The sequence below is a fragment of the Diabrotica undecimpunctata genome, chromosome 4 (genome assembly GCF_040954645.1).
Source record: "Diabrotica undecimpunctata isolate CICGRU chromosome 4, icDiaUnde3, whole genome shotgun sequence".
Lineage (NCBI taxonomy): Eukaryota > Metazoa > Arthropoda > Insecta > Coleoptera > Chrysomelidae > Diabrotica > Diabrotica undecimpunctata.
The window spans coordinates 127,683,804-127,816,083 of record NC_092806.1 but is presented as its reverse complement, the minus strand read 5'-3'; the positions used below and the strand labels follow the sequence as shown (position 1 = coordinate 127,816,083).

Sequence of the window (132,280 nt, the reverse complement as noted above, 5' to 3'; positions counted from 1 at the left end):
GTGCCTGAAATAAGCTACTACGGAATTTTTAATATTCGTCTCTCTCTGATACACAGATGCGTAATTCAATTTTGTGATTCACGTTCGTCATGGTAAAGTGCGATGAGAAGGGAATGAAGAGACCACTCACGTCTCCCAGTATTGTAGCAATAACACCGATGCGTTTGGCCGATACGGTGTCGGTGATAAGTTCGGCCTCTTTACGAATACAGATAGCTGGCAGTGACGTGTTTTTTTTAACATGTTACCCTGATGTGTGCAGGTTTGAAGTAGCTGATGAAATAGTTTTTATAAGTAAACAGTTTTTAATTAATTAATAGTTTGAGCTCTTACTGTGTGGAATTCCATTACATAAAATAATACTCTCGACACCTTAAAAATTCCAGTTTATTATAAATTAACTCTCTCTCTTCCGATACCCATTGCAATAATGACTTGTGGCATTGTTCTTGAATGAGCTGGCTAATAGGTTTATAATTGTAGCAATTACCATTGATATTTTATGTTGTTTTAGTCGATTTTAGTCAGTCATTGTTGGAATTTGTTCCGAACAGTTTTACTTATTATTTTTTGTTGTGAATAACTAATTGTTCTATTTAATAAAAAAAAATGCCGGGAAAAACGATAACAGGAGAAATGTGACAATGTGTAGTTCATTTATTGGAGTATTTTAAAAAGAAAAAGAAAACAACGGACCTTTGCTTTCGTTATCATCGGTACATGAACGAGTAGCGGACGCTTTGAAAATCAGTCTTCGCACAGTGACAAGAATAAAGAGTGAATACAAGATAGGGACAGCTCTTACTACACCAGGAGAGTCACGTAATGTACAAAAAAAAAAGACTAATGATGTCAGCGATACTATAAAAGGAGAGATTAGAAATGTACTGTATGGCATGAAAGCAAAAGGAGAGCACGTTACAATTAAAGTTCTAAATACACAATTAAGAAACAAGCATCTCTATGACGGTTCTGATACAAGTTTGTGGCGTCTTATGAAAAATTGTGGGTTTTCATACAAACTAGAAAATAGTAGACGAGTGCTATGTGAGAAACCATGTATTGTCTCCAAACGACTGTATTTTTTGAGGCATTATATGAGAAATGTCTTAAGTCCAAGCCCACTTCAGTTCGTTTTTTTAGATGAAACATGGATATTCCTAAAAGGGACATATAAACGTACTTGACAAGATGACTGTGTGAAAAGCATCAGAAAAGGACACGAAAATACAGGTAAACGCTTTGTTGTTTTACATGGCGGAAGTAGGCAAGGATTTGTTAAAGATGCTGGATTACTGATTTCTACGAAATCGAATAGTGCAGACTATCATGATTCTATGGATTAAGAGTCTTTTAAAAGTGGGTCTCCGAAAAGCTGATACCAATGTTGGAGGAACCATCTCTAATTATTATGGATAATGCCTCATACCATAGCTCTTTAATAGAAAAGTTACCGAATGCCAGTTGGAAAAAATCGGACTTAAAAGAATGGTTACGAGCGAAAAAAATAATTTTTTACGACGATTCGGGCAAGACAGCTATTGAGTCTTTGTCGCCAGAATAAACCACAAAATACCAGGTACGTTATAGACGAGCTACTCCAAGAACATGGGCATCATGTTTTTAGATTGCCTCCATATCACTGTCAATATAATCCGATTGAGTTGGTCTGGGGCATTTCTAAACAATACTATGATCGTCATATTGGAGAACATGGACGTGGAGATGAAACAGTGAAAAAAGTTTGGGGCGATGCATTAGCTGAGACAACAATTGCAGTGTGGGCGAGTTGTGTTAACCATACTGAAAAATTAATTCAGGACGACTGGGCAATGGTCACATATGATGAAAATGAAAGTAGGATTATCATCGATTTGGCGGAAGATTCCAATGATGAAGACAGTTCCAGTGAAGACGCTGACTGATTAGCTAATTAATCAAGGTCAGTACGTTGTAACAGTTCAGAATTCGCTACAGTGCTTAAAACTTAAAAAATCTGTATCATGTTTTAATTAAAGTGGGTTAAATAATTAACACTTTTTTGGGTATATTTCAAAATCCTTTTAAAATGTACTTTTCGTTATATCCTGCCCTATTGTACTGCAAGCTAGAAAAATACTTCTTCGCAATTTATACGTATATTCCGTTATTAGAAATTTAATGAAAAATAATTTATAATTTTCTTTTATAACTATTATTTCGTTTGACATGCTACATTTAGCTCCGCCACTGGAGGAGGTAAACGAATCGAGCTTAGACAAGGAAAGACAGATGAAACAACTTATTGCAAGTGTTTTTACACGCACACGCCAAGGACGATTATAAAAAGGAACGTTGGATAAACCAACGAGTAGTTCATCTGTTGATAAAAATGATAAATGTTGTGGTTATCTGTAAGAGAAAAACAAATGATCAGGTCAGTATATTAGTGATTACGTCAGTTTTATGTTTAGATTTGACGAAACTATCAACTCGATGAAACTATTTTCGAATAGTTCAAGGTAACAAAAAACTTAAAAAATCCGATTCACAAAGGACGTACAAAAATTGTATTGGACAATATTACAAATATTACAAAAATATAATCAGAAGTATTCACGATTTTTCTACATGTGGACAGGATAGACAGAAACGATATACAAAGCCATGATAGAATGCAATATCCCAACAGTGCCGGTTTAACAGTCTGCCGCCCGGTGCTGATACGGATGCCGCGCCCAGGCTCAAAAATATTTCTTAACTTTATTTCAATTCAACAAAACATATTTTGAATACAAGTTTATTAAAATAAGGAAAACAATTACAACTTTATTTGGTTTCAAACTTAAATGAATACTAACAAAATACAAGAAAAAAATTAAGGGTGAACTTCAAAAAGTAAAATAAAAATTTACCTAATAACATTCAAACATGTAACATGAGGTAGGTAATCAAATACCTTTACTATTGAAAAGCTTGTTTTCTTGCTTCTACTGAAGCGAAGTTTTCGATGATATCATTTAAATTTCAATTCATTTAGCTGGATAAAACTGCTAAGGGGTTCAAATTTTCTTGAGAAATTGCATTTCTTAAGTAGGTCTTTACCCTTTTTAGTGTAGAAAGAGAGCGTTCGACATTTGCATTTGCGACCATTATGGAGAAAAAAATACTCAGACAAATATTAACGTTTGGAAATGAAGATATTAACTTATTTTCGTATAAAACCTGTAAAAATTCCAAAGAAGTGTCTATTCTTAATTGGGAAAGGGACGTTAATAAATGCTTTAAATGAACACATTCTTGGGTAAATTACTCTTCCAAATCCTCCTTGTATTTTTGTCGTAATTCGGTTGCTGATCTGAAAATATCTTCATCTTCCGTAGTTTTGAGTTTAAACAAAAATTCAAATGTTCTTGAACAAGGTTTATAACTATCAGATCGGGGAATAATCTCCGACTTAATATTGTCTATTATAAAAACATAACATCGTGTTCGCATTTTTTCTTTTTGGCTTAAACTTGCCTCCGAATTATTTTCTCCTAATTGCAATTTTTTTTGATAATTCTCTTCTCAGCATAATTTTCGTTCCCTGTTAACAACATTCCTAAGGCCTCGTAGTGATCAAAACAATCACGTAAGAAATCAAATTAATCTGCTAAAGATGATATCAGATGAACGGCTGTGCTTAAATCCATATTTTCCTTTAGTGCTGCTTTCTTCACCTGAATAATCCCTTGTAAAACGTCAAGCCAGAATGATAAATTATTCCGTTTCCCAACAAATCAAGTTTTTCCGATAGAGAAGCTGCTTCAACTCTTACTACATTTTTCTCATTTATATCCGTTGACATTTCAATCAAACATATTTTAATCAAACCGTAATTGGTTTTTAACGCTTTTACGGCATCAAATCGAGAAGACCAACGGCTTGTATTCATTTTTGTAGGTATTAGGTAACAGTGTCTGCCCCACTCAGGCGAATCCTTTATTGCACGAGACAATAACTCTCACCTGTATGTAGACACGGAGAAAAAATTGTAGATAGCTTTTACCAACATAAAAAAGATGTTGCTTCTTAACAACAATTTGCTGTATTTTGGACAACCAAATTTAAAGAGTGAGCAGCACACGGCACAAAGAGAGCTAAAGAGACCATAAAACGTCCTTGTTAGTAACGTGGTCGGTATAGAATATCTTCAGGATTCGACGATAAAGAAGCCATATTTCGAAAGCCTCAATTTTCTTGCAGGTAGCGTATGTGATAGTCCACGACTCAACTCCGTACAACAGTATGGGAAAGATATAAAATCGTAGTAATCTGATTTTTATGGGTACTGAAAAATCATGGAATTTGAATAGCTGAATGGTCCCAATTTTCATTGACGTTCGTACCAAGGTAGGATTTTACTGTTTCTATTGGTTGACCATTCACACTGATTCTTCTAATTTGCTGTTCCTTCTTAAAAAGATCATTAAACATTTTGTTTTCTTAATGTTCAGTGAAAGTCTATATCTCTGATTCACTTCTGTGATTCTATTCATTAACTCCTGAAAGGCTTCATAACTTTCAGCGATTTTGATTTTGATATCATCGGATTCTCCTGCCTCTGTATGGATAGACGATGTTCAATTCCAGTAAAGATTGCTAATAATTCTTAGATCGCAGGTGTTTATTTCAATATTTGTTAATATCTCCATGTCGTGTTTTACTGTGTCGAACGCTTTATGGTAATCAATAAAGCATGCATAAATATCGCAATTCACACCTCTACATCGTTGAAATAGCACTTGTATGCTAAAGAGAACCTCTCTCGTACCCATTGCGTTCCGAAAACCAAACTGTGTACGGCTGATTTTTTTTTTTTTCGCATAATCTATATATCCTTTGATGTGTGATTTTTAGAAATAACTTTAAAATATGGCTCATTAAGCTCATAGAGCTGATGATTTGGAAATCATTGCAGGATACGGATTTTGTTCTCTTTGGTAGAGCAATGTACATTGACTTCAGCCATGACCTTGGTATTACTCAGTTTAAATATATGTCATTGAATATTTTTGTTAGTCGTTGAGTACCGTCAGTGTTAAATAGCTTTATGAGTTCAGCATATGCATTGTCAAGTCGAGGAGCTTTGCTATCTTTTAGTTGTGCTATTGCTTTTTACACTTCATCTGATGTGATTGGAAAGTGATTATTACATATGTAGGCCTGAGATTGTTCGGACCTATTATCATCAAAGAGTTCTTGTATATATTTGGTCCGTATGCATATTTCTTGATTTTTATCTTTGATGATGTTCCCCTGTTGATCTTGCATTTTGCTAGCTGTGTTGGATTTTTGAAGACCAGCTGCTTGTTTTATCTTTTTATGCAGACAGATTAAATGTATCGCGTTTTTGTTCCAACAACTTTATCTCTTCACACTGTGTGTGAATTCTCTTTGGCCTTCGTATTTCGGTTCTTATTTGTCTCTGAATATTTTTGTACATTCTTTTGTTATTCTTTTATTTTCTTCTTTCTTCCCTGATCGTGTTAAAGGGTTCATATATATTCTGGAGTGATTCTTCTGGACTATTTATTACAATTACACATTCAGAAAACTCGGATATAGACTCTAGCAAAGACGACGATCAAGAAACCCAAAATAGAAACTCATGGCAAGTAATCAAAAAACGTAAATTTACAAAACAAAATAATGATCCCAATTCTCCAATATTACCACCAATAAAATAGATACAGTGCATTATCAAACGCCGAGAGCCCTGACCAAAATGAAACATAAAATACCAAAACCACCTCCAATATTTGTATACGGCGTCAAAAACTTTAAAGATATGGTCAATAACTTTGCACAAATTGTGGAAGAAGAAACCTATTATACCAGAACTCTGCCAAACTACACTGTCAAGATGACAACATATACAATAGATACTTTTTGTAAACTGATAAGGCATTTTCGAGAAGAAGAAATCGTTCACCACACTTACCAAATAAAGGAAGAACGTGCCTATAGAATGGTAATAACATATCTATTACTCTATACTCACAACAGATATAACAAAGGAACTAGAAAAAGTACCAAGGCCAAAAAGACCATAAAGTTCGCAATATAACTAACATTCGACACAGGCAAATAGAGGAACCCCTATCTTGGTTTTTCATAGACCTTGAACCCAACAAGAGATATTTAACCTAGAATTCTCATGTCACACCAAAATAGCAGTCGAGGCACCAAATAAGAGAAACTCAATCATCCAGTGCATGCGATGTCAAGCATACGGCCATAGTAAAACATATTGCACTAAACCGCACTACTGCTTCAAATGTGGAGGACAACATGATGCAAACAATTGTAAATAACCTAGAAATACTTCGGCTAAGTGTGCATTATTCAAACAAGATCACGCTGCTAACTATAACGGCTGTGTAGTCTACATGGAACTAGTAGACAACAGAAATGTACCAAAAAGAGGAAACTAAGAACACTGAACAACCCACATGTATGTACTGAAACAAATCAGCTAAACACCACTCTACAAAACCATTAAAGAACATATGCAAACGTGACAGCACATCAAACCAACCACGAATCAGAACCTAAAACTAATATAGAACAACAATTAATAACATTCCTCATTCTCGCAACTACGTTCAATATTCCATATAACATATCTATCTGAAATCTACACCCCACCTCGTCATGCAATCTTCACAGATGAATTCAAAGTCTTCTTCCAATTTCTTGACAGTAAATTTGTAGCCGGGGGAGATTGGAATACGAAACACACACACTGGGGCTCAAGACTCACAACAACAAAAGGTCGTAATCTTTTAAAAACAATGACCGACAACAACTATGATTGCCACGCCAACGGAATCCCTACGTACTGGCCGAGTGAGCCCGGAAAACTTTCAGATCTACTAGACTACTACATAAGCAAAGGAGTGTCCAGGAACAACTCTCTAATAGAATCCAGCTATGATCTCTCATCGGATCATACACAAGTTATGAGCCTGAGTACCACAGTTATAAACAACTCACCACCTACTCGACTCACGTCAAAAAACACCAACTGGGCACATTTTCAATCCTACCTAGAAGAAAACACTAATCTTAATCTACGGATCAAATCTACACATGACATAGATACAGCAGCTCAATAATTCAACACACTTGTGTAAAACCGGCATGGCAATCTACACCACGAGAACGCAAACCAACTTCTTCTTCTTAAGGTGCCATGCATTTCTGCGTAGGCGTCCACCGTACATCGTCTTGTCAGGTGAGATGTTAAATATTCTGGATTAAATAATTCTGTTTTTAGCAGCATTGCGAAGCATTTCATAGCTGTGGATTCCTGTCCATTGTCGAATATTGCGCAGCCATGACATTTTTTTACGTCCGAGACCTCTCCTACCCTCTATTTTCCCTTCGAGTATCAGTTGCTGAAAAGTGTATCGTTCTCCTCGTATAATGTGCCCCAAGTATGCAGTCTTCTTACTTTTTACATAATTAAAAAGTTCCCTATCGTGTAAGCCCGCTCTTCTGAGTACTTCCTCATTTCTGACCCTGTCCGTCCATGATATTCTGAGCATTCGACGCAGTCACCACATTTCGAACACTTCAAGTTTGTTAATGGAACTGGCCTTTAACGTCCATGCTTCCATTCCGTACAGGAGAACAGGCAACACGTAACACTTAAGCATCTTGTATCGGAGGTTGAAGTCCAATTTGCGATCAGTCAGAAACTTACGAAGCCTCAAAAAAGCATTTCTGGCTTGTTCAACTCTGCTCTTTATTTCATTCTCGGGGTCCCAACCCTCATTCAGCAAACATCCCAAGTATTTGAATTGCCTGACTTGTTCGATTTCTTCTCCAGAGACATATATCTTTGCGTTGGGGTAATCATTTCTACTTATAATCATTGATTTTGTCTTCTTGATATTTATTTTCAAACCCCGAGCTTCACTTGCAAGAGTTAGATCATTCAAAAGGCATTGAAGATCTTCGATGTTATCTGCCACTATGGCTGTATCATCGGCATACCTGATGTTATTAATAAATATGCCGTTAACTTTAATACCCTTATTAGAGTCTTCCACTGCTTCTGCGAAGGCTTTTTCTACGTATAAATTGAACAGCATTGGAGACAGTATACAACCTTGCCTTACTCCTTTTTAATGGAGAAATCTTCTGTTTCGTTGGAATTTTGAAGACGTACTGTTGCTGTCTGATTCCAATACAGATTGGCAATGATTCTTATATCCTTTGCATCCAATCCCAACTCTTGTAGGTATTTTATCATCAATTCATGTTTTACATTATCGAATGCTTTCTCGTAATCGATGAAACAGATAAAAACATCCTTTCTTTGATCTAAACAATTCTGTATCAATGTTTGCATACTAAAGATCGCTTCTCTCGTGCCAAGTCCATTTTTGAAACCAAACTGACTCCATCCACTGACCTCTTCACATTTCTTAAACAATCTAGTGTGAAGTATTCTCAGGAAAAGTTTCAAAAAGTGACTCATTAGGCTTATTAGTCGGTGGTCCTTGCAGAAGTTCGCACGTGGTGTTTTTGGTAGGGCGATAAATGTAGATCGAAGCCAATCTTTTGGAATCTGGCCCGTATCGTAGATGTCGTTAAAGAGCTTGACAATAATGTCTAGGTTTTCTTCAAACCAACACATGCCACAAATGTTCCCCTGCACATTCGCCAACTCATTGCTGAAAAACGTCGTGCGAGAAGAACCAGCCAAAGGTTTAGTAACAACCTAGATCAACATAATATTCAATAGACTACGTAGGCAACTTGGAGTAGCCATCAAAGCCGCAAACAACGAAACCTTAAAACATTACATTACGAACTTTTATTTGAACATTTTTTCTCTAAAATGTATAAGAAACGTTTTATAGTCAAAAAAATTATTTTTTTTTTCAATTTCAAATATTTGAAAAGAAAATAAAGCAAAATCAGTAGTACATCTACAAGGATTTGTCATCATCTATCCCTCATATACATTTCAGAACCTTCAAAAGCCTCTAAGATTTTTTCAGGTTTTTTTTTTCTTTACTGGCCTATATTAAGTATCTACCAGAACCACCTCTTTCCACCACTAATATGTGAACATTTTCAGTAGTAATATCCCTAGGACATTGATAACAGACGAGATAATTTCATGACAATCGAAAGCTCGTTCCTTGGTAAAAGCACGAAGCCGAAGGCTGAGTGCTGTTACCAAGCAACGAGCTTGAGAAATTTGTCATGAAATTATGAGGCACTCATCAATGTCCGAGGGATATTCGGCGGATAATTTTTCGAAAAAAAAAAAATCATAACGAAACATTTATTTATTAAAAGTACAGTTAGTGAAAGTACAATTATTAAAATTTAAGTTAACATTAGATTCGTTGCTGTTCTCTACTATAGAAGATCTATTACCACGCAAATATTTATAATCTTGTTGTGGTGTTCTTGATCGAGATTCAAGTATGGTTTTATAGAATTCTGATTGCCATGACCAGTAATTTTTAGCAATTGTTGTTCTTCTCCACCACTTTTTGCTAATTCGCTAACAGCAGTTGATCTATTCGAGTGATTTGTTATCTTTTTCTCCTTTACATTCAAGTCAATTGCTTCAGCAGAAGATTTAGTCCATCCATTCATTGTATTTCTTCCAACAGGTACATTATCGTACCATTTGTCAGTTTCATTTTTCCAGTGTCGATTTCGTTTTAAGAACAGTCGTGGTGAGGTAATATTGTCGCCTCGTTTTGATATCAGTTTATGAAAAGACGTACAGGGCATCTTTGTCTCTCACTATTGATAACCAACCATTTACTACTTGCACAGCTTTTAGAACCACCTTGGCACGTTTTACTGAATACCGGATTGTATTCAATGCGATTTGTTGGAGTGTCATCGTTCTACTGCCTCTCCTCCTCGCCAGGCTAATTCTACAGCAGCAATATGGTAAAATTTACGCATAAGACCTTCAGGGGTATCTTCATCCCAAAGCAATATTATTTTGTTAATTTCAGACCAATTTAACGAAACTGAACTGGCCTTACGTTTACATGGATCTGCTTGTAGTTTCTTCCTGATTGCATCGCGGACATCTCGGGCTGGTTTAAACACTATATTGTTAAACGGGTCAATCATAATATTAAAGTCATTATAGTACTTTTCTTGCAATAGTTTGCACGAAACGTTCCACATTGTCTTCACCGTTGCCTCTTTGAATTCGTCCCCGTTTTTCTTTCTCATATTGACGGCCCAATCTGTTAGTATCAACGCCAATTCTTCTAAGCTTCTATGTTCATTCAACTCATATTCTCGTCCGCAGCAAAATTCCATGAATATTCCCCAAATATATTTGTGACTGTAGGTTGTATTTCTGGGAATTTTTTCTTTGATTAGCACATTTATACTTTGAACATTCTCATTGCCGAAACGTGACATTTTGAAATTTATTTGGATGAAGTTGTCAAACTCGATCGTGTTGTCATAGGGATTGAAAATTGCACTGAATGCAATTATCAGTCTAATGTTGACATGATTGGGTGAAATTGTTCCACATGACACAAAATGACGAAATTTGAATGGTTGTTAGAACAGTCGAAAAATTATCCAGTTAAGCGCCCGATATAGCTAATGTGCAGTAATAATAATTTTAGCTAAGATTTAGCGATCGAAAACTGATGCTAAACAATCAACATACATACATAATAATAACTGTCGGAGCTGTGGACACGCATCTCCGGTTTTAGGCGGAGTCGATATCACAGCCGACTCGGCTGAAAACCGATACAAGAGTTCTGAAGGCGAGGCTTTATCGCTTTGACCGGTTCGCACTGAATAATGCGACACAATGTGAACGAGACGGGTACAAGGGGGCGATCGCTCGGTCGCCGGATAACGGTGGATTCTCCCTCGGTGCGGTGGCTACGCCACAGTATATCGCTTGGCTACGCCACGCATCCGGCTAGTTATTAGCCTAGAATAACAGAGATTATTAGACAGTGAGAAGTCGTAGTTAACAGTCGTTTGTTACCGATACATTATATCGACGCGTTGCAGTTAGAACCTAAAATGGAAATAGATCAAGAATTATTAATAACATTAGTTCAAAATAAACCTGTTTTGTGGGACAAAACTACTGACGAATATAAGGATAAGCGTTTGACTTTTGAAGCGTGGAGGGATATATGTAAGAATATAAATCCAACTTTTGAAGAGCTACCAGACACAGAAAAAAATACTTATGGTAAATATTATAAAACTGTCCACACAGTTCTACATAACATACATATTTAATTATAATTTGTCCATTTTCCTAGACTAGAATCTATTTTATATGTATTTATACTCCGTTTGAAAATTAATAACAGCGCAGTTTTTATGACAGCTCTTTTGTATTTTATGTTGTATTAGAACTTTGTATGGGTGTTTATATTATTTTTATAAATTATTGTATACATTTGAGACAAGGGGGTATCTATATTTATAATTTTTTGGCATTGAACAGTCTTGTATAGAGACAGTTTACATATCCAGTCGTCAGAGACCAAAATGCCACTCAACCTCTAAAAATCATACGAACAAGCTGAATTTTGTCAAGAATATTAATTTTGAGACCCCAAAAAAGCAGCAAAAAAGTTTACCACGTTTACCCCCTAAAACCCGCCTCGTAGGGGAGTAAAAACGCAAAACAATCGATTTAACAAGAACCTGTACGCCGCAAAAAAAAAATGTTTTAATTAAAAAATGTAGCTCAGATAATTTTAAACAAAAATGTTAATTATCACTTTTTGTGTAGAATGAACCGTTCTCTTAGAAACAACGATTGAAGCGACCATCGATTTTGGATGTCAGTTACGTGCGCAAAATCAATGTTCAATAAAATTTGTATCAGCTCGACAGTAAAAATTCAACATCTTTTGATCCAAGTGTCCTATCGACAAAAATCAAGAAGTGCTAATAAAAATTTTTGTTTAGAATTATCTCAGTTACATTTTTATGTGAAACATTTTTCTACGATGTACAGATTCCTGGTAAATCGAGTTTTTTGTATTTTTATGCCCCTGTGAGGCGGGTTTTAGGGGGAAATCCGGGGGTAAAAGTGGTAAACTTTTTTGCATCTTTTGTGGGGTCCCAAAATTAATATTCTCGGCAAAATTCAGCTTGTTCGTATGATTTTTAGGGGTCAACTCTCTGACGACTGGATTAGTTGTAATCTTCTGTCGTAAAAACTATGCTATCATTCATTTCAAAATTGAGAATCACGCAATAGGTCTTGAAGACTAACATACTTACACCGGTCTACAAAAAGCTTTTTTTTCTTTACAAATGCAAAAATATGTAGATTTTAGAGTACTTTTTCTGCAGATTTCAATATGTTTTATTACAATAATATTAACATACTTGACAATACTTGATTAATCATGCTTACGGGTCGTCATTTGTATTTCGAAGTGACCAGCAATGATAGCAACCCTGGAGAGTCGGATTATTGTGCCAGAGCCGTAAAATTATAATAAATTAAAAAAAATTATAGAAGACGAAAAAAAATAATCGTCAAATTGACTTTTATAGAATTAATTAATGGTCATTAATTGTTTTTATAAAACTGGGAATTGAAAGTTTAATTTAATATCAATAGATTATTGAAAATATGATTACTGACTCGGGATTGGTTTAGATTTTAGATAAAGGTGAGTGTACAATTGAGGCGTTCTTTGCAAAAACCCCATTTGTCATTATTTACAACATCGAAGATATTTAAAAAAAAGTTATTTAATTGAACCGTATTAAGTTTACGGAAATTCTCAAATTAGTGATTTATTATTTTGATGATTACACACAATTTACAATATAAATAACATTATTTTTTCCTTTTTTTTATGAAGGACATTTATTCATTTGACATATGGGGTTTTTGCAGGAAATTTTCATTAATTTATAGGAAAAACGATATTTATAGTAATAAACCAAAATAAAAAATGAACGAAAACTTTTATTTGGAATGTGAAAAAATTGAAATATGAAATTGTTGAAATTTGAAACAAAATATTTACAAAACAGATCAGATCAGGTTTCAGATTTTTTATGCATTTCAATCAATGAAAAATCTTGGTCGCAACTTAAAAATGAATGACCTCGAATAGGAAATACATGTGTGATAGTTTCAAACATGTGTAAACCATGGACAAGCAAGTACAAAAATTTCATAAGAACATAGTTTTTATTTTGTCCGGCACATCCGTCGCTTATTAGGATAAGATTCTTTGTCGTCACCTCATTAGATCGTAAATATTGGAACAATAATGAAGTTACTTCATTTTGTCCTTTTCTTCCAAAGGTTTCATCGTAAGAGAACATAGTTGCAGTATTATTTCCATCATTGTGCACACCAAATACGTATAACCATAGCTGCCTAGCATAGAATACTGCATTGGTACGTAGGTATATATAAGGTATATATGGCATTGGAAGGTTTTGCATAGAGTCAAAAGACAAGCAACTGTAGTTCTCTGAATCATCACGTGCTTTTAATATATATATTCTTTTTAGTTCTTTTTTTTTTTCTTTAGATTTTTTCTTCTTGAATAGTGAGACTGTCGGTTTTTAAAAGATTTGATATGGCTCTTAATCAAAGCCAATGTATTTTCTGCCGTTTTATTTGGTCGGTTTGAATGCTTATCTCGTTTATTCTTTGGTGCTGATCCACGATTAAAGATATGTTTTTGTAGCCTTCGAACCCTTTTATGTGTTATTCCATGAAGACCGCAAAAAGCCTTTACAAATACTGGTTTTCCTCTTTTTGCCATCCTAATTTTATAATTATAGGCAGCAGAAACACCACAGGAAAAACATATGGCCTGAAGATAAATGCTGGAAAAACAAAATGCATGACAATAAGAAAGGGCGGATTTTTCAGAGTGCAACTGCACGTAGATAATGCTCCAATCGAGCAAGTGAAAACATTCAAATACTTGGGAATGATGGTGAATGACCAATGGGATCCTCAACAAGAAATAAAATGCCGTACCGAACAAGCAAGACAAGCTTTTCTTAAATTTAAACCGCTACTTTGTAACCGCAATCTTTCCTTCAATCTCCGTTACAGAATGGTTAAGTGCTATGTATGGTCCATATTGTTATACGGCATGGAGACATGGACGTTGAAAATATCTTCCATCAACAAGTTGGAAGCCTTCGAAATGTGGACCTTGCGAAGAATGTTCCGCATACCATGGACAGATAGGGTGAGAAACGAGGAAGTCCTAAGAAGAGCAAATACTGAGAGAGAATTGCTCAGCTTGATCAAGGCACGAAAGATTGGATACCTGGGCCACATCCTGAGAGGGGGAAAATACGCAATCCCTCAACTAATTATCCAAGGAAAGATTGAGGGCAAGAGAGGAGTAGGTCGCAAACAAATGTCGTGGCTGCGAAATATAAAGAACTGGACAGGCGTAACTAACACTGGCGAACTTTTGCATGCCGCAAAAGACAGACGTCTGACCTTAAGATAATTCGCCAACGCACTATAGGTGCACGGCACCATAAGAAGAAGGCAGCAGAATGTTGGCTTGGTGCATCATTTTCTACTTCTGTTAGTAAAACATCCCTAATTTCAGCGTTTTTTTTTGGCTTCTTCTTTGCTTTGGAATGTGATAAGATATTAGTCCTACACTGAAATATACCTGTTAATATTTTAATTGTTTAAATAAAGCGATTCATTTTACCTGCCAAATAACTATCTTGTCCGTTTTTAGTTTCCAAAGCATAAAAGTGATCGAAAACTCTGGATTTCTCTTCATTAATAATTTTAGAATAACATTGAAACCGTGAACACCTAAAAGGAATATAAATGTTTCACTCATCATTTTACAATTAATATGTGTAACGTATCTGCAAATGGGACCCATTTGTACTTGTGCTTTTTCTATGCCCTAACACTACCTGAGTGAGTCACAAGAAGGTGTCCTTCTCTTTAAAGATGTAAAAAAAGAAGTAGGATTATAAGCTCATTGTTCGTCAACCAATAAGCTTAAAGCTGCTAAGTGTCTAATAATTCCATAGTAAGTGGGACCAGTGATAGAAACCTATCTAACTGATCCGATAATTTTATTCTTGATGTTTGAAAGATATCTGAAATCATCGTTTTCAATCCAATACTACACAGTCGTAAATTTATAATTTAAAGTTCCGAGAACTACTTTGCGTAATAAAATATCCAGAAAGTCTGCAAGAGATTTAGTGCACCGTGGATTCGACTCTCACTTGGAAAAGGAGACTGAAGATCTCCTAGTTGAATGGAAATTAGCATGCGAAGATGGGGGTTTCAATTAATAAAGACGAGTTATTGAATTTAGTACAAAAACTTATATCGCTCTGGCAAGAAATGGTATTACGCAGTAACTGAAGAAAAAATACGTAAATGGTTCGACGAGATTCGTATGAATTTAAGCGATATGAGTGATACCAGTATGTTAGATAATCCAAAAAGGATTTATCATATGGATGAAACATTTTTTTGTTTAGCCCCAAAAAGTGGTACTGTAATTGGACCGCAAGGAAAAAACATCTATGATAAACGAAACTCATCGCAACTCATCAGATAAGGAAAATGTAACTACACTTTTCACAGTTAATGCAAAAGGAAAATTCGCTCTTCCTTTAACAATTTTTAAATAATACGGGATTCCGTCCGCTGTGTGTAAAGCAGCTCCTAAAGGATCGGGGTTAGGGAAAAGTCAAAGAGACTGGATGACTGCAGAATATTTTTTCGAGTATTTTTCAAGCGTTTTTGTACCCTACCTAAAGGAGTCTCAAATAGAGTTGTTCGTTCTTGTCTTTTTAGATGGACATACATCTCATCTGACCCAATATTTAAGTAAATTATGCAGAGAAAATCAAATAATTTTAATATGAATCTACACACATGTCCAAAAGTTTGGAATACGTACAAATAATATATCTACGCCTATGGTGGTTTTAAAATTGTTGTTAATATTCATTCTAGAGCGTTTTTAAATGAAAATGATAAAAAATTTGAATCGTTTTTGTATGATTTTGGTTACATTCTGATACATATACGCTGATTAGCGTATTTACACATTTTTTCAGTCTTTGTTTAAATTTGACTTAAGCCGTTTAAAAATGCTTAGAAACGTGATATCTCATTTTGACATATCTAGAGTAATTGCTTTGTTACAACAGGGCTTTAGTCAAAGTTATAACGCGAATATTGTTATATTCGGAAGACCGGAAAATAACATTGAAAGCTTGTAGAAATCATCTGGAATCTACAAGTGGTATATCCAGAGAAATTTCTAGGCTTCATGGACTGAATATTTCACGGCAAACAATAACACGCAGACTAAATGCGGTAAATTTGTATCGTAGAAGACCGCTACGTGTTCCTAAACTAAACTACCAACACAAAATAGTAAGGTTGCAATGGGCTAGAGAAATGGTGCATCATGGTTCTAACTGGAATAACGTGATGTTCTCTGAGTCAAAAATTGGCATGGTATCTGATTCGCAAGCAACACTGGTTTGGAGGGCCCCAGGATGACAAACTTGACTGGAAACAGCCCAACCCCGTGTCCCATTTGAAGGTGGCAGTATTATGGTTTGGGGTGGTATTATGAGTGGTACACGGACGCTACTGCTGGTTCTGGAGAAAAAAGTCACTGGTGCTGTGTACATCGAGGAAGTTTTAAATCCTATCGTACGTCTATTCCGAGGGGCAGTAGGTGATGAATTTGTGTTTATGCATGACAACGCACCTCCATATCTAACAGCAGCAGTACAAAATTTTCTGGAAGAAGAAGGAATATCTACATTACAATGGCCCTCGAATTCTCCCGACATGAACGTTATTGAACATGCTTGGGACATTCTCAAAACACGCATCAAGAAGCGAAACAATCCCCCTATTACACTTCGAGAACTAAAAGATGCTGCTCGTGAAGAATGGGAGAGAATTCCGCAAGCCCAGCTCGACCAGTTAATCGGCAGCATGCCAAATCGCCTACAGGTATGCATACAGACCAATGGAGGAATTACTAATTATTAGTTTTATTAAAAATTATTTTTTTCTATACTAATTTACTTTTAAATGTAAGTTGTACATTGTAAGTTTTTCACTCCAAGAGAATAAATATTTTTTTTGCATATCGTTTATCTGGTTTTGAGATTTATTTAGTATTGTTGAGGATTGAAACAAAATGATGTTTAACTATTCAGAAGAGTTTATATATAAAAATCAATAAAAAGATTAAATATTCCAATATTCCAAACTTTTGGACATATGTGTATATATATATATATATATATATATATATATATATATATATATATATATATATATATATATATATATATATATATATAGTCTGAAAAAGCGATAAACGCTTGTCATCAACGCTGATCAAGTAGAATACAAAACTCAAATATTTGGGTGTGCAGCGGAAGATAGGACAAAGAAGTACTCTTTTTAGTAAACCAAGCTTTCGCAAATCTTTATTTGCATCATCAGGGTGCTACAATAAACAAAATTAGTACAAAATACAGAAAAAGAATTATTTTGCATCTTACACTAATTGAGGTTAGTTGTCGTGATGTTTATTAAATGAAATGAGCAACTCATTTGACCCCTACAAATGATGGCGAAAACTATCCAAAATTGTTTTTTAAAAAACGTTCTTTAACAAATACATATTTAAAACACTTTAAAACACATATACATGAACACTTAAATAAAATTATGTTTAAATAATTACAGAACATGTCATAATATAAAATTTAGGTTATAAACATTCTTATCAGAAACAAAAGAATTGGTTGTGAATTCGTTCCTGCCAACTTAAAACGATAGAACGTTAGATCTTAATGATAACAATGTAAAGGTAATAGTATACCTGATAGATGCTGAACTTCTTGAAACAGAAAAGGTAAAAAGACTTATTTTAGAAGAAGTAGGAGAGGTATTGTATATCTCATATATAATGAAACTTATATTGTTGATGATGAATTGTCTGTATTAGTAGATTCGTGTTTATCCAAAGTTAACAATAATGAATATAAGTTGCTTAAATTATTGGTATCTGTCTTTTTGTTAATCGTTTCTTTTTCTTGAAAAATGAAAGCCATCTCGAGAAACAATCTTTTTAAATAATTGCTCTCCGTGGATAGGATTTTTACATTTGGAAAATCGAAAGAGTGCCCTGTTGTGTTAGCATGTGTGGCTAGAGAACATCTATCAGGGTGTAACCTAATGTCACTCTTGTGAAGAGTCAAGCGGCTAGAAACTTTTTGGGAGGTGTGACCTATATAAGAACCTTCTCAGCCCAAACAATTAAGACAACATCACTTTTATCTAAGTTTGGTACTTTAACTTTCAATGACTTGTACAAAGATCCCACAACTAGAGTGCTTTTATAAGAATTTTTTACATTTGGTAGGTATTGAGCAAAAATTCTGGTCAATTTGGGAGAGACGTCCTTAATAAATGGAAGTGATACAAAAGATATATTAGGAATATTGTTAGTCATCTTTAACACATCCTCTGTTATACTCAACACACAAGTAAACCCTCCTCAAAATACAGGTGCTATGAAAGTTAGCTCTGATTCCCATTCACTGACTAACAATATTCCTAATATATCTTTTGTATCACTTCCATTTATTAAGGACGTCTCTCCCAAATTAACCAGAATTTTTACTCAATACCTACCAAATGTAAAAATTATTTATAAAAGTACTCTAGTTGTGGGATCTTTGTACAAGTCATTGAAAGATAAAGTACCAAACTTAGATAAAAGTGATGTTGTATACAAACTTAATTGTTTAGGCTGTGAAGGTTCTTATATAGGTCACACCTCCCAAAAAGTTTCCAGCCGCTTGAGTCTTCACAAGAGTGACATTAGGTTACACCCTGATAGATGTTCTCTAGTCACACATGCTAACACAACAGGGCACTCTTTCGATTTTCCAAATTTAAAAATCCTATCCACGGAGAGCAATTATTCAAAAAGATTGTTTCTCGAGATGGCTTTCGTTTTTCAAGAAAAAGAAACCATTAACAAAAAGACAGATACCAATAATTTAAGCAACTTATATTCATTATTGTTAACTTTGGATGAACACGAATCTACTAATACAGACAATTCATCATCAACAATATAAGTTTCATTATATATGAGATATACAATACCTCTCCTACTTCTTCTAAAATAAGTCTTTTTACCTTTTCTGTTTCAAGAAGTTCAGCATCTATCAGGTATACTATTACCTTTACATTGTTATCATTAAGATCTAACGTTCTATCGTTTTAAGTTGGCAGGAACGAATTCACAACCAATTCTTTTGTTTCTGATAAGAATGTTTATAACCTAAATTTTATATTATGACATGTTCTGTAATTATTTAAACATAATTTTATTTAAGTGTTCATGTATATGTGTTTTAAAGTGTTTTAAATATGTATTTGTTAAAGAACGTTTTTTAAAAAACAATTTTGGATAGTTTTCGCCATCATTTGTAGGGGTCAAATGAGTTGCTCATTTCATTTAATAAACATCACGACAACTAACCTCAATTAGTGTAAGATGCAAAATAATTCTTTTTCTGTATTTTGTACTAATTTTGTTTATTGTAGCACCCTGATGATGCAAATAAAGATTTGCGAAAGCTTGGTTTACTAAAAAGAGTACTTCTTTGTCCTATCTTCCGCTGCACACCCAAATATTTGAGTTTTGTATATATATATATATATATATATATATATATATATATATATATATATATATATATATATATATATTTCACTTACAGGTAAGCTGATAATGAAGAAGTGGTCAAACATAAGAGATAGTTTCATTAAATACCATAAAAAAATGATGAATTATAAATCTGGATCTCAACCGAAATACGTGCGTAAATACATCTATTACGATCAAATGCAATTTCTAATTAAAATCATTCAGGATCATTCTACTTCATCAAATATGGAAGCATCAGCAGTTACAGAAAGAAAAAAACATGAAAAACAATCTACTACAAATCGAAGAAAGAGGAAAAAAACAGAAGAACTGAACGAAGTAGATGAGAAGTCTTATTCATTTCGTTCAGAAGAAGATGACACTCAGGATTTTATAGAAAACGAAAACAGTCGAATTATGCACTTTTTCAGAGGTATTGCTCCTACAATTGATTCATTCTGCGATGACGATATAGTAGACTTTCAATATGAAGTTTTAAAAATTGTAAGGCACCTTAAAGAGAAAAGAAAATCTTTTATATATGAATCTCAATATCCACAGTGGATTCCGCAATATTGTAGACACCGACCTCATTCTCAAGCAAAATATAATCAATCATATGGAAACCAGTTGGCAGCTGCGTCAAGTTCACGGCCTGATGCCAACCAGATTGAAACGGGAAGACGTTCTACTTCCCAAATATCAAAATATGCGGACACAGTGAACAGCCCTTCCACTGATTCACTTTTTACAGATGAATTCGATTTTGCAGCTACATCTCCGTAATTAGCATCTCTTTGGTAATAAGTGATTTTTTTAGATAAATAAATTTACATAAAATCGCAATTGTATTTTTAACCCTATTTTAACCTGAATTTATTCGATTACGGTGTAATGTAGTTAAGTAAATTAAGCAATTCTTCCAATTACCACCTCGACGTGGATATCCCCTCAAGACAAACCCGGGAGAATCATTAGAATTCAAATAGATTACATTTTAAAATCCACAAGAAAATTGCATTTCCTGTAGTCGGCTGTATATCATAAATAACAAAAATTGTATTTAAAAAATACTTTACAACAGGTATAATAATATAAAAAAACCTTCCGGGCTTTATCACAGAACGTTTTCGGAATGACTGTTCCATTATCAGTGCTTTTACCTGAAATTAGTATTACCCCTTCTTTGTGGACATAAAAAATGCTTTCAACTGCGCGAGCTGAAGAGTAATAACTGAAACACTGAATAAATTGGAAGTATCCCCATACCTACAAAACATAGTGAAGGAATACTTCTCAAATAGACAGATTAACATAGCGAGGGGAGATGTTATGCAGACATCGGCAGGAATGCCATAAGGCTCGATCCTAGGACCGTTGCTATAGGCTATAGCTTACGCGGATGACCTAGTCGTTCTAGTAGAGCACAATGAAAATAGGCTTATAATGAACTCAAGCCAATGCTGCACTGGAAAGGGTGAAAACGCGGTTGAAAGACCGAGAGTTGACACTCGCTACGCAAAAAACGGAAGCTTTGATAACAAAAGGACCTAGAAAGAACTTACATCTTCACCCTACGCCGAACAGAGAGCAACAGCATTAGCAGTAATTATGTCAAATATAGGAGACTCAGGTACGGGAAAATGATATGATGAAAAGTACTGATGGAAGTGGTAAACTCCACAATTCCTTTTGAAGGTTCAAAAAAAGCCCTATTGAGGATCGTATGCACCTATAGAACGACCTCGACGCTAGCCCCACAAGTTGTAGCTGGGGTACCAACAATACATCTGCAGGTACTAGAGAGATCGTTCTCAAAATACAATACATTTGTATTTTAAGATTGATTTCCGAAGTGAAATTCGAAACGTCAAAAATAAACTTATTTTAAAGTTAAATTGTAGCTTATTACCATCAAAAATAGTAAATTATATATCTGAAATTATGAAAGTAGAAGTAACGATAAAACTCTGAGCAATGTCCACTGATCCTGGCGAATAAGTTGGAAGTTCTAGAAATAAAATCCTACTTTCACATCCTCGAATGCTTAAAGCCACGTAACCACTGGTTGCATTGCATACAATTGATGTACGTGACGCTACGGACGAGAGAAGATAAAAAGTAGATAAGTTTCTGACCACTATAAAATAACTGAAACATATCGAGTACGAGATGGAAAATTTCTACAGTAACCAGGCAGGTTGGAAGACCCCGAGGTAGCATTCTCACCGTCCGGCGTACCTAAAGTCCAACAATCAATTGATGAGGGTGACTCATTGGAAAAACTCAAATCTTAGAACGAAAAATGTTGGAAAATTCTACAGTTCTAGCGGCGCGGCGTAGTTATTTAATTATGTTTTTAGGATTAAATTATTTTATTAAAATAACGCGATGGTGCACGCCGGGAGTGACCGAGGAGAGGAAGTATAGCTTTCTTATCGTCTAAGCAAGGAGCAGCGAAGTACCGCCCAATTACTTGTCTTCCAACTTTGTACAAAAATTGGTCACATCCTGTGTAACCCAGCGTATCTACCTACCAACACTGTCCTCTAAACAATATCATAGAGCCTCAAGAGAGAGGATGCACTAAGCATCCTTTTTGCTGCCTTCATTGACTACAAGAAGGCCTTTGATTCAGTACCGCGTGAACGGCTTATAGATATATTAAAAATATATAAAGTCGGTAATAATAAAGTGACCTTTTTAAAGTATATAATAACGGAACGGAATACTGAAATTCACCTTTAAACACGCGGTGAAAACAACATCGACACCGAAGATATCCCAATTAACCGGGACCCTTTCCAGGGGACTCGTTGAGTCCACTTTGGTTCTGTTTGGCGATGAACCCACTATCTCAGTTACTGAACTCCACTGACTCAGGTTTTAGCATCTAAAAAAAAAACCGTTTGGGGCGAAGCTTAATCATCTGCTGTATATGGATGGTTTGAAATTAATAGCTTCCAGTCGATCAGATGCTAAAAACTGTGGAACCATTCTCAAGTGATATCAGTATGCACTTTGGACTAGACAAGTGCCGTGTTCTAAATATAGTTAGAGAAAAGGTTCAGCCCGGAGGTTTCGATATGCAAGATAGCCAAAACATCGAGGCAATGGGCGAAAATGATATACCATATCTTGGAGTAAAGCAAGCGCGGAAAATTGGCCATAAACAAATGAAAACCAAACTAACTTATGAGTTTGTGCGAACAGTAAGACAGCTAAATCGGTCATATCTTAACAGTAATAATCTGTTTAAGGCATTAAATACGTACGCCTGACCACTTCCTCAAAGGCGCAAAAACACCATCCACGCAGTGCAGTAGAGTGAACAACATTACCGCGGTATCAAGGGGGAAGAGGACTTGGGTGAGCAACTGGATGGTTGCTAATTTAAGAACGTATTCTCAGACGCAGACTGAGATATCTACTTTACATCAAGCAATTTGCGCACTAGATGACACAACGCCGCTCAAACTGAGGAAACAAGAAATGTGTATAAACCACCTGACTAAGCAAGAAAAAATAGGCACCTGGACGAGTAAACCTCTGCTTGGGCGACATCTCAATGAGATCAGCCAAGAATATGTCGACAATACAGCGTCGAACTATTGGTTGAAATCAGGAAAGATGGATTCCGATACATATGGTTTCCTACTTGCCATTCAGGATCAGGCTATTTCAACTAAAAATTACCTGAAATATATTGCTAAAGACCCTTAGGTAAGAACGACAAATGCCGATATGGATGTCAAGCCCAAGAAACCATCCAACATCTTACGGGAAGCTACCATGCGTTTGTCGAAACTGATTACAAAGAACGCCATGACTCAGTAGGAAAGATTCTTCACCAAAAACTAGCTAGCAAACTGGAACTTCTCCAAACCGACCAACTCCCTGTATCAATACGTCCCTGACAGAATTCTTGAAAATGACAACTATAAACTTTATTGGGACCGCACTGTACTCACAGACCAATCAGTGGCACATAATAGACCAGATCTCATACTAGTTAATAAACTTACTAGACATACAACATTAATAGATGTGGCGACACCTAACAATATAATCTACGTGTTAAATACAACGAAAAAATCGCCAAGTACAGAGATCTGGAAATACAAAAATTTGGAAACAATGGAGAATGGAAAGTACTCCGACGATGCCTGATATTCTCTCTACTACTACTACTGGAGTTATTCCGAAGAGCCTCTTAGGGAACATAAAACAGCTGGGCCTTAATGAACATCTCTATAAGACCATGCAGAAAGCAGTACTGCTCTCAACATCTAGAGGCGTAAGACAATTTTTGGGAGATACTCCGACGTCACCTAGGGCTCGATAACATGGAAAGAGTCCCACCAGAACTCAATCCTTTTGATACCGTAGGTATCTGGGATGAGTGAATTTTTCCTTTGGATGGAATGTGAGTCGTGTGGCTAAATCTGGATCTATAATTGACTAAAAAATTCAAAAATAAACATTTAAGTCTTTATTTTATTTGATAAAAAGTGCATGGGAATCATTTTTTACTTTAATTTAAAATTAGTATTATCTTTGAACACATTTGCTTGGTTGTATATTTCCAGCCAATTACACTGGAAGTCAAAATTTATACAATAAATGAATTTAAGCAAAAATAAATTACTAAATCTACTTGGGACTGGGATTAGTGAATCGACTATCTATGCAAAGTACAATCCATTTTATAAAAATGACAGTTAAAATTTTGGCGAGAGCGTTTTTGACAGTGTAAATTTTGGCGAATGCTACTTTCTTACAAATTCGGTCAAACTGTCGATAAAAACCTTAATATATCACTGATTACTGATTATATAAAAAAACAGAGAAAATCAATTTATGGGCTTCAAAAAACGTAAAGTTAAACTATTAGATGTAAAAAGAATAATAAACAAATAATATTTTATTTAATAAAGTATGGCTTCTTTTGTGCTAAATGTTTTTAATGAATAAATTCAATATTCTATTTCTGAAATCTATACATATATCTGAACCAATTCAGAATGACCATTTAGTTGATATTTAAGTATTTTATATTGAGATTTCAATACCAAAATATGGTATGATCTCAAGCACAGAATAACAAAACAATTGTTATTTATTATGTGTCTCAACGGTCTGTGAATGGATGTTGTCGTAATGAATACTAATAATTAGGCAACCAGTTATTTCTACTACCTGTGTGTGACATCTAGGGAGTAATGCCTAAACTTAAAAAGAAATTATAAAATTAATTAAATTCTGAACTAGTTTAGTCATCCATATATAGATGTCACCACTGAATTATTAAATTTATGATGTAAAGTAAAATTAGAATATTAATAATTTAAAATAAAACGCTAAGTAAAAATCGTAAAGTATTCGTTTATAAATATTTGTTTTTGAAACTTTTACAGTTAGAGAATGTTCTAACCTTATATAACTGCCAATTCCTAACATCTATGCAATTATAGTGATGACACCTAGTTGTGTTGCTCAATTTTTTAAAAATAAACTAGCGCTCTCGCCAAATCTTAAACTGCCAAAAACGCTCTCACCAAAATTTTAACTGTCATTTTTGTGAATAAATTATTGATAATTATCCTAAAATTCGAAATTCCAATTATTTATTAATTAATACAAATAATTTTATTACATGTAATCACAAGGATCTATGAATGAATTCTGCGTTTTATTATAAATATATTTTATTAAATTGAGCTAAATAAAAATTAAAGATTTTACAGAGTCATTATGGGAAACATAAAAATTCCTATATATACATAAACGAGTTAGAATAACGGATAGATTAAAGATACCAACTTTGAATTCTAGATTAGTGTCAAAATAAAACAAGAAATACACAGCGAACTAAAAAATCTTAGGATAAATAATATCTGAAAGCCGTTCGTTATAACTGAAATAAAAAAACAAAACTTGAGGAACTAAAAATTTGGGCGATTAGACAGATCAGTACAGATCAAAACAAAAGAGTTGGCTGCAGTGTAATTATATTATTAAACAAGAAGAGAAAATCTAGAATAGAAAGTCATAGAATATCTAGAATAGAAAGACGTTATACATAAATGAATGGATATACCTAACAACAAAACTAAAATTTGATAGAGGTAACACCACAATTATTGGTGTTTACGCTTCAGAAGAAGGTAAAAAGGAAAACAATAAAACAAATCACTTCAAAAACTACTCAGCGAATGCAATAAAGCAGACTATGTAATTAAAGAAAGTCTCTTCGTTAAAATTTTCATAGAGTTTGTACATGTGCCAAGGGGCTGATGGGTCAATAATTGTCTAATTTAATAATTTAATAATGTCACTATTTTGTATAACAGCACTATCACTGCACTGTTTTCAGTCTTTTGGAATTGTACCCTCGTGTAAGCATTTATTAAACATTTTGCTTACTGATATTAGTAGGAGTTCTCCTAGTGCTTTTACTGCCTCAATAAGTGTCCATTATAATCAGGCGACCGATGGTTCTTCATTCCCTTTCTGCTCTTACTTCTGACACTGCAATTGGTAAAATTACTTCAGATCCCTGATTAATGAGAGTGCTTACCCGTGTCCGGAAATTGTCTTGTGGTCTTTGTCTGATATAGAGACCATTATAAAACTTACGTTACTTTCAGAATGTCCTGTTTATCTGTTGTTACCTTTCTGTATTTCTCGGATTGTATATCTTTTTTACTTTGTGTTAGTTCTCTTCTCATTATCTTTAAATTAATGTTTCCCTCTTCTACTGTTTCAGTTATTATATTAGTATTATATCTCAGATCTTTGCTGGAACTCTTTTATTTAGTTTTCTATATTTTTCTTTTTTCCCTTTTCGTTCTCGCTTTATTTCCATTAGACTTTTTGTATCTTTGCTATTCTTTTCACCTTTGGTGTCATTTTTTTCGTAAAATTTGAGTTTTGCGTCCTATATTCGTATAATTTGTACGGTGGGACGACCGGCTTTCGAACTGTTCGTTCGTCGCTCGTCAGGAACCACAGCCTGTCGGTTTTTGGGACGAACACAAAGGATATTCGCCGTTCAATTTGGACGGTGTTCGCAGCGATATTGTCTGTTGTTTCTAGTTTGAATTTGGTTCAATGAGTTCGCTGTAAACATATTTTCAACGAATTGTTTGGCTCACAAATGTGTACCCACCTTAAGACGTTTGGGAGATTATTACTCTGTACAGTTTCGCCTATACTTTTTATGTATGTTTCTAGTTGGTTTAATTGATTCCAAACTATTGTTTGCAAAAACATACAGAATATTGAATGCATTTGCGCAAGAGTTATGTATATAAATTTAAGACTGAACAAGAGATATGGTATACGCCCCCACCAGCGATTACGAAGATGAACTTGATGAAGCCTTCTACGAGGAAATCGAAAGAGAAAAAAATGCAAGAACCGGCCCATTAGAATCTGATGAGAGATTTTTGAATCAGAATAGGAAACGAGAGAGGCGTAATGATGACCAACTTTATGTTGCAACACAAACTATATACAATGAACCCTTTTTTAAAGACGAAACAGAATAGAAAATGGACGTCTAGTCCAGTCTGTGGCTAAAAGTGAATGTGATTATATACATAATAACAGACACAAAACAAATAGTTCAAGTCGAAACTGTATTCAATAAACTATCAGCAGGAGGCGATCATAGACCAGTAAGAGGCAGAGAGGGAAGGGATTGCTTGGGGCGAGAAAATTTTGTATCTCAATATCATTGCAAGCTTCTGCCACTCTGACTCATGCTTGTTTCTCTAATTTATTGTTGACAAAAAATCGTGACCGCATTATTCTGTTTTTCAGGGAGTAAAAATTTCACCATCTGTCAAATGTCGTATGTCACTTCTTTAGCATTCCAATCATCTAAACCTTCACCACGTTGCCATTGCTATATTCTGTAGAATCTCAAGGAAAAGGAAATTAGTTTATAAATAAAAAACAAAGGATTGTAATAAACATTTTCTTATTCAAACCTATAATCTTACATAATATACATAGTACAAAAAAACTATATTGGGCCTCTTTAACAGGCAATTAAAGGAAACATATTCGTTACTGTACAAAAATCTATTACTACTGTACATTACTGTAAAAGCAAATAAATAATGTGTTCTCCAAATAATATACATATTTATATATAGGATAAACGAACATTTTTCAATGTACAAAAAAGAACATAAACCAATCAAAATTCTCTGACAAGTGCGAGGGTCTTGATTTAACACCGCCCCTCACAAAAAAAGATCATTTTCTACAGTTCTACATTTTTAAAATAAAGAAAATCTCTTGAAACTGTTGAAAACCAAACAAAGCAAAATTGTCTAGTATTATTGATCAATACTATTGTAAAAAGCGTTAAATTTTAAAATAAAATGTGAAAGATTCATGATACTTTTGACAAAAAATATAGATCATTTCAATCAAATACTGAAGATTAACACATTTAAGGTACAAATATTTTAATATTACAAAAGCCAACAAACTATGTAGCTCTAGATATGCCGTTTGACTTATAGAAACCTAAATATTTGTTTTTTCATTTGAATAAAAACATCTTAGAATAGAATGACAATTACTTTCGGTGTAAAGTGACAAAAGTCAAAATGGTAATAATGTTTTTTTCTAGAAGCAAATGGTTAGATATGGAGAAAAAAATACCCACATACACGACTCAGTCTTCTCACAAAAGAGGAAGTTAAAATATCAAATATTGCTCTAAATAAATCAGGCCTCTCAAGAAAATATGGTATACCTGAAAAGGTATAAACAAAGTTATTAAGAAGAGGAATAATTTGGTTTGTATGTTTGTTGTTTATATATTTTGTCAAAATAGAACAATTGTCCGATGAAAAAAGAGAGGTGAATTTTAAAATATTTCTACATGTTTTAGCGTTTTTAAGACAATGTTTTCCGTTTGATGTAGGTTTAAAAAGGTTTTTTTCGAATTGTGTATGTACGAGGAATATTTTTAATGTTTTTCTATTTGAGGCGAATTCCTATGTTCAGATTCAAAAGATGAACCGAATGATGAAAATGTTAGGAATAGGTGTGCCAATCCATGAGCAAACAATAAAACTGGATATGGATCGATTGCAATAACAACAGAAATATTATCATTTTTTTGCTCATTTTGTTTGGAATCTGTATGAAGTGAGGGAGGTTTTCATGAACAGAATTATCTTCAAATACACTACGAATATCTGATAAGTCTCAAATGAAGGACGTCCAAAAACTGCAAGTAGATGAGAATTCATAGAGAAAGTGTATATAATTTTATAAGATCGCATAAAGTTGCGTGAAATTACTAATTCTCTAAGGATATCAAGAAATGTGTTGGTCACATCTTCCATCACGAATTGAACATAAAGCAGTTTTACGAAAGATGAGTGCTATATATACTCACTCGCTAAATGAGTTCGGCGAGATTAAGATCGATTTACGATTACACAACCGAAATCAAACAGTGGGTCTAAACAGTGGATAAAAAATTGTTTTTCACTTCCAACGGAAGGTCTTGGCGTCGGTGTTTTTGCATGTGCAAACAATTTTGCTAGTTGACCATCTCGAAAAATTGTAAAACCAGACCACATGCCAACAAGTGTTTGTTAGTGGGGAAAAAGTGATTTGCACCATGAAGTGTTAGTGAAAAACCCTCCTATTCCCTAGATTTGGGACATTTGGGATTTCGGACGTACATCAATTCCAAAAATTGCAAGACTTTCCTCCATGGTAGATCAAAGGTATTTATGTAATGTAGATTAAGTAGGTGTAGAGCAAGCCTAGACACGTAAGGTGCCAATTTCGGTACTTAAGCATGATTCAGAGTGATATTGAATATATTATCCAGATTTAGGTATCAAAAAGATTGAGCTCTGGTGGGACTCTTTCCGTGTTATCGAGCCCTAAGTGACTTGGTATGCTGGGAGTATCTCCCAAAAATTTTCGTACACATCTAGACGTCCTGAGGAATACAGCTTTCTGCATGCTGCATGGCTATATATTATATTATTATTACTATGAAAAGAAGATACTTGAAATTGCATTATAATTAATGCCATAATCAAGATTAAATAGGGAAAGTGGCATATACATAAATACAAAAATACATAACATATGATAAATGCATGACGTTTTGCGATGAACTCATAGTTTTGTCAACATTTTTATGTGAATGGACTTTTCTGTTTTGTTTAGATATGTTTAAGAATAAAAATTACAGTTAGTATATTAATAGAACTTTTTAAATCTTTCATATTTTTTTCAAAAACTTAAGTCACGTTCGTAATACACCTATTTTTGTAAATAAACTCTATATTTTCTTTACTTCAAAATAGAACTCGAAAGGTGATCTCTAAAAGTGGAATCATTAATTACACTAATCGTTGTAAAGAAAAACACAAATCGAGATCATTTTTAACTTGCGACGCCCCCTCTAAGCCGAGTCAAAATCGAACAACTAATTACCCCCAAAATGTTGATCGCCCCGCCGCTGACCCAACCAATCGCTACGTCGTTCCCCCTAAAATAATCAATTGGCACTTCGAAATAGCACTTTAAAGTTTTCTCAAAAATAGAGGTGTTACAAAATCGATTTTATTCTTAATACACATGTTACCGGATTCAGTAACATCTCTTTTGCATAATTCTAACACTCTTCTAGATAAGTGTGTAGGTAGATGCATTCATTTTGTGAAATGATCATACTAATAAAAATTACAGCGTGGTTTTTGCGGTGCCCGATCGGAACCGTTCGCAATATAAATGAATCTAAATACACATATACCCACTTCTATCTATTATAAAGTCTGAACATTTTTTTACCCACATTGAATACTGAATAGCGGACTGCTAAAAATACCATTATATTTTCTCTTTTTTGACAGGCACAGTATACAATTAGTTGAAAAATAACCATTGGTACTTTTAAACATTGATATACAAAGGCCTTGTGCAGCAACAGCAGAAATTAGCCACATATACTTTAGTGTAAAATCACAGATATACAAATACTTAAAAGGAATAAAGTACACTTTTTACAGTAGTTATAGTGCGGTAAGAATTTCATCTTGTAATATTTTTACACAAACTCTGAAATGATAAAAATTTTGAATTTAGTACTTTATAAGGTGATAGCTGGATATTTCTGGGATAAAACCCATGCAAATTCAAAATCTGGTTTACTGTCCAAGAACTTAGGACAAAAGAAAAAGTGTTAAAAAACTATTATCGGGTCTTATAGCACAGATTAAGAAATTAATTAAGTAAAATAAGCACTAATATCACCAGAGAGACAAACAGGTAATGGACCTTCTGGTTATATTTAGTATCATCAGGTCATCCCATTCAATTAATGTTAAAATTTGGTCGCACTAGTCGCAGTTGTGCTAGTGCGTCATAGCTCTATAGTTCAAGCACAACTCAAGTAAAAGCAAATGTGGCGTACAAAACCGAATCTATATAAAAAAATTACAAAATGTACCAAATATAAATCAGACGTACACCCGGAAAGAAAAGTACTATACGGTGACAGTCTGGGAATGGCTCGCGGCTAGACAAAACAGTGGAGATGGTCGTGCGGTCCACAAAACAAAAAAATCCGAAGTTATATCAGGGGCGCCAGGTAAATTGGCCCACAGCCTTCCCTACGTTACTATTCCATAAACCACCAACTTACCAATAGGTTTACTACTAAAATACTAAGTAACAGTATACAATCTGAATAAATAAAAAAATAAATGAAATTGTCAGATTAGAATTTAGTCAATTTTAATAAATAGATTCCCAAGATAGTTAAAAATAAATACATATTACAATATTATTTAACTTTACCATAGGCTTAATAAAAAAATAATATAAAAATGCGGCTTCTACTTGCCTAACAAAAATTCATAAGTTATTTCTATTTAACAGAACAAAATGAAAGGTAAGACGTATCAAAAGTACCGGACGCTAAGGGGTGTGCGGTTCAATACCAACCAAAAAAAAATAATTAACGCAAATAGGACACCACGTGAGCTCAAGTGCGTGCGCAGAAAATAATATAAAAAAATAAATCTCAAATATATAACCCCCCCTTAGACGCAGTTTACAAAATTAAAATAGGTATGTGTAAATATTGAATTAATAAAATAAACCGCAAATTATCTTTTAAAAAAATCTGTAAAGTATTGGTAAATATGAAAATAAAAACTAACAGCAAATAATCTTTAAAAAAAAACTATTGTATTCCGCAAACCAAATTAGACGGCGCTTAAATCTTCCGTTGAAAATTAATTATTATCGATCCATACCTCGAATTTTCATATACTTCACCGCGTGGAATTCCAGTTATAGTTCAGCGTGTCTTCAATCCAAAATCCCATACGATTGCCGATGTACATAGACTTGTGTGACAATGTTGAAAAGTTGGAAATTACAGCCAGACGGAAAAATACGAAGAAGAAGAAGCAGAAAAAAACAAACAAACCAACCAACCCTGAAGCAAGAAAACATTAATTACCATCTGTGTCTAAAATAATTATTTGGAAATAAATATATTGATTTTAACACTTTGTTTATCTGCCTTTTGGCGATAATGGAGCAATACAAAAAAAAAACTTGTCTCCGAACTTGAATGTATGAAAACTGATAAAAATGTGAATAGCTTTTTAGAGATGGGATAAAAAAATAACTACAACTTTTTAATTAATTAAAAACGAAATGTTCTAACACTCACCCTTCTTAGCCAGATTAGGGGTTTGAAATATCCCAAATTGGACCGAAGCGTAGCCGGCTATTTGGACTCGTGATTAAGGCTAATTTCTTGATCTAAATACGACTCCCGGTATTCACGTGTACTGTAGATCCGCTTTTTTTAGCGAAATTGTGGATATTCCAAAAAAACCCTTCCACGAAGGCAGCAAATCCCCTTGAATATCCACACGGTTCGGACTAGTCCAGATCCCACATGGAACAGCAGCAAAAGCAAAAAAACAAAATGCCGTTTTTAATCTAGCCCAACCTTTCAGTTACACCGTCAAACCTGGAATCACTTTCTTTCCGTCGTCTTTCGGAACACTTGACAACTTGACACACGGAGGTCACCGAATAATACCGAGATTCAAAAATTTCAATTTTATGATCCCAATTCTTCCAAGATAACTCTAGAAAGAACGATCTAAATTAGTTTCTTTACAAAAAAAGAGGACGTGTTCCCTTAACTTCAGCACAATTTGCCAGACATTACCCCTATTTGAAAATTACTAATTTTATTGCTTGTAATATATTATAGGCAACCGCTCTTACACGTCCTGAATTATTTAAATTTTGATAAAATAGAGGTGGGACTTTCTACTTTAAATTTGGAACGTAACAACACCTCCCTTTCCCAGAGGAAAATTTACGAGGAAAAACTAGACGAAGAAAATTTTCCCTCGCGCTAGCGACACACTACCTAAACTCCGAGCGAAGTCCACAACACAATCATCATCCACACCGTCTTCACCATGCGCAAGTACTTGGACAACGAAAGACATACCAATCTCAAACCACACGCACAAAGCAACAACTTACTTACAACACTTACTCCACTTCCACACAACAATCATCTCTCATCGTATGAGATCAAGTAGAATAGTTTCAAATTCCAACGTCAATCTGACAACACTGATTAGGTCGGTTACTGGATGTTGCCCTTATTCGCGACCTCCCAGCTCTGGGGCATCGCTAGTACTTCACTATACCTCGCATAACATGAGTCCATAAGAAACTCTCCACCATTCCACTCTTACTGATACTGCGAGAAACATCTACCGAAACAGTAGTGTAATTCCAATTGTTCATTAAAATAAAAATGAGATAGGTCTTCCAGAATTTAAATCCGTATACAACGAAATTTAGTGAATCATCCAAAACTAAGCTATTATCCAACAAGATTCACCAAAACATAATTATGTGGCTTCGAAAAAATCCCAATTAAATAGAATGGCTTACTAACATCAAAACAAATCCCAACGCCATATCATCGAAGACAACATATTTCTGACCAAACCTAAGTGACATTCAATTCCATAAATCAAAAGAAATTAAGGCTACCGCAACCCTACGACTTCGTATTGGCTACCTAACACAAAAAAAAAACGAATCGGTTGACCATCCAAATACATCCTAAGAACCGATCATAGCCAACACTCAGTCATCCTTCACGGACACAACAAAAAAAAATAAATACAACCAATTTCAGAAGACTAACTAAATTTACTTAGACTAGACAAAACTTTGCTAGTCCGTTCTACTCCGACCTAAATCCTATCGGGATCACCAGTCGGGTTACTAATCCTTAAATCCTTAATATTCCAAATACCTTGATCCTTGCCATTTTCATCCTCTAAACTATATGTCCAGGGGGAAACTTTCTTCTTCACGAAGTAGGGTCCTATCCATCTAGGAGCTAACTTTTTCGTGAAATATTTAGCGGCATCTGACAACACAAAATTTCTCCGCCATACTGACTGATGGGGCTGAAATTCCTCTGGACGTCTCCGTAGATTATAGGTCTTCTCACACTTAGCCGAAGCTTTATCTAAACGTTTTCTAACATCAACAAATAATTCCTGGAGTCCACCTGGATATCCCATTTTAGCTACTTCGTCCTCCGGGTCTCCGAGTTTGTCCTTTCGGGAAAAATCTCGTCCATCCACTACCATCTTCCGACCGAAATTTATGAAGTAGGGATCTTGACCAGTCGACTCGTGGTATGCAGTGCGCGTAGCACATGCTAGTTTGGCCAAATTTTCATCCCACTTCCTATGGTTGTCAGCTATATAAGTTGCCATCATTGTTTTAAGGGTTCGGTTATAGCGTTCAGATGGATTACACTGTGGATGATACAACGCATTATAACGAACTGAGACACCATAGGTTTCCATCATTTTCTTGAAAATACCCGAAGTATACTGGACACCATTATCACATAGTAACAGACGTGGAACTCCAAATACGAGAAAAACTTCTTCTTCTATTTTCTTAACGACATGCACGGCTTTTGAGGATCGCAACGGAAATACCAAAGAAAATTTACTAAACACATCCATTACCACTAAGATAAACTTATAGCCTTGAGTTGATCTTGGGAAAGGTCCCATAAGATCGGTTGCTACTATCTCCCATGGTTGAGTAGCTTTAGGTTGAGGAGTCATAAAGCCTTTGGGCTTACCTTGTTCCACCTTATGCATGGCACACAGTGAGCAACGTCCAACGTAACGAGACACATCACTCCGCAGTTTCGGCCAAAAATACTTCTCGTTAATACGCTTATAAGTTTTCAGGATCCCCATATGACCTGCTAAAGGACTATCATGACACAACTTCAGCACTTCCAATCGTTGACCCTTAGGAACGACTTCCTTCCAATTGTCCACTTCCTCGACCAAAAATCCATGACTGGGACGGATGTATTTATAAAGTTTGCCACCAGACATTCTCCACTGAGGATACTTCAAGGGATTAGACTCGATTTTTCTACAAAGTTTATCATACCAACTATCACCACTAGGAAGCGGTACAACCTCTTCAACCATATCAAGCACGGGAACTGACCGAGATAACAAATCGGGGACAACATGTTCTTTTCCTTTCCGATGCACAATCTTAAAGTCATATTGTTGCAATCTTACCGCCCATCGAGCTAATCTTCCAGTAGGATCCTTCAAATTTTGAAGCCATACGAGGGATGCGTGATCAGTCACGACCGTAAACGGAACACCCTCCAAATAAGGACGCAGTTTTTCGACTGCCCATAACACAGCTAAACATTCCCGTTCCGTCGTGGAAAAATTCCTTTCTTGACGCGTTAGTGATCTGCTCAGGAAACTAATTACTTCGTCACCATCCGGGCCTGGCTGCAATAACACGGCGCCCACTCCATATCCTGAGGCATCACATTGGACAACAAAAGGCAAATTGTAGTCAGGACAATTAAGTATCGGAGCAGAAACTAGACATTCTTTTATTTTCTGAAAAGATTCTTCACAACTCGGGGTCCAATTGAATTTTCTTCCTTTCTTCAATATCGCTGTAATTGGAGCTAGTAGTGTCGCAAAGGAAGGAATAAATCTTCGATACCAGGAAAATGTGCCTATGATGCTACGAACTTCCTTGACGGATGTGGGTGTTGGGATACGTAGCATAGCCTTGACCTTATCACCATCAACATGTAGTCCATTCCTATCAACCACATGACCCAAATACTTTAGTTCCGGTCTACAAAATTGACATTTATCCCAGCTAACGGTTAACTTAGCTTCTCTCAAGCGTCTAAAGACTTCCTCTAAGATCGTTACATGTTCTTCAATAGACGACGTCACGATGACCACGTCATCCAAGTAAGTAAAAACATAGGGTTCCAACTCCGGACCGAGGACACGATCTATCAACCTCTGCCATGTAGCCGGGGCATTATGTAATCCAAAAGGCATTCTGCAAAACTGAAAAAGACCTCGACCAGGAACCGTAAAAGCAGTATAAGGCCTGGAAGCCTTAGCAACAGGTACCTGCCAATACGCCGACTTAATGTCTATGGTGGAAAGATAATGCGCGTTCTTCAATTTATTTAAAATATTAGAGATGTACGGTAATGGGTAGCCATCCCTCTCTGTTGCGGCATTAAGCTTTCGATAGTCTACGCAGAACCTCCATTTTGGTTCTTCACCTTCTGGAACCTTTTTCTTCACCAAGAGAATCGGGGACGACCAAGCACTATTCGATCGCTCCACTACTCCTTTCGCCAACATATCTTCTAGCTCTTTATCAATATGGCTTTGGATTACTGGGGATACAGGATAGTAACGTTGTTTTATGGGTGCAGATTTACAAACAATCACATGCTCAGTGACATCAGTACAACCAAGAGAAGTGCCCATTAGTTCACGACTTCTATTAATAACTTCCTCCAATTGCGACTTCTCTGCATCGGTCAAAATAGTTTGACCTCGGAGATGATCCACTGAACCTACCATTGCTGGAGCGTCCGAAAAATACCATTCGTTATGCCTCAAATCTGGAACGATACCCATAACACGCCAAAAATCAGATCCTAAAATCAGAATGTGCGGTACGTCCAAAATAACTAATACTGGCAAGACACGCAAGCGATCCCTAACCATGAAAGGTACTAAACATTCCCCCAACGATTCACACATCTGACCATTCGCCACTCTACAAACGGTCTTCTTCGAAGTATCCAACTCTAAACCCAAGTTTTGTAAAAATTTCCAACCAGTTCTTCCTACAATGGTCTTTGAAGCACCAGAATCCAATAATCCCAAAATTTCCTTTCCTAAGACTTTAACTTTCAAATATGGACGTTCATCTCCTTCGGAATGATGTAAAATAAAGTCTAAAATAGGACGTAGGTTGGTCGAGTCAACGTCGGCAACACCTCTTCGACCAGTTAGGTGCGCTTCCTTCCGTTTCCCGAATTACACGAAGGACAAGTTCTGACTGTAAACCCTTCTTTCTTACACTTAAAACAGTGAACAGCCTCCTTCTTCATTAAACACCCTACTGCCTTATGGCCTGACTGATTACAACGATAACAGACTAAAGTCCTAAACTTTCCTCTAGCTGACTCCGATTCGGATGAAGCAACAGGACCCTCACTAACACTACTACAACTTTCAGCATCCACACTGATATAAGCTAGGTCCTTTTCCAAAGTATTCATTTTCCTACTATTCGGTTCAACATAGTTCCTAATACAATCACGTCTTTCCTCCATACTGCGACATAGAACACGAAGTTCCTCCAAGGTAGCTGGCAAAGGATCACGTAATCTATCTTGATAGAACGGATGCAAATTCCTAATAACTATAGACAATTTAACTTCCTCTGGAACATGACAACGCAAGCGATTGAAGTAACTATTCATTATTGCCAAGTAAACTCCAATAGTCTCAGACGAATGCTGAGTTCTCCTCCGAAGCTCTTCAAAAAGCGCTTCCCCATGGTGAGCTGACAGGTACTCCCTACGAAACTCTTCAACTAATTCAGCCCAACTCCCTACACGTAGACGAACATCTTTATAAAACTGATAGGCTTTATCCGAAAATAAATCTATACCTGATTCCAAAAGTATACTATCTGGTACATGACGAGCGAGACTCAATTCATTCACCATCTCAAAAAATGCAGAAATAGACATACCCCTAGCAGAACCTGAAAACTTTTCTATTCCCCATTTATGAGGAAGTATCATCCCAGAAGAAAAACTAGAGACAGACCCTGAAAAAACATTATTACCAGCTTGTGACATCGCTCCAGGAGAAGAAGCATGAACTTGTCCTACCCCTGCCTGAAAAGACTGATTTAAAACCGAAATCACATCGAGCGCTACTGGTACCGAACCAGATCCGATTGGATGCTGCTTATCATGTAAATCCTGTGACAACTTCAAAATCTCAGCAAGAAAGTCTGACTTAACAACCTGGGCTGCGTCTGCATCATCACCTGTTGGCAATACCATAAGATCAATTCTCCCCAAGACATGGTTAATCTGTGTCCGCAATCTCAAGGACTCAGCACAAGTAGGAGTTCCGGCAAACTTTCCAACAGCCGTATTCAGCTCCGCAAGTTTAGTCTCGATTGCAGTTTTATCCTGTGAAAAGGTGAATGGGTGCTCAGGATATCTAAAGCTTTCATTTGCTGCCTCACGACTAAGTGCATCAGACAGACTAGACCTCATAGACTCAACAGTGCCAGTAGACACTCCACGAATTTTGAGTTCATATTCCAGTTCCTCTTTCCTTAAGTAGTTGGGTACAAGTTTTCGCACCATCTTGCCAAAGTTCAAAATTTTAAAAAAAAAATGTATCAACCGAAAGGAGCAAATATTCAAACAAAATCAAGATATAAGTAAAAATATTAACACACAGGTACAGTTTACTTTATTAATGGGAGCAAACCAAAAGCAAAATAAAAGTAATAGTCGCTTTATTCAATCTATAAAATTTCACAAAAGATTTTCAAAATTTCATTGTTTCAGAACAAATTACAAGTCACAACATAATCTCAAAAAAAGATTTTACATTCCCTAACATAAGTAAGTTAAACCACAATGTAGAATTTCGAAGTCCAACTTCTCAAAAAAAATAAATTTGAACTCCAACTGAAATAGAAATATTTCAAAGTCCTAATATATCCATAATTCTTCTAAGTTCCACAACACCACTTCAAAGTATCTTCTTTTAAGTTCCATTTTTGGCTTCTTCCAACTTCACGTCACACAAAAAAAACTAGTAAGCACTTCTTGGCATACACTTCCACTAAACACGAAGTTCTAAGACTACTACTAAGTGCAAAACCAGTGGTAAAGTAAATAAATCAAAGTTAGTCAATTAAAGCCCAAACACGTTAGGTTAACTAATTAAAAGGAATCTACACAAGGGGTTGACAAAAAAAGGTTAATTAATTAAGGGCCCCACGTTGGGCGCCAAAATATGTGGCGTACAAAACCGAATCTATATAAAAAAATTACAAAATGTACCAAATATAAATCAGACGTACACCCGGAAAGAAAAGTACTATACGGTGACAGTCTGGGAATGGCTCGCGGCTAGACAAAACAGTGGAGATGGTCGTGCGGTCCACAAAACAAAAAAATCCGAAGTTATATCAGGGGCGCCAGGTAAATTGGCCCACAGCCTTCCCTACGTTACTATTCCATAAACCACCAACTTACCAATAGGTTTACTACTAAAATACTAAGTAACAGTATACAATCTGAATAAATAAAAAAATAAATGAAATTGTCAGATTAGAATTTAGTCAATTTTAATAAATAGATTCCCAAGATAGTTAAAAATAAATACATATTACAATATTATTTAACTTTACCATAGGCTTAATAAAAAAATAATATAAAAATGCGGCTTCTACTTGCCTAACAAAAATTCATAAGTTATTTCTATTTAACAGAACAAAATGAAAGGTAAGACGTATCAAAAGTACCGGACGCTAAGGGGTGTGCGGTTCAATACCAACCAAAAAAAAATAATTAACGCAAATAGGACACCACGTGAGCTCAAGTGCGTGCGCAGAAAATAATATAAAAAAATAAATCTCAAATATATAACCCCCCCTTAGACGCAGTTTACAAAATTAAAATAGGTATGTGTAAATATTGAATTAATAAAATAAACCGCAAATTATCTTTTAAAAAAATCTGTAAAGTATTGGTAAATATGAAAATAAAAACTAACAGCAAATAATCTTTAAAAAAAAACTATTGTATTCCGCAAACCAAATTAGACGGCGCTTAAATCTTCCGTTGAAAATTAATTATTATCGATCCATACCTCGAATTTTCATATACTTCACCGCGTGGAATTCCAGTTATAGTTCAGCGTGTCTTCAATCCAAAATCCCATACGATTGCCGATGTACATAGACTTGTGTGACAATGTTGAAAAGTTGGAAATTACAGCCAGACGGAAAAATACGAAGAAGAAGAAGCAGAAAAAAACAAACAAACCAACCAACCCTGAAGCAAGAAAACATTAATTACCATCTGTGTCTAAAATAATTATTTGGAAATAAATATATTGATTTTAACACTTTGTTTATCTGCCTTTTGGCGATAATGGAGCAATACAAAAAAAAAACTTGTCTCCGAACTTGAATGTATGAAAACTGATAAAAATGTGAATAGCTTTTTAGAGATGGGATAAAAAAATAACTACAACTTTTTAATTAATTAAAAACGAAATGTTCTAACACTCACCCTTCTTAGCCAGATTAGGGGTTTGAAATATCCCAAATTGGACCGAAGCGTAGCCGGCTATTTGGACTCGTGATTAAGGCTAATTTCTTGATCTAAATACGACTCCCGGTATTCACGTGTACTGTAGATCCGCTTTTTTTAGCGAAATTGTGGATATTCCAAAAAAACCCTTCCACGAAGGCAGCAAATCCCCTTGAATATCCACACGGTTCGGACTAGTCCAGATCCCACATGGAACAGCAGCAAAAGCAAAAAAACAAAATGCCGTTTTTAATCTAGCCCAACCTTTCAGTTACACCGTCAAACCTGGAATCACTTTCTTTCCGTCGTCTTTCGGAACACTTGACAACTTGACACACGGAGGTCACCGAATAATACCGAGATTCAAAAATTTCAATTTTATGATCCCAATTCTTCCAAGATAACTCTAGAAAGAACGATCTAAATTAGTTTCTTTACAAAAAAAGAGGACGTGTTCCCTTAACTTCAGCACAATTTGCCAGACATTACCCCTATTTGAAAATTACTAATTTTATTGCTTGTAATATATTATAGGCAACCGCTCTTACACGTCCTGAATTATTTAAATTTTGATAAAATAGAGGTGGGACTTTCTACTTTAAATTTGGAACGTAACACAAATTCAAAAGAGGAAGAACGTAAGGGAACGGGCTGGTTTGATTTACGGAACATTTGTTAAGTTATCTTGCATGATAAAAAAATAGAACAACACATGCTAAACCCAAACGAAAAATCACTGTTTAATGAAGAAAGAAATTTTAGTAGAAAATTTCTTTCTTCACTATACAAAATATATTAAAATAGTTGAACTGAATGCGTCTGTTAAACAAATTGGAAAGTGATTTATTTATAAAACGAATTAATCATTAAGTACCAGCTGAGTCTATCCAGATTATTTAGTATAACAATATTCCACGTTAATAACCACCTTTTAAAGTTTTACTCATCGCACACGAGTTCCTTGTTACGTAGTAGTACTAAAAAATGTATGAAATGTTTACCGCACACGATTACATTTTACAATTTGAATTTATTTCAAACATCAAATTTGACTGACTTGTGGTTACTTCTGCGGCTTGTCCGACAAGTTATACACGATAAAAGGCCGACTGGCGTACATCAAACAACCAAAAAAGAGTGTATAATAGAATAAAGTACAGGTCGGGATTCGCCTGATGGCCACTAGTCTCTACATACAGGAAGGTAAACCGTGCATATTCAGCATTTAAAATCATTCAAAAAAACTTAATAACAGGCACATTTTTGTACAAGTATATACAAAAAGGAAAAACAACAGGAAAAACGCTCAAAACACTTAAAAACGTCTTCAGGAATGTAGCAAAAACGGGGGAGAATGTTCGACACTCCTCGTTTTTCGTCTCGCACCCCTAAGAGTCAATATCACACATTTATAGATTCACAATGTTACAGTATTTGTAATGGCGGCAAAAGCATTTCGGTCAATTCTTTTTATACTGTCTACATTTATCTTTTAATGAACAGATAATCGCGTCTACTATTATCACAATAAAATTCAGGTTGCCACAAAATTCAGTCCGATTTGGCATCATTTGAAGTACTACCGTTACTTCGGTCACTGCTGGAAGAATCTTTTTCACTTTTTACATCTTTCTCCGTTTTTATATCCTTTTCAGATTTGATATCTTTTTCGCCTTTTACGTTTATGTGGCTGTTTATTATTGCACTTAGTGTTGAGAGTGAGTCTTTCACGGCATGATAGATAATATTCTTAATTTGAAGTTTATCCTCATGATTTGAATGGGTTTCTGTTAGATCACGGAATTCCTGTGTCAAGTGGAAGCAATGAGCTACGTTCTCCGGCGAAACAAAGTCTTGAGCCACCTGGAATTAAAAAAAATTATTAGTAATAATTATAGAATTGCACTTAAGAAGAGTTAAAATAAACAGAGCAAAGAGCGTGATCAGAGGGTGTGTATATTTTTCGTAGTTATTTAGTCATAGTGTTGTCCTACATTTTGTTTTATGAATATTGTTATGTATATGGCATGCTCCTGTACCTGCATCTAATATGTATGTGTAGACATTAGTTAATTCTTATATAATAATTAGTAGAATTATTATGCATTAGTGGCACTGGTGCAGTAAATCGTGCTATTGAATTAGTGGTGGGCGCAAGTCTTTCTGAATAAGAGATGGTTCTTACAGTGTTGCAGTTTCGCAGCTGTATGAACAATATTTGAAATATTGGAAATATTAAATTAAATATTAAATGGGAATTAATTCTAATTCGTACTAAGCCATCCTAAATGTAGTGCCTACTAGATGTCAGTAGGACAAATCAAAGAAGAAGAAAACATACCACTTGCTTTAAGAATTAAACAATATTAACGCGAGTACGTCTCCACTTAGATTTCCTGGTTGATGAGATCGACCGCATCTCCTAGAATCGTCATTTACTTCACTTAGTTTCTGAAAATCGCCCAGGTAGGATGTTGCTGTAGGAAGCTTTTTGCACTTAGAAGCTGCACCACCACATGGTATACAGTTATATACAACATTATATTTTTGTTGATACAGGATTAGGTATACTTGTATAACTTATTTTTCAATTATTCGCTGCAAGTTTACAATTGTTTGTGCTGAACCAGGGGTGAGCAACCTATTTATTTAATCAACGGGCCAATTTAAATTTTAAAATTTATTGACGGTCCGCGCATAAAGTAACACTTATTAATAATTTACAAAACTTTATTTATAATAAAAATTGGAATAAAAAATTTAAAATTTAAAGAAAGTAAAGATTTTCTATACAAATTTTAATGCAAAATAAAAACAAATAAGAAAAGAAAAACGAATTTACTTGAAATTTTTAATGACAAATTTGGCATTGTTTTCTCTATACAAGCTGGTCAATATCAGCCGGAATTGATGAGGTAACTACACGTACGCAACTTTCTAACCGTGCTTCACTCAGTCTTGATCGGTGGTAATTTTTGTTAAATTGTATACTCTTTTCAACATTTCACCTCTACTAAGTCAATGTACTTCTGTAAACCATGTCGCCATATTCAGTTTCTGAATCTTTAAATTCACTATGATGAACACACGCGACTTTATAAAATTGATTAGTTTAGTTATTGGTACTGTGACATGTAGCAAAATCTTTTCGCACACAAAATTTCCTGGTGAACTATGCAATGGTTAACGAATATTTTCCTTCTTGTGACTTTCTTAATGTCTTGAAATACCTTCCCGATACTCCTAAATCCATGCTTGACATTACTTGTACGGATATACCAATAATCTTTTCTAATTTCATTGAAACATTTTCCAACACAGATTTTAGTTCATCGTACAGGTCTTTATCGGTTGTAGTCCCTTGCATTGGAATCAGTGAACACAATTCTTCAGTAATATTAAATTTGGTGTAAATTACACGTAAAAATATAGCCAGTTATGCTGTATTCGAATTTTGTAATGCGTTCACGAAGCGTTGTTGCTATATTCCCCAATAGGTAGACCACAAAAATCATGGAACAACAACTTACTCGGGCGACATTGAAAATCAGACGGAATAATGTCTACATAAAAAGAAGAAGAAGTATTAAGGGTCATTAAGGGTACAGTCGGTAACCTCTCAATATCAATTTTTTCGTTGACAATTATAAGCCGGTAATTTCAATAATTTCATCAGTAAAGATTAAATATTCAAATGACCCATACCCGTCGATCCAGATCTTCAAAAAGTACCATATTGCCCATGACTATCTGAGTAGCAGATAACACTAATTAACTTCTTTGTCAACCATTTTCCATCCACTCCTGAATGTAGGTCTCTCCCAATTGCTTCCATCTTTCTCTATCTTGCGCCAATCTAATCCACTATTTGCCTGCCACTGTTCTTATGTCATCTACCCATCTTTTTTGAGGTCTTCCCATGCTTCTTGTTGTCGTCCTTGGTCTCCATTCTAGAATTCTCCGTGTCCACCTGTTGTCATTATATAGGGCTACGTGACCTGCCCAGCGCCATTTCATTTTTGCAATTTCTTCCACAATATCCCTAATCTTCGTTCTACGTTTTATCTCGGTGTTTCTAATCTTGTCTCTTAGTGATATTCCAAGCATGATTCGTTCCATTGCTCTTTGCGTTGTTTCTAATTGTTTAGCAGATTTTTTGGTAAGGGCTACTGTCTCCAAGCCGTAAGTACAAACTGGTAGTATGCATGTGTTATACACCTTTTTCTTTAAGTTTACAGGAATGGAGGTGTTTTTTAATTAATAATTAATAATTTTAACTAATTAACACTTAGCAGTAACTAACACTATGCACATACTGAATGAATACTGAGCTTTCAATCTTTTCGCCAGTGGAAGAAGTCCGGTTTCGTTAGATAAAAATACGTTACTCGCGTAACCGACTGCAACCTGATCATAATTGCCATTTTTTGCGCTTATACTAACTAACTCACTGTACATTTGTAGTAATTTATACTTTTCGGCGTTCCATAATTTTATCACTTAAAAAAATAAAACAAAAAAAGTATTTACCTTAATACAATTGTGTAAGTTCCGAACTTGATGCGGTGCTCCTGCTGGAATAAACACAGCGTCGCCTTTACATTGTACAATGGCATAACCTTCCACGCCGTATTCCTTATACAGCCTTTCCCTCAGCGGTCCGTCCAAGTACCAACTTTGATCGTGAATTGGATCATTGTTTGGTTCTAGTCGTCCTCCTTTTTCAATCACCACCTTATTTAGCAAATCCCGTATCTTATCAGCGTCTCGAGCATTATAAATGTGCCAGAGTGCGCCAGGTAATCCTCCTTTATCTCTAACGCGTCTTCGCGTTAATATGTCACAACCAGCCTCATCAATGGCGCGGAATACTTCTTTAATATTCTCATCGGCATCAACATCTTTGGGAATACCTACATGCATCATGACGTTGACAGCATCGGAAATGTCAAGATGGAGGTTTGTGGTTCCTTTACTTGGATGAAGAGGTGAACCATAAGCAATGTACAACTTTGGACCCAGGTCAGGACGTACGAAACAGTCCGGTAACCTGAAAAGAAATTTACAGTTAAAAATAAAGCAACAAAACAAATTATTTTCTCATGCTGTTTTCTTATTGCATATTGTCATTTCTTAATGTATTAACAGGAATTAAGCAATTTAAAAATTAAAAGAGCTTTACGTTTTGATATGCAGTTCAGAGGTTTCAGAGGTTCACTAGAAATTTAAACAATGAAATAAAAAATTTGTTAACGAAAATACTCGAAATAAAACGCATGAAGAAAATATTGAACAAAGCACAAAGATTGAATTGGTTTCAAGACGTGTTTTAGGGAATTGAAACCAAGCTATGTGATAAGTGGGAAGCGTAATTTACAATACAAAACTTAAACAAACCTGCTAGCTAGATTAATTCGCCCAGTTCGACGTGTATATTCCGACAAAGGTAGCACTTTCATGAGATCTGCAAATCTTGTAGGCAACACTTCTGCGAAATCTTCACCTGGTGGCCAGTCTTTTAATTTGAGCAACATCGCTTGGCCTCTATCATCTTTCAAACGCTTGGTGAAATGGTCGAATCCTTCCCAGAATTTGCGCATCGTTTGATTCGGCAACACTTTTCCTGTCATGCAGTTGACTAGATCGTTTTTCTCGTCTCCGAAGTCCCGAGCGAAGGATTCCGGAGTCCACAGCTCAGCATTGAAAGTTCGCGTTACATCTGAAACGACTATGGGTTGACCACGTCCCCACTGATCCTGTAAGAAATAATTCATACTTTAGTAATATTTAATCAATTACAGGGACTAAGTAAAAAATAATAACAAAAACATAAATGCAAAATAAAAGATAAATGTTACTTACTTGAAAAATTTTGTAATTCTCCAAAGAGCTAGGATCGCTCAACCTCAAAAGTTTTCCATCGCACAACCAACTATGTGGAGTATTAGGATACATCAATTTACTCTCCGTCAAGGTCATTATCCTTATAGGTAACTGCCCCCTTCCTTTTTGTTGCCAATGGTACCTCCTGATGTAATGCTTCAGCTCTCTAGATTCGGCTGGATTTTGAGCTACACTGTCCTCTATAACGCTCGCTATAGCATCGTCAACCAGATCAGACGCTTTTGAAGGTGATATTTTCTTTTTAGATTCATTTTTAATTATAGGAGAGGCGGCCCGAGAGCCATTTGGTTTGTGAGACGGTCGGATGAGTAGTTCTCTTAGAGTGGAGAAATTGCCTTCATCGTCACTGCTGCTGACTTCTTTTTTGATTTCATGGTCAGGACCTGAATCTAAAAAAAATAACTATTAAAAACGATATCTGGGGCTAAAATACAAAATGGATCAAGTATGAGGAGAAACAAACAAGGACCTAAAAGAGCTATATCAAGAACCTACCATAATAGGCCTAAAAAATCTCAATGATTTAGGTGGTTGGGGCATATATAAAAAATGGCAAATGGAAGGTTGTCAAAAACCATATAAACATAAAACTCGATCCATATGAGCAAATTAAAGATAGCCACCGAGATAAAAAAGGCAATAAATAAGATTGAATAACTCTACAGAGAATGGAACTATTAAGTCAATACTACCTGCTACAGGAAATATATTTTGGATCCTGAGATGAAATATTGCTGTAAACAACTTGGAAAGTATACAGCAAAGTAGCAATCGAATTAAGTAGAAAAAGCTAAAAATCTAAAAGAGATGTAAAGCTAATTTAGCTACAGTCTCTGTCCAAATTATTAGATACCCTAGAAATTTCAGTTTTTTTGAATTTCAAGCACCCTAAAAGTATCTTCACAATGGTACAAGGCTGCTGAATGGGTTGCATAACAATTAGTGATGACAATTAACGAATTTTTTATTAAATTGTCAAAGCTTGACAGATGGCAATAGAAAGTGTGTGTGCACCAGCTTGATTTTTCCAACTTTAAGATTTTTATTTAAATTAGTAATTACGTGTTAAACTTTTGAAAAATTTGCAGTCATTCATTTCTAATCCTAAAAACACGATTAATCTCCGATTGGAATTTTTTCAGATGGGTAAATATAAAGATCTTTCTGTTATTTCAAATCTTTTCTGTTACTGCTCTATTAGAAAATACTACATATTGACTACAGTCTACAGACTACAGTCAAAGAGTAATAGCAAGACAATCTCAATCGTGAGAAGGTAGAGTCAAAAACTTAAAAGAGAAACATCCTATTCCGTGGTTTCGGATCGATCAGTGCGGCAGAAAGCTTTCAGAGGGTAATGAATTTTAAAGAATTTGGCTGTAAAACACAGAAGAGTCACCCACAGAGATAAAACGCCACTGTATGTCGAAATTTATAAAGCATGGGGTTCAAATATCGTAGACCTGTTTAGAAGCCAAAACTAACACCACAAATGCTCAAGATTTGCTTAGCTTGGACGAATTTACATAAAGACTGGACTATTGATGATTGACAAAAAGTAAGGTAATATAAATAATTTTGTTTTCATACTTTATAACTTCTATTCAAATCAGCAGGTTTGCTTTGATGATAAAGCAACATTTCAAATTATGGATGACATGATCCAATTTGTTTGAATACATCCAGGGGAAAAATATGAAAAGGGATGTGTAATAAAAACAATTCCTCCACCTCAGTAATGATCTGGTCTGTAATGAGTTGCACACGAATGGGACGTTTTTATTTTATAAAGAGAAAAATGCGTCAGGACCAGTATAAAAGACAAGATTGGTTCCACAAAATGAACGAATGGTAATGGCCGCAAGATCTTTATGGAGGATGGAGCACCTTGACCAGATATAAACCCCATAAAAAATGTCTGGGAGTGCCTAATAAGGAAGTTAGGCCAAGGAAGTAATAACAAAGTTCAGTTGATAGAGGAGTGACTTAACAAAAATAAAAAAAATTGTTTTTTTATGTATATGTGCTGATGTTTTATATGAAATTTACTTACCACGTTCCTCTTTAATCTTTTTCTTCACTCCATTAACATTATAATAGCCTAATAGGGCCTTGACGACTTCCTTGACCTGTTGATTATTGTTCTTGACTTCTTTAGATGCTGGACATTCACAAAATTGCTCGATGTCCCACAATTCCCTCATCTCGTGAACCATCTTCCCTAATTTAATTAAAGAATCTCCAGCTATTATTTGAGTTAGCATTAGTTTTTCTTGTTCATGTACTTGTCGGTTTGTACATAATAACCAGGAGTATTCATCACGATCTTTATTTGCTTCTACCCATAGTTTAACGGTTCCCCGTTTGCGACCCTAAAACGATATCACATATTTTTTAACCTGTCATATACAAAAAAGGGACTATTTCACTATAACTTGTTTAAAACCAAAAAAAATTTTTATTAAGAACTTGGGTAATTATACAGTAAAATGGTAAGTGTTAAAAATGAAAAAAAATATATTAGACTTTGCAAAGTTGGTTAAAGAATGTGTTTATGAAGTTCTTAAACGACGTAATAAAATAACGAAATTACTGCCACACAGTGTAAACAAGTTTAGTAAAAAATTTCAAAAATAAAATGTAACTTACCTTATAACAATCTATACACACAACGAAACCACATTTTCCGCAAGCCCAATGAAAATTGAACAACGTCGTTTCACATACATCGCACATTTCTCGAACACCTTGCACCACTCTCTTCCACGCTACAGTTTTATCTGTAAAGAAAAATACAAAATTTGAGGTATCAATTTAAAAAAATATATGTTTTTTTATAAACAAATAATTTAAAGCTATTTTGTGTCGTAATTTTACCGTTTATAGAAAACAAAATAGAATCAATATGTCTGAGGAAATAGTGTAATATCACATCTATCTCCTCAGTTCTGACCCTCCGTAGGGAGTATAGTAGTCATCTTGATGTCGTTTATTGTATGTCTCCAAAGATCTCTGTCTGGACATTTCTTTTAATTCATGCATAGTTCTTTTGCATATTCCTGTAATTTGGTCCATCCATCTTATTGAGGGTCTTCTTCATGATCTTTGACTTTCTACTCTTTCCTTGGATAGTAAGTATTTCTGTGTTTACATTGATAACATATCTAATGTATTTTAATTGTTGCAGATATACTATTTATCCTGTGGTCATTCCACGGAATTCGTAAAATTCTTCTCCAACAGAATATTTCAGTGGCGTCTATCTTTCTTCTTTTCGCTTGTCTTAGGATTCAAGATTCACATCCGTATTGGGAATATTAAACAGTTGATCAATATCATTTTTAGAGTTCCTGAAATTTGACAGTCTTCCATTTTTTTGCCATACTTCCTACGGCGACTTTTGCTAGATCACATCGACGTTTTATTTCTTCCTCCAGTGACCCTGTGTTTGTAATCAATGATCTCAGATATAAGTAGGAACTCACAACCTCACACCGGTTATGTGTGGATGATTGTTATGTCAAGTAGTTACTACAAAAAAAAACAGAGATTGAAATGGCTGGGACACATAGAGAGAAGAAAAAACGACCTACTGATTAAGAAAGTCACCAGATAGAAGCCAGAAAGACTGAGGGGGCGACCTAGAGTGAGATGAGAGGGCTAGGTCATGCGAGATATCAAAATCCTGAAAGAGAGAAACTGGAAGGACCTATGCACAGATTGAAATGAGTAAGAGAAGAAAATTGTAACGAAAGTGAATTCATACAACAAACTTTGGCAATATACAAGAAAAATGCGGACTGATTCACCGCGATAAGCGAATGAAGGGTCTCAATGATGATGATGATGATATAGAAGAAAACGACTAACCTGGTATGTACATGTCAGAAATTAATTCAAGTTGTTTACGCTTCTCTTGGTAATTAGTATGAAAATAAGGTTTAACTGATCCTTCCAATGTCAGTAAGAATATGGAGATACTTAGGACAGAAACAATTTGCTGAAACAGGCTTTGCAATGCATTAAAATACTAATGCACAAAACAAAAGCTTTCATGACGAAGGTTTTAAATAGAAAACATTTCTGTGGATCACTAATTCAACAAATCCTGATAAAACAAATAAAAAACTAGTGTGTGGATACGACATTGATTGGCAGCTGTTTACAATGGATTCAGAAGAATAATTGGAAGTGCACATGATCCCATACCAATATACCAATCAATTATTAATTTCTCAAGATCAGTTTTGATAATATATACAAGGTCGACGAGAGTAATAAATAAAATATTAATCGATGTTTTAACATACATTGTAACAATATTAATTTTAGTTATACATATTAATAGAGACTTACCATCAGCCAAATGCTCTGAATGAGCTTCTTTTTCTTGTACTAACAAATCACAAAAATGATCACCAACTTGTTTTAATAAGAACCTGGACGTTTCTAGATCTAGATCTGCTGGCGCATTATCTGCATTGGGGAGCCACAGCCTGACATCCTCCTGAAAATGAAAAATGAAGATTTAACAAAGCTGAGACTACAATATATACAATTTTGTAATAGGTTGTGTGCTCAGTTGTGATTTTTCGTCAATGTACTTCAAGAGTAGCAAATACTTAAAAACATCATTGAATTTGTACTAGGATAATTAGTTTATATATGCTGCTGACGCTATACTTTTATTTATGTTGAAAATTTCTTAGAGCGAAATAATTTTAAACTATAATATGGTTCATATTATGTACTATTTGAAACAAAATAGAACTAAAGAAAAATGTCACACAAATTTTACACACAGATTGCAGTATAGTATCAATAAAAAAAAAACATCTTATTTTTAGACTATTATCGGTAATGAAATCTGTATTATTTGGGAAATGGTGTAAAAATTATTGGTTCCAAACATTCAATCTGACCTATGTTAGTCATTGATGACAGGTATCATGTGTAAGAACCTACTTCGATTTTAATGGATTGTATATATGCTGATTAAGAACTTATCTTGAAGCAAAATGTAAAATAATGTTAAACATTTATTCTACAACAACTGACAGATTGCCATAGCGGTTGCACATTACAACCACGCTTGGCCGAATTAGAACAAGATCGGGTTAATTTTACATTAAATATGAATATAAAAATGAAATTTGAACAATTGGAATAAGTTAAAAACATATCAAAGACAAATATAAAAATGCTAGTTATCGGAAAGTTTGCAAAACAAAATAAAATTCCTAACAAAGTAGTTTAAAAGGATTGTAATAATTATTATTTGTGTGAAGTAATTTGTTCAGAAATGTACTATTATGTTTAAAATTAATTTAATTAGTTACTTTATTGTAAATATTAACAAATTGTTGCATAACTGTGATTTTGTATCGATACATTAAATATATCAATATATTTTAAAATTGTTTCGATATTTTTATATCCACATATAACTTTCGATATTACATATTTGCTATTCAATGTATCCTCCACAGGAATAATATTATATTGGCAGGTATGTAATATAATACAGCTAATCCATATGTAATAATTTTATAAAGCTCTCTCTATAAATAAATAAAAGTTTAATGTATGTACTTAATTTAGGTGGCTGTGTCAGCTGTGTGTCTGCTCAGCTGCAAGCAATTCAAAATTCAAATTAAAGTTGTATGTTGTGTGTGTGGGATAAACTTATTAGCAGGACAAGACATGTGCCATTTGTTGCCCAAACTGTCAACTTAGTACGAAATGTATAAAATTTTGCATAGCGTTTGGACAAATTAATTGACAACAGAAATATCGTTGTTTGTTTCAAAAGAAGTGTGACGGCGAGTGATCAAATTCGAAAAATATAGCCTCATGCTGACATTTCTTGAGTGAAAATTAAAAAAAAAATCCTAGGTGTAAAAAACTATGTGGAATTCCGCTTTCTACGTGCTGGAACGATTTTTAGACTTTTAGGCTGTACTATTAGCCTAGTTTTCTCTATCGACGCCCCGGAAGTGTAGACAGCAAATGAAATTGAAGAGTAGCTAAAGGATGTAAACAAAAGTTTTACATCCACTAGAAGAAGTGACGAAACAGTCCAGAGGATATAGTCACCATAAGCATATTAATTTCAATGACAGCTTGTTTATACCAGCAGTATCAAGGAGGTATCAATAATCTTAAAATAAATATTTCATATCTGTTACATAACAGTTGGAATGTAAAATTTTTGTCCTGAAGTGCTTTTTTTGAACTTATTTATTAAAAAATAATTAATTAATATGCTTACCTCTAAAGCATCTTTGTGTGGATCAGAGAATCCTGCAATGGCAAGTTGTCCGCTCTTAGTGTACCTCAATCGTCTAAATGCATAAAATCGGCAAAATATGTTGGCCATATTCTTAGAACGTTGATTGGGAGTCCATCTACATTCTCGGCATTTGGCTAATTTCGGTGCAACCTCGAAACACGGACCATCTTGCAAAAAACTCTCCCCAGTCTTCTTTAACTGCCCCACTGGTGGTTTGCGAAAGGGGTCACGCTGGGGCTGAATATCTTCTTCTTTGATTTTCTTCGGTCGTGGCTCCTCGCTTTTATCGTTTTTTGACCCCTTTGGTTTTCTACCACGTTTTCGTTGCTCTTTTCCCACCAAGTTTACTGACTTTTTGGCGAGCGCTGATCCGCTCGCTCCTGAGTCTGAGTCTTTGTCGCTCCCGCTTTCTTTTTCGCTGTCGCTTCCGCTTTCGCTGGGCGCCGTCGGCGTCGCTTGGGGTCCGCTTTTCCTCTTCTTTTCGTCGACGGCTTTCTTCACTGCGGACCCCCCGCCTTTTTTTCGCTTGACTTTGGGAGGTTTCCTTTTTGGTGGCGACTTTCTGCCTCTGTCTTGATCACTACTTGATGAATCGTCGTTTTTTGTATCGCCATTAACTGTGGTTTCTTTAGTAACTTTTCTGTTAGCATTTTTGTTGGAAAAGTGTTTAGGTTTACTTATACTGTTTACTGCCATTGTACCTATCGAATGTATTGAGTTAACTGGATTTTCTCTAACGGGTGCAGGAGGTGGTGTTGTTGTTTTTATATTTAATGGTAATGTTACACAACTGCCAGATCCGACAACGCCCGTTGTATCTTCGGCATCTTCACCAGTGTGCCTCTGTAACCATGCTTTCTTCAAGTGTCTCACTGGGTAACTACCGCTAGATGAACTTTTGATTGGTCCAGGACTATTTGACTTTTCAGAGTCGATCACACTTGGGTTAACTTTAACCGGCGTACCTGGTTGTTCGTCAATCGGTCCTGGTGTTACACTAGTAGGAGGTGTCGGGGTTGAAGCTGTACTAACTGGCGCCGGACTATTGCTCGCTGGGACAGTTGGTGTAGGTGGTTTTGGACTTTGATCACCTATAGAAATTGGTCGCGGAGGTTCAATTGTAACTGCTGTTACACTAACATCCGGTAGATTTTCAGGTAGTACTGTAGGTGTTTGTGATATCATTGTAGTCGGTGGTGTCCTGTACGCCGCAGTATTTACCACAGTCGTAATAGTTGTAGCAGCACTAGCTATTAGCGGACTGGGCTCAGTAACTCTTGATAATTGTGGTTGAATAGAAGAATTACTAAATATATTCAATGTGGGTGGAGACGCGCTGGTACCCATCGGTGAGAGACTTGTTCCCATTGGTGATACACTAGGTCCCAACTCGATCTTCCGCTTCTTTACATCTAGGCAGACTGGATTTCCTAGATCACCTGGTATGCTCAGTGGCGTACTTGATTTTCGTTTTGGCGAAACTGCCTGATAGTTTTCCATTTTACTTGAACTAACACCTAAGTCTAGAGGTTGAGTCTGCACCTGAAATATACAGTTCTAATTAGAAAAAGTTGTACAGTAGGCGGTATTGTAGACTAGCGCGAAGCTTCATACTTGCTGTTTGTGTGTGTAAGATATGGCACGGAAACAAGTCCATCAGCCACAGAATGTTATATTTATGTTTAAAGATGTTTTTTTGTTCTTGTTTGTTACTTTTTTTTAGATATATGTATAAATCACTGAAATTTAAGAATTACATAAAACTGCTGTTGGTAATATCCTTGTTATAGATTTTAATAACATTTTTTTATAAGAAAGTTTAAATTTTGTATAACGGACTCTCCTCGTCGAGTAAATGGACTCTTCCAAATATTTACTTACAAAGGCGCTTCTGTAGTAGAAATAGAGCTACGAAATTTAGTACGCTATTTCGTGGCGATACTTCCGCGATGCCGTGTCGTGGCGCTACATTCAAGACGCTCGCCTCATTATTTTACTATGGCGAAAAAGAAATACAATGGTAGTATAGAAGCTTCGCATCAAAAACATAAAATTTTTCACTCGTTACCACTAATACATAAATATAATAAACTATACCTGAGAAATGCCGACCATATTAGGTTGAAATTGTGGATGTGTTCTAGATATTTGTAAAGGTGCCGATGTAGCAGTAGGTGGTGACGTTCCTGGTCCAACTAATTTTACTGAAAGTCCAGCAGGTACATAGCCCGGTGTAGATCTATCAAATCGATCCACAACACCAGATGTGGTTATAGGTGTCCTACTATGAGCAGGAGGTGGTGGACAGTTCATAACAGCAGGCGGCTGGTTATGAAGTGGATGATATTGTGATACCTGTAACATTTAATTGTAAATTACAATATATTTTATATTATTTTCAATGTATTATATTCGCTATTATTAGTATGGAATAAGTGAGTTATTTACCTGTTGATAAGGTGAAGGTGAAATGGATGAAGATAGTGGTGGTTTAGCAGTCAACGATATTGGAGAAGTGTTCTCGTGTGATGGTCGCGTTACTGGTATCATTGAGGAACTGCCACCTATAGGAGGTTTTCCGAAAATTTGATGAGGTGCAGGACTGCTAACTTTCGGTTTTGAGTTTGCAACAGTAGGTGTTGCAGAGGAGATCATAGTGTAGCCTGCCGTCGTAAATGGGTAACTAGCTTTTGCTGAAATGATACATTGTACAATTAGTTTTATAAAATGATAGGTAAATGTTATTATGTATTTTCTACATTCCTTTAATCTAAGGAATCAAAAAAAAAAGACTGAATCAATATCATGAAAAAAAAAATATATTTTTATGTCTGACTCGAAGATAAAGGTGGAATAGGCGACCAAAATTAAAAGATTTATAAGATTCAGAACATTGAAGTGTCCAACTGCAAAAACGTTCCACGTCTTTTCCCACTTATTATCTTACCATCAGATGTAATACTATGTCATTCGTACAATTTACGATGACATTTGTAAAATTCTTTAACTCCTTAGGTTGTTATGATTATTGTGTTATCTTCCTTGAATTGGGAAATAACTACAATTTCAGTTAGAAATTCTTTTGAAATTCCTATTTTGGAAAAAATATTTGAACACAATTTTTCCTCTAGAGACTAAAATCTCAAATAAAGAATTTTCAATTTTGGTACACTCTTAATAATTATATAATTAATAAAAAAAAAATGGTAGATACATTTGAAACCAATTAGAAAGGAAAAATCATTGTTATCGCATACAAAAGTACTCAATTGTTTCAATCATTTAATTTAATCAGCAGAAACAAAAAACGAAAACGTATGAGATAAAATCTTACCAGATGTTTGGTACAGCATTGCTTGATTTTCAGATCCTGCACGGTACCTCATCTCAGGATTTTGATGAGGTTGACTATGCGGATGCTGGTGCGGACTTTGTCTTTGATGATGTGGGCTTGAGACATGACTACTGGTAGGCCTGTGGTGACTGGCTGCCTTTCCCAGATTTTGCGCTTCAACATGATGATGAGGACTAGATGTATGAGAAGATAAGTGTGGTGACTGATTTGGACTTCTGTATTCGTAAATACTTTTTTGTCCTGTAGGACACTGATAATGTCCTAACATCTCATTCCTCAATTTGGGACTAGGAGAATGAGCAAGTGATACCCTGCTTTCTAGGTGATGGGGATTCTTTGCTTCATGTTTGACAATCACAGAATTTTTTAATTCGCTAACCATTGCTGTACCATCTCTGTCTAATTGACCAGTTTTGGTAACAACCAAACCTCCTGTCTGTGTTTTGTGCATTTCAGATTTTATCTTTGGTTCAAAAAAGGTATTTTGTGAGTGAAGGGATGGGTGATATCCATAAATATTTAGCTCAGTTTTAGGCATGGTTTGATGTACTGATATGGCGGGGACTTTTTCTATGCTAGATTTAGACGGAACGCTTCGATGCGCAGGGGGAGGAGGTGGTATACTGGTCGTCGTCCTTTGAACCTGTAACAATTATTTTTATTGAAATTTTCTTTAAAAATAACCCAAGTATACAGCATAATAGTAGACATATTTTATTAGTTCATTTCATATTGAAATAACTTCCTAACCAGAGTTCATTTAGAATACATATATGTATTTACAATTTTACAAAACCTGTTAATTACTATTTGTCTGAATAAATGTAATCACATATATATTTATTTTCAAATTACTATTAATTCTGTTGGTACTTACGGGAGCATAATATGACCTATGATCACGGTTATCCCTAACAGACATATGCCTCTGTTGCTGTTCTCGGTGGTGCATCTCCTCAACACGCTTTCTATCGTCTTCAGACATACTGGATGTCCTAGGTTGAGTAGGTCTACCCGTTATAGGATTCCAAGGCTCTCTCTGTGAAAGATATAATAAACTTATTCTGATTCCTTACTTTCTTATTGTTTTATTAAATTAATAGTTATAATCAGTTAAAATATGTATCATTATACTTCAAAAGTAGCAAATAAGTGAACATCATAAAAAAATAAAATACAAATGTGACATTACAGGGAATATAGTTATATCATTATACTTCAAAAGTAGCAAATAAGTGAACATCATAAAAAAATAAAATACAAATGTGACATTACAGGGAATATAGTTATATCATTATACTTCAAAAGTAGCAAATAAGTGAACATCATAAAAAAATAAAATACAAATGTGACATTACAGGGAATATAGTTATCTATTTAATATGTTTTTCTCATAGCAGAGGTATTGTGAATAAAAGAACAAAATTTAATGTTTGTATTTTAGATTTTTTAGTTTATTTTAGGGCGTAAATTATATAATAATTATTTAACTTACCTTTGGCTGAGCTGCTCTTAGAGACTTTTCAAAATGGTTGTGCAAAGCCTGTTCTTGTCGTTCTTTTTCTAATTCTTTCTCCCTTTCCTGCCTGTCTCGCTCATGTTTTTCCCTCTCCTGTTTGTCCCTTTCTATCCTTTCCTTTTCCTTCTGTTTTTCCAACTCCTGGTTTTGCCTTTCCCTGTACATCCTTTCTCTATCTTGTAAAGCGAGGGCCCTTTCCGCAAGCATTTCTTCAGGAGACGTAACTTGACCGGCAGAATGACCGCTCTGTTGAGCAGCCGCTAGCATATGGGTAGGTACTCCATAAGCAGAATGTGTTCTCGGACTACTTTTCCACAGCATTTCTGTGAATGGGGCCGTGTGGTGATACAAGGCATGAGTTGCAGCTAGATGCGGATGGTGACTGGCGAGCGGTACGTGGGGAGCCATTAATGAGGGTGGTGGGGGTACGGGGTAGGCGCCAAGGGCACTGGCTGATGGGTGTTGAGCAGCCGCAGCTGCGGCGGCAGCAGCTACTGACGCGACTGACGACGAGGGGGGCGGCGGGCCGGCTGACGCGCTGGCTGGGGTGTTAGAGTGTGACATTAGTAGCGACTGCAACAATAATTATTTTCAATTAGAATAATCATAACTCGAAATACGGGTAATAGACAATACTATTATATTTTTAATAAAAATTCATTTTAAGTTGACAAAATTTCTAAAGCATTAGGTGCAGATTACTAAACATCAATTCCTAATTTACTTAACCTGTTTTTATTACATTAACAGTTTTACCACCGTAGACATATAATACAAATAGTCTGACTGTTGTAGTACAGGTCCTTTCTCCCAGTGCGACAGCAAAAACTGACGAAAAGAAGTTCCTTCATATTTTTTTAATGGGTCGTGTTTATTGGTTTAAATGACCAATGGGAAGGCCATTAGAAATAGATGCAGGAACCTGTATTGCAGCCCTCAGTCTATTTGTATTATGTGATGACCACAAATATTAAAACATATTTTGTTACTAGTTAAACAACATTTTTTAAAATAACACATGACACATTTGTTTCTCATAAACTTCTATCTAAACTGAGGAACTACGGTATAAAATATAGAAAAACGTGCAAAAAAATTCCGGTACTTCTAAAATTACTTTCCGTAGAAATTCCGTGTTTTTTTGTCCTTTTGTCAATAACATGTTTTCATGGTTATCACCGGTGGGAACGGAAATATGTGAATTAAACTCTCATTAAAAAATCCATCTGCATTATCGATATGGTTAATAAATATGTATTTTTCCTATTCCAGATGGTAATTGTATTCCAGTACATAGTCAACTAAAAATGCTTGGAGAGAGGAGATTAAATTTTTATAATGATATATCTTTTCAAGTTAAACCTTTGTTTGTCACGTTTCCTCCAAATAGTATTTATTTTGATTGTAGCAATTTATTATTTTTCGTAAATAATTTCGCCTCTTCATCTTTTTCAATTAATGATTGTTTTCCCACCTAAAACTTAATTCCCGTAGAATTTTCTTCTTCTCCTTCTTAAAATATCTTCTTATTTCGAGAATATCTTCTTTCGCTTCACCGGAAATTTTATCTAAAGTGGGAATTTCATTATTAAAATACGAGCAATGTACCTTTCTTCTATGTTTTTCGTCTTCGTTGATAGTTTTTCTACACCTCCCTGGGAATGATTTTGGTTGCTTCCCGGATCCAGCCTTTTCTTCACGTATAAGCTGGTAGTTGATCGACTTTCCAACTCCAACTATCTGAAATTATTTCCACCATATAATCGACATTTTGCAATATTTTAATACGCTAATACAATACTTTTACGTTTATGGATAAGGCACATTTAGTTGCACGTATTGCTGTATCAATAATAAAATATTTGAAGATTTTTTAAAATTTAGTGCACGTGTTGCCCGCTAGGTTTGCCAAACAAGGGGGCAAAAAAAGTAAACATTTTTTAAGTGTAAAATAAGATAATTTCTTGGCAGAAAATTCCTCATTTTTTACTTATACGAGTGAATTTTAACTCATAATTATATAAGACATAATTTGTAATATATATTTTTGTTAATTGGTTGGTTTGTGATTTAGAATAATTATTGTATAAAAATGGTTCGATCGTGCATTGCATTTGATTGAACTGGAAATTCGACAAAGGATTCGAGAGGATTTCACTTCCTCTCTAGTTGCCAATTGTATTGTATGAAATAATCTAAATCACGATGAAATGAGAGAAATGTATTCCAAATAGAGTAGAGAATAAGGAAAAGAATATCCTTTGAAAATAATGAAATATAAACTGACATAGATCTGCTTCCGGAAGAATTGGACATTTGGATTTATTATTAGAAAAATTGTTCCCAAACTAAAGTTTTTCCATTATATTCAATGTTTATTTAAACCTCAATCCGATCATTCTTCTGCTTCTCTTGGGGAATTTAGCAGGTTAGTAAATTTAAAAAATTATAGTGGATTAGTGATTGACAAGAAACACTTTTCGAGTTGTGTAAAAGAACAGAAAAAACCTTGTTCTTGGTAACTGGTGGCTCAAAAATGCTTCGTGAAATGTGCGTGAATGCTAAGATAGCAAATGACAATGTTCTGTCTGTAGTAAATGACCTTTCTTCAGCAAATATTTTCTCTTTATGTACTGAAGTAGTAGTTGTCACAATATTAGTCTCTATGAACTGGAAATGCTACTTCAAAAAGGTATGAACTAACTAAATATATCTTATTCAGCCATTCTTGAACTTGGTATAAAAACGTAAATTGTTTTGTTAATATAATTAAATTTTTGCAATATATACTACAAATAAAAAATATCCAAAATCAACAATCAACAATTCGTTTTTCTTCTCATTCTTAAAATTTATTTAATAATTTTATTGTAAAATGAATTTTAAAAAAGCAGCTTGATGAAAGCTTAGAAGCTTGAAAGAGTGCTGCTGTGGTCTGTCTTTCCAATGACAAAGTTTTTGTCATTACTGAATTTTGAACTCTGGTCTCAATTATTTATGTGAAAAGTAAATGGATGAATAGATGGATGGATGTACTAGTCATTACTTGTTAATGTAATTATGCACATAAGTATATAAGCAGTACTTAAATAAAAACTTTTATTCATGGTAAAGCATAGAGAAGAAAAGTTCCTAAAAAGCATTCAACAGTCGTTTTACTTGCTCACAAGTCTAAGTTGATAAAACAAGTCCCAAACTTCATTATTCCATGATAAAATATAATGAAAATGGCCGGATGTAATCATAAATAACGTGAACATAAGTAAGATCTTTCAAAAATTTCTTTTAGCGTGAGTCTCTAGCGGGCTTCAATTCTCTATTAATAAGATCGAAGAGAGTTGAATGACTGGAAAAACTGGAATGATTTACGTAAGACTTTTTCATTTTTAACACTAAAAAAGAAACTTATCTATAGAAGTATTTTATTTTCAAGGATATTTTTTCGATGAAGAAACCAACTATTTTAGAACATGTTCTCTAGAGGATGGAAATTCCAAAATAGTTTTATCTACAAAGAAAATCAAATTGTCTTGAAAACGGCATCTGCCTTTGGAATAAAGGGAATGAAATTCCAAGAATCATAAAATAGTCTGATATCGCTGACTGTCAACATTGTATTGTCAACATGTTTCGTAAATCAAAAAGCAGTTAAAACAAGAAACTTGCAAACAAAAAATTTAAAGGAGTTTGTAGAATCAGAATAAGTGAGAATACAATTAGAAGAGGGCTGAAAGAAGTTGGTTTTGCACACAAGGAATTTAAAGGAGTTCGTAGAACCAGAATAAGTGAGAATATAATTAGCAGAGGACCTAAAAAGTTGGTTTTGTCATAAAATCAAAAAAATAGCCTCAAAACTTCAGAGAAGGCATAGCGTCGACACTACTAGGCTTTCGACTCTCAGGAGAACAAAATGAGCAGTTTAATTTTACTATTAGTTTATTTTGGAGGAAGCTCAAAGATGGCGTACGTTTAGGGGCATATTAACCATATTATCATATGGTATTTTTGGCACGCACATTCGAACAAAATTTCCTTTTCATGCAAGACCATGCTCGCCCGCACACGGCTGTGCGGGCGAGTGTAGAAGTGTTACCTAAGGCCATAATAGAGTTTGTTAAAAAGGCTGGGCTAAAGGGACAACTTTAACCTAAGGATGAGCCACAATAGACCTCTTAGGTCTCGTGTAAGGATGGTTAAGCGTACTCAGTACACCGATCCTAATTGCTTTCTTACAAATACATCAATTTTGTTTGTTTTTCTGCGTTTACCAGCTTTAAAGCGGCATAAAACATATCAAAACACAATGGTATTAATTGGATAACTACTTTTAACGTTTCCTTGTAAAAACTTAGTGTCAAATGTGCTCCAAAACAAAAAAAATGATAAAACATTGTTAATAATAAATGTTCTTAACATATACTAACATTCGGAAAGACGAGTGTCACTCTGAATGTTACGCTCACTGTGAAAGAGGTAGTCTACCTCTTTCACAGTGAGCGCAATTGTATCATAAAACACATTTTTGCATACATATAAGAAACCATTATCTATTAGATACTAGCTCAACATATTCTGCGTCATTGGAACTGATATGGACGTCAGCCAATAAGTAATCTAAATTGCACATTCACTGGCACCTAACCTAGTTTTGTCAGCCAATTTGTTTTGTACTTGTGCTGTAAAGTATTTGTGCAGGTATGATAATTGGAATATTTTGTAGAATAAGTAACTAAAAACCACAACTTTTTAGTAAAAAATGTTGGTAGAAAAATCTTAAGGGTTTGCATTTTCGCTCGTTTTTTTTTTAATTTAAATAACATATATTTTTCCTTACTGTAACATAATTATTATAGATCATATTATTGCCTTTTTATTTTTACTAAATTAACAAGAGACTGCATATCAATAAGTGCTTAATGTATGTCTATAGAATATGTCTTACAACTGATTTTAATAACTACAAAATAATATTTAATAAGAACTTGCATTTATACGATTTGTTCGATTTTTTACCTAACTTTTCTTCTAATGGAATTGAAAAGCGACCCTCTTTCTGTAATCTACCCCCATAAAACTGTTAAATAATATGTCATTACAAAACACCGATCGTGAAAGTGTGTCGTACAAGAGTTTTATACATTGGATATTTCTTTTCCTTTCTACATGTACACTTTTAACTTCTTCTCTCACTAATGAACCTGTCCAATGTGACTAGCGAACTCAGATGCAAGGTTTTTCAGGCTTCTAAATTTACAATATTGCATAGAGCAAATGATAGAGCATATCCCTATCGTAATGTTTTTTAAACATGAATTGTGTCCGTCAGTCTCCTTTTTTATTCGAACATTAGTATAAACTTTTGAGTGTTTCTTTTATTAGAGCAGAAGTTTCCAACCAGTGTGCCGCGGCACACTGGTATGCCCTGAAGACTATTTTTTTTTAACAAAACTTCTGTTCTGCCCTTGTCTGCTGTTCCAATAGTTCAACATTCGACCAACAGAATGCGGTAGCAGCAGTATTGTATGCAGACATGCGTTAGTTCAACATATTACCGCTTGTGGCGATAGCGTTTGAAGACACTCACATCTAGAGATGAGCATCGAAAAGAAAAAAATCGGAACCGTACCATCGATGGCAATACAACATCAAGCCTAAACACTCTTTATAGAGTGATGAGTTGTGATGGTATTTTGAATTGCTATAATATTCGGATCATGAATTTTATCATAGACATTCCCAATATCAATGTAGAAGTAATAATAATATTGTATGCCATTTTCGCCTGCGATTCAAGCGACGGAACAATCCGAAAGGACCGCCACTTGCATCTTTAACCCTGTTTCAGTGTGCCCTGGCTTAAGCCAGTATCTTAGCTGCCAAGCTACGGCCGCTACAATTTATGAGTGATGTAAATATATACAGAGTGGATCAAAACTCTTGAAACGCCTAATTATCTATTAAATGGATGGTCTGAATTATACAAAAACAGGGATAGACCTATTTTGCAATATGGAGATTTGAAATTTGATGCAGCGTCGCCAGATTTAACATTTTTCTGATATGCATGAAAAATAACTAACAAAATACAAACATTATAAATAAGAAGTAAAAAATTAAAGGAATGTTTGTCAATAAAAGATTCGATTCTAACGATTGTCAAAATTTAAACGTCATAAATATCCGTTTAAATCCATTGAATTATTTGAACATAATATAATTTGTTTAAAATATGAATATTAAATACTTAAATAATAAAATTTATTTGTTCAATTCAATTGTTCAATTTTAAAAATATTTAAATTTTAAAAATATAGGAAACATAGTATAAAGCTTCGCGCTGGTCTACTGTACCGTCTACTAAAACATCTTTTTATATATAATTCGGACTACAATTTAAGAAATAATTGGGCGTTTCTCGTTTCGTTTTCGTAGACAGAAACCGCACGAGTATTTTACGATTATTGCTTGTTTCGCGTATGATCTCAATATCTCTTATACAAACACGGAAGATAAAAAGTATTTTACAGCTTTGTATACCAAGATGCAATTGCCGTTGGAATTAATGGTTATGAGCGAACATAGAAATGGAAAAATGGCAAAGCGCGGTAATCATCGCCATAAATTGACAATAATATATTGACAGTTAGTGTTGAAAATAGCAGTTTTCTAAAAAAATACCGATGTAGTTTTTCTTCAAAAATGACTTGTTTTTTTCCATGACAAATTTTATAAATAAAACACTGGAAACTATACAAAGCGATATTTTTTGTTGGTTTCTTTTTCAATTAGATATTTTTGACGTGACAACGTCTTAAATTAGGTTGTGGCTCGGAGTCATTCATGAAAAAGTTAATGCCTTGCGTCTCTCTCCCACTCAAACATGATCGGTCCGCTGCGCGCGCAGCACTAGAGAATTAGGCGCGTTGAATCGGTGCGTGCTTGTGTCTCTGTCTTTCTCGAGCGTTCTTGGCGTTCAAGACACATTACAGCAGAAACACTTCCTTTCATTTCATATTTCTCCTATCATCGTCCTATCCTCAACAAAATCACTCAAATAGAAATTAGTTAAGTTTAAGTTTACATGTACAATGTTTTAGTAAACAAAATATATTTCTATAGTTAAAATTTGTGCAATTCTTATTTTCATTCAATTCCTTGTTCCTATTGTGCAATTTAATAATATTCATATCAATAAATATTCTACCGAGAAAAAGACGTTGTCACGTAAAATCTTCGCCCGTAAAACCGACTTTACAGGCAACCGATTTTTTTTCATATTTTATGTTATTTCATTTTTATATATATAATTTCGGTTTACAACGTTCTTCGACGTCTTCCGATTTCCAATCTCCATCTCATTCTATCGTTCCATAGATCGTCTTCCAGTTCTCTTTCTCTGATTTCTTTATCAACTCCTTCTCTCCAACTTCTTCTAGGCCTTCCTGGTCTTCGCCTACCTCTTGGTTGCCATTCAAGAATTTGTCTTGGTATTCTATTCTCCGGCATTCTCCTTACGTGTCCGTACCATCTGAGTTGTGTCGTTTTGATGTCATCAACAATATTATGTGTAACCCCCATGATTTCTCGGACTCTCTCGTTTGTTATTCTGTCGCGTCTGGAGATTCCCGCCGAGCGGCGCCAGAAGTCCATTTCTGTTGCTCTAAGCATTTTCTAAGCAGAGGACAGACGATACTCTTAAGCTGCAGTGAAAGCAAACCGTCTAGGAGAAGGAAAGCTCCAAAATCAAACCCTGGTCCTCCAAGTTGGGGGTTGGGGCATCGGGTTAACCACTCGATACTCGTCAAAAATGGTAAAGGTTAAAAACTCCAAAATCCAGCCTCGGAACCGGACTGATATACGAATTTCATTTTTAAATCTAAATAATTGAAAAAATGTTATTAAATAAATAAAATTTAGATTAAAGTCAATCACTTAATAAAATATTTATTCTATAAATAAGTAATATTTTATTATTTACCATTACCTGGTTTAAAAATATTTTTAATAAAAAAATATTTAATTAACTCATAGTAGAGATTACAATATAGACAAACAAACTCAACCATTGTTAAATCCGGATAAGAATGTGATAAAATGTACTCACTTCCTGAAGCACTATCGTGAGTGAATCAGTAATATATATAGAATGAATACTGGTTAACGGCAAATCTTTTGTAATGTGGAAGTTAGATAATTTTCACATTGATAACATAAGTAAATTTTACTGTTATATAAGAACTGCTGGTTTCATTATGAAAATGAGATATAAATGCCTCTGATCACAATTAAAATACAAAATTTGATGTATTTGTTTTCCTACATGTTTTTTTTAATCTATTTTACCTTTGTAGTTTAAAGTAAGATGTCATACTTAATAAATGTTAGCTATCTCTTTAATACAAGTTTTTAATAAATTATTCTGTGTATCGCGAAGACTGAAAAGGATGTGGTTTAGATTTACATATATCACTTGACCTTGGGTAGCAAGCAACTCAATTAAATAACGAATATGAAAAATTGCTCGTTCACAAAAAAAATTGGATAAACAAATCTCAGAAGTCTGCTTCGGGAAGCTAGAAAACTTGGCAGGAAGTTTAGGGTATGACTGCTTATACAGCTATTACAGTTTATGATTGGTACAAATCTTTTTCAAGAAGTAGAGGGACTTCAAAAAGTGACCTGAACGTTCAAAAAGTGATATGCGGATATTAAGCTTTGGATATGGAACTAAACATGAGGACAGTATGTGGTAGGCTGGTGCCCAAACTTCTAACGGCAAAACAGAACATGCATGGTAAAGACATTTGCCTAAACACCTTATGGCAAAATAGACATGTTCGGACACCCTGGAATGCATTGAAAACGACTAAAATTTCTTGTCATGGGTCGAAACTTGTGACGAAGCATAAATTTTTTAATATGGCCCTGAAATTAAGCCACAATCAATGCAGTTAAAGACTTCAAAGTCTAATAGAGTAAATAAGCGAGGTTGAGCAAGTCAAAATTCAAGGTGATGATTGTTTTCTTCAATATACGGGATGTAGTTCACACGGAATGGGTACCACAAGACCAGACAGTTAACCAATATTACTCTTTAGAAGTTTTACGAGGCCACAGTGACAAAATTTGCCAAAACAGCCCCGAAATGTGGAGAGAGAACTCCCTGAATTCTTCACCATGGCTGCTGAATGACATATTTCTGCACCATAACATATTTCATTTTTCTAATAAATGCTCAATTGTTTTATTATCGACGATAATTTACATTGATTGGGTTTTTCGTGAATATAAAAAATTTCACAACGCTATAGTGAGACCAAGAGGAACGCACCTGTAGTACAATTATTAATAAATCGTTACTAGTTTCTGCTATTAATACTGTATCTTCTGCGTATCATATAATTATTAATAAGGATTCCATTTAAAACGACACCAGAGATTTTTGGTTGTGTGGTGCCTTTTGAATAGTTTTCGAATACAAATTAAAAATAGGGGTGGATACCTCCGGGTCTTAAACTTCCGTTTAATTTTGATGTTTTCCGAGGTTATGTTGTATACTTTTAGTTGGTTATAGTATATATCTGTGGTTCAAAGGAAAAGGGGCATGAGTCACTCAGGCATCTATTTTTAGTATTTGCCAATATTAGCAAAATAGTAAAATATGAGCTATGCAAGCACTAAATATTTCAAAATAATAATATATATAAACCTTTTGTAACCAGAGTAAGGATGATTTATTAAATAATATTCTTGTGTGATATTTGTGTAATATAGTACTTTTTGAATTTTTTTTTTTTTTTATTTTTTTTTGTGACTTATGCCTTTTTTCCGAATTATAAAACCAGGTAACACATTATTGTTATCTACACTTATGCCCATTTGTACTGTCAGTGGGTAAATAAAATACAGGTTTTTTTAACTATGTATTTGCTAAATTTGTATAGAATATGATTTAAACACTATCATCCGAATCACAAACATAATCTACATCACTAACATTGTTGCCATCTGATAAATTTTCATAAAATGCATGGCATTCTGAATCTATTAAATGCAATATACTTAATAAACCCTTTTTTTTTTTTCTCTCCACTTATGCTCAAGGGTCCGTTGTAGCACCTTTCGGGTTGTAATGTGACCTTCGATTTTCCCCTCCGGCAAAATGAAATGCAATTAAATGGCTGTTCTTGTTTTAGGGATGTTTTGTACTTAACTATGCCTTCGTCAGTGCCATATGAAAACCATTTAACATCGCGCCAGATAAATTTGTCTCCATTTATATCAAAGTGTCTTAGTTGAAGTGGTCCTTTTAAAAGTTTTGAAAAGTCCAAAAAGTCGCTGTGATGCAATACTTTTACCCTTATTGTATAATTTTTGCCGCAATTTCTTACCAAATTATACCAGTCTCTGGGAACATGTAGATTATTTGCAGCCGTTTTCTTCTTTTTTTCAATTTGGGCATGTATTACATCACACTCCATGTGCGTATGGCCTGGAACTAAAAATTTGTGATGTATTGTCAATGATGGTCTCATTTGTGAAACATAGAGAAACATTGCTGCCATATGGCTGTTTTTGTTTTGGCCGCCGCAAGTATCTGAGTAAAGTGTCACCGTTTTGATTGTAGGTGACAGAGAAAGAAGGTAATCAGATAAGCAGGAGGCTATTTGGTTTGCACCACGGCCTCCTTCGCCTTCGTGCCACATATAGCATGTAGTTTTACCCTTGGCTCCACAGACTGTTAGATTAAACGTCCATAGTAGACGTTTATAAAAAACAACATTCGTAGTTAAATGAGGTGTTGGTAGACACTGTTGTAGATCAAAAGTCACAGTTATGTTCTCGTTATTTGAATTTGCTTTGTCCTTTGATTTTTCTGCATAAGCAAAGTCAGCTTCTGCCTGATGAATGTGAAGTTGTTGCTCCAACATTTCGTTTTCACTGGTATCTGCTAATTTTATTTTCATATGTAAAGTATCGCATGTATTACATGTGTCTAGGGACGGCTTCTTAAATTTCATACCTGTGCTTTCAAAAATTTTGGTAAAATGTGATCTGGAAACAGGCTGAGAAACTTTTTCTTTATACATTTGAAAAATTAGTGTTAAATTTAGACCTAAGGGAAGATATTTTTTACTTGTATGTCGTCGTGAGTAGTGGGATTCGTATGCAGGGTAACTATTTATGTGGTCAAGTATTAATTTGTTTCTTTCTTCTGAAACTTTTGAAGGTGGTGTACTAGAACCCCTTTGGTCATTACTTGTTACACCGGATATTCCTACAACTGATTTTTGTATAACTGTGCGTAGGAATTTGTCGCTCTCACAAAATGTTTTCTTAAAACATTCCTTGCAAATTTCAAGTAAAACTCCACGAAGTTTTATATAATAAATAAAGTTCATGCTTCTTGGTTTAGGAGCTTGCCCACTGTTTCTAATCCGAACAGTCTTTTTAGGAGCTTGAAAGATCAATTGGGCCAAAAATAATACTCTTTTGTTATAATCTCCAAGATTCCAGTATTCTTTAAATATTTGCTGTTGTTCTTCAAAATTAATTTTGTTGGCACATTTTTTTCTACATGGTTGCAAAGGTTTTACATTTCTTGCTTGAACTATTTTTCCTTTTTGATTGGTATATTCCAATCCTCTATTTCTCTTGTATTTTATTGTAGCTCTTGTGTATGAACACTTCCTTTTCTTATCATTATTAGGTTCACCATTAACACCTACCATATCTTCATGCTCAGTATCAGAGTCAGAATAAGGTACTAAGCTGAATTGATTATTATGGGAAATAACCCCAGAGTTATCGCTGCTTTCGTCCAAAGGTACATAATCCTTGTCAGGGACGCTATCATCGCTATCTTCTTTACGGATGTTTTTGGGTGAATGGCTGTCCTCCTGAAGGACCGAAAATGTCATTTGGTTTTCCCCATTCTCAACTGAAGGTGTTATTACAAATGATGGTGAATTCCCATTACCTGGAAATCCAAAATAAAAACTGTTAAAATGTGTAGACAAAACTCACAATACTCACTCACAATATTGGTGAGTATTATTTAGACAAAGAATTCAAAAATAATATATCAAGAAGGCGAATAGAGGGCTTTAGGAAAAATATTGGAAACAGAGAAAATAAGAACACAAACTTAAACAGATGTGAAACAGCTATGAAAAGTGTAATATATGTAGATGAAGTGTAACAAAGAAGGAACATTTAAAAAATAGTTAAAATATGTATGTACATCTACTTACCATATCTAATACTTTCAGATTTATTGACAGTTGACATTTGTTCTTTTACAAAAGAGTTACCACATGAAGAAGTGCCTGAAAAGAACAAAATTAATTACTTTAACATTTTATCCATCACATTAAAGTCCTTAATTATCTATACACAACTTATTTCTCGTAGTATATTATAATTAAAACATCAAACAAGAAAGTCAAATGTCCTATTTTGGCCAAATATCATATCTATTATTTATATTGATTTTAGAGTATTCTGTTAAAGCAAAATGTTATCAATTTTCAAATTGCAAAATCAGCAAAAAATTTAATTTATTAATATACTACCAAACCAACAACAAGTGATGAATGCTACTAAGCTTTTATTTTAAACAGTCAATGATCCTTATCTAATAGGAAGCAAAATAAAATCAATGATTAAAATGTGTTCCATATTACATATACAGAAATTATTTTAAGTTAAAAAAATTTATAATTATTAAGATTATGTTGTATTTACCTGCTTGTTGAGATGCATTTTCCAATACCAAATCTAGTATCTTTCTACTTCTATTAAACATTTTGAGATATTCTATTTAGTTAATTTTCACTTAAATACATATATTATTTACACAAAGGCAAAAAATAAACACAGAAAATCACTTCAAACAATATCACCGTGGGAGGCGCCAACAAGTTCTGAGAGTGAATCGTTCGGTAGTGCATTCCAGATGTGCCAACTCGACAAGATGCCTTATTCCAAAACCAAAACACCGCGCAACTTTCGACTTAGTAGGCGTAATTCAAGTCGAGCCCCTGTTCTTTATTAATATGGACAAAAAATTGACTCATGCCTAATTTTTGAATGGCTATAATAAAGAAATGCATTACATTTTTCAGAAATGTGCCCTTTTACCAAATAGAAATATTAAAATAATGTTGATTAAACTGTTTTGACGATTTTAAGAAAAACTGTGACTCATGCCCCTTTTCCTTGGAACCACAGATATTTTCTATATTTTTAACTCGTGTTTCTATTATTTTTGTTTTAAAATTATAATAAGCTGGTCATGTCCTAAACGAGTGATGGCGAACCTATGACACATGGAACGCCTGTCAGTGCTGGCACGCGAGTTCATTAGAAATAAAAGATTTAGAAGACAAACTTTTTTTGGTTGTTGGTTTTTAGAAAAACCATTGTTTTGGCGACGTTTCGGCAGGGTCAGCTTAGTTTTGCTTCTTCCTGATGTTTGAAGAGAACCTTGCCGAAACGTCATCAAAACAATGGTTTTTGTAAAAACCAAAACTATTTAACGCGGAGTCAAATCCGGAAAACCACAGAAATCACAAATAGCTCCCACTGAAACCCTTTCTTATAATCCACAATTCAACCGTAAACATCTTTGTTTAAATCCAACCAGCGTTGTGTCAGTACATTTTTGAACTAAATCTCTGTATCTCCAATTTTTTTAGATACGTGGTTGTGGATAATTTTTAAAAACAATTTTAATGTGTGATTATAAAGTTTTCGCCATATTATCCTTTGGATTTTCCGAAGGAAGCAGAAACTGTTCAGTCTTCGGGTATATTACGTTAAATAATTGTGGTATTATTATTCAGTAATTTCACCTTTCAAATCTTTCCATTTTTCATATTTTTAGGTCACAGATCACTCCATTTAATGTTTAATGTAATGGGACACCCAGAGAGTTATAACCTTCTACACCTCATAATACAGAACAAGATCGCAGTAATAAGAGACCTAAACCGAAGAAGAACATTGTGGCTCTGAAATCTCCGAGAGTGGTATCAAGAGACATCCGCTTATCTGTTTCGAGCTGCCGTAAATAAAGTTATTATTGCCAATATGATCACCAACGTTCGAAAATCGGACAGGGTACTGAACGAATATCACTTCATTTTTATTCTCCACTTTCTCCTGTGATTATTGATCCCCGCCTTTCACCTGGAAAGATGAAGTCTTATTTACGTATGTTTTTTACACTTTTCTAACAATAGATCTTTTAGGTCTAGTGGAAGGGTGGTGCCCACTCATATTAAACCTAACCTAATCCATTTTCAACGGTTATATTTCTGTTTTCATTTGTTAGTCTCTTTCCAAGCTTTTTTGTTTTCTTTTAACTTTCTCATGTGTATTAAAATCCTCATATAATTATTTGTAGTCATTCGATTTCGCTGAATTTTTCATTCAACCAACTATATTTCGCTCCCTTATCTTCTTTTGTATCTATATTTTCTTCTTTAATTCATCAGTTTTCAGTGAGTATTACATCTATCATCCAATCTTTCTTTTTTTCGTGAAGTTGTTTACGTTTTTTCTTTTGTTATTGTTTTGTATTGTAAGTAATTCGTCATTTATTCATACGGTGGACATAAGTATATAATTTACATTGTTATCGAATTAATTTGCTGTTGTTGAATAAATTAATAACAATTGTTAACTCTTTGTGAATACATAAAACAATAATCATAAGATGATAGTGGATAATTAGAGAGATTTAAAAAGTTAATTTGGTCATTACGTCTCAGAAGTTAAAGTGATCAAACATAAAAGTGAAAAAGTTAAAACAAATTAATCATGTAAGGAAGAAATGCATAAAACAGGAGCACATAAGTATCGGAAACTGATAATAGCATTTAAAACTCCAAATTCCAGAAGTTACTACCAAGCCAAAAAAACAAATAAAAATGCTTTGTACTACGAAAAATAAAGCTTATTAAATATTTTATATTACAACAGAATTTTAATACAGATAACAAATCTAATTATTTTTCATATCAATATCCTTTGATTTACCTATTTTATATGAATATACGTTTTATATAGTATAGATTTCCACTTCTACTAACATTTGCGTTTAGACTTACAGACTCATAGAAGTTTTGCATTCAAAATAATTGTCATCAACTTATTAATGAATTTTTATTTTTCATTACTAAAAAATTAAACTTGTCTTACCTGATGCTGAACGCTATGTATGTGCCGAACATGCGGCTCCTCTAGCAACAGGTTAGGGTCTCTCCAGACCCTTACCGGTTCGCTTCTTACTTCGTGATGTCTCTGTTGTACAGTTGAAGTTGAAGCGGGGATGTATAGTGGAGATCTGCAAAGAAAACATATGTTAAAAGCCCATATAAATAACCACTACTTTTTAAAAAATAAATTATACATTACTTCAGGAAGCTTCATTTCCTTCCAATGCTTTTAATTTTAAATATTGTGCTGATACCTAAGTTATTAGCATTCTTTTCGAATTATTGTACATTTTGATAGCAATTTATATATAGAAATAGTTTGGCACTACTTTCTGTCATAAAACAATAAAACAATGTATGATTTACTCAATGTAATTAAATTTTATGTTTAACATAACTTCATATATATCAATGTCATAGCTTCACATAAATACATATTTCTTGAATGAGTTAAAAAATGTGTGTGTGCTCCGGTTTCCATTTTACGCACTTACAGTAGACACCGAGAAATTATTATTAGATTTCATGGAACTATTACATTTTATAGTAAGTCGTTTACAAAATTCTCTTGACGGGACTTTCTTGACCGAACCAAGTCCACTTTACCACCCACTTGCTGAGTTCTCGAGCAGACATATTAAAAAGTCTATTGTAATATAAATATATTTAAAATAGAACCGACAATAACCGAATGAAAGAAGTAGTTTGCTCGACAAATAGCTACATAATTAGACGTATTTTTAGAACTGTATAATACTGTATAACTGTAAACTGTATAACACTTTGGTATAATATGGTTAATAAAACACAATATCTTCTGGTCATTTGTCTAAAAAGTTGACGTTTTTCAATTCTCTAGTTGTTTTTACTTTGCTAAGTATTTGCAAAAGTGTTTATACCTTGAATATTTAGTTTAATTATTGTTTAACGAGACGTTTAAATGTTTACAAGAATGGTACATACTGTAGCCGAAAAAGTAGCAGCTGGCTTAATAATTGGTGAATGTAGAAACAATTGCCATGCAGCGGAACGTCTTGTAATGAGAGGTCTCCGATCGCCCTATATCGAGGTCTTATTTGAGGGAGCTTCTTCGGAAGTTTGAAGAAACAGGTAGTGTTCAAGATGCCAAACACTCTGACATTGAAAATTGACATAATTGCAGAAATGGTAGTAAACCTTCTTCTACAGCTTAAGTTGCGTCTATCTATGGAATCAGTCAAAAGACAGTACACCGAGTGTTGGCTGAAAACAAATTTCATCCATAAAAATTAAAAATTGTGCACCAACTTTCAGATGATGACCCCGACCGAAGACTAAAATTATGTGAAAACATGTCCAACCAAATTAAACAACCAGATTACGTAAAAACAATTAGTTTTAGTGACGAAGGTACTTTCTCCCTCAATGGAAATGTTAACACACACAATGAGAGGTATTGGAGTGACACAAATCCTCCGTCTCCTCCGTCTTTCATTGAAAAACACTCAATTTCCAGAAAAAGTAAATGTTTGGGCAGATATTTTTGGAAAACCACATAGTTGGGCCTGTTTTTCTCAATGCTAAGTTAACCGGTGAAGTGCATCTGGAGATGTTACAAAACGCAATTGAGCTGTTAATTCTTGATATTTTGGAAGATAATCCAGATGAATTCGGCAACTTGAAAATAACGCTTTAACAAAATGGTGCAGTAAGACGTTACCTAGATGAGGAATATTGTGGTAGATGGATTGGACGACGAGGTTCGATAGAATGGCCAGCTCGGTCACCGGACCTCACACTATTAGATTTTTTTCGGTGGGAGTACTTGAAATCTCTACAGCTCCCGACAGTATTGACATTTTGAAACAACGAATTGTTGAGGAATTTAGGGTAATTTATCCCGACAGATATGAACGAGTCCGACAAAATTTTAGTAATAGGATGCATTACTGTCAGGAACTAGAGATCACATTTTAAACACTAATATAGGAACTGGTTCTTAAATCTTTATTAATTAAATGCGAAACTACAATTTTAGTATTTATTTAATTTAGTTATCAAAATCAGCTTAAACCAAAATAGAATTATAAAAAATTTTCCCATATGGTGCAGACAAGTGCAATTAGACACATTGGACACATTTTTTGTAATAGTCTGATAAAACCCATACAAGGTATGCATTAAGTTTTAACTCTCTTAAGATTTTCCGACAAGAAAAAATACAAAAGGAACCTACTTATGTACTTACCAACTTTCAAAACTGTAGGTTTTTCCTTCAAGATATATACCACACAATAAAAGACAGATGGATATCTACACAATTTCAATGAAAACCTACAAAGTCTTTAATTAATGTAACAGTTGAAAAAAATAATTAATCTTATACTGCGATTTTTGTAATAAGTATAAAAAAGATACTCAAACGACAAATACTATATACAATTCGCCATAGAATCCATTGACCACTTGTAATAAGCAATACATATTTATTTAAAACTTAATATAAATTCCTATTTATATTTTATGGAGGCGAAATGTGATGTTTAAAAGGATTATTTTTATTAAAACCATAAATCTTTTTACTTTAAAAAGTATTATAATAGTCTACTTACCAACAATATCATTCTAAACTAAATATTAAATAAACGTCAAATTCAAAACAAATGTCAATGTCATTACACCTTATGTGTAACTTATTGCCATACTTCAAATCTAGCAGCACAGGCCGAGATTAATCAATGGTCTTAACGGGCCAAACTTTACATTTAATGCGGTTGATGTCCATTGTCTCAGTTTGCAATTTTATAAAATTATAATCTGTTTTTTTGCATATTTATCAAGAAGAAAATATTTATAATAGAGCAACATTAATCCTGACATTCTGTTCCATTTTGAAGGTCACTACATGGCGTCTGTTTTTTTTTTACCAAACATCTTTTTAAGCGTGAGATTAAAATGAAAAACAAATCAATGGCTCACAAAGTTCTCTGAATAAATTATAAAATAATACTAATAATAAAGACAAAGTAAAAGTAAATAAAAAGTTTCAATAATTGTAATCTAATTAGGTGCTCTTAAAATAGATGACCTCATTATTGGAATATAAAAACAAATTAGCACAGAATGAATTAACGCAATAAACAATTACTGTGAAGGTTATTCAAGGTCGAGGCGATGATTGGTATATGTACAGCAACGTAATGGTTATGAGAGTAACTATTTGTTCTTTTGAATCATATTTTTATAATAAAAACGAAAATTTGTATAATACAATAAAAAAAAACAGGTTTACTAGGCAGATTTAAAAAGGTTAAGAATAAAAAATTAATCATTTTAAAGTGTATTTGTGGAGAAATAATGTTAAATCAGGACTATAATAATCATCTAAAATCGAAAAATCCTATTAAACTATATATATTCACACATTTTCTGTTCTTAAAAACATGTTTTCTTACATTTGTAACTTTTCTGTACTTATTAATTTCGCAATTTAGTTCGCAGTGGTAGGAGGAAGTAAAATTATTTTTTTTGCGTTTTTTTAACCGATTCGTCAACAACGTATTTTAAAACCGATGTTTGTGTATTTTCACAACTGTCAATAGATCGTTTTTTGCCATGTCAATGATTTATTCCAAAGCCAATTAATTATTTTCTAGACAATGTTTCAAATCTTATTAACCCAGATGTACAATCCAGCCTGACGTACAATCGTACAATAAATTGTGATATCTGACGATAATTTTGCGATAAAGTTTAAGTTTTATATAGGGCTGAATATGGAGTACGGTTTGTTAAGTAACTAAATATTTGTTATATTTATGCAGGAAAAAAATATTTTTTTGTATTTACGGATAAAAAAGACATACAAGTATGTTCCGAGTTAGATTTAAAAATTGGTTAAATCAATATTCTGTAGTTAGTGTTGAGCTATTTGACTTGTGTATTAAATATTGTATGTCAGTTAAATACCATACCTTTCAGAAGTTTTTCACTGGAGGATACACTTATTTGTTAGAGAATATTGCAAATTTAGTAATAAATATTGTTCTGAAGCTATTTTCTTGTGGCATTTTAAATTAATTTATATTTAAATGGAAATAAGCCACAATTAAAGGTTAAAATACGTTTATTGACGTTTCAATTTCCACTTCGGAAATCGTTCTCAAAATACAAACATTAGTAAATTGATTTACTAATAATAAATTTACTAATGTTTGTATTTTGAGAACGATTTCCGAAGTGGAAATTGAAACGTCAATAAACGTATTTTAACCTTTAATTGTGGCTTATTCCCATTTAAATATAAATTTATTAGTAATAAATGTAGACATTATTACTTTGGTGCCTTCAGTAAATAAACCATTGAATTCAATATCGACACATACCATCTCTTCGTAGATTTTAAATCGGCCTATGATAGTGTCCTAAGAAATAAATTGTATGAAGCCATGGATGAATTCCACATCCCAGATAAACTGATAAGATTGGTTAAGGCTACAATGCGTAAAGTTGTTTGCAAAGTCGAAATACAGGGCGAACAATCACAGGCATTTGAAACGCATGTTGGGCTGCGACAGGGAGATGCGCTGGCGTGTCTCCTTTTCAACATAGCTTTGGAAAAGGCGGTCAGGGATGCCCAAATAGACAGCAGAGGAAACATTTTTAATAAATCATCCCAAATTTTGGCATATGCAGATGATGTTGATCTAGTTGCCCGCACAACACGCAAGCTAGAAGAAATGTATACCACCTTGTCAAACGCCTCAAAAAATATGGGCCTGCAAGTAAATGAAAATAAAACTAAGATAATGGCATCAACACCCAACAATAGAGCCAGAAACATCGGCCACCAATTCACGGTTGATAATTCTACCTTTGAAGTGGTGGACAAATTCACATACTTAGGCTCCCTGATCACCAAGGAGAACGTCATGACGGAAGAAATCAAGCGAAGAATAATCCTAGCAAACAAATGCTATTTTGGACTGGGTAGACATATGAGAAGCAGAAACTTAAGCCAAAAAACAAAAATAACCATATACAAAACCCTTATACAACCAGTGTTGACATATGGGTCGGAGACATGGACCATTTCCAAGGCAGATGAAAATCTCCTGCTTATATTTGAACGAAGGATCCTGAGAAGAATATTTGGTGGCATCTGTGAAAATGGTGTTTGGAGAAGGAGGTACAACTACGAGATATATCACAGATATAAACATATATTTGGCGGTAAAGACGTAGTATCGTTTATAAAAATAGGAAGACTAAGATGGGCAGGACATCTGGCAAGATCACAGCAGAACAACCCTCCTAGAAGAATCCTTATGTCACAACCTGTGGGAAGTAGAAGTAGGGTAGACCAAAACTCAGATGGAGGGATGGTGTAGATGAGGATGGTAGACAAATAGGCGCAGCAAACTGGCAACAGTTGGCAATGGATAGAACTGACTGGCGTAATAGACTTGGAAGGTCGAGGCTCTTTTATAGGGCTGTAGCACCAATGATGATGATGATGCCTTCAGTAAATGCATGTGGTCTCTTAACGAAGAAGTCTTTGGTATTGAAGGTATAATGTTGGTGGATAATGTAAGTGACGGAAAATAAATACAGATTATGGAGTCGGAGCTATCGTTTTATTGGAATATTCTGATGTGCTAAGAGAAATATGGCCAAATGAAAAGTTTACTCCTGTTTTTAAGTACTGTTTTACCTCGATTCTCGTTATCGAAAAACTGAAGGAAAGGTTTTTAGCCACCGACACGGTTAGGGAAAATGGTTGACAATATTCGAAAATTATGAGAAAAGAAAACAGAGGGACATACAATTACAGAAATAATTGCAGTACAATGACATGGCAATGATTTAGTAACGATTTGTTCAAACTCCGCAGGACTGCAACTGGTATTATTTATTATTTCAGGTAAAACAACTTCATGTTATACATGTGTATTGTATAGTATAGACGGAGTCGACCTTAGTGACCAAAATATTAGTCTCTATTAGCGCATTTCTTTTCGCGGAAAAAATTATATCTTTCATTGATCATGCCTGTCAACTTTACCGTTCGCATGATGGGAAAATAATTCAGTTATCATTTATAAGACGCATTACAATATCTTTGTTACAACAAAATAAGAAACCTGCTTCCTATTTTCAAGGTCGTCCATCGTTCAACTGAAACGTCGATATTCGCTATGACCGAGTAGACCATTTGGTGATTTCAAAGGAAATACCAACTCGATGTGGTTCGTGCCATGCTAGAGTAAAAAATGCGGTGTTCGAAATGCAACGCAGACTTTCCTATCAAATGTTTTGTTTCATACCATATCCAAATTTAATAGGCTATATGCCTGGTGTACCATATTTTGTACAGTATTTTTTTTACTTATTTTGGATAATTTTTTTTTTTTGACGATAAATATGTTTTTCTTCTTCATGTGCCTTGTCCGTTTCGAACGTTGGCAATCAACATGGCTATTCTGACTTTGTTTAGGGCAGATCTGAATAGTTCAGCAGATGACAATCCGAACCATTGCCGCAAGTTTTGGAGCCACGAGTGTCTTCTCCTCCCTGGACTCCTTCTGCTGTCTATTTTCCCTAGAACGATCAGTTGTAGTACTCTATATTTATTATGTCTCATAACGTGACCCAAGTATTCCAACTTTCTTTTCTTTATACTTGTTATACTAAATATGTTTTTCTTAACATTGCATATAATGCGAATGCGTAAATTCGGAGAATATTAAAAAATATTTTAAAGTAAGTTTTAGGCATATCTGGGTTAAGTAAAAGGTCTGGATGAGGCTGTTGAACCACCATTTAAAACGTCACTTATATGGACAATCATTAACTAGCCTCTTTCCTTTATTAAAGGGGGTTCTTTGTTCGCGAGGATGGTACATCTAAAAACTCTTGCCAAGAAGAGGTTATATTTTTATCTTGCCGTATACTTCTGACTGAATTTTTTTGTGTACAGATACGCCACATTTAACTGAAATTAAGCCCGAAATCTAATTTTATCTTTACAAAAAGAACGTTTATTATTTACTATGATACGAATTAAAATCATCTCGACGAGGAGACAAACTAAGTAGACTTAGTTTTCTATTTTCTACTAATTTCATAGTATTATCGTTGTTATATTGCATATATAACGATATATCTATTTTATCTTAGCCTTATCTATTAAGGAAATCAAATTGCCTTAAAAACCACATCCGTCTTTGTGTTTTCCTTTTTCCTTTGTGTTTTGTCTGTTTTCCAAAAATAAATAATTTCTCATTTGATTGTACTTATTAATCTTCTAAATCTGAGATTTTCGTACATATTGTGCATAATAGCCAGTTTACTATTTGTTCTTATTTGTCAAATATTTGAAGATTTTTGATTTTTGATTTTTAAAGCATTTAAGCTCATGACGTACAAGCATGTTTTTTTACATTAAATTAAAGGTATTTTTTTTAATATGATATATGGTTGTCGTCTAGAAAAAATGGTCGTAAATTAGGGTTGCCAACTGTTGAAAACACGAGGTATCAAAGATAAAGTAAAAGACAGCTAGCGCGCAACGCTATTGGAAGTGTCTGTTGTGTGAGTTTTTAAAGCATGTGTCGATAGATATATAATAAAACATTATTATCACTTGTCAAACCAGTGTCGTTATGCGCTTTTTACTTGATCTTTGATACCTTGCGTTTTTAACAGCTGACAACCCTAATTTGCCACCATTTTTTCCTCAGGCAAGCTTATATCATCATATTAAGAAAAAAAAGTCGAACAGTTGGCGGTACTGTAGACCATCGCGGAGCTTCATACTATGTTTTCTATATTTTTAAAATTTAAATAATATATTTAAAATTAAATAAAAAAAGTTTATTATTTATTTATTATTAATATGTTTGATTTAGACCACATTAATAAAATATAAAGATATATATTAGAGTAAATATATGATGACTAGAAACGCGATCGAGAGTAATGAATCGATGTCAAGAACCGCTATTCTATGACGCTGCCCGTGACAACGCCATCTTGTGGCACTAGTTCCGTGACGTTCGCCTCAGCATTTTACTGTACAGAAAAAAAGTAACACAACGCCAATATAAAAGCTTCGCTTCAAAAATTAGCTTTAATTTGATATAAAATAACATACATATCCGTCATAAGCAGCGTATTATTTAAAAAATAAATGAACGAAATAAAATTTTTGTTCAAAAATTATTAATTGAATTAAAAATATTTGCGGCCATGTAATAACAGTAATAACTACCCCTGTGGATATTAAGGTGTCGGTTGATGATTTCGCAAGCTCAATATTGTAAAATTCAAGCAGACTGACTTGTGCTACTGTTAATTATTTTAAATTCAATATATTTGATGAAATAAACCATTCTTTTAAAGTATATTTAGTTGCAGTCTTTTAATTTATATTATTATTACCTGTTATGGGATATTTGTTGTAATCCACCCGCTGTAGAAGACGAAATGGATACTGACGTTAATAAGGACTGTGGCGATACTGACGAGGCAACAGCGACGTTACTACCAACGCCGACGTTGATATTGTTTCCTCCGTTACCGCTACTACTACTGCTACTGCTCGATGATGACGATGACGAAGAACTTAAAGAACTACTTGTTGGTTCGTCGGTAGAACTTAGAGCACTCGATCTTGATCCAGATCGCTCATCGCCACTATTGCTGATACATGAACGCAACGAACTCACACCCGAATCCGAGCGATCGTCAGGAAATCGCAGCAGTAAACCGGCGCACTGTGATGCTGATGGTGATGCCGACGATGCATCCGAAACGCCTCCAACGACGCCGCCGAGATCCATTCTGTGGACGACGTATGGAGAAGGCGAGGACGACACCAACGGCACGTCATCGTCACCTGAAACAAAATAAGAATGTGTTTGAATGTGCTTTAAATATACTGGGAAATATAGTGTTCTTATTGGTATGTAGCATCATGTGATTGTGTCCAACTTGTAGCGACGGTGAGGTTAAGGGTATGAAAGGTAAAATATCACTAGAAATATCTAACAAAGTAAAAACATGTATTTTCTCACGGACTTTTCCATCATTATATCAATAAATTAGAAAACCTTCTTAAACATCAGCAATTTTATAACAGTATTTACAATAAATATCGTTTTATTTCATAACAAAACGACCAAGTTTATTGAGAGTTTGTTTCCTAAAATTTATTCAAGTTCTTTCTACTATGTTGCCAAATAAAGATCTTAAAACATAAATAATTTAAAAGTTACTATTTATGTCCATTTAATAAATAGAAAAAGGAATTTCAAAGAAAGAAACCGATCAAGCATGTCCAGTAACAAGGAAAAAAAAAGCAAAAACTTCAAAATGAAACTACAACGAATTTTGCTTTTAATTTCAAAGTCGTTAATTTCTAAATATTAATCGACATTACAATCCTTTGGGATTTAAAAATATGACTTTCAAATGACCTTCCAGTAGTTCGCGGGATATTCCAAATCAAACTTCCCACTAAATGGTGAATAACTTTCAATTGACCTTGAGTGGGTCCAACTTATTTCAGGTAATAAAAAAACTGACCATTTATTATGCTCATAATTGATCTCGGGTTAAAGATCAAATATTTTTAACCTGTTAGTAAGTAGTTTGGATTATTTACAAATTAAGACATATATAAATCTTAGCCAGAAGGTTACACCAAATTTGTAGTAAAATCAAACCACCAACAACGTGAAAATTGGGAAATTCATATCAATGAGATATATATACAACGAGGAACTAGGCAGCCCATATTTTATCCCAAACGTTATTAAATTTCTACTCAGATTAATAGCTAAAAAAGGTACTTGAAGGTCAATCATATGAAATAAAAAATAAAAGGGTAATTTTTTAAGATAACTAAATATGCAGGTGATACATTAGTTCAACAGACAGCGTAGAGTGCCTAAAAAATTCTGTTGAATCGTATCCACGATTAAATGACATCAAAATAAGAGAAAATACAACCAAATTTTTAGTCTGCGCAAGTCCAAGTGCACAACAAATTAAATTGAATACAAATATATAAATTCATATAATTTGATAGTGGTAGCGAACTACTTATAAGCGATTCTGTTGAAGTGGTGTAGGGCGAAACAATTTTTTTAGCTGAAAAATATTTGAGGTGGACAGAGATATGGAAGACAGGCAACTTTTTTTATATGGTAGAAACGCATGAAGCGTTCGCCATTGTAAGCTACCGTTTCACCGATGTTGAATAATTCTGATGTCATATGAAGAAGATATTGAAATAAATTAAGGTATTTATAAGCTTCACATTCTTAAATAGAATAAAAATTTAAAAAACTGACACTAAATAATATTACTTGAAATAATTTTATAAAAAGCAATAAAAATACTAAACTTATAAAGTAATTAGAAAATATTGACATTGAAATAACCTTCAAAAATGTAAAACCCAGTAAAAGAAATATTGTTGTTTTTGTTTTGTATCAAGTTAATTATATCTTGCAGCATCAAACTATTTTGATTGGCCAACCTCAAATGTGTTTGTTTGATAAAGAAATTTACAATCTACACGAAAATAAGAATTGGAAGTTTTATACTTATTTGCATAAATCAAAATTCTTAAAATAGAATAAGCCAAGTCATTGTTTACCATACTACCCACACAGTCAAATAATATTGATTTGGAGTTAAGAAGCCGAGGGGTAAACAAGTTTGCAAAAAATAAACAGTACACAAGGCGAAATTTCGGATTCGTTCGTAAAAGTATTCCCATATTTTTTTGCATAATCACTTTCATGAGATACCTCAAAATAAAGTTCAAGAGGTCCCCAGGCGAAAAGTTGTTCACATTTTTTTAGGTTTTTTGGATCATTATGAACAAAAAAGGCCTGTTGTAAGTTTTCTCTAAAATTAATCGTTTTCGAATTGGTATAAATAATTTAAAACTGAAAAAAGTGCAAAATGACGATTTTTAAGGCTGAAGAACACAAGTAGAAAATATTATTTTTGGAATCATCAAGTTCCTACATTCAAGTTCAAGTCTTCTTCTATCAGCTCCCGATGAAAATTGTGGGATTATTTTATTTTAAAATATTGTTTTTTAATTGTAAATGAAGCGCGTATGGCAAGGCAGCCTACAATGAGAATTTAAACCAGCAAAAATGTGTGCCATAGATCTTGTTTCTCTCTTATACACCCGAGCACCCGTCCTGTCACAAACGCTTCATTAACGATCTAAAAACAATTTTTTAAAATGAAATAAGCCCAAACTACTTATCGGGAAATGATAGAACAAGGTTTGAACTTGAAATTAGCACCTGTGAATTAAAACGTTCAGCTTCTCCGTCGTAGACTGACTTGGGCGGCCTTGAAGGAGAATAGTGGAAAAAGTTCCGTGTGGTTCAAAGGGTGATGGAGCGTACTATGTTGGGCGTTTCAATACGAGAAAAAGACCCCAAACCGCCAGCTACGACGAAGATCATGAGTGGCTGATGCTGTAGAGAGAATATCAACACTAAAGTGGAACTGGACAGGTCACGTGGCTCGAATGACATGATAACAAATGGACAAAGCGGATACTGGAATACAGACCAAGAGATGATGCCTACTGAAGTTAGAGGTCGTTCACCAACACGTTGGACTGACGATCTAAAACGCCTAAGAGGCACAAGATCGAAACAGATGGAAACTTATGAGGTTGATCTATGTCCAGCATTAAACAGGCGAAGATTGAATGATGATTATTTCTGCATATATTGCTATATAGTGAAGAATATTGCATATTATGCTGTACTTAGAATAGTAATATCTCTACAGTTAGAGCATTCGAGGAGGTATCTCTTGCGTATCGTGAAGAGTATTCCAATCACTAGGTAGCAATTTATGTCTACTTATATTTTTCTATAAGTTATAGCGCTATTATGCTACTTTGGCAGCCGTATTTTACCTGTCTGTTTAACAACAAGAATAATTTATGTTTCCTTTTCTCTTTCATCTGTTTTGCTTACGTCTCCAAAAGTTTTTATCTTCAAGATACACTTTCCATCTGAATCTTTCCTCGCCGTTAATACTCCATTCAAGTTTCCTTGCAGAATATTCGGAATTCTTTATTTCTATTACGGTTTTATATATATTTATTTAATCGAGTTTTTAACAAAGATATTAAAGAAACAGACCCAGCTATCTTCAGTTCTAGATATTTTGACATATTCTGTGAATATAGAAAGAATATTTCAACTGAACACTATTAAAATAGGTGATACACTAGATACAGCGTCACAACCTTTTTACTTCTCGTCTGAATGTCATCTGATATTTTAGATTTAGTATTAAATGCTCAATGTTTGAAATATAACAACTCCATAAAAAGATAAGAGCGGACATGTGAATACTTCTTGGGTTCATCCATTTATTTGATTTAACATTTTGTATCATTCGTTGATAAAACGCTCGTGACGTACGAGACATAAAGACGCTATATATATTTTTTAAAAACAATTTTTTATTATAAAATGTGTAAACTAAATTGTATTTTGATACAATTTTGATTTTTATTTGAATGGCGAAGATACTCCAAGAAAACTGTTTTAGTGCAATTAAGCAAGAAATAAAATAACTCGTAAAATTGATAAGATTACCATTCGCATTCATTTTTTTGATAATTTGTTCAATTTGATTTACAAAATAAAGAAACAAAGAAGCTTAGCTGTAGAAAATATTTTCGGTGTGTTCTGCATTTCCCTGGAATATTTTCCCAGTAGGCTGGGAATATCTTCCTCTATGCGGCGTAGACTTTATTTTTCACCTTTTAAAGAATAAATTAAGAATTAACTTTATAATGAGTGTATCATTCATACACAGACTAGAAAGCACACATTAAATATTCATAACTTCCAATTAAATGTGGTTCCATACATAAATGTATGTTTTTTTTTTAGAAAACTTTAGTTAATATTTTATTTATTTCAATGCAAACTTTCTCATATGTACATATATATTGTTAAATATGTAAATGAGATTCATAATACTTGGATTCCCATATATTATTTTTTAATATCTCTGTAATTTATTTACATCATTATGGAAATTTAATCTTGGAATTACCGTAGATATATTTTCACAACACTTCTACTAGATTGTTAATCATAATTTAAGATTATTAAGTGGGTTAAATTTATTCTAAAATGATAGCAGCTGTATTAGTGGATTTAAGTAGTTCTTTTTTTAACTAGCTAATTTAAAATATCAGTATTAAATGATTAGATATCCTATATTTATATATTGACGGAACATAAGTACCTATTTAAATATTTGTTGGTGAGTTTCAGGTGTAAATGAATAAAATCACATGACACTAAAATCAATTAAGTATTGTAAAGAATTCTATTGGTTAAGTAAATGACGTGATATGGGACTTTACCTTCTATAAATATAGATTAGAATAGATATATTTATTTTAACCACAGCTGACAAGAAACAAATATCCATAATGATGACTGATGATTAAAGTAAATTTATTTATAAGACACCTGGTGTAAAAACAAAATTGTTTATATCATAGGTGAGATCAATTATAGATCAGGTTAGATCATTCAATAACACTTCTTGCATTCAGCGTCTGCTGTGGAAATTATTTGCACTTTTGAAACTTCCACACGGAATAATTAGACCGCGACACCGAATAATTAGACCGATGCCATTCCAAACCATTCAAGAAGGTTTCGCAGGCATGAAATTCTACGTCTCACGCTTCTTCGTCTTCGTAGGCAAGAAATTCTTCTACGTCTCACGCTTCTTCGTCCAACCATCTTTCGTTGCATTATAACCTGTATGAACTCATATATTGTGCCTCTAGAGACGTGGCCAATGGAGTCAAGTTTTCTCTTCTTTATGGTAAATATAATTTCAGTTTCAATATTCAGTCTTTCCAACACCTGATTTGTGACTTCATCCGTCCAGGACACTCTGAGAACGCGTCTCTAGACCCACATTTCCAATGTCTTAGGAGTTCCTTAGTTAATGCCCAGCTGCCCATGCCGTATAGGAGTATGGGAAACAACGTTTTGATTCTTAGAGTCATATTATAAGGATACGGTGCTAAGTGGATAAGTGCTAATAACAGTTTTATCAGTTTGATGATTTTGACACAGTTCATGCTTTTTCGACACATAATACGAATGCCAGAAAATACGATTGCTAAAAAGCTAACCACAGAAACACCTGTAGGAAGAAGAAGCAAAGGCCGACCGCGAATTAGGTGGTTAGATGGAGTTGAAACCTACTTACGGATATTAAAAATCAGAAGATGGCAGCCAGAAACCGAACAGAATGGCGACGAATCTTAGAGCAGGCCAAGATCCACAAAGGATTGTCGAGTCAAAGATGATGATGATGCTTTTTCGATGCGTGACAGAATATCTTCTGAATGTTGGTTAGTATCGGTGACAATATTTCCAAGATATTTGTAGTCAGAAACCCTCAATAACTTTTGGTAACAATTGGTATCCACGCTATCGATATGTAAACCATGCGTCGTACTAACCATCGTAGACCCTTCTGAATACGTCATCATCATCATCAAAGAGCCTCGACCTTCCCAAGTCTATTACGCCAGTCAGTTCTATCCATTGCCAACTGTTGCCAGTTTGCTGCGCCTATTTGTCTACCATTCTCATCTACACCATCCCTCCATCTGAGTTTTGGTCTACCCCTACTTCTACTTCCCACAGGTTGTGACATAAGGATTCTTCTAGGAGGGTTGTTCTGCTGTGATCTTGCCAGATGTCCTGCCCATCTTAGTCTTCTGAATACGTATTTCCTCGATTTCCTTCGATTTATACTTACCACTTAACCCAGTATAACCTTGATATTTGAACTTCTTGATAATCAATGTTTAGTTTCTGTATAATTTCCAGCTTCTCGTGCTACATTCTCAACGGCTTCTATTACCACTAGCAAGCCTAAAACCTTAAATGATTATCTTCCTCAGGGTTCTATTGTAATAACTCTTTTTTCTTTTCGCCCTTCTCTTCGACCTCAATGTTGCTGATATTCCCTTCGGCAATTCTATTATGCAAATGATCCAGTTACTGCTTCCCAAAACTCCAGCATATCAGTCCTTTCAAACGAAAGCATAAGCTTATTGCATGAGTACATAAAAACCGATTCCCTCTGCTTCCATTTATACAACCAAATCGCTAGAAGGCTTCTAGAAGTTGCTTTTAAGAACATCGTTTTCCCATCTAATCCTACTCCAAAACATTTAGATGTCAGATTTCTTAAAAGATTTCGTGTAGTCGAAGTTTGTTTAGCAGAAAATGGTTGACTTCAATTAATGCGGTCGTAAATATTATTAAATTTATCCGACTTGGCCCATTGTTAAGACCTTGTACCTCAGGTAAACCATTGTTACCTGAAACCAGGCCTTTTATACTATTATCGGTTAACCCAGGATGTTTATAGTCGATACTAATTGAAGTCAACCATTTACTGCTACACAAACTTTACATTGACAAATTTAGCGTTAAAATTGTTGAATCACCCAGAAAAGAGATTCCACTGCGCTCCGAATTTTAACTTGAGAAATAAATATCCGAGTAGCTATTGAATAACAGCGGGGTGGCGTGGACCTCTAGAATAGAACTCTTAGGTCAAGTGGAAGGGTGATTAAGAGCCCAATCATATTGAATATAACAGCGGGGATATTGAATAACTTCAGAGCTACCTAGTTATAATTGTCTGTTGTTAATTACAAGCCATCCAGATAAATAATAAATAAGTAAATTTCTAACACCAAAGAATATAGACGCTCATAGAAGGCCAACATTTCAGGCAAAACAAACAAGTTTTGTACCTAGTCGATAGAGGTGCCGATAATCAATTTTTGCACAGTTCATATACAAACTTTTGGAAGTGATTGTAAGATGAAGCTATAGACAAGCAACAAAGCGCTTAATAATTATTTATAGGATCGAATCACACATCAAGAGTTTTTTTAAATCTTATTGTTAAAATTCAGTATATTATTAGAAAATTGAATTATTATTAATATAATGTAACTTTATTTTACTGGATGGAAAAAAAAACTGAATAATGAAATACAATATACTTAATTGTATATACGTACTACAGGAATGTGTTCTGTGCGCTGACTAGAGCTAATTTTTTGCCTGCTAATGGTTTTGGTTTAGTGAAATTAAAGCATAATTCATATGGCAGCCAATATCGACTATCGTAAACAAGTGAATCAATCATCTGATCTCTTAAAAGTACTTAAAATAACTTTGGACATTCCTAATCTACAAAAAATCAACATTTTAGGTGTACCTATGAATTTAAAAAAAAATCAATCTGGAATTCGATCCTAGATCCGTAAGAATATTCATCACACTCTGATCAAATACAAAGTTTGTATGAATTGTGCTAACAATTTGATTAGCAGCGCCTATATCGACTGGATTACAAACTTCTTTCTATGAGCGTTAACCTTGTATGAGTATCTATATTCGTTGTTAATACTAAAATAATTAAGTTTTAATTTATAAAGAAATTTATTACCTCTAATAGAGCAATCCCCTTGCTCCACTCTTTTATTTGACGTTATAATTGTCCTAGTTTGAGCCACTATCACACAATCCTCTTCACTTTCGTTTAAATCACCATTCACCACTTCCTTCGCTGTAGGCATAGATTCACATTGCACATTGTCACTAGCTACACTCACACTCACTAACTCGACACTATTACTGTTGCTGCTCCCATTGCTGACCTCACCGTCAACCGGACTGGGGTCCGGTAACGTAGGCGGTTCTGGTTCGGATTTATTGATGGGACTCAGTTGTGGTGTCTCAGGGTGATTATTTCCGTCCTCCTCTGCCTGTTCTTCAGCTAACTCTCGTTCTAGTTTCTGACGACAGAGCAAAGAAAGTGTAGTACAATGTTCGACTCTAATTTCGATTTCTCGAAGTTTTGCGTTGTTTGCTTCTTCTAGAACTTTCTTCTTGTTGACGGAGCGATTTGTGAGGTTGCGTCTACGTGTTTGTTTGTTTTCTAAATCTTCTTTTGCGATAAAGTTTCGTGGTTTTGTGGATGGCGGTTCTGTTTCGCTGGGTTTTCTTTTGCGTGTTTTAACTGATGATCCTGAAACAAAAATAGTTATTAGAATAAGGTCTAATGTGTGCATGAGATTTAATAAATTCAATTTGAATGGAATGCAGTATTGTTCTAAAATTATTTCTACTTTGAAAGACATATATTATATTCTTATTTTGGTTAAAGTAATATTTTAATGGCTTTCGTCCGGCATGTCATTATTTATTTATTAAGGCTAATACACAATATCCACTGTGAAAACACTGTGTAATAAATTTTTGCAGGTTTTCAAATTATGACTGCAATCCAAATATTCACCTAGCTTTTCCATACAAGATAATCTAAATAATACTTGAACGCTCTGAAGGTTTTTCACCACTTATTGAATATCGCACAAAAGGATATTCATGCCAGAACAAAAATTTAAACCACGTACTTAATTTTTTACACCATTTAGAAAATATGCCGCTACATAAAAGATTTCTTTGAGTTGTCTTGTATTAATAATAAGTACACTACTGTCTCTAACCAAATAATGCTATTTGTTCCAAAACCACCTGATAATGTTAGAACTTGGCAGGTTTTCAAGAACACGCATATATTTATTCTCTATCCGCACCCATCGACGTTTAAAAATCCGATAAACAATGCATAGAATTCTTAAAAACCCGTACGAAATTCGAATTCAATAATCTAGACATTGGAATTCCGTCACATGCGATCCACCATTTTAAAATTCTTGACACGCCTTTCGGATAACACTAGATCATCAGCAACCCCACAGGAATGCCAATAAAAATTCAACCTAACGACAAAGAACAACCAGTATTCACATTCTAAAAGTATCTCGCTGCGAGTTGTGCTTCCAACGAAAATAAAAAAAAAGTCTGAACGAGGAATCCGGCACACAAAACAACGAATGCGGCAGCATAAAAAGATGTAGACGATATAGTGCACAGGGTTGTAATTTTAACGTTTTAACATTTAGAAACTAAAATATATGCAAATTAACGGACTAAACGTTCGTAACAACGAATACGAATCAGATAAAATAAATTAAATTTGCGCTAAAAAAATATTAATGTATACATAGGTGAGACAGGAAGAAATATAAAAAGGGGTAACTGGACATAGAGGTCAACAGAAAAATCAATTCCGCATATGCGAACTACAGAAAATCATCAATTTAATCGTAATATTAAAATTTAAACAACTAGTAGATATAATGCTCTAACTGTCTAGAAGGTACTAAGTAGTTAAAAAGTAATAAAAGAATAAAATAAAAAGTTAATAAAAAATAGTTTTTTAGTTAATCGTTTTAGTCACAACGATTTCCGAAGTGGAAATTGAAACGTCAATAAACTTATTTTAACCTTCAATTGTGGCTTATTCCCAATAAAAAGTATCTAATTTAAAATGTCACAAGAAAATAGCTTCAGAATAATATTGACAAACATTATATTTTGACAATTAACGAACTAAACAAAAAATCAGTTTCTTTTGCCGTTCGCAAAATTGTATGTGGAATTGTAGATAATGACCCAAAGTTATTCACCGAAACTGAAGTTTAGTGTTTTAAAAACGAAAGATCGGTGGTACTACTATGGTTTTAAGTAATAGAGCGGTTTACCCCTATAAGCAGAACACAAACCGACTTTTTTTGCATTTCTACCGCGCCAAACTTTTTTTTATTCGATTTTATATATTTCTTCACGTATTATTAACAAATAACTTATTACTTCGCTTCGAGTAGATTTTTTTTAGACGTATCTCATCAAAATAAATACTTTTTCTATCGTGGTAATTTTTAAAAAAATGCTTCCATTTCGAGTAATTTTTTGTTGAAAAAAATGCCGTAATTAGTGTTTTTTTTTTCTAAAAAAACTACTAAATTAATTGCAACTCTATAAAATGCTTTATAATTTTTAAACCTTCAAGTACAAGGATAAATGGATTCTACCTTGCTCAAAACATGGAACCAAATATTTCGAATATGCATTTTGACTAATCTATGGCTATATATGATAATAAGCGTGTACGGTCGCGGCAATACAGTCTGTGGCGCCTAGAAATCTTTGTTTAAATTTAAAACTATGTTTTTAGCAAGATAGAAACCACTTATCCTTGTCAAAATATTCTTACTTATACGTGAAGGTTTAAAGAATGTGCAGCTTTTTGTAGAATTGTAATTTATTTAGTAGTTGTTAAAAAAATTCCAAAAATCACTAATTAAGGCATTTTTTCCAACAATAAATTGCAAATAACTTGAAAGGGAAGCATTTTTCGAAAAATTACCAAGAGAGAAAAAGTATTTACTTCAAAAGTATTCATCAAAATTTTCTAAATATTAATAATTGTAACATCGTTATTTTATTTGAGAAACTTACAAAAGCCAACTTTTTACACTTGATTTTTAAATAAAATTATTGAGGCAATATTTCTGAAGTTTTATTACTGTAATAATAATTGAAAATACCACCATTCATACCTTTCGTATAAGGCACCTGAATAAATTAAATCAACGCCCACATATTTCGGCTAATAGTTCCAATTTCCAATAGAGCCATTTGAATAACCTCGCCAAATTTGTATTTCGTGATACATACTCTCATTATCATATATCGACTCGTCCTTCCATTATGTCATGTATTTTCATCAAACACACAACAATACCTAAGAATACATCAAAGTTCAACAACATTTGAAGCCACTCCCTTCTTCACGATTATAATTCCGGCCGGGTGGTATGACGGGTTGCGTTTCAAGCCGACTTGATCGATGACCGTAATTCAAAAAAGGAACAATAACGCCAACTTGATTTAGTGCCTCACTATGCGGCAGTGCAAGGGTCAAAGGTTGACGATTTGGTATTTGGAACGATTTTTTATTGGGACTGGTTTCAGCTAGATACTAAAAAGTTTAATGGAGAAATTGCCTTTTATGTCAACTCTAAAACCGGTTTCTTTTCGCAGATTTATTTCCAGTTTGTTCTTGCCTCAAAGGATTTTTAGTTATAGTTCAGCGGTATTTTTTTATTATAGCATTACGATGCCTTTTTAATTTAAAAAAAGAAACTAGATTTATTACGTCATAAATAATTTGAATAAATTAACAAACTTTGCTGAATAATGTTTCTTTTTTTATTATAACGCGTACTTCATTCGCATCCACAAAAACAAGCCATTCATTCAATTATAAGATTTTATAAACAAATAAATAAGAAGATGAAGTAAACTTGAGAGTGCAAGGGAATATACACCTGCATTAAAAAGCAGAAGAACGTTGAAGCAAATAATTCTCTTTCCTGAAATATGTTAACGATCCGTCGATAATTGTACAGTGGAATACTTCACTTGATACAAAAACCGCATGTATAATCGAGTTGAAATAACCCACCAGTAAGTTTAACAATAGTCTGAAGTCTAATGCAACAACAAAATGCGATGCATGCTTGAAAGCCCTCTTCGTTTCAGTTTGCCACACAACACATATGGCCACTTGCATTAGGAATCAACATATCCACAACAAAAATGGTGCAAATTCCATCTACCTTAAGTTACTGCGAAAGGTTCAAATCATTAAACATAGTAATAGAAGAATGTCCCCAACAATCATAGGAAGGGAATTCTCAAAATCATGTTTCCGATGCCAGAATAGATAAACTATGTAGCTAAATTTTATTTTGTTAATTTAGTACAAGTAAACATTTTTGAGCACTACGTTTTAAGATCATAAGGAAAACTGGGCATAGTTATCCTATCTTGTTGGTACAAAAATACTCATAATGTTCGTGTATACTCATAATGACCTGAAGATTCAGAAAATATTATACACAATCAGAAAAAACTATACTGTGGATGTATATATACAATGCTACCACTCCTCACTGCCTCATCATTTTTAATTGTCATATAAGTTATGATGATGATGAAGGCACCGAAGGCATATACACATACACCTGTTTTTCACAACTGAGTAGAGCCGCATAGACTAAGCGAATATTAAATTAAAAAATATAATTCTTCTGATAATTTGTGACTAAGTTCCTATTAATTATGCAACCAATAACACACTGCAACCACCACCCACCACACTCTTTATTTCGCAGAAAAAGCATTTCATATACGCGCTATGATACGCACTTTATTTCTTACATTTTTTAACAGAATGGCATTGATGTAAGTTATTTTTATATACGTTGGTTGTATACGATACTTTTTAAGTTTTTGTTAATGTTAGCAAGCTTTTTATTATAAAATGCATTAATAAGAACGACTTGGTCTAATGCCATGTTAAAAATTTCCAGAAAATAGTGTCTACTTTCCGTAAAATTTATTGTTTATGTACGATCTTTATGCATATTTACAAATATGCATAACATATATAACTTCTGTATTAATTCTACCACTCACCTACAATACAAAAGCTAATAGAGTTGGGAAAAACAATTTGTCAAACATTGGAAACTTTGAATATAACCACTAGAAATGTTTTATTCACTTCATACAAATTCCATTACGTTAGTATGCAAAAACAGCATGAAAATTTGCCACTTATCTGTTAAAATTTGTCGAACGAATCTTGTAAAAATTTCGAATAAGTTCAGACCGAAACCAATTCTCAATATTTTTTACAAATGACGCAACAAGACTGGCACATAGTCTACTACATAGTTACTAACTGAACCTAAATGACGAGTGAAAGCGTGAAATGAGTAAATTCACTTTCTATCATCAACAAAATGGTCGACAGTCGTTCTTCGAGTTTCATTAATTATCTATGTATGGTAATTAACTTCGTTTTATGGTTTCCACTTTGTTGATGGCCGATTTTTGCACTAGAAGGCAACGTCTTTGTGTGGTTTTGTAATTATTGCAGAGTACAGGTAATGTAAATAAATTCGTGACTAATTTATTTATTCCATTTATTTATATTTTGACCAATAAGAGTGTTGCATGAAATATCTTTGTTTAAAATTAACAGACAATAGACAATGACAGATCTTCTTCTTCTTCTTCCTCTTTATAACCAATCTGCTTGTTTATTGACGGATTAATACCTCTATGGAAGTTTGTCAATCCATCTTTTGCGCGGTTTCCGATACTTCTGCTGATTGGTGACTTATCTCTTGCTATTTTGACGACACGGGTCTCCTCCATTCGGCTTATGTGGTTATTCCATTCTTTTTCTCTATTTTGTGCCCATTCATGTATACAGTGTACGTGACATTTCCTTCTAATGTCTTTAATTCTCTTTCGATCTCTCAGCGTATTTCCTGTAATTCTTCTCAGTACTCTCATCTCTGCCGTTTCCAGTAGCCTTTGCGTTGTGGCTGTGTCGGGTCTTGTTTCTGAGGCATGTCATTATTGGTCTTACACTGGCTTTATAAATTCTTGACTTCATCTCAGTGTTAATGTGTCTGTCAGACACAGACAGATCTTCTAGTGCAGCTAATTATACACCCACAATATTGCCTAGTATTTAAAACTAATAATAGTTCAATGAATCCATTTGCCTTAACCGATGGTACACAGAATTGCCGAGTTATGACTACTCAAATAAATTCTAAGGTGATAATACCATGGGATGTGAAACAGAGAAAGACCTAAACGAAGTTGTCGAGGTTTCGACAATGAGATACAAGAAAAGAACCTTGAATGAGGAAAACATATGAAAAAATACAGAGCATGGAGATTAAAAATCGGAAGACGGTTACAATGCTACAAATCATGTATATAAATAATAGAAAACTATCTTTCACCTGATGAAGTTACAGGATAGCTAAATTTGTATTTAAGTAATAAAATGACATGACTCACAAGCCGGAAGACTGATTAATTATTCCGACTACGATTGTGAAAGTCTTCAGTCTCATAAAAATATATTTACATATTCTTATCAGCTATAAAAAATAATTAACTGAATAATATATCATCAAATGGACTTTGATCCCATTTACAATTACAGTATATATTTAACAAACAAAACAATTATGGCTCTGTTAAATTAATACTGCTCGAATGGAATATGAACGAAAACTTTGACCTTGTATTTGAATTTAATAATAACCATGTCCTTAAATAATGTCTTTAATTAGATATGGAATAATTGGTGGGTGTAATGTCCTGTATTTTTAGAATATCGATTGTTTAGTGATTGATTATTCATATATGTCCTAGTTTAGCTGAACGTTATTGCGCTTAGACGCCACACTGCCATTTGGTATGTTTTTGTATCTATCATAAATTATAAACTATCGACAAAATATCGTCCAACTGTCAAATGATTAATTGCACTATATACACGATGATAAAGTTGCTATCAAATAAATCACGGTTTATGCCTATAATTAATGCTACTAAGTAAAAGTTTGACCTATTTTAATAAAAATTCTTCAAAGAAAAGAAGTAATTCTTATTTTAATATCGTTACTGTCAAAACTTATTGACTAAATCAGGAAACCGGTCCATTCACGTCACTTTTTCTAGCAGTTCCCATGTAGCATCGTCTCATTTGTCTGATTTATCACGCAACAACTTATCTAAATTTTAATTGTCAAACAAAAAATGCCTGAAACTTGACTTTTAATGAAACTGTTGCCCCAAGAATAACAATTTTATAGTGAAAAAAACATTTCCTGAACCGAATTTGTAACGAATCAGAATTTTGTTTGGAATTTTGTCTCAAACGTTGCAGTAATTTTAATATACCAATAATGTGGTCTAAATGTGCAATAAAACTTCTCATTGTCGATTACTTCCGTTAAGATTTACATTTCAACCCAAACGAATGAACCAAACTCCATATTGTAAATGACTTTGTAAAACAAACAACTCGAAGAAAAGCTTTATTTTCAAAATAAGATACTTACTTTGGACAGACAACGAAACGTCAAACATAAAAAAAGACAAATTTTGAAAAATTTTGCATGAATTAGACTTGGTGAATTCGTGATTGAATTTTTAATTTTCGGTAAATAATAGCCACATCTAAAGCCTTGTTGATCTAATACGAACGTTATGAGTTAAGTCAGTTTATTTGATTCACTTATTATCCCTTTAGTGTTGTATTTAACGAGGTAGGTGTCACTGTAGTTTCGTAGTTGAATTTCTTAAGAATGACACATTGAATGTAGGTAAATGTATCGTTTCATCATCATATCTACATAAAAGGCTAGGACAATAGGTCACACTGTTTGTCCGGTAGGGTAACTAGGCCATCTAGGAGAGAAATATGAACTAAACCCTATTCATTTTACAAATTCCCAATCGTCAATAGAACCACGTGTAAGCCAAACAGGGTCGTACTGATGTACGACCTATGTATCATATATGATTTTTTTAAATATTTACTTTTGAAACTGTTAGTGTAAGAATTTCTTGAAATTTAATCATTATATCACAATTAAACTAAACTCTAAAAAATATCACGACCAGTAAATAACTTAACAATAACTATAACATAAATATAACACAATATATTAACTTAAAAATCAACACGATACAATTTGAATTTAAAATGCTGGCAAGTTGGGATCTGTAACATGAGAATCTGACTCGCTTAAGGTAATAAATTATATTTAATAGCCTCTTGACGAATGAGACGGCGAATATCAACACGTGCTCATGTTTACTGATGGGAATTTGGTAAACGAATGAACTTTACCAACTGACATTTCAATCTACGAGTCAATCATATTTTGTTCTTGAAACAATACATTTAATTAATAATACTAATAATATTAATTACATATTAATATAATTAATAATACGATTCATTTTTTCAATTTCAAAATTGACAAAAATATTGATTGCTGTAATTTTAAGATAATATTTAATAAACAAAATAAAGCTTTACGTTAGTTTAGATTTAAACACCTAGGGCCACTAATCTAATCTACAGTAACATTTTATAACCTAGCGAGAGATCAAAATGAAGACAAGTTTGAAGATAAATTGTTAAATGAAGGCATTATTGAACTTTCTGAAGTTGAAAATGTTTGAGCTAACCTTATACATATAATATTTTAGTTTTTATGGAAAACCTCAGCAGAATAATTTAATTTATTTCTGCCAACACAAATTGTATAATCAAAAGAGATAATAAAACATTAGTGTGATTTCTTTGACAATAATTAATTAAATATTGGTGTGTTCCGTAATAAATTTTACATTTATCTTACAGACAAGTAATCGCAACATAATTTGACGTGAAAAGACGGGTACATTTTATTCTATGAAGAAATGTCCATTTGATAGTTTGTTGATCCTAAATATTGGCTGCAAATTTGGTGATCGGTAAAAAATATAATACAAAATTTGAGCTTTATCAACAAATGAATTGACAAACCAGAATTACGCTTGTTTTTGAACGTAGATCGATTTCATAAGACGACTTTACGCAAAAATTCAGCGATTCACCAAAAGTGACTTGTTTGTCATCAAGTTGTACAAAAGACTAAATTATTATGTTATTTAACTCCTAGCCTTAAATAAGAGGAAGTCACAAAAAATTGAGTGGAGAGACTTTAGATGGGAATTGATTGGGATCCCTGTCGCATGGTGACGAGCAAAATCAATAGTCATATATAATGATAAAATATTTAACAGTTCTTTTTTACTTCCATGAACTACAATCTAGAAGAACATTCTCCCAAAATATGTCACGCTGGCATACCATTGGCGATTCGATATTTCAGCCCATCCAGCATTTTTGCAATTCACGATTCTATTAAAAAGTTTTTCGCACCGTTAGCTACATAGCTACCTACCTATCGATGTGCTCGGTAACACTAGCATAGCAAAGCAAAAAATAATCATACGCTTGCATGGCGAAATTTTCTACTCCCTTTTCTGCCGACGTCAGTGTAACAACCGCCTAATAAGCATTTTTCGAAATCCCTGCGATGGCAATCCACCGATGCCGATGCTACTCCAACGATCTGCCCATTTATTCAGAGTCGGACTAAAAGTCACCAGGTCCTGTTGCAGTGACGTGCGATAAAATTTACCTGTTTTGAAAGCAGGTCAATATATACCCATGATAATTGAAGAGCTTTTATTTCCAAAGTATCTTAAATCCAGAATTAGGATTTTTCAATGACTTTATATTATGGAGGCATTTAAAGTTTCTATATTTATATAATGTGTTATAGTAATAAAGTCAACGTTTATTCATCCGTATACTGCAATGATTTCCGGACCATCAGTTTAATGAGCCACATTTTAAAGGTATTTCTAAAAATCATACATCATGCGAAGAAAAAATCAGCCGTACACAGTTTGGTTTTCGGAACGCAGTGGGTACGAGAGAGACTCTGTTTAGCATACAAGTGCTATTTCAACGATGTAGAGATGTGAATTTACGCATGCATATATTATGCATGCTTCATTGATTACCATAAATTGAGAGATTATCCACTCTCTGTGTTGTTTTTGGCAGAAGTCAACTTTAACATGAATCTACCCCTAAATTTTTGAGACTTTTATAATCTGAAATAATTCCAACTGAATTTTTTTAAGTCTTATTATAGAAAGTCGAAATAATTTGTAGATAGTTGGATCCAAAAATTCTAATAAGTTCTTAAAATACTGACATAACTCAAAAGAATACTACAACCCATTTTATATATAACCTCAACTTCTTTACAAGACTGACACAACTCAAAATAATGCATTATTCTTCCCAGAAGGTATTGTATGATCTTGTGTTTTTGAGACAGCCCAGCATCTCAAAATATGACAGCATTGTGCAAAATGTCGAACCAACTTTTCTTATTTATATTAACAATAACGCCACTTCTACCATCTGACGGCCATAGGCATAAACTAACTTTATGGCGTTATCATACAAAAAATATAGAATATTTAAAATCTGTTCACCAACATAGTCTATTTTTCACTTTTTTTTGAAACATGACGGTCTTTTCCAAAGTAGCGATATATTCTTTTGTTTTCTATCCCATATTGCTCTTATTTTTTTTATTGTGTCTTTTAAAGAATATATAACTCTTCTACTAAAACCATTATGAAACAACGATCTAAACTTAAACGTCTCGTGTTTGAACAGCTTTCAGTGCGCTCATGGCTCTAATAAACGCTGAGAAGTTGGGAGTTGGATAAAGAGATAGAATAAAATTTGAGGGACGTTTCTAAGCTCGGCTGGCCGTTACGGTGCGATAGTAAGCGATATTTCCATTGCCCGACGAAGTCAGAATCTAACGAAGTGGAACGATTTAAAATCACAGGAAGATCTCTTCAATTGTGAGTTTTCCTACGCAAGCAAAAATATTTTTCAAGTACAGGTCTAAATTATCCAAATTTTATTCGAAGTGATTTTGAATACCTGTTACAATTATTTTAAAGATACATGTGCTGAAATTGTAATACGAACGAAGGGAATATTACAGACCGTCGCTGTAGACGCTGCAGAAGATAATGCACGACCTTGGTCGACTTCCAACGTTAAAAACGAGGTAAAACTATTGAAAAAATCATCAATTACATTCAAATTCACACAACCAAGAAAAACAAGATTGTCACATATTTAAATTTAAAGGAAAAGCGACACGTTTCATAAATACGCTCAAATGTAATAAGACTTTGCAATTTGTTTCCAAAAACACAAAATTCTAACCACAACATGGAAAAATATTTTTTGATCTTTCGGCCTTTAGATACAAAGACAGTATCAAGAATAACAATTGATTTTACGGCTGAAATGCAAAGTTTTTTTATCCTTCTCAATAATCTGATATGATTCCCATAAAGGAAAGTTTCAATATACCTATGTAAGTTTAAATATTTTTATTGTGAATCTTAGCAACCACTCCCACCCTTTTACAAATATCATTATTCATGATCGTTTAAAATTCTGTACGTAGGCCGAGAAGTCTTACAATGAAACGTGTTTTTATAGTCGTATAACCTGATTAGCGGGGCCGCCTACCCACAAGTCCGTTAAATTAATTCTTTAGTCACCACTCGCAATCCGCGAGGTCAAGCAGTTTATATTGCAAAGCAAAGAAAAAATGAATTTGTTTAGTATTTTCACGTTTACACGAAAAACGTCAAAGTGTTAATTTAGTCGGATTTTTCAAAGAATTTATTCTTTGAGGATGAATAGAGCCGTAGAAGTGTATATAGAATGGAATCCTCATAAAGCTTTTCGCAGTAAAGTAAGTATTTATTGTGTATTTTTTGGAATTGCCTAATGTTAAAGTAGGTGTTAAATATGTGGAAAATGTCATATTTCACGTTCACGTATCTGTGATACTTTCATTTTCGTAATTGCACTTATAATGGTAAAGAACAGCAGCTTACATATTTTCGATAAAACGTTACGAAAGAATTTCCATGAAAAATCAGCACGATGATATTTTAACTTGTTTTTTTGTATAGACCAGTCACATTTAAGGTACATAAAACAAATCACGAATTATTTATACCTTTTTAAAGTTTTAAGATTTTAATTTTGACAACATTATAAAAGATGACTAAGACCATAGACTGACTGTTGTAATTACAGGTCCGTTTCCCCAGTGCGAGAAAGTCACGTGCTCGATAAACCCGTCCCATTGGAAAGAGATGCAGATACGTCAGTTGTCAGTTTTCTTTGTCGCACTGGGGGAACGCGACTGTGTGGCAGCAGTCAGTCTATTGGTATTATTATGTCTATGCTCACGGCTGAGGCCAATATATAAGTAGAAAATGGAAAAGGAATTTCCATTTCAGGAACAGAAAACAAACTTCACAATTATCCATATAATATAAGAACTACTTATGGAGGCGGTCAGAACATCAAAGAAAACAAAAGACAAAAGCAGCAAACCAAATAAACATGAAAACAAAGATATGGAGGTCTCTTTCTACGAGTAAGAATGCTAATCTTATAAATCAATATTGGATGGAATCCAAAATATCTAAATGAAACAAGATTAATGTTTGAAACGTAGCAAACGACACAGACGTGTACGAACTCATCACTTTATACCCCCCTCCCCCCTAAAATTATTAGAGCCACCGAGATGTAGCAAAATGATCACCTGCATCCTTTGGAGAACTGTAAACTGATCACTTCAGATAGGTAAACTCATCAACAGCATTTTGGCCCCAATGCGCTGATTTATAATGCGGAAGATTGCATTTTATCGGTTACACTGCTTGTTTACGTGGTAACTATTAAGCCTCGCAGTAGTTTTGCACCTGTTCGTCGTACAAGTCCACAAACGACCATTCGATTTTCGAGTTTTTCGCAATTTTGAAATTATTGATAACGATTATTTTTTTGTCCACCAACAAGGGACAAATGAAAGGAAATTTTTTCTTTTCGCATAGTTGGAGGTAGGTATCAATAAAATGAAGTGGAATTCTCACATCCCTGCCAACCCTTGTATTTAATACATCCGGATTTGGATTATTCTTTCAGATTAGCAAACCTTAGCGGTTTGTAAGCATTTTATTAAATTGACGATCATCCACTGGAACAAGTGAGTCATTTCAATTAACTAGTTAATAAAGCTATTACACAATTTTCGAGAAATATCGAGATATTGATCAAAAAATTGATTCTCCACAGAACATTGAACAATGAAACAATATATCGATACAACGATAAAATCTTAAAATAAAATGACCACTCACTTTGTGATATGGATGTGAAAGCTGGAAAATGACGCAAACGGGGAACTCTAGAATCTTACCTAGTTAAATGAGATTTTTCAGAGTAAAAGGAATTAAGTGTTTGTGGTCGTAGAAGTTCGGAAAACGAAACATTATCACTTTTGAAGTGTATATTGTTATAACTATTAGGTTATGTTTGTGTTATACTCAATGAAGGGGTTTAGTTTATTTAATAAATAAATTATTATACATTATACTACTGAATACTTAACATTTTTAATTAATTTTTTTGTTTTTAAATTTTGTCATTTAAATATAATTGTTTCTAACTAGTTTTGTTTTCGTAGATTTCCTTTTGGCGAATGAAAATAAACTCATTATAAAACGAGCACGCCATTGTTGTAGTAAACATACCTCCAACCTCCAAGCGATAGGTCTTTATAATACCCAATGATTATATATCAAGCATTGGCGACTGCTGGGTTTATTTATTATAGGTCATTGGATGGGAACACAAAGAACACAACCACGGGCTGGTTGGTTTAACAGAACGCGAATAAGCGGGGTACTTTGTGATCGAAAAATCGGGGAAGGGCTGAAAGGAAAGAGTGTGGTGAGACTGCCAAATTAAAATGGAGCTTCGCATGACACAATGCCAGACTGAAGGATAAAAGATGGAACCACGAAATACAATAATGGAGACCATGGTTACGAAAGAGAAGCAGAGGAAGACCACAAATGAGATGAGCTGATGATATTAAGAAGATCGGAGGACACAACTGGAAGCAAGTGGCGCAAAGTAGAAAACAGTGGATTGATTTGGGAGAAGGCCTATGTCCAAGTTGCATTACTTAAGGCTGAAGAGAAGAGAGGTGAGACCTGCATTGGTGTACGGCGGTGAAATATGGTCTGTAAAGAAGATAAAGAAGGAAAACCGAGGAGAAAACGGAAGGACTGTCTGATAGAAGACTTGAGAGAGAAGGGTTTAGGTGAAGACCCGATGGACAGAAATGAGTGGCGACGAAGAGTAAGAAACAGCGACCACTGAAAACTGAAAAGGAAAATGCTGAGGAGGAAGAAGTAGGAAGGAAACATAACGAATAGTCCGAATCTACGAAATTTTTGTAAAATGTCCGTTCGATTCGTTCGTAATATTTTGCTAAGTGTCTACGAATCTTATGTAGAACGCAAATCGTGCATATTGGGAAATTTACCCGTTATTAGAAACACTTATATTAAATTTTAAATATATAAGTAAATAATTTAAATATATAAATAAATACAAATATATGCACATTATTCATCGTCTATTTATTTCTGGAACACAATCGCAAAAGAATTGTTTTAAAAAACTATATGAAAGACAACAGGTTTACTTTTAATTTCCAAATAAAACACCTCTCCAACCCCAATTAAAATAAGTAAAAGAGACAAGCTCCTACCGACTGTTAAAAACATTGAACCGCAAGTTTGAACCTTTGACAGCTTTGCTAGAAACCCATGTTGCCATTAGGTACTTAACCTAATATATTTATGTGGTGTAGATGCCGCTTTTAATATTTTTATAAGAAATCCATTCGGTCCCGAAAACACCGTGCGAGAAATACTTCAATTTATGTAACCATCGAATCATGTATGGAGATTTAAATAGCCCCAGAGCACTGGAGATAAGAAAAGAAGTATCCATCATCAAAGATAGCGTACAATACAACTTACATACACAATTCAAATAATTGTTTAATTTGTATTTAACAAAAGAAAACTAAATGTTATAGGTATAAATAATGTAAAAAAAATATTTACTTTATTTGTGATAAAATTATATATTAGCAATGAGTAGTGAGTACTTAGTGAGGACGCGCATATCTTTGAAAGGGATAGAATTTCAACAGGTCATGTAAGTTGAGTTTACAATGTAATAAAGATCATCGACCTTGAAAAGGTAGAAATAGATCCAGCCGTCAAGACTTTTAATGCCATGATCCAATTGCCCAGAAATGACGAAATGTGCATACAGTAGTTATCTCAGATTCGAAACTCATTCACAAATCGATAATAATTAATGCATGAGTGGTTAAAAAATATAGTATCTGAAAAATAATCTATCAAGTATCAATCAACTTACAACGGTTTTTGAAAATGTCTGTAATATCTTTCTGTACACATTCCTATATTTTTTAGATACACTATTTCACATAAATTATCTTCCACGATCAGTACAGCGCAAGAAAGGTAAACTAAATAATTAACCTGAAAATTTATGTAATCACTTTGTAAAACGGCATACACATGTTCGAGACACAAAAAGCCGACAACACTGTTTACGTAGAAAATATACACCAGCCTCAACGACGATGTCGAATTCCCTGAACTGCCATGATGATAGCTGACTGCTTTAGATGCACACATACCCTGAGGTCAGGCCTTTTCTAGCGGATGTAATTATGGTGAACACGATTCAGGTCAATCCTGCAGAGAGCGGTTAGACAGGAACGTAATAAGGAATTTTCATGACGGCATCACGTATTTCCAATATTATTATTTTAGAGATCAAGGAAGTAGTCATAGTATTGATAATTTGATAAGTAATAAAAAAATATAAGTAAAACATTTTTCATACGTCATCATCATCATCATCATCTTTGACTCGACAATCCTCTGTGGATCTTGGCCTGCTCTAAGATTCGTCGCCATTCTGTTCGGTTTCTGGCAACATGTTGCCATCTTCTGATTTTTAATATCCGTAAGTTGGTTTCAACTCCATCTAACCACCTAATTCGCGGTCGGCCTTGCTTCTTCTTCCTACAGGTGTTCCTGTGGTTAGCTTTTTAGTAGCTTCATACGTAAACATCTAAAAACTAGTAAAAAATCTTTTTCCGAACCATTTTTTAAGTGACCAACAACTAAAAACATGAGCAAATTAATATTGCAGGAAACTTATAAATTTTTTCCTATTTTAAAGTAAGGAGCATTTTGTAGGGCATTTAAATCATTCTAATAAATTTGGAAGGACAGTCTCCCTGTTATGAAAGTCTTAATTCCTTCGATTTTTTACTTCTACTTTCACAATCCGATGCTTGGAAAAGTTTAAAGGATCGAGAACAAGTCACTTTAATTAGTTGGAATGAATGTGTGAAATATTTTAGTTAACTTGATTTTTCTAGTTATGTTTCAATGAATTCAATTGATAAGTATTTTATTTGACGTAAATGTTAAAGATATAAATAATATATTTATCGGACCCAAATAAAATTATATATAATCAAATAAGTCGTATAAGGGCTTTAAATATATTAACATTTTGCAATATGTATATTCGATTACTTTGCTTTACTAATCTCGTGTAGCATTGCAAACATCGATGGTAAGGATATAAGACTGATCTCAAACTTATATCTCCAACAAAAAACAACAGTACGATTAGAAAAGGAACTGGCCGAGATCTTTACAATCGAAAAAGAAGTTAGACGGTGTTGCATATTGTCAAAGGCATTATTTAACATATACTCTGAAAACATCTTTAGAGATGCCTTGGACGAATCAGAAGATGGGATTGCTGTAAATGGCCAACATATAAATAACATTAGATATGCAGACGATACAGTGTTGCTGACAGATAGTGCGCAGGAGCTCCAAATGATGATGGATAACGTTTTAGAAACATGTAACAAATACGGCCTAAAACTAAATTGCAAGAAGACAAAAATAATGATCATTAGTAAGAACACCGGCATAAACGCCCAAATTACAATTAACGATACACCGTTAGAAAGAGTGGAAAAATATGCTATTTGGGCTGCAATATTAAGGATACTAGGAATCACAGCTACGAAATAAAAACTCGTTTTGAAAAAACCAGAAGTTCTTTCAACAGTAACACCACAAAGTAACATAACTATTCTCCAGAAGCTAAGAGAAGACAAAGAAATTATTAACACCATAAAAAACAGAAAAATGGCTTACTTCGGCCACATCATGCGTAATAATAAATACCGACTTCTACAGGGCAAGATTGAGGGTAAGAGAGGCCCTGGACGTATACGTATATCCTGGCTGGCAAATCTTAGGAAATGGACTGGTCTAACGTCAACTGATCTATTTCGAGCTGCTATGAATAGAATAAGATGGGTCAATGCGGTCGCCAACATCTTTAGAAAATAGGAACATTTAGAAGAAGATCGCAAACTAACCAAGACAAAAAGTTAAGTCAACAAAATTTTCAGAAAGTGTGAGAGACAGCACCGGCGGTCGAATCAATAAAGCGTAAAACTGAAAGTAAGATTAGAACTTTCCAGGTCTACCGTATAAATATTCTTATAAATACGACAAAACATCTTAAACAGTATCTTTTAAATCTATGTACATTATTTCTTCGCATATTCCACATATCTAACTTCTGAATTGTTCTCCTCTTTTTCTTTCCCCTGGAAATAACTTGTTATGGTATTCTAATATTGTAATATCTTTGTTAATTACTGAATCATGTAAGTTGCTTGTTCATTATCTGATATATTGTGCTTACTTTCAAAATTTCTCTTATACTGACTTTTTTCTTCTTGCTACTTTTCTCCAATAGTCCATTTTACTAGCTTCTATATACTTCTTACTCTCTGTTAAAACTTTCTACTATGGTACGGTAGGTTTTTATGTTATTTTCTCGATTGGCATTTCTATCCCATATTACCCCATTAATTAATCATATGGTCTTCCTCTCCTGTATATTTCAGTATGCAATTGCTTCGTCCATGTTTCGTTAAATGTAATCTGTACAGGATTTTATCACTTGTTCAATTATTTAGTTGTCTACAAATATTGAAAACGAGTATGTACAACTATTGAACACAGTTTTCCATTCAAATCCTTAGCTAACAAATATTTTTAAATAAAATTTAAGACTGTACGATTGGAGAAATACACTTATTTATCTAAAAGCAAAAGTAACTTCCGTCTTTATACTGTTTATTGATTTATAATCCCCATTTTAAAGGTAAGTCCAACACTGTCGTCGGAGACGAGCTGGTGGGCAGAAAACCGGTCTGGAGGCTATTATTCGATAAAGGGTCGGTCCTAAAATAAATCGTTTGACTGTATACATGTAGATAAACGTCTCTCTTTCTACCGCTTACTATCCGTTTCTGTCTGCCCCAGACGAACTCTGTTCACGGAATCGAGAGAATTAACAGACATGGAACAGATGGAATTTGGATAAATGATTATTTGGGTAGGTAATATGTTTTCAACGTTGTGGTTAAAAACAGGTTTAGATCCATTAGATGATTTTAAATGAGGAATAACGTATCATTAGCTATTACGAGAATCGATTTTGTGTGTTGTAAAGGTTATACATTTCCTAAGCCATGTCCAATCTGGTATTCCTAAGATTTTCCAAAGGACGCCGCAAAATTTTTTGACACAAATACGTAATTGTCACAGGCGTTTATTATATCACAGCTTAATATCGTTATTACTCATTTCCTTTAATTAAATCGATGGATGTCTCCTTGCCGTCGGAACACGTTTCCTGCTGTACTTCTGTTTATTATCCAAACAATAATTTTTTTGCAAATGTCATTTTATAGTGAATAAACAAATGGTTGGAAAATGATTTTGGTGTACGTATATAATATGTTATTTGCGGCCTGTGTATATAAATTTTTTTAATACGATGGTGATAAACTGTGTACTACACAAAACATTACAGTTCCTCCTTCATAGGAGGAAGGAGTTCCTCCTTCATAGGAGGTGCAGTTTCTAGTGAAATTTCTTTTATATTTTAAAAAGATAAGTTTCTATGTTAAGGCATTGTAGGCGTAATTTTGATTTCGTAAAAATTAGCCTTATAGGATATGTTTATTTTTAAAGCGTTGTTTAAGTTGTAATTTCACTAAAATAATAATTCTAATTTTTTGAAGCACTCTATAAATGACGAGCTTCTTTGTTAAGCAAACAAATCTCTAGTTGATTTAAGTGGAAAGATGTTTACCTTCCGCTTCTAACATTTTAATTACACTAAAATTATATAACCTTCATAAGTACCATTAAGATATTCGTTTATTTTACTTCAGTGCTTCTCAAGCATTCATTAAAGAAGTTTTCTTTGCAAAACAACTTTATAATCCAGTTCATGCTTTAGTTTTGCATTTCCGAAACCGACTTCTCGAGTTTTGTTTGAAGCCTTAGTTAACATCAATTTATAATCGATCCGAAAAGTGTCAAGAACTTATTTCTGCCTCCCACGCGGAGATAAAACGTCTGTCAATAAACACGCCCTTCAGTTTTAGAACAAATAAAACTGCAGGTCTACGTAACTTCTAACAACAACAAAGTTTAGTTTCCCTTTAATGGTGGATTCGTGTACCGTGGACATTATTGTCATGTACAAGTTCCTCTACATGTCCTATAAAGTTCTTAGTTGGATTCGATCGATTGTTGGCATCGGGAGTGCAGAGAGTTTAAACCTTAATTCGCTCATATCGAGATGTACATCGATTTCAAATTGCCTGCATAGTTTTAAACTTACGAACACAGTATTAATATACTGCTCAACAAAATTCGGGTAACAATTCTTTATACCTGTATAATTTGCGTGAAAAGTGAAAACAATACAAAAAAAAACATTCAAACTGATTTTTCCGTAGTAAACTAATAATGTACTAGGCAAGAACTGCTTTAAAGATATAATTCTTCATCTGTGAGTGCCGATTGGTTACCGAATGTTGGCGTCCGTCGTGGTAATTCTTACGTTATTGGAAGTAGCGCGAAAAAACTTTGTATGTAGTATTTGTTTGAAGCCATGTCCCAAAGTTGTTTAGCCAGGAGTATCCGCTATTTATATTCTGTTATGTTATGACATGTATATCTTTTTTGTTTATTGAGACAGTCAATACCCATTAATTTATGTTACTTTGTGCATTAGGCTTTGGAGACTTCGAAAATATCGGAGAATATCACTGTATTATCTACACACATGACATTATTTAATTTCTCTACATTTACACACACACACACACACACACACATATATATATATATATATATATATATATATATATATATATATATATATATATATATATATATATATATATACATTAATCTACATGATCTAAGGTTTCATTCAATGCATCCCTGTCTAACCCCTTTACTTACGGTTTCCTCTCACAATTTTTAGATCTTTATCATATATGCCAGATTTTTTAAAGGATTTCTATTAACTTTTGATGTTTTATGCTTTTTCTAAGATATTCTTAGGGTATACTTTTCCATTTTCCGATATCCTTGAAGCTGTTGACAGAGTACATACGTCCAAGAAATCCCATACCTATATGATTCATGATGCAGTGTGTGCAAAAAAATATAATAATATAAATTTTCTGAACCCTAATATTTTTATTTATGTGAACTAAGACATTGACAGTCCTATGAAGTACATAGTGTCCATTTAAATTTACGAAACCAATGGGTGAAGTGATGCTTGAAAATAATGTCCAAAAACTCTGCACAATTTTATGTACAATTCGCCGACATATATGTAAAGTCCCTTTAATGTTATGGAAAATAATTCAGCAGATAGAAAAAAGTGGATAAGGAGATAGTCATTGCGACGAAATAAAATTACAGGAAGTACAAAAACGAAATCCCAGTTAAAATCATCTAAGAACAACTATTTATTAACTATTTAGAGCGGCAATCAACAGGGTGAGCATAGCTCATGATGATTTTCAACCTTCGATAGAAGATGAAACTTGAAGAAGAAAAAGAACAACAATCACTTACTATATATATGCTGAATAGAGGATCGCAAATATGCTATTTACAGAATCAATATACATTTGACAGAATCAACTAGAATTAAGCGACGCTGATGATATAAAAATAGAACATCCTAGAATAAGAGCAATTAGCAGAAATATCGAAAAGAATACAAAAAAAAAGAATGAGGTAAATTCTAGAAAAGTATTAAGCTTAGGTTCCCTGACCTTTTAAAGAGTTTAGACTGGGTTTGATAACACCTCCGTAGCTCAGTGGTAAGGGTTAACTGATTGAGTGCAAAAACACAGGGATCGTGGGTTCGAACGAGCAAGAGGACGATTGTGCCGATGATACCTGCTATAATCCGGTCTCGATAAAGGGTTCTTTAAGCTATGGACACGATTGCGCCGGCAGCAGATTTAATCCTTACAGCACGATAATTATTATGTACTTACTTTAATATAATTAATTAGGTAGAATATCTCGAAACAATACTAAAAAATGTTACATACTTATTTAGTAAATGTCCTTAGTAAAAGTCCGTAAGTGTAACCGTATATTATTGGAATAAATTCTTATATTTTATTTTTAATTATATAACCTAACCTATTTCGTCTATTAAGGTCGTGGCATATTATCGTGCACGTTGCATTTCCAGCACATAGCGTTTACTTTCCGAAAAATATAATTTAAATGGGTTTAAATATGAACAACGCACACTGTCCGGAACATAGCATTTCAGGCACTTAACGTTTCCGTTCAGTATATTCAAAAACAATATTTTACTGATGCCGACGGCTACGTAACGAGTCGTAACCGGCAATGGTAAGGATAATGTGAATTAGATGTCCGTCGTTTTCCCCCAGTTGTTTATTTAGGTATTTGTTTGATTTTGATACAGAGTATTTAAAAAAATAATTTTCGATGCTATTTTGTCATTTATGCATGTGTTTTTATTGCTTTGTGACAATTAATCACGGAAGTGATAAACAATTAGGACTTTTGTACGGAAGTGATACCTCTTCTTTTTTAAAATATTTTTTGGTTTGATATGTATGGCTTCGTTAAATGTAGTATTTTGTTTTTTAACTGAAGGTGAAATTAAATTTAAAACATATTTAAATTGAATCCTATTCATTCCAAAATATCCATAATATTTTTCATCGTCATCAATTAATTCTCTGTTTAAAGTCCAGTATTCACATTCCTTCTTCCTTTCTCTTAGCATTGGATGTACTTCAAACATTCTTTTAACACAGTTTTTCATTCTTCATCGTTAAAAAGAAGAGCAATGACACATAATTTTTGTCGAGAAAAGCGAGATCATATCTTCACCGAACCAAACTGAAACGTTCTATGTATGAAAATGTGAACGCGCAGCCCAATTGCTGGAGTGGAAACGCTACGTGCACGATAATATGCCGCGACCTTTAATGCATAACAGTGCGGCGGTACAGTCGCACAACACGATCGAATACGCCGAACACAGAATTCTCATGTTCATGAGATCAGTACTCATCTGATGTAGGGCAGTCGTCACTATATAATAAGATAGTTGTCTATGAAGCTGACTTTACTTCGAAACAGGGTAATTACTCAACATACAGTAGGTACACAACAATCACTGTATATCAAATGTGACTGGTTGTACGACCAACAACTCAAACCATAAAAAAGGTAAATTATAATGATAATTTGCCCATTTGTGTCTTTGGGAAGAGGTCGATGAGGCTTGTCGTGTTGAATAACACCTTATTTATCCACGCCACCACTTTTTTTGGAAAAACCGTTAGAGCATTAAACATTTTACGAAAATAGTGATTTTAATTGTATTATCTTTAACATGATTTTTTATCAAGTATCAGTCGATATATCAATTAATAATAGTTTTACTGTCCAAGTTGCAAAACTTGGCTATTCCAGGAGAAAACGACCCTCGCCGTGAAAGGTTTTTGGAATGGTGGAAAGGATTCCGCAATATTTATGAATTAGCATTTTTCTCTAGACCTACTTGACTTTTATAACCTCAGCCGGACAAGAATGTTAAATCAACATTTACATTAAAAAAATTTATGGACTTGTAAATACACGTGTCACGATATTTTATTTTATGATAGTATATCTGAAAACCGGTTATTTGATTTACAACCCACGCTTCAGATATCAAAAGAAAATAAACGCATTTTATTAGTTACCTTTATCTCAAAAGTTAATTCACGATTGCACAAGAGTATTGAATAAAAAGTGGTATATTAAAAAACAAGATAATAGTATCTACATATCAATTTATTGTTTGCGCAAGGTAATGTACTAACGGAGAAAGTGAGACAGCGTATAATTCTTACTAAACAGGAAGTTTGATTATAAAGTATTTCGATATCGGTTTTAGAATATACTTTAATTATATCAAAAAAGGCTAAAAGATAAGTTTAAGCTGAATTCCATTAAAGAAGACGATATAGAAATAGGGTAGTTTAAAATCATGAAGTATGAGGCGTTAAACTTAACTCAAAAACGTGCTTGGTCCACAAAGGATCTTGAAGAAAAGTGTGTGACCAATAAACGACATTTCTGAAATTAAGAACCACAGAAGTTTACGAGGAATACAATAGAAGGAGAACCAAAACCCACTAATTCGTAGTGCATTCGAAAAATACACAAGACACGGACACTAAGTCACTTTCGGTCTAATTTAGTAATGGACGAAATGATAAAGGATATAAAAGGATACCTCAAAATTATTTCCTATGCTGATAATGCAATAATTATATCAGAAAATGGCGACCTCCAGTGAACGCTGCACCAATTCTAAACCACTGCCCTATAGAAAACATGATAAACAAAACTTTAGACGGAAGGATGGCGTGGAGAACCGATGGCTCACTGCTCATCGTTTATCAACATTCTTGCTAAAACAAAAGTAATTGTCGTCGGTCGTGATGGCTCAAACAATAAAAAAATTGGGTAAAGGAATCCCAATTAGTTCGTGGACGTCTTAATTCTTTCGCTCCTCTGATTTCGATCGAGTTGGCATAGCATAACGTTCCGCTACACTCACTGACGATCTTTTGTTTGAAATCATTTCCCATCATTGCCATTGTGTGCGATCCGGTGACGTTCCTTGTTATTTGCAATTAGATATGCCACGGCCTACTACAGTTCGGATGGAGTTCGTATACCGGAAGCAGGATTTTACACAGTTGAAAACACAAACCGCCTTTCGATATGGGCAAATAATAAAATATCTGTTTGATATCGGTTAAAAGGTTTCCTATATTATGATAACGATTTTCTATAAAGGAAGTTAGGGAGAAAGTATTGTACCACTTTTAGTTTATTTTTTGAATCATGTTTTTTAAACCTACCAAAAAATTACGCAGCGTGATAAACTATTAAACATACAAAACAAATTAAAGAATTTATCTTACAAGAATTTTAATCTGAATCAGTCCCAAATAACAAACACTGTTTGGGTTAATAATTACCAGTTTTACTTAAATCGTGACACATATAGTCAATTAACTACGTATTCACTTTATTGATATGCTCAATACCTTTCTTTCAATTGTCTTTACTTACGTGACTTACGGAATTTCGAAAGAGTAGGTTAACATATTTTTTATGTCTATTTGACAAAATTACGCCAAACAAGCTAATGTAACAAACTTTGGGTGGACAAAAGTATAAGGTCAGTTCAACTGCAGTGATGAAAAAAAAAAGAATAAATAAGAAAGAACTTTATTTTAATTTATAGACCGTAAAAAAATAATGACGAAATTTACCATTGCATTTTTCGCGAATACTAATTATTCTGATAAATTCATGAGTACGTTTCCGTTCCTCATTTAGCTTAAGACGTATATTAACCCATAATTAAGAATAAAACCTAAAGTGTGGTTAATTTTTAGAAATACATTGTTATTATCTTAATATTCTCGTTTATATTTTAATGAATTATGCGGTTCATTACATATTCCGGACGTCATAAATAAACATTTTCATTTTCTGCTGCTTAAATAATTCATTAGTCTAATGAGTTGTTGTCAAAGCAGACGCAAGTTTTTCTCGAAAAACTTTCACGTTTTTCCCATCCGCCTTCATCAATTGCGTTATTTATTACGTTTTGGTTGATTCGAGACAGGTGCGCCGACTATTTCTGGCCGGCTGTTTATTTTAGTTCATTCCAGAGTTTCTCAACATCCGCTCACGCAAAATTTTCTAATTCGTTAATCGACGAACGTTTTTTTCGTACAGGAAAATTGATTTTCGTTTGGGAATTCGTCAATATTTCGAGTTCATAGGTTTAACATCTCTATTTCTCTCTGGTGCCGACCCTCTTAATGGAGAATTGAGTGCATGTTTGCGTTTCTTAACTAATGAAAGAAGGTTCATTGGTTAAATCAGCGCATAACATCGAAGAAACGTGTTTCTTAAGATTCTATTAGGATAATAAAAGTAGTCAATGATTAAGACACTTAATAGATAATCTTCATTATCGTTAGTTACTATTTAAATCTCTCTGATTCCAGAAAATAAGATTATTTAAATTATAGGAAGAACTGAAGATAGAAGATCTGATGCCATTTGGGGAAAACATACTACATGAAATGATTAAAATGTTGTTATGCCGATAAGATAGAAGAATACAAAGATTTCTAGGAATATCCTTAAGAGGCAGAATTGCTAGGTTAAATGGAGATTACCGGACAGGTCAGATCAGAAAAAAAAAATGACGAAAAAATTTAGAGCTGGTCAATCAGAGTGATAAAATGGGACTATGTGTGACAAACGAAAATTTCAGAACACCACAAGTAAATAACAAGTCTTTTTCATAGCGAAGTAAATTCTGGGTTTACTATCGGTAATAAATTGGATATTTATAGAGAAAATCTAAGAATCAAATGAGTGACTAAACGAAAAAATTAACCTTCATCCGAAAACATGGCGACAAGACACTTGCAATACTTAATTGTAAGCCACCGTTTTTGTAAATCTAACGTTTCTGTTAATGAATCTGAGTTATTCTTACGGGAGTCGTAAATCTTACAAAGAAACGAAAATAACAGAATTTCGAACAGCATGAAGTCGTTAAAAATACCGAAATATTCACAGTTATAGCACTTCTAGAAATACTCGTAAATTCAAAGAGTATTTGCGAATATACGTTAATACACGTTGATTCGAATTCAGCTTTGATTTTTCAAATTTAATGCTTAGATTAATCGACCCAACCTAAAATTGTCCTTATGATTATCTTACTATCAATAGAGAATAAAATAAATAATATTCCTATGTAAAATACATCTAAATTACAACCAAATGTCGATTAGGTACAATATCTAGCTTTTAGTAAAATTAATAAATTTAAGGGTATCGATTACCTGCTTAGAGAGAATAGATAACTAAATCTTTTGAGAAAGTGGAACTGGGTAAGATTATTCTTTTTATTTCGGCGGAGTTAATGGCAAACGGAGAACTAATCAAATAATGACTATTCTGAACAGACATAATACAGTTTATGAAAGAAAAACAAGTTTTCTTACAGAATTTAAGATATAATAATCCACAGATTTCGTCTATAAAGATTTTAGTACTTAAGAGCGTAGGCGCAAAATTTCGGGCCAATGCTTTTTAAATGCATTCATTTTTTTCGAATCCTGAGAAACTAATAAATATTTTTGAAAAATTTAAACGCAGAATGAAAGATTATATTACTACCGAGGGCCGAAAGTCCCTTAGAATAAACAAAAAGTTTTCTTGAATGAGATATTTGAAATTAAAAATCACACTAAATTTTCTCTTCTTTTTCACCCCTGTAACTTATTAAAATATACATTATAGAAGTTTTCAGGGACTTTCGGCCCTCAGTAATAATGTAATCTTTCAATCTGCGTTTAAATTTTTCATAAATACTTATTAGTTTTCTCAGGATTCGAAAAAAACGAACGCATTTAAAAAGCATTGGCCCGAAATTTTGCGCCTACGCTCTTAAATGGGATTCTGTCAGCGATAGTATTTTTTAAGTGACAAAATTTTCGTTTAAATACTTCCAGGAAAAACCAGTGGATCAATTGGACATGAAAGTTTTACCAAAAAGTTAAAGTGCTACTTTTTCCATGCTATAAAATGTTATTGCTAAAGTTAAGTCTGTAAATTTCAGGATAAGTTATGCCAGGATCATGTAATTTCAGTATTTTTCATGTAAAATAGCTTAATATATCTGATATTGATGAGAAATTGGAATATTTTGAGTAAACAAAGTTTTGGTTTCAACTGTCTTGGAATAAATCTTGAAAAGTGACGATAACCTTTTATTTCTTCTTATTAGAGAATCGTTTTACTTCATTTAAAAGGATTAGAAGAAAGGCAACGTATTTGACAGGTAGATCAGATCAAAGAAATAATCGGTTTTGGAGTAAATAGTATTGAATTCAGATAAAGATCATAGTTACGAATAGTCAAAAAGGAATCTAAATTCAGCTTACCGAAAAAGAAAAAGTTGCGTTAAATGTTGAAACTAACAATTCAACGAAACAACGGGCATCAAAAGGATACTTACATTGCAATCCTATATTGATTGTTAGTTATTGATTAGATCATTAGACATATGTAAATATCGTTACTTAAAATACAAATTATTACACATTTTGCGAAAATGAAGAAATGGTCAAACATATCAGCGTAATTGTTAAATTTCAACACTCACAGAGATATAAAGCAGCACACTGCTAACTAACACCCGAAGACTCACAAATAAAGTAACACTAAATAGAAAATATTACATTACAAGACGTTGACGAAGAAGAAAATTAAAAATGGAAATTACAGCTCAGGGAAACAAAAAAAAAATAACTGTAAAATCTTTAAAATATGCAATATGTTTGTCAGTTTTTTAATTAGAAAGTTTGGAACTAAGTATGAATAAAACAAACGAGTTGAAAATACGTGGTATTCATCAAAATTAATGCGAGAACAACAGTAAATCTAAATTGGCCGTTAAACGATTTCCGAGAAAAAGCGTAGGCAGTCGAAACAGACAAGCATTTCCACTACTCGTATCTTCTAATTCAACCATGAATAAATCTGTTAAATCTTTAAACTATATAAAAAATCCCACGGTCCTTTCGAAACCGACAAGCGTTGTTTTCATGACTAAATTTTTAACCAAATGCACTGCAGAATTATTATTACAGTGTCACGCAATACCTTTCAACCGAAAGAGGTCAGTGACTGCACACAATGAGCTGGCGTTGTCTGTTCGGTGTCGCTCTCTGGTGGCCGGATCTGAAAGCTCGAATCGGGGCGCTTTGATTCACATTTCAAGTTCGACCGTCCGCTGTGGCAGCTAGCGTCACAGCTTACAAGCTTTCATTTCCTCCTTCATTTTTAAAACTATCATTTAACACAAGCTAAATAGAATTGCAAATGTATAACAGAACAAACAATAATTTGGGAGAGAAAAAAATTTAAAAACTTACCGGCGAGTGTCGAATGTAGGTATGCATATGCAGAAAATACTGGATAAAAGGGTATACAAAGGTATTACATATTCCCATCAAGTTAATACTATAATTTAAGCCTAATTGAAAATAGACAATGCAATGCACTTCTTTGTTCTAACAAAGTGAGGCAATAAAATACGTCTACACGCTTCAATTCCTTACAAACTACACGATCTAGAAACTCACGTATTAGTTACTTCTTATCCGCAATTACAAGTTCGTTGAGTAAATTTAGCGATTTCTATTTTAATTATTAATTCGTTTACTTCAATAATGATCTTTATATAACCCAGTAATCTTATTTTTTATCAGCTTCCAGTGTAACTAAATAATTTTTCATTGACCTCTTTGTTCCTGCCAACAACTATCTAAGTTATGATTATCTTTACCGCATTCTTGAGAATTTACGACCCATAATCTGATACGCCTTATTCAGACGGGTAAATAGAAGATATGCGTAAGTTATTTCTACCTGGAGAACCGGTGTATTCTTTATTGTGTTCCTACCTACCCCGCCTTTTACCTGCTCCGGAGATTAACATTAAAGTAGATAGACCGTTCCAGATAGACGAGTTTTCGAATATAAAAACACCTCTTCTACTTTAAGTTTACATTACGATAAATAAGCACATTAAACAAAACCTAAAAAACGGAAAGGGAATAATTTTCATCGCTTAAGGACAATATGCACGATAGTTGTTGTGAAAGTAGTTTATTATTTAATCTGTTATTCCCTAATGACTGATTACTGATCCTTTGATTTTTTCCAATCCTGCATAATTTTAATTATTGCCTCGTGCATTTCGCTTTTACTTTTATATCCTAAAATTTTGTTTTCCCGTGAATTTATTCACCTATAAAACGTGATAGAACTGAAATACTCGATGATATTGTATTGATTGATATTGTACGTGTCGGAATTGAAATGCGCCAAATATCTATAGGAAACCCAAAATCTTTCAATATATTTTTTTTCTAAGTTACTAACTGTTTTATTACAGTGTAATTGAACAACTGTATTTCGATGTTCAAATTTCTACTTCTGAGGAAAAGCTATTCAGATTATAAATCTTTATTCATAAAGCGAAAAATGCATCAAAGACAAAAGGCCAAATATCAAAGCTACAGGACGAGATCGAACAAAGTATGCAGTCAAACCTCTTACACTCCACAAAGCAGCAAAACAATTTCCCTGCAATATCCATCCTCACGTAGTAAGATGAAACCTGGCATATGGCAGTGAAATCAGAATTCAAGCTGCACTTTCACGACATGAAATAATAATCCAGAATAAAGGCACTGAATAAAAACACTTATTAATCCTCTTGTATGGCTCGAACGACACTTACCAAAAAAGAAATCACTTTTCCACTAATCTAAAGCACAGCACAAAGTTTTCATATTAACCAATTTGTCAGTGTAAAATGTCCTTGAAACGAATAAACTGCGTAGCATCCACTCGTGTTGACTTCTCACAAAAGACTAACTTTGATCGGGGCAACAGCGGCCGAACGATACCCGACGACGGATTCCGAAGCTTGCAAACGAAATACGGTTGAAAGCGACGAGCAACAAGTTGACTAATATTTTCCATAGAGTAGATAGGTACGGTTTATTTTGCTTTGAATAATAATCTTGTTTTGTGGAAGAACGAGTTTCGATCCTGTTTTTTTTGTGAGGAATTCTAAATTGATCGCAAAAAAACTGTTCACCGTTCTCAACCGCGATCACTGAGGACGTGGAACGTGATGAACAAGATACCTACATTTCAAAATGGCGGTTGAAGTAGACAGGAATTTTTTTTAAATTAATTACCCATTGTTTGGCACGTTATCTGTTAATTACCTGATACATTATAAACGGGACTGTGTTTATTCTAAACAGTCATTATGGGTATAATAGAAATCGCTTTTATGTATGCGACTTGTGAATTTGTATTTGACCTTGAAATGTCCTCTAAATGTTCGCGCGATTTTATGCAGTTGTTGAAAGAAATACCGGAATATGTGCAATTCCGTACACATTTTTACATTGTTTTCGGCACCAGTTTTCCAGTTACTGATTTATTGAAAGTTAGGTACCTACTTGGAAAATATAGTAAAGAATTACAAAATCTATTATTTTATTTTTATTATTTTTTAATAGGTAATATACTTTTGCTCTCTTTGCCGTGGATTATGAGCCTCAAGATGTATTTTTCTCCACACATAGGTATATCCGAGATATTGTAGTTTTCTTTCTTTTATATTCCTTTTACCTTATTTTTCTTTCTTCTTAACACTTGTACGTTCGTAACGTGATCGTTAGGATCCATGACATCTTTATAATACGTCCACATCCACATTTCCAAGGAATCTTTCCATCGCCTCCCCATTCACTATACACAGTTTAACTCAAAATTATACGGTTACAGCTACTGAAATTTGAAGAAATAAAATATGAATGTTACTCTTAGCAATCTAGGGAAGTTAACGTGGTCCTATTGTGTGATTTTTTTTTATTTTTCGGAAGCCGTCTGTTGTTATAAACCGGATGTACTGCAGTTAATTGGCTGATTGTACATTATCCACTCATTTAACCTTCTGGCTCAGGTTTTAGTGTTAACGAATAATTACGTCTCGGTACCGACGGCTTTAAGTGGTCTCCGAAGTATGGTAGCGGCTTAATTAAATTTGATATTGAAAAATTTCTTGTGTTTGTGCCGGGGATCGAACCTAGACCGTCCGGCTTGATAAGTCAGCACCATAGCCTCTAGCTACGGCCGCCATCCTATAATGTGATAGTTTAAATAGATAAAAGCGATTTTTTCGGATATAAAAAGCGAAAATAAAGCAATTACTCAACACAAAAGACAATATACACCATGTAAAATCATCATGGCGAAGTTACACTGAAAAAAGTCAGTGAATACAGTTTAATCCAGCATTAAATTAAAAAAAAATAAATCAAACGACTGAAATAAAATGCAGAATTGCATATAACATAAGATTTGAATATATTCTATAAACACTAGTGTCTGAAAACAAATGTTTACTATGCATATATGATTGACCATGTTCTATGAAAGTTTGGAAAAGTTAAAACCTACTCAAAGAAACTTAGAACATCCATTGTACTGTTTCACCTTGACATAATGATGGAGTTTGAGCCAGGCAGATTATTGCCAAGGGACCAAAAGAGCAGCAACCCGCAAAATAAAAATAACTGAAACCAGGTCGCACCTTTTTTCATATTATGCCTCCTTCTTTAAGTTCCATCTTCTATTGAAGGTTGAAAATCATCACTGCCGCTCTAAATAGTTCTGCTCTACTACATTCAAACCATTCCCTCAAGTTCTTAAGCCACGATATTCTTCGTCTTCCCACATTTCGCTTTCCTCGAATTTTACCTTGCATAATAAGCTGCAATAATGACTATTTTTGCCCTATCATCGCATGCCCTAAGTACTCAATATTTCTTCTTTGATAGTCAATATTATTTCAGCTTTATTTAAGCAGGATTTTTCTGTAACACCAAAAGTCTAAGGCGGCCAACTTATTCAGATGCACTTGTTTTAATGTCCATGCTTTTAAGCCATAAAGAAGAGTAGTGAATCCGTAACACCGAAGGCGTAGTGACAACAAAGAAACTTTTTAAGTTTAATAAATGATGCACGTGTTATTTCAATAGGTGTGTTAATTTCTTTGGTTTGGTCTACATTTGATGGTATCCATATTCCTAAGTAGTTGTAGGTATCCACACTCTCGGGACAGGATGCTAGTAAAAGAAGAAGGACATAGAATAAACTATAATAAGAGCTAAGAGAACTGGTATTTTTGAGCAAAACTAAAATAAAGGACAATTACGCAAGACAAGTAACAGGCACACATAGATGCCTCAAAAAAGATAATTGAGAGATGTAATTATTATTTCCGAGAAAAATTCGAGAAAAACATGAACTTGAGATAGAAAAAAAAGTGAAAAACTTGGGTGTATATATTCATATGTAATTGGCTGATTCATGTTATTAACAGTAGAGAGTCGGAAAGGCAGAAAAATAGATATCAAAAACAACGAAAAATACCTGTATACAAATGACTCACGTATTCGTATAACACTGCTTTCCATACAATTCTCATAGCTTGCTTGTTTTTTCAATTCTAACAAATCTCTAAAACTTAATAAGCTTGCTGTAATTGATTTTCCGTTCGGAAAAACAAACAACTCGAAATACCTCATATTCTATAAATACCGAAGCTGTTGTAGTTGGTAATAACTATACCACACACACTAAATTTTCACACAATGGAAATTTGGCTCACTTCCAGTTGTTGATGTCAAATACTTAATTTTGTGGGTCATTCCATTTGATACGTTTGCCAAATGCATTTTATTCGAAGAATGTTTTTACGAACAAACTGTATCAGTTACACTGACAAAAATTAACTCTGGGCTGTTGTTTTTATTTCAGAACAAATAGCAATGACTTGTTTATATTTCCGCTATATTTGAAGGACATATAAAGGTTAAAAGTGTTTTTATATAATTAGATTGTAAATACGTAAACTTTTACTTCGATATATATTGTGTGTTGTAGATTTCAAAGGGTTGGTTTGTCCTCGTAGAATCCTCGTAGAATATATTGAGATTCTAATGGTCTTTTTTGTACATCCTACATCTATGTTGAGTCCAACGGATCTAGGCTTCTAAGAAAACCTATTATTCGTATTGGTGATACGTTTATTACCTAATCAAAGTCTAAAAAGATCTGCTCTAGATATTTAGAGCGTTTGAGCGTATTTTCTGAAGCTTTTCCATCGATGCGCGCTGGAGACGGAAGACCGGCAACGGTGTAAAACAACGGCTGCCGCAAGAAACAATCGAAATAAGGAAAGTAGGTACGATGCCAGAAACAAGTACCTACAGAAAAAGATGCCAAGGAGTCAACGACAGGAACAACCAGGAACCCGAAGAGCAAACAGTAGATGGTGCAGACGCAGAATATCAAAAGAAAAAAGGCTAAAATATCTTAAGTTTGAAATATCTTAAATGTTAGATGTAAAAGGCAATATACGTTTTTAATTTTATTTTTATTTTATTAGAGAATCGAGGTCCGCCAGAGTACTGATCTGATAAGGAACTCCACCTGGCCTTTGGGTATTAACCAAAGGCCAACCATCCTGGGAGTTTTATATCAGAGTTTTGATCTAGACGATAAATTAGGTCATTTAATAGTACAAAGTCCAAATAATAATAATCTAATGCAGAGAATGGCTCAATTTCAAGTTCTTGATCTGAGTAGGAGAGGAAAGACAGGAGAGAAAATATGGTGCGAGACAATTAAAAAATATTAATAAATTATTTTAGTTATTGGTAAGAGACAAGATGAAACCATGGAAGTATGTTATTAGACACGGGATAAATGTAAAGAGAATGATGATGATTAGATCATCGATCTATATTTACTATATTCTAGTATCAACGTATATTTTTTCTGCATCATATTGTGTCTGAAACATTGAAAAGAAAACGCTGAAAGAAATGACGTTTTTCCGTGTACATCGAAAAGTTTTATATATTCTGTTATAATTTTAGAAAATTGTCTTTGCGCTCTATTGACGCGTTTATTACATTTTTGGCTCGACGAATAAAGGGAAACTCATAGAAAAGAAACAAACAAAGAAAAATTTACTGTTATGTAAGATTATTTCATACAATTTTTCATTTCGGAGCGTCCTACGTTTTTATAAAAGCCACTAGCGCTTCCTACGGTTCTGCAAAAGCGTTTTTCTTTTTAATTAAATATTCTTTTTTTTGGAGGGAAATAAATATTTAGAAGAGCAAAAGACCGCGTTTTATATATTTACGCTCTGAGCTAAAATAAAAATGAAGTTTTAATGGAATCCGAGAAAATATTTATATTACGTCAACATGGGAATGAATTTATATGATGGTTCTTACTAAGAATTATTTTCTGCTTTCTAGTTTTATGAGTAATAGTTTTATGAAGCTTTTAATTAAAAATGTTAAATATATATATATGTGAAAAATAAGTTTATATAAGTGTGTATATGATTTAAATAAATAAATATGCTAAATAATAAAGGATTTTTCACGTTTTTTCCTTTAAAATTATTTTTGACAGTTTCCCCCTAATAAGAGTAAAAATAATTCCATATTCTACTTTAGCGACCTCATAAATTTAAGACTAACTCTAAATTTAGACATTAGAACGACTGGTTTTAAAACTGTATTTACACATAATCTAGCCTACAAAGACTAGCGCTTCTAAATATGGCAGGAGCCTTCAATAGTGCAGGAACGGCATATTTAAGGAAGAATTCCGCAACAAGCGACCGAGACAGGTGACAGATAGGCGAGACCGAGACACCAAGAGAACTGTCGCTCCTTAAAATGAGTACTCGACCGAGACAAGCGACATACGCAAAACGTCTATGCTTCAGTACGTCAGATGTGGAAAAAGGGCGTGTTAAGGATACTGGATATAGGATATCTTCTTCTTAAAGTGCCCTCTCCTCAATGGAGGTTGGCTACTACAATTTTAAACTCTTCTCTATCTTCAGCTGTTCTTACTAGTTGTTCAAAATTTAGCCCTGTCCATTGTCGGATGTTTCTGAGCCACGATAGTCTTTTCCTTCCTAGGCCTCTCTTTCCCTCGATTTTTCCTTTCACTATAAGTTGGGCATATTGGTACTTATTATTTCTCAGTATGTGGCCTAGGTATGATGTTTTTCTAACTTTTACTGTGTTAAAAAGTTCTCTTTCCTTGCCTATTCTATGCAGCACTTCTTCGTTTGAGGTATGCGATGTCCATGAAATTTTGAGTATTCTCCGGTAGATCCACATTTCAAAGGCGTCCAATTTATTTACGGTTGATGTTTTAAGGGTCCACGTTTCAACTGCATATAGAAGAGTCGACCAGACGTAGCATTTTGATAAACGTAGTCGAATTTCGAGTTTTATTCGAGAATCACAAAGCAGTTTTTTTATTTTTTCGAAAGATTTTCTGGCCTGTTCTATACTCGATCTTATTTCTAGATCAGGATTTAGGCTGCTATCGATCCAACATCCCAGGTACTTAAATCTATTGACCTGTTCTAAAATGTGCCCATTTATTGTGCAAGGTTGAGGTACGTTTTGGTTTTTTCGGATTGACATCACTTTGGTTTTTTTAATGTTTATTTTCATACCAAATTGCTCACAGGTCGAGTTGGTCTTGTCGCTGAGTCGTTGTAGACCTAAGTCAAAATCCGCAATTAACACGGTATCATCGGCGTATCTGATACTGTTGATATTTACGCCATTCACCTTGACTCCAGTCTTGGAATCCTCCAATGCTTCTTTAAATAGAAACTCGGAGTAAAGATTAAACAGCAGAGGCGACAGAACACATCCTTGTCTAACTCCCCTCCTAATTTCTACTTCTGCGGATGTGGAACCTTCGATTAACTCTGGCGTTTTGGTTCCAGTAAAAGTTTTTTAAGAATTTGATGTCTTTTCCATCTAAACCGACTTCTTGCAAACGTTCTAATACACTCGCGATCATAAAATCCGGGTCACCTTAAAAATTTCAAGTTTATTGAATATTTTTGCCTCTGGTGCAGTAATAACCTTTTTTAGGCTAATGTATTTTTTATTCGTCATTAATGTTTGTTTTGAAAGAAAAAAAACAACGGTTTTTTATTGTTTTTATTGAAAAAGCAGAAAACAAACCAAATTGTTGATAAAACAGACATACGAAAAATAATTGAAAATACAGAACGTGGTGAAACATCAGTGAAATTTCAGTGACTAATATCGTGTATTGCCTCCCCTTGCTCTAATAACCTCTTGCAGACGACGGGGCATACTCTCAATTTTTCTCCGGATTACATGTTGTGTTAAGTTATTCCACTCTCTCACTAACAGACCTTTAAGCTTCTGTGCGTTGTTAGGAGGTGGTGTATGGGTTTGAATACGTTTTTTCAAATCGTCCCAGAGATGTTCGATGGGATTCAGGTCCGGAGACCTAGCTGGCCGGGGTAACCTCGTAATTCCAACCCGTCTAAGTATTGCATGCTGATCCTGGCAACGTGCGGTCGCGCGTTGTCCTGCATAAAAACGGCGTATTCTCCAAGTCTCGCCATGGTGGGCATAACATGTTCTTCCAGAATCTCCGTAATGTACTTTCGTGCAGTTAAGGACCCATTTTCGATGAAGGGTAATTCTGTGCGGAAGTCGGAAGATACACCTCCCCAAGCCATGGACGAGCCTTCACCAAATCACATTCTTGGAGCAATGCAAGCTTGTGAAAATCGTTCACCGGTTCTCCTCCAAACTCTTACGCGTCCATCGGATCCAGTTAGGCAGAAACGGGATTCATCTGAGAATAACACTTTGCTCCAATCATTAATTCTCCAGTGCGCGTATTGTCGAGCAAAAGCTAGTCGTGCAACTCGATGCGCCCGGCGAAGTGGCGGTCCTGTAGCCATTACCCGAGAAGATAGTCCAGAAGAACAAAGTCTTCTCCTGAGTGTTGCAACGCTAACATTGCAATTTCGTACTTCCTGTAGACGATTTCGATGCACAACCGCAGTTGAAATCCGGTTTCGTAAAGCCTGAAACATAAGTAAACGGTCATCTCGTGCCGTGGTCGTTCTTCTTCGTCCAGATCCAGGTCGTCCGGTTAGCAAACCCGTCTCCTGAAAGCGTTGAAGTACTCGTTGAACCGTAGAAAGGCTTACGCCCACAGTTCTTGCGACTTGCCGTTGAGTATGACCGTCTTCCACAAGCGCAACAATGCGTGACGTTTCAACAACAGTCAAAGGCATTTTTGGCAAAAAATAAACAATAATAATGGCACTAATACACACTATTGGTGGCAATAATAAACGTTTGTTTGTTGCGTTTGAACAGAAAGTCGAAGCACAAATGAGACATTTAAATAAAGCGGCAGTTACAGGTACCGTTCATTTTGGGAAGTGTATAGTTTTCCGCAAAATTGGCATTATTGGAATTCTTTGTTACAAAGGAAACCACTAAGGCGACAGCAATTCTCAGAAACATGCATTAGTTTGTATTTGTCTTATTATTATTTACGATAAAGCTCGTTAAAAATGAAATAACGGTGATTTTAAAGGTGACCCGGATTTTATGATCGCGAGTGTAGTAGGTCGTGTCTTACTCTATCAAATGCTTTTTCGAAGTCTATAAAGCATATAAATATATCTTTCTGTTGGTCGTAGCATTTTTGGGCGAGAACTAGTAAACTGAACAGGGCTTCTCTCGTTCCCATGCCGGCTCTGAATCCAAACTGATCGTCTCCGATGATTGTTTCGCACTTTCTATAGATACGATTATGTACGATTTTTAGTAGGACTTTTACTGCATGACTCATAAGGCTTATCAGACGGAACTCATTGCAGTGTTGTGGGTTTGGCTTTTTTGGTAGTGGGATGAATATTGACTCCAGCCAATCTTGGGGTATTTTACCTGTATCATAAATGCGATTGAATAAAAGGACAAATATTTCGATATTTTCTTCGCTGATTAATTTATATAGGATATAACTATCCCAAAAAACTTCGAGTATAAAACAAAATAAATTGCAAATGAGCAAGTTTTAAGGGTTTATCCAGAATAGCAAGTAACGGAGAACATGAATGTAATTTACCACGAGGAAGACCACAGATGAGATGTGTAGATAACATGAAAAGAATATCAATCAATCAATCAATCAGTTTATAATGTTCTACGCCGTCTTCTGATTTCCAGTCTCCATTTATCTCGGTCGTTCCAAAGGTTTTCTTCAACTCCCCTCTCTCTTAAGTCTTTATCGATTCCTTCTCTCCAACTTAATCTCGGTCTACCTTGCTGTTTTCTTCCATGCGGTGTCCAGTTCAATACTTTCTTTGGTATTCTGTGTTCATCCATTCTTTGGACGTGTCCATACTATCTTAGTTTATTGTAGTATATTGTTTATTGTTTATAATTCTGATGTCCTCTGTTATATTGTGCTTAACATCCATAATTTCTCGTATTCTTTCGTTTCTAACTCTGTCTAATCTTGATTTTCCAGCCGCTCTTCTCCAAAGGTCCATTTCTGTTGCTTCTAATGCTTTTAAGTTTTTTCCTTTTAGTGGCCATACCTCACTTCCATATCTAAACAATGCTTTTTATAATGCTGTTATAGATTTTGTTTTTGTTTTCTATGGAGATTGTTTTGCCCACAGTACACTGTTTAATTGTCTAATGGCTTGTCATAAAAAGAATAGCTGGAACAAATTGGAAGTATGATGCTCAGGATAGAGATCGATGGAAGGAATTGGGAGAGGACTATGTCCAAAAATGGACCATAGAAGGCTAAGAAGAAGAAGAAGAAGAAAATGGTTATTCTAAAAAAAGTCCTACAGAAATTTGAACAAAATGATAGAAGAGTTTAAGCCAATAATAGGGAGATGTAAGGGTACAGAGGGAAATATCCTAGGCCACAGTCTTGAACGGATGGGTTGAAATTTTCGACGTAAAATTTAATGGCCATCATACCGAAGAAGCAGATACCACTCTAGCAGATCTAAATTATTGCACCGGTCTAGAGATGACCTACCGCATGAGTAGTCAGATTGAGGGGGTAGAATTTAGTTGGTAGGCAGAGAGCTATGGTTGCATCTGTGAGCGCGACTTCTCTGGAACGACTGCATGCGGAAAAAACAGATCTAAATTATTGGAATCTATTCAACCTAAACGAAACACCACCTACCATTAAGGAGGTTGCCCCAGCCAATAAAAAGTTTAAGAATGATAAATCACCAGGAACAACGGCTACAAGTTTACACAATGGGAAAATGCCAGGCTGGATTCACTCCAGAAAAATCAACAATTTACCAGATTCATTATATAAGACACATTCTCGAGAAGACATTAGAATTTAACATTGAAACATGTCACCTATTTGTCGACTATAGAGCCGCGTACGACGGTAAGAGAATTCTTGAATTTTTGAGATAAAGGATGGACTCAGACAAGGGCGTGCGCTCTGCCTTCTATTTAATTTTGCCTTGTAGAAGGCAGTCCAAGACACGCGAATTATAACTAGCGAGATGTTAAGCAATATTTCGTAGCCTTGGAAACGAAACAGCGGCGAAACAGGTCGGTCTAGTCATAAACGAAGACAAAACCAAATATATGTTGGTTACCAAGGATCCTATAACAAATCAGGAACGGGAAACATTTTTTGTAAGTCCAAGCATCCAAAGGAGAACGAAAATTATATACAAAACACTACTGAAGTTGGTCCTCACATATGGAGCAGAAACTCCCTAACGCACAAGGATAAAAGACTTTTGGAAATATTTGATCGTAAAATAATCCAAAATATTTGAAGCTATAAACGACCAAGAGAGTGGCGTAAGATATATAATTTCAAATTATACCAATTCTTTAATGCACCAGACGACATAACGTTCATTAAAACAGCGACTCAGATGGGCTGGGCACATAAAACGAATGTCAGACAACACGATCGCTAAAAAGCTAACCACAGGAACACTTGTAGGAAGAAGAAGCAAGAAGCAGAGGCCGTCCACAAATTAGGTGGTTAGATGAGTTGAGAGTTGAAACCGAGTTATGGATATTAAAAATCAGATGACAACAGGTCGAAAAAAACCGAACAGAATGGCGACAAGTCTTGGAGCAGGCCAGGATCCACAAAGGATTGGCGATGTCGAGCCAAAGATGATGATGAAAATGGTTATCCCGCCATGTACTATGTTTGGAAAGTGCTCGCATTTTAAGTATTTATTTATTTCCGAAAATCGTTAAGGCTATGCTCTACATAATATGGTTTGCGATAAAAGATAAAATATTACTAATATATAACTGTTACTACTTAAATGCCAAATTGGGTGATTTGAAAGTCATAAAATAAATATATGTTTATAGGAAGTTTTCGTGACATATTTCGTTCAATAAAGAGCAAGGATAATTAACCATATCATGTCAATAAACGGAATGATCACGTTGAACATTTACATATTTATCATACTATTTAGTTTACGCTCAGACCCAGTTCATTATTTTTATCAACTAGATAACACAAAATATTTGTTACATACTCAGATAAAAAAATTAAACAAATAAACTTTGTAATCTCCAACCCACAGTTTACACAAATGTATCAATTTTTAGATTATCTCCATTAGAAAGTTCAAGTAATGTGTTATCGTTGAAAATTTCATTGAAAACAACATTATATCTCCTAGAGGTTATCTAGAGGTCGTATCAATTTTATTGCACATAATAATATGCTATTTGACTTGTGTGTTTACATTGTGGTCTTTCGGCCAGCGTACTCAACATTTTTAAATTATTTTGTAATTATGAACTATACAATGCGAAGTGCAATGGTCACTCTCTATCACAGGCTTGTTAGTAATTATTTCCCGCGCAGTTATTGATATTTATGTTAAATATATAACATTACAGTCTATTAACTGATAATAACAACGAGTATTTTAAGTTTAATCCAATTTTACTAAATGATTATTATTCTAAAGATTTATTCAGAAGTATTGCTTTCTTCTTCTTCTTCAAGTGCCCTGTCCGTTGCAAACGTTGGCTATTAACATGGCAATTCTGATCTTGTTTGCGGCGCTTCTGAATAGTTCGACCGATGTGAGCCCGAACCACTTCCTCAGATTTTGGAGCCACGAGCGTCTTCTCCTGCCTGGCCCTCGCTTGCTGTCTATTTTTCCCTGGACAATCAATTGCAGTAGACGGTACTTATCGTGTCTCAATATGTGGCCTAGATATTCAAGCTTTCTTTGTTTAATTGTATTCACGATTTCTTTCTCCTTTCCGATTCTTTGGATTACCTCTATGTTGGTGACATGTTCGGTCCAGGATATACGAAGAATGCGCCAGTACACCCACATTTCGAATGCTTCTAGTTTTCTCGTGAGCGTCTCCGTCAGCGTCCAGGCCTCCACACCATACAGTAAGATCGGAAAAATGTAGCATTTAACTAGACGTAGTTTTAGGGGAAGAGACAAATCCCTGCTTATGAGGAGCTTTTTCATATTGCTAAATGCTGCTCTAGCTCGTTCTATTCTCGCCTTAATTTCTGTGGCCTGTTCCCATTTTACATTTACGTTGGTGCCAAGGTAGACATAAGATTCTACATGGTCAATTAGTATGTTACTTATCCGTAACTGTCGAGCAGGCTGTTGCTTCCTGCCTATCAGCATCCACTTTGTCTTCTTGAAGTTGAGGCTCAGGCCGTATTTCTCACTAACTAAATAAACTCTTTGAATTACCTGCTGTAATTCGTCTATGGTACTGGCAAGGATCACCGTGTCGTCGGCATATCTTATATTGTTCGTTAACTCGCCGTTTATTTTTATGCTCTCATTTGCATTTTCCATACATTTGTTGAATATTTCTTCGGAATAAATATTGAATAGGAGTGTAGGATAATATACACCCCTGACGGACACCTCTTTTGATCTGCACACTTTCAGTGAGTTCGTTGCCAATTTTTGCTCTTGCTGCTTGACCCCAGTATAGGTTTGCCACAATTCGAATGTCTTTGTCGTCAATACCTGTCTTTCGCAGAATATCTATCAATTGTTCATGATTGATATTGTCAAATGCTTTTCTAAAATCCACAAAGCACAAATACACGTCCTTATCAACGTCTCTACACCGCTGTATAAGCACCTGGAGAGCGAAAATTGCTTCTCTAGTTCCAAGTGCTTTCCGAAAGCCAAACTGCGATCTATCAATATTTGACTCACATTTATCATATATTCTTCTATGAATGATCTTAGTGAACGCTTTAGTGACATGATTGATCAAGCTTATAAGCCGGTAGTCATCACAGATCTGGGCATTTGGTTTCTTCGGGATTGTAATAAAAGTTGACTGCAGCCAGTTCTCCGGGATTTTACCGCTATTATATATGTTGTTCAAAAGTTCAACTAGATTATCAAGGAACTGTTTGTCTGATTTACATAGGATCTTTAATATTTCGCAGGGTATATTGTCCGAACCTTCTGACTTATTGTTGTTTAGTGGTGTAGTATTGCTTTACTTTATTTTTTTTTGCCTTTTTTAGAGACTCTTCTGAACAGAAAATGTACTGCAAGCTTCAATTTATGAAGGTTACAGTATATTGAATTTTATTGGTTGACAAAATGACAGAAAAAAAACTTAATCTGAAAGTCGAGATAAGAAGCTCATTTCATCATGATATTTCTCTATCTCTCTCTTCAATACTGACCCCCCGGAGTGAGTGTAGCGTTTAGCGTCTAACAATTCTTCAGGAAAAATATTTGTCGCAACAGAGTTATTTTTAGTTGTAATTTAGGATCAGGTCATCCCAACCAAAAACGAATTGAAATATATAATCAAAGGCCCTCAGGTCCAAAACAACAATTGCGGACATGGCTTTCAAGTCAAAGAAACTATTCAACATCTTACCGGGGGTTGCCAC

General features: G+C 34.1%; 3 protein-coding genes across 3 annotated transcripts; 1 reads left to right on the top strand and 2 right to left on the bottom strand.

The window, feature by feature from the left end:
* Positions 1-10,821: 10,821 nt before the first annotated feature.
* Positions 10,822-20,603, top strand: LOC140438393 (uncharacterized). The gene is made up of 2 exons (XM_072528075.1): positions 10,822-11,248; positions 19,831-20,603. Exons 1-2 carry the CDS (start codon positions 11,074-11,076, stop codon positions 20,541-20,543), a joined length of 888 nt encoding a protein of 295 aa, XP_072384176.1. The 5' UTR covers positions 10,822-11,073; the 3' UTR covers positions 20,544-20,603.
* Positions 20,604-37,066: 16,463 nt separating this feature from the next.
* Positions 37,067-41,171, bottom strand: LOC140439985 (uncharacterized). The gene is made up of 2 exons (XM_072530207.1): positions 40,537-41,171; positions 37,067-40,296 (listed from the first exon to the last, which is right to left on the bottom strand). Exon 2 carries the CDS (start codon positions 38,590-38,592, stop codon positions 37,210-37,212), a length of 1,383 nt encoding a protein of 460 aa, XP_072386308.1. The 5' UTR covers positions 38,593-40,296; positions 40,537-41,171; the 3' UTR covers positions 37,067-37,209.
* A 9-nt stretch (positions 41,172-41,180) lies between these two features.
* Kdm3 (Lysine demethylase 3) lies at positions 41,181-113,406 on the bottom strand. Its single transcript, XM_072528581.1, has 18 exons — positions 113,367-113,406; positions 89,403-89,984; positions 81,273-81,729; positions 72,835-72,979; positions 59,236-59,367; positions 57,604-58,200; positions 56,986-57,147; positions 56,088-56,751; positions 55,202-55,446; positions 54,851-55,108; positions 52,733-54,295; positions 50,818-50,968; positions 49,111-49,241; positions 48,515-48,833; positions 46,420-46,850; positions 45,955-46,313; positions 45,088-45,607; positions 41,181-42,420 (listed from the first exon to the last, which is right to left on the bottom strand). Exons 1-18 carry the CDS (start codon positions 113,404-113,406, stop codon positions 42,109-42,111), a joined length of 7,068 nt encoding a protein of 2,355 aa, XP_072384682.1. The 3' UTR covers positions 41,181-42,108.
* Between the last annotated feature and the right edge of the window lie 18,874 nt (positions 113,407-132,280).

Excerpts from the sequence above, each read along its gene's own strand:
- LOC140438393 (XM_072528075.1), top strand. The coding sequence starts at position 11,074 with ATGGAAATAGATCAAGAATTATTAATAACATTAGTTCAAAATAAACCT. Across the intron at positions 11,249-19,830 it reads CACAGAAAAAAATACTTATG|GTAAGCTGATAATGAAGAAG; the intron begins GTAAATATTATA and ends TTTCACTTACAG.
- LOC140439985 (XM_072530207.1), bottom strand. The coding sequence starts at position 38,592 with ATGGTGCGAAAACTTGTACCCAACTACTTAAGGAAAGAGGAACTGGAA.
- Kdm3 (XM_072528581.1), bottom strand. The coding sequence starts at position 113,406 with ATGGCAATGATGGGAAATGATTTCAAACAAAAGATCGTCA. Across the intron at positions 54,296-54,850 it reads ATATGGTCGGCATTTCTCAG|GTGCAGACTCAACCTCTAGA; the intron begins GTATAGTTTATT and ends TGTATATTTCAG. Across the intron at positions 48,834-49,110 it reads TGTGTATAGATTGTTATAAG|GGTCGCAAACGGGGAACCGT; the intron begins GTAAGTTACATT and ends ATATCGTTTTAG.